This window comes from Onychomys torridus, chromosome 3, assembly GCF_903995425.1.
Source record: "Onychomys torridus chromosome 3, mOncTor1.1, whole genome shotgun sequence".
Taxonomy (NCBI): Eukaryota; Metazoa; Chordata; class Mammalia; order Rodentia; family Cricetidae; genus Onychomys; species Onychomys torridus.
Genome location: NC_050445.1, coordinates 12,962,591 through 13,106,769, shown reverse-complemented (window position 1 = coordinate 13,106,769; position 144,179 = coordinate 12,962,591). Strand labels below are relative to the sequence as shown.

At 49.0% G+C, this 144,179-nt stretch overlaps 2 protein-coding genes across 3 annotated transcripts in view; both read right to left on the bottom strand.

The window, feature by feature from the left end:
• Aqp1 (aquaporin 1 (Colton blood group)) overlaps window positions 1-8,923 on the bottom strand; it is a 12,467-nt gene extending 3,544 nt beyond the window's left edge. Inside the window, exon 1 of the mRNA XM_036181519.1 lies at window positions 8,348-8,923. Within this exon, the coding sequence (XP_036037412.1) occupies window positions 8,348-8,731 (384 nt within the window). The 5' untranslated portion in view covers window positions 8,732-8,923. The remainder of the gene's footprint in view (window positions 1-8,347) is intronic.
• A 16,325-nt stretch (window positions 8,924-25,248) lies between these two features.
• On the bottom strand, window positions 25,249-132,570 carry Mindy4 (MINDY lysine 48 deubiquitinase 4). 2 transcript variants are annotated; one of them, XM_036182645.1, is made up of 18 exons: window positions 132,330-132,570; window positions 129,197-129,316; window positions 124,015-124,247; window positions 120,699-120,945; window positions 115,088-115,494; window positions 82,379-82,434; window positions 77,325-77,431; window positions 75,197-75,313; window positions 74,157-74,245; window positions 66,099-66,200; window positions 64,616-64,679; window positions 63,629-63,694; window positions 57,483-57,550; window positions 46,319-46,382; window positions 43,010-43,171; window positions 36,130-36,310; window positions 35,556-35,628; window positions 25,249-25,635 (listed from the first exon to the last, which is right to left on the bottom strand). In XM_036182645.1, the coding sequence occupies exons 1-18, from the start codon at window positions 132,390-132,392 to the stop codon at window positions 25,587-25,589; spliced, it is 2,268 nt and encodes a 755-aa protein (XP_036038538.1). In that variant the 5' UTR covers window positions 132,393-132,570; the 3' UTR covers window positions 25,249-25,586. The 2 variants fall into 2 exon arrangements, with proteins under 2 accessions (XP_036038538.1, XP_036038539.1); XM_036182646.1 differs by having other exon boundaries at window positions 66,099-66,197.
• Between the last annotated feature and the right edge of the window lie 11,609 nt (window positions 132,571-144,179).

The following is a 144,179-nucleotide window of genomic DNA, read 5'->3' as shown; positions in this document are numbered from 1 at the left end:
GCTAGGGGGACACCAGTGGAGGAGCTACTGCTTGGTCCTTTCAAGTCGAAAGCTTTCCCTGTCTCCATCTCCTTCCCCCTCTGTATTTCCTCTCTTCCCTCTTTTCTCTCCTGGCCCCAGCCCTGTCTTCCCTCTCTTTGGCTACATGGGCCCCACCACTGTAGTCTGGCTACCCCTGTGCCTAAGCCACTTTTGGAAACATGACTCATGGAAAAAGAAGGGAACGGGAGCTGCCACGAAGTCACTGGAGCCCTACCATCCCTGCAGCTGCAGTGAGAAGACCCCTCCCAGGGGATCCATACAGCTGCTCCAGGGCAGGGGCTGGGGCCAAGCCCCACGGGGGAGCTGGGCAGTGTTGGTGAAGATGCCGGGATAGTCTCCCTTTTGGTCTGTCTCCCAGGAGGGACAGCTGAGCCTCAACAAGCTGACACTAAAGGCCCACTTCCAATTCCCCAACTGAGTGGTGCTGTCTCCAAGGCAACCAGGCATTCTGCAGGGTCCTAGGTGGGAGGCACACCTCCACTTCTTCAGGGGTTTTCCCAGCTCGGCCCTGAGGCCCTCTCACAAGAACAATTCTCTTCCCGCCTTTGTCCACAGTGCTGGCTCTCAGGGAGTGACTCACATCCCCTCCGCAGCCTTGAAGCCCCAGCTTTGGGCCTTTCCTGACCAAACCCAAAGCTGTATCCCCCATGCCCAGTAAACTTTCTGGGGCAATGCCCGATTATCGTCCCACTACTAAGTCAGGCAATAGAGACAGAATCCCGGTGTTCAGGTCCTTACTCTTCTACTTGTTGGCACCATGAACATGGCTCTCTCTGGGCCTCAGTTTCTCCATCTGCAAAATGGGTTCAAGGTCTCAGTTCTGTCTAGATTCTAGACTCTAGAGCCTCCAGAAGACTCAAAGATCACAGGGCTGCCTCAGACATTTGGCGAAGGTGGTAAAAGCAGGAACTATCAGGAGGTGGAGATGGAAGGGAGGACAGCTGCCTCGGCTGGCAGAGGCTGCCTACAGCTGGGAAGGCTTGGTGCAGGAATGAGGCCAGGATGTCTAGTCCCACTTCCACCTAGAAGGCCGTGGCCCCCCGTTTAAATTCATGGCTTCTCTCCCTCCATCTCCTCTGCTCTCATGGGATGGCCTAATTGCTAGCAGCTGGCAGGAGTCCGGAGACGAGCACTTCCTCACCAATTAATGGAGCTGTCCCCGAGTCTCCTGCTCAGATCCAATCCCCACTCTGCTCTTCTCACAGAGGTCTCCAGAGCTACTTCACCTCTTCCCCCGGTTCTTAACCTGGGTTGAGTCCCAGGCTGTACCCAAGGTCCCACTTTCTACACAAAGCAGAACAGGCCCAGAGGTCTGAATCCTCAGGAAGCCTGGAGACTGCAGAAGGTGCCCACTCCTGACCGCCGAGAGCCATGAGGCTGGAAGCCTTTCCCTTGCAATGCCCACATCCGCTCCCACCCCCAGTAGTGGCCAGCTCCCCCCGTCCACCGTCCACCTCACTTGCCTCGGCAGCTAAAGACAACTGCTCCCCCACTCCCTGATGCACTTGAACTGCTTACATCCGGGAAAACGGTAAGAGGGTGAGAAACGATAAAGGGCCGCGGAAACTCTATGTCCAGGAAAGAGCAGGTTAGAAAAGTCAAACCGTAGCCATCGTGAAGAGCCCATGACAGTTCAAACAACTGCTTGAATAGTACCAATTGCTGTCCTGTATCCCTAGAAAGGACCCATGGCTGTACGCATGTGCAGACCTTTGCCTGGCTTCTCACTGGTTAAAGTGGAAACTGCAACACGGAGTTTTGTGCAGGCAAGTGTGAGTGGTGGGACAGGCCATGCAGCCCTTGGGAAGCACCCAAGATCTCCCAGTCATTGGGCCCAGGTGAGCTCATGGCTTAAGTTCAGACACACCAGCTCGGAGCTTTCTATGGGACGTGGCTTCTTTCTCCTCCCATGTGCCGTACCCTCCGGGAATCACCTGAGCAGTTGAGCATCACAGAGAAGAGGAGACCACCTGCCACCTAGCTGGGTGTTTGTCCTTCCTAGCTTGGGAGCCTTCCCAGGTCTCTGCAAACCCCTGAGCGGAGGCTCATTGTGCAGGACAAAAGGGATTGAAAGCACACATTTCCCAGAACTCCTAGCCTCCTTAAGGCAGCTGACTCCAACAAAGCTGTGGGAGTGAAGGGAGGGCTTTTATTGTTTAGCTGGGGGATGATAGGCCAACCAATGGCCGTTGAGACTCACATGTGAGAGGCTGGAACAGGCCCCTACGTTCAAGAAGGAGACAGTAAAGCCAGGGCCCTCACCTCAGGGTTTGTGTCAAGCCCAAGTTCATAAGCTAATGTGCTGGCTACCAAGACTGTTCCCAGCTTGGAATGGGTTCCTGGCAGGTGTATGTGTGTGTGTCCCAGCCCAGGATTGACCTTTCCATGCCATGCTCCCTGAACCCACCCTGCCACCTGAAGGCATGTCATTAGGACAACCAAGTCCCAGGCGCAGGGCCCTGACTCCCCCTGTGCCCCACCCATGGGGAGCAGCAGAGTCCAGAGCTAGGCCTGGCTGAGCCTCTGCTCTCAAGGAACAGTTTCAGAGACGTGGCTGTCTGCCCACCCCACTGTCTCCAGGACTCAGAACTGGCGCACGCCAGGGAGCAGTGGGCCCCACCTTGTCACCTCACAGACAGCATCCACATGTGCCCAGAGCTCAGCATACAGCTGCAAAGGTTTGTGGACCACCGCTGGCTGTGTCTACAAGTGGCCATGTGTCTGGGGCACTTCTCGTTTCCTCTCTTTTGTTAGACCTTAGCAGGTTTATTACAGGGTAATTAAATGATCTAAGAACTGTAAAAATATTAGACCAACAGGCAGTAAAAACAAGTGATTTAGACTAAAAGTAAATTATTAAAAAGTAGACAGCTCCAAGAATCAGATCAACCTATTCCCAAAGTGAAAGGGTTTTTTTTTTTGTTGTTGTTGTTGTTGTTTTAATAATCCACCTCCTTAGAAACTCATAGAATGAGGCAGTCAAAAAGGCTAGTAACGTAAATAGGCAAGAATTACGCCACGTAACTAGCAACACTTCATTAAAGGAAAGTAGGGAGGCCTGCACCTTGGGATTAGAGGCTAATCAGTCTTTTGATGTCCCTGAGGGAAGTTTAAACGAGCTGATAGGGTCCTGGCCAAGTACTCCTGAGCAGATTCGCTGAGACTCAAGATACCACGTTGGGCACGCTCTGCAGAGCAGGGGGCTCCGCGCGGCACTAAGTCCCAGATGGTTTCTGTGTGTTTGCACTGGTGTGTCTGATGGCATTTCTGAATGCGTCACCGTGCCCTCCTCTTGCTTCACACCCACAGGGGTGGTGCCACTACTAGCTGGAGAAGGGAGGGGAGTGGCGAAGGGGGCGACCCCTCAGGGAGAGAGTAGCTGGCCTCAAAGGCCCTTTATGTGCTCCCAGAACCATTTTATCTTTCTGACAAGAAACAATACACAAAGCAATGGTTTCCAACTTCCTCTCCTCCTTTTCCTTACTGCAGGGCAGGGAGAGGAAGGGGCTCCCGTGAGGAGCCTCCCCCTCCTGGGCCCCCAGATCCAAGCAGTGTTGAGAGCATGCTCTGTGCCCGGTGTCATGGATGTGCATGGATGTGTACATGTACGAGCAGTACATGTGCATTTTGGAGGATTGGGAGGCAGAAAGCTTGAAGGAAGCATGGTCCTGCCCTGACATTACCCACTGTACAGCCTTGATTGAGTCTCAGTTTTCACAACAGCAGAATGGAGGCATTGGCCTAGACTCTAGCCCTAGGCAGTCTTCCTTCCTGCCTGAAATCAGGTAGTGCCCCTCTAGCCAGCACCCAGAAACCCAAGTACAAGTCTCCATTCTCAGCATGGCCACCTACACTGCACCTCCACACAGCCAGGTTCTCCCAGAGCAGCTTCCTCGTCAGGTGGGTCCAACCTACGTCTTTCTAGAGACAGGGGGCTCATCTGTTTAAAACAAAACAAAACAAAACAAAATCTTCCTTATACAGGGCGAAACCTCCTCTCAGGAGAGGCTTGACTGGGATTTCAGGTCCCTGTAGGGGCTGATCACGCCTGTCCACTGTCTGGTCTATGGGCTTTACAGTCTCACGGTTGCTCAGGAACATCAGCTGCTTGGGTGAGTAAGGATATCCCCATGCTCATCCCGCCTAGGTACCACCCCACTGTGGTGGAGGAGCCCCTCTAGTCTCCAGGACAAGGCCCAGACAGAGGAGTCCCTGGCCATCATATGGAGCCTCAAGGACATTTCCTAGCCCATATCTGTAAGTATAAGACTCAAGTTTCAACTGTTCAGGAGTCCTGAGACCTACAGGTGCTTCTAAATGGTAGGGACAGGAGTTCCCAGGACCTGAGTTCCCAGGGAACTGTGGCCAGGATGGGTGGGTGGGGATATTGTGAACTGCCTGGAAAGGCTTGGTGGGTTGCAGTTGAGGACACCCTGAGTGGGGCCCTAGAGAGAGTAGAGCTGTGTAGTGGCTTTCCAGATGAGCTGCTAAAGGCTTCTCAGGCTAAAGAGGGCATCACCAGGGCAGAGGGGCTGAGGCTGTGGTGGGTGGGGTGGGGTGGGAGCAGCTTTTCTCAGATGCCACCTGCATATTCCCTCTTGGAGTACTCTTTTTCAAATACTTGTCCCAGGTAGACCCTGGTTTGGGACAGGCGGTTCACAATAGCTGCTCAGCAGATGCCATGGAGAATCCGGCCTCAGAATTTTTGTGAGAAGGAATGTCTCGTCTGCCACCGAGCTCCACCTCTACATGCTCTTCCCCCTGCCCTTTCTTCCTCTCCCAGGTTCTAGAGGAAAACAATAATTACAGGTCCCAGCTATGCTCTTAAACCCAGCCCCCAGCCTTGTCCCCGGCCACGCTGGACTGGGCCAGGACATTGGAAATACTTCTTTTCATAGCCCATTCCTAAGTCTTGGTTGGAGGCAGCAGGGGTCTCAACCCTGGTAGGCCTAGATACAGGTAAGAGAGACCCTCTCTCCTCATTGCTGGGGAAGCTAACACCCAAGAAACTGGGAGAAGAGTGAGAATTTAGAACCAAGATATAGACCATCTGGTATAGCAAGTGGAAGCATTGCCAAGCATTTGGGTCCTGAATCAATAGGACTAAGAGATAACCCTGAAGAGAGCAGGGATGCCCTCTGTCTCAATCCCCAGGTAGATAGACTGGGAGGCTCTGGGGACACAGTCCCCTCCAGATGCACTCAGATACCAGCCCAAATCCAGAGGTCCTACCGCCTTCAGAGTCCAGCCTCCTATTACGACCCCAGTCTGCCCAAACTCAATGACCGCCTCTAGTCCATGGCCTCCCTCACCCTTTGCTTGAGCTCTACCCAGCAGCCCCTTCTCAGTCCACATTTGGGTTCTTACAGGACTACCTCCCTGCAGCTCTCCTGACCCTCCCATCCTTCCAGTTCAAAAGTTCTCTGGCCCGCCCTGACACCTCTTATCTCACCTGCCTCCTGCCTGGTATCACAGGCAGCTGTGCTGCTTATCTGGCCTCAAGCCCATGAGCTGCCCAGTGTGGGGAGCCTGGCTGACCCAGCCTTGCCCTCGGCACCCAACGGCCCGTCATTTCTGCAGGAGGAGGGCCAGAGAGGGGAAGAATGAAAACAGCCGGGATGCCAGGACTCTAAGGCCTCAGCATCCTCTACTTTCCGAAGCCAGCCACACCCTTTGACATCCTGTTCATGGTCCATAGGTGGGAATTAGGGCCATCTAAGCCCCATCAATTGCATGGAGCAACATAGGGTGCAGGTGGCTGACCCTGGGCGGGTAACCTCAGGGCCTCCAACTGAGAGTGAAAATTAGGCTCCAGCTCTTTAACCTGGAAGGGACGAATGGGCTTATAGGAGACCCGTGGTCTCTCAAGGGCGTTTCCTGAGCCCTGACTTAGTCAGGAGAGAGTTGTCTCCACGATGTCCCCGGGGGACACCCCCTGACTCACCCAACCACTTCCTGCCACTTTTCACTCTATTTTCTTTGGAAATCTCCATGCCAACAACTCACCCCACCCAGGTTTTGGCGGCAGGGTGGGGGTAGGAGCAGAGGAGCTGTGAGAGCCTTCCCCCGGGATGCAAAGGAAGAGACCGCCACCTGTTCCATTTACCACTTGTCCCTCTAAGGCATTGAGACCACCCCCAACCCCTCCAGGTCCAGGAGCCAGTGCCTGAGGAGAGCCATTTAGCTGGAGGACAGACTGTGTCCTGCACGCCAAAAGTCGATGGTTTGGATGGATAGCAGGAGCCCCACCCCCATGTTTGGTCCCTTCCATGTGGCACTGGCATTGGGGGTCCTTTTAGCCAAGCCCTTCTAGGGTAGCTCCAACCAACAATTTAAGTTGGTAGTATGAGTGTAGCAGAAATGTCACCAGAACCTAGGCCCCCTCTCAAATGTCAGGATGCTCGGCTCCAAGAAGACTCAGGATTAACAACAAACAGGACTTTAGGCTAGAGTGCCTGTCCCTAGGCTATCACCACAGGAACCTGAAGCTCCTTCTCCTTCAGCTGTATCCTGCCTGACACAGGTACTCTGGCAACTCTGCAAAGTGGAAGGGGGTGCAGAAGCTGAAGTGAGGTATAGCCAGATTCAGGTGCTGCCGAAGCAATCACATGCTGCCTCTGCCTTGGATGACATATTAGAGAATGCAAAGCCTTTGCCAGCGAGGGCATAGGTCCTGACTGTCACCTGACTTGGAAGGGACAAGAGCTAGGAGTCTCCATCACCTCCTTCCCACAGGGGTCCTGCATTGCTTCCACCCTACTCAGCCCCCACCTCTCAGAGGAGTTTACCGAGGCACCTAGCCCTGCTCCTATTGGAGAGAATGCCGTCTAGAGGGGACTGCCCATCTCATTCTGCTCCTTGTGCCTGCTGCAGCCAAGTTTTCTCCAGCTAGAGTCTAAACTCCAGCCACAGGGCTAATCTTCAATCTCCAGTTGAGCAGAGGTTGACTTAAAAGCATGATCCTGAGGTGTCACTAGGACACAGAAGTGTTCATCCCTGCAGCGGAGCCACATCAGCTGCCCTCTGCCCCAGACTTTCACCTCCCTCCCTGTCTGCATCTCCAGGACTTGAACTTCGGCTGGGAAATGAAAGAAGTCCACTCACCCATAGCCATCCAACTCACAGGACTCCTGGACCACTCCCTTGCTCCTGTCCCCATGCACCTGCGCTGTCGGGGTCCAGTCAGCTTTGTTTCTCTGGGGCTGACTCCTCTACTATACCTTTAGTCTTTGCCTCTACTGAGGGATTCCAGCCTATTCCCCTCTGAGACATCCTCCATCCTTGTTCAGACACTCCCGCTAAACTGGTCCCCATTAAGCCCAAGTGCACTCAGTCAGCATGGGCACTAAGCTAAGAAGTTGGAAAAGTTGTGGTCAGGCAGCCGCCACCAAGGCCAGCCACTTAGCAGTGTGGAGTAGCCCAGGGACAGTTTGAACAGATGCCACACAGTTGTCAGCATCTGCTTGTCACTCTAGCCAGGAATGATGGGCACAAGTGGTTACACACTCTCAAATGCAGGATCCACTTGAAAATCGCTTACACAAGTTCAGGACCCATGTCGACACAGTCACACCTCCACTTCCACCTCCACACACGACAGGCATGCAGGGCACACCATTCAGGGGCCAAGGACTGTGGAGCTGAGACCTTCTCCTGAACTGTTATCCAGAAAATTCTCCCAATAACTCCAGAGAGTTTTGTTCCCTCAACTTTGTCTGACTATTGCGGGCAGGGGAATGAGGGGGGGGGGCTGTCTCCTGACTTCCTGGGAAAGTTGATTTGGGGACCTGAGTGCGGATTAGGAGCTGCCTACAAGTCCAGGCAACTTCTTCACAAGGGTGTCAGATGCTTGCAAAAGTGGCTTCAAACACAATATGTCTCTGGAAAAAGTGGACTTGGGACAGTAGGCAGAGGTTGCCTAGGGCACAGGGCTGCCAAGGAGGGAAGTGGCTTCTCAGGTAGGACAGAGGCGGGCCAAGAAACTCTCCAATGGAGGGGTGAAGAATTGCTGGCACATAGCTAGCTGCCCCCTGAGCTCGTTCCTGGCAGTGGATACTCTGCAGGGGACTTTGGCACAATCATTATTATCTAAGTCTTCCATGCCCACAGCACTGAGCAGCAAACAGATCCTACAGCATAGCCAAGTTCCAGCTTCAGCCTTTGGCATGACCCCAGCAACCCTCATCACTTTCTCTGTTCCTCAGTGTCCCCCATTGCACAGTAGGTAAATGGAGCCATTACCCTCTCTGTGTCCTCCTATAGACGCCCCCCCCACCGCCGCCCAAGCCTGAGACACCCCACTCACGTCATTGCGGCCAAGTGAGTTCTCAATTAGGGAGGAGGTGATGCCCGAGAGGATGGCAGTGGCAACGATGGCCCCCACACACTGGGCGATGATGTACATGACAGCCCGGAGGATGCTGATCTGACAGCTGAGCAGTAGCCCCAGTGTGACGGCTGGGTTGAGGTGAGCACCGCTGATGTGACCCACACTTTGGGCCAGAGTGGCAATGCTCAGACCAAAGGCCAGCGACACCTTCACGTTGTCCTGGACCAGTGTCTGGTTTCTCTCCAGTGGGTAGTTGAAGCCTAGGGCAGAGCCGATGCTGATGAAGACGAAGAGGGTCATGGCCAGGAACTCAGCCACCACAGCCCTCCAGAAGATCTTCTTCTTGAATTCGCTGGCCATGCTGGCAGGGGGCTTGACTTAACTGCTGGATGCCTGGTGCTCGACTCCCTCCAAGAGCTGAGCCACAGCCTGGGCTGGGCCTATTTATAGGGCTGGGTGGGGGGAGCACAAAGGGAGGAAGGCCTCTCCTTTCTCCTGGCCCGCCCCACACCACACGGGCCTCCTCTCTGCGATGGATGCAGACAGGGCTCTGCTGTCTGCCTGCCAACTTTTTCCTTCCTCCTCTCCCCCTCCTGCCCTCCCTTACTCCCTCCACCCGCCTCAGCCCTCGGCCCTGCCCAGCCTGAGGAGGCAGGCAGGCAGGAGGCAGCGGTTGCTCTAATAGGCTTTGGGAAATTCTTCCAAGCTGGCCCTTCTCAGGGGGCCAGAGAAATCCAGGTGTCCCCGCCCAGCCTGCAAAGCTCAAGGGTGCCTGAGGGCAGAGCCAGAGACTCTAGAGGGGGCGGGGAATAGGGGTTAACTAGACTCTCAGAATGGACATTGCCCTCCCTGGAGGTGGCACCCGACCCCGCCTGCCTGTCCCATCCCACTCTGAGCGGTTACTAATCTGAAGTCCTCAGGCCCAGGGATCTGAGAACCAGTCTGGCCTCCAATGTCTCAGCCTGGGCCAAGGGGCTGCATGTCACTTTGAGGATGTCCCCCCACCACCCAGGTCTCAATTGATGGGAGTAGAGAAGCTTTCTGGGAGCCACTTGCTATTCTGCCGATAAAGATAGGCCTAAGCCAGGCAAGACTATTGGAAAGCTCCCTCACTCAAATCCTCAAACTTAAAACAATTTGAATCAATGATTTGAGGGCCGTAGAGGGAGAGAGTGATGTTAAGTTTCTTTGTTTGTTTTCCTCTAATAGGCAATGGAACTGGCAGGTCACTGGGATGATGGGAGAAAAGGCAGCTGGACCTGAAAAGGGGAGAAAGGGACCCACACACAGGCTGAGGCTAAGACCCAGACACACAGAGACACAATGACAGACTGGGCAGCGGCAAGCTTTATCTGAGTGAGAGTAGAAAGCGAAAGAGGGTCTCCCAGCCAGCCAGGGAGAAAGCAGGAAGAGCTAGGGATGTAGCCCCTGGGGAAAGAATACTTGTCTGGGCACCGGGTTCAAACCCCAGCAACACAGAAAACAAAAACAATACTCCAGAAACAGGAAGCGCACACACTGAGCAGAGGGGACATTTGGCTGAACCAGAGTCGAGATACAGATACAAAGCAAGAGAGAGGCCAGAGGCACTTTCCAAGAGCAGGAGGGGAGGAGGCCATGAGCACTCGCCCTGTTCCCTGTGCACCCCCAGAGTCCCCGAGTTTGGATTTAAGGACCAGAGAATTGGTCACTTACCTACTGTGTGAGTGTGCTGGAAAGTGAACCAGGCCCAGCAGAGGGGCTTTCTCTGTGACCACAGGGCAGGGCCTGAGATGAGCAGGTCCCCTCTCTTCCCACCTTACATCTTTGGCTTCTTACCTGTTAGAGATGGGAAACCAAGGCCCACTGAGAGAGAAGAACATCTTTGAATCTGACATCTGTCAAGGTAGAGCAGGATGAATTCATGATCCAAGCACCTTCTATCCAGGGTCCACCCTACAGAGGATAATACTGTCTCCTAAGGGCCACCTTATGTCCAGCTGCAGCCCTGGTGTTAGATGTGACCTGCAGGGATCCTGTGGTATGTTTGATGGGAGCAGGTGGCTGGTTGGGAATGCATCCAAATACTTACAAGGCCAAGAGGAAGGGGCTCTGAGCAGAATGGTGATATAGAGGCTGCTTGGCCCCCTCTGCCCAGGCAGTCTTGGCAGCTGGAGGTAACTAAAGGCTTATTAACCCTCTAGAGAGGCATCCAGCATGATGGACCACCTCCCCGAACCTCCACTACATCCTTTATCCTGACAGTGGCATGGCCCCTCTAGGAACTGGTTCTTCAGTTCCAGGGGCCTCTAACCAAAGATCAGTCTGCAAGGCTGTGAAAGGCTAAGATCTGATACTGTCTGGCTCAGGGACCCAGCCAGGAGGATTCTAGGAAAACAGTAGGGGAAGCACTTTCCAGAGCCTGGTGTGGCCAGGCAGCAGAACAGCACAATAGAACCAAGTGAGGAATATGAGCCTTTTTGGACCTAAGTATATCCCAAGAGGCTATGGCAGTATCTGCAGATGTGTGTGTGTGTGTGTGTGTGTGTGTGTGTGTGTGTGTGTGTGTGTGTGTGTATTGGAAGCAGTGTCAAGATTTCCTTGGGAACTACCAAGATATTCTCTAGCACAGGTATTTTATGAGCACTGATAGCACGCCAAATACCATTTAGGATACCGCCGGACAGCCATGGGCCACCAAGACCAGCCCCTTGTCTTCCAGAAGCTTCCCTTCTTCCAAATCACCTCACAAACTCCACATAGGCCCAATTTACAACTGAGCCGATGAGCATGACTTCATTCTTTGGGCAGAGATGATGTCAAGAGTAGGAGATGCCATCAGAACGCAGGCATTGCCAGCAATACCAGTGGGGACCTTATCTGTCACGACCTCCTACGATATCAAGGGGGCCACTGTAATTCTAAACTGGCTATTTGCATGGAAAAGTGGGAAAGTTCCTGGCTGGCTGTCAGGCAGAAAGGCTCTATACCCCAAGCTCTTTCTCACTGGTCTGTCACCATCCTGGCTGGCTGGCCAGGAGAGGCAGGCCGAAAGTGGGCAGTGTCTTGCTATGCCAAGGAAAGGGATGCTCCACCGCTTAATCCTGATCCCAGAGCCTAAGTACCACCCCGAGGCACAGGTTACTCTACACAGTTCACTGGCCCAGAACAAAGGCCAAGGGCCTTGGGCTACAAGCCTCAGGGTGGACAGGGTGCTGGTGAAAGCAGTTCCAGCTTCCATGCATAGCTGGGCTGGGGAGGGTTGCAGTGGTCTAAGGTGAGATCACAGAGGAGCAGGGAGCAGCCAGAACCCTGCAGTGCAATCAGGCCCTAGATTCAAGGTCTGGTCCCGGCTGTGCTTCTCCTTCAGGGTGTCCCAGTGCTCTGGGACTGGCTCATGTGTCTTTCCTGTGAACAGGTTCCCAGGCTCAGGCCAGACTAAATAAAGTAGGTGCCCTCCAACCTAGTGCCCAAGCTCCAGGCAGGACTTGAGGTCACTGGGGCCCTGGTGGCGGCCACGATTTTGTCCCAGTAAGTGCTTTTCCAGATGTGTCCTGCTCCCGACATGCCCAGGGAGGCTGGTGCCAGTCAGAGCCGGCTGTTCACAGGATCATCTGGCGCTGTCTCATTTCTTCAGAGATCCACAGAACTTGAGTCTCCGTCTTAGAGGATGATGACCAGAGCCCCAGATGCAGGCTAAGGACAGGATTATTAGGTATATGGAAAGGAAACATCCCTGGGTGTGGTCCACCTTTCAATGCCTAGCTTCTGTGACATGCCAGGCAGAGGAGCTGAAAGGAGTGGACTCCACCTCTTGCCAGGCAAGACAGTCTCCATAAGCCAGTAGGAACGAGGAGGAATGACTTTATTCCCTCCAGAAGGCCCACCAGGAAGAGTGTGGGATAAGAGGGACTTGGCAGCCCACAGTCACCATAAGCGCACCAACAGCTTGGATGTGTTTTCCCAGCTGGCTCCAGCTTTCCTGAGCTGGAAGTAAGAACAGTGAAGCAGGAGAAGAAGATAGGCTATTTCCTCCGAGGCCTGAGGAAAGGGGGCCCCTTTCCCTTCCTGGCCTACCAACTGAGGCTCCCAGCTTTGTCTGAAAACTCTCCCCAGTGGGGCACCTGATCATACCCCTCTCCTGGCTGTCATTCAGGACTTGTTAGCCATGGTTCTCTAGACTCCTCTCAGGAGTTCATGGCCAGAGATGCCAATCTGGAGCCACCCTCCTCATGTGAGATAGGGTCAGCCCCTCCAACACTGGGGAAGATAACATCAGCTCAAAACCAGGGTGTGGGATTTCTCGGTGCCTTGGAAGCTCAGCTCCTCTGCCCAGTGCTCAGGTTCCTCACAGTCCAGGATGGCCTCATGTTGGCCTCTCCCTTCCCAGTCTTGTGGTCTAACTCATTATACCTGCTGTGGCCATTCACATTCCTCCCCTGCCACAGTGTCCACCCCTCCTCCTTCCCAGACGCTCCTGCAGCCCCTCCACTGTGACAGCACCCTGGACCATCCCATGATGAGCCCAGGGAAGGCTAGGTCCCTAAGGTTGGGCATGGTGGGAGTTCTCGTATGCATCTGCTGCTGCGGTCAAGGGAAGGACACCTGCCTCTCCCAGCGTTGGAAGGGAGGAGCCTCCTTGTCTAAGAGGCAATGCCTGGGCATTTGGGTATCACAGGATCACTCTTAAATCAAAAACGGATTTAGCAGGTCCCCAGTGATTCAGCAGGGATGGAACAATTTAATAATTTTCTTGGCTACTGCCTCCCATTCACCCTGCTCCTCCCTACCCTCATCCGCACCCCTGCTTGCATGGAGCCATGAGCCAGGCTTCTTGTCTTGGGGGTGAGGGGCAAAACCACACCCATTTCTGGACAGTGGGGTTTTCTATTTTGATGTTTTACCAGGAGTTTTCCGGCCATCGTGGAACAGTGTCTGAGACAGGATGGAAAAAAGTTGCCATCGGCCTGGTGGCGTCTATACGGCTTCGATCCTTGTCTCATATCCAGGATTAAAAAACAGAGATTCAAGAATCAGGCTGAGGTCCAAGGTGGGCATCTGAGGAGACAGGGCTGCCCCTGCCTCTACCCCAACCCACTCGGGGCTGGCAAAGACCTCCATGAGGGAGTATAGTCACAATTTCTCCAAGCCTGTTCTGCAATGGGAATCCCTGCTGGTCCAGGAGGGCAGCTTCCTCCCACTTTGCAGAGAACACTGTTGGTGGTTTCTGAAAGGAGAAGGCAGGACAGGACAGGGGCTCTGCTGCTCGGTGGGGCCTTAGGAGGAAGTGTCATGTGTGTAAGCAGTTTGGGAGGATTTCCTCACTCTGGGATCCTTCTCTGCTCTGGGGCCAGCCCTGCTGCAGCTTCCTGCTCCCTGCTATCCTGGCCTTTTTTAGACATCTCCTGTCTTTGCCTTGTTGCATTATAAAGCTTCAAGAGAAGGGATCCAGAAACCATTTGCTCTGAAGTCCTTGGAGAACCTGGGGCTGAGAAAAGAAAGGAAACATGGTCCAGAGCTTGGGGGAGAGGCATTAGGATGGATCCGTAACAATCTGGCCTTCTGTGTTCTTCTGATCTGCTAGCCATACCCAGCTTTCCTTTCTTCTCTTCTTGACTGAAATCCACTTAATCAGACAGCTGCATGGGCTTACAAAAGAAAAGCACCACAATACCTGGGCAGCAGAAAGGTCTGGAACCAACAGAATGGCCATCAACATCCCCCCAGCCCAGCAGTCCCTCCATCCTCCTGACTGCTCAGCTTCTGAGGGTTTCATAACGCACCACCCATGCTGTCCCTGCTCTTCATAATCCCCACAGATTCTGCCCAGGTGTTCAGACCCAGGCCACAGGGCAGGGACTTGACAGTGTCTCCCTGGGGTACACCCCTTTCTGAATACCTCGGGCTGGGCCCCCTGGGCTGGCACTGGGGTCTCAGCCTTGAATGGGGTCTGACTGCCTCTGCCACTCCACTGCTTCTTGTGGGTTCTGTCAACCGATGAGAACCATCACGACACCACTCCTGCATCTCTCAGCTAAATCCAATTTTCTGTGGCCTCCCCCGGTGATGCTGCAGGAGACTCAGGGGCTTCAAGGGCCAAGACCTCTCTGGCTTCTTTGGTGGTTGCAGATTTCCAGCTTGCCAAGTCCAGCAAGTCCCAGACACCTTCTCCAAGAAAGCCTCCTATTCTGGGCTGTGCCCCCAGTGACACTGCTTACCCATAGGCACCAGAGCCTTGAGGACATTGCTCTGCTGAAGAACTCACAGCCCACAGAGGTATAGTGTGGCTTGGTCCACCACCACCAGTCAGGAGTGCTCTTAGCAGCCACACAGCTGCCCCATGTAGCTACACTCTCCTTAGCCTCTGGCAAGCTCCCGTGAATTGGTTTCCCTGAATTTCTCCACCCCATGCCCCCTTGACAAGCCATGCAAGCCCTAACAGTACCACATGTCACACGATAGGCCTATGTGTCCTTCTGCCTCTCCCTAACTGTGCATGGGATGCTTGCGCGCGCACACACACACGACACATGCTTTCACATGCATGATCAAACACACATGAATACAAACATGCATAGTTTATACTTGTTTACCCACGCATGCATATATCACACACAGGTGCCATGCATATGAACATGTAGACAAAGGGCCACTACTCACGTGCATGCATGAATATGCTCACAAAGAATAAAGATAGCCTCACATACATCTGAACTTCCACCATGGACTGGGGTCCCGCTATCAGTCACCCTGGTCCCTGTACTTCTGTTCCATGTCTCTTCCAAGTGCTCACAGCTATTATCACCTGTATGGCTCATAATATAGAAACCTGACTCTCCTCATCTACTCATGGAGCTGAATTTAATGGTTCAGGGGGAAAAAAAAGGGATACAGCAGTGGGACTTCATGGGGCCACCTGATTTATGGTCTTTCTTGGGGAGACACTCTTTGCTCTCTCTTTCTCTGTGCTAGTCTCTCTTCATCTCCTGGCAGTACTCTGTACCCTGGGTGCCCTCTGCCCTTAGTCAGGAGGGGAGCAGGCTTTGCAGACAGGACAGCTGGGGAGCATTCTCCAAGATGAACAATGCTAGACATCTCTAGCCCCTCATGCAGCCAGTACCAGTGTGTGTGCTAGACCCCCATGGAGCAAAGACAGGCAGGGCACCTATGAGACCATTCTTGTTCATGCTTTATTTCCTCAGGTATCCGGGACCTGTGAGCCGGGGTAGGGAGCTGAATACTAGGGGTGGGAGGCAGAGAGAGCGTGGCCAGCCCCTGCCCCATTGTCTTGGAGACCCCCCCACCCTGCATCCATCTGAGCATTCTATTCATGTGAAGCCAACATTCCGGGAACCCACCGGGCCAGCAAGATCATCTCACACAGACGATCACTGTCTCATCTAATGAGAAAATGATGACGTGGCCCCCTGCTGTAAGCTCCGCACCCAGTCCAGCCCCCGGAGCCACACAAATTCTCCTTGCTTTGTGGTATTGCTCTGCTACTGTGGCCCACTACGTCACTTTCCAAGGACTCCCTGCCTTCTACGCTGGGGCTCTGCAGTCACCTGTATTGAACTCCTCCCCTGACTCCCAGGATCTCAGAACACGGGAGCAGCTGGGGCTTTGGTCACTACAACCCCACTGCACATTGGTAAACTGAGGCTTACAGGCTCAAGTGATTCCCTAAACATTATCTATAGCGGGCCACCATCTCTCTTTGCCAGGCAGAGTGGTTCCAGCAATGCACTGGGCACACCAGAAAAGGCATGCTACTTCCTGGTAGCATGGTTCATTCCTTCCTTTCTGATTACCCTCATGGCTTAGGATGGATGGTCAGGAGTGGAGACCCAAGCCCTGGTCTGCAAGCTGCAGGGAGCCCACACTCATAAGAAAGACTAACGGACCCAGGGCACAGCCAGATGCCACTGGGGAGCAGCTGGTTGTTGGGGCAGAAGTTTCAGAGTCCTTCCTGGAGGAGGCAGTGTTTGAACCACAGATGCTTTGGAACTGAAGGGCTATAAACACATTATCAGATAAGAAAGCCCCTTGGTAAGTCCTGCCCCCTGCCTGACACATCTTCCCTTCCCAGGCAGCCTACCCCATCTCAGGGCAGCTCTGAGTAGCTTCTTTCATACTTTCCTAGTTACTCAGCCGCCTGTTCCGGGGCTGTGCTTCAAGGCCATAGTCCGAGTGTGTTCTTCTCCTCCACAAAGTAGCAGCTCTTTAGATCAGAATGGGGACTCGAGAGTCTACCTTCTCAAGTTGCAGCTTCCTTGAAGGGCCTCTCCAAGTCTCTGGAGCTGGTTGCCCTGTAACAGTAGCAGTATGGCACCCAAGCCTGGCATGATAACACAGTGTCCCTGCCTGTTATTGAGGGAAGCCCAGAACCACAGAGGATGCCCAGTCACTCTTGAGCTGAGGCATATGCCCACCACCTGCCTCAGAAACCACCCTGTAGAGTGCTCAGTGTGCACAAAGAACCCCACAGTCCTCAGAACCCGACCCTGCCTGAGCAAAGTAGAAGGGTCAAAGGCAGACTGATTTTTTTTTCAGGCGGGCCCGACCTGAGGGGCCACGAAGTCACAGAGGACAGAGAAGAAGTCTAACAGGCATTCCTGTATGGACCTTTCCCATCTGTTCTAGAAGCCTCCGTCTTGAGTCCCTGGCATGTCTCAGCTTTTCACAGGAACATGAGTTCTTAAAACGCAGTCTCTGATTCCTAAGTCCGACTGGTAGAACCTATGAATTCCGTGTTCTAACACACTCCCAAGGAATGCCAATTAGTCCAGAGTTGCACCATGAGCGGTAAGGGGCTGAATTGTCAGGACTCTCAAATGCAGCCAGCTGTTTACCATGTCAGTGGCTGAACACAACTGATTGTTACTTCCACCTGAGCTGGTAGTCATTGCAAGAATGCAAAGAACTGTTCGCAAGTTCTTACCATGAAATAACCAAGGCAGCTGTTTGCTATCGGTAGAAAGTATTTTCCCTGATTCTGGCTGCCAGCGAATTGACTAAACACCTTACAGTCAGAGTCTTGAAGAGCAGACTGTGACTGGGTGTGCTTTGGGAGGGACTCAGTCTCTGTGTGGTTTTATGGTAAGTCTCTTGTCCAGAGAGAGATGGTTGGGATATGATAACACAGTGCCCCTGGTTCCCATCCTGGGCCCAAACTGACATCCCTGCCCAGGGAAACATTTTCATGCTGTACAATGGCTTGGACACCAGCCAGCTGAGCACCCCTGCCTGCAGACAAGATGGAAAGTAGATCTGTGATGTACCATCACGTAGCCCTGCAGGGCATGAGTGAGGACAGCTGAGACTCAGGCCTGAGGACAGGAAGTGGCAGTGTGGGTCTGTGGGCAGCAAAGCCCCGCCTCTTCTCATCGACCTGGAAAGGTGTCCCGGAGGAGGGGATGGATTTGTTTATATCAAGGAAGGGAGGTGGTATAGAGGACGGTCCAAGCAGAAGAAGGGAAAGGGTGGCTTTTTAGTTATGCCAGGCACATACGTGATTCCCATGAGGCTTCTTTGCTTTGGCTGGGTTTGACTTTGAGAGAGGGACTGGGAGGATGAGATGGGATGTCCCCTGCCATCTCCAGGCCCTGCTGTGGCAGTCTATTTTCTTTCTCCTACCTGAACTCTGAGCAGTGGAGATCTCAGCAAACCTCTTCTTGCACTATGTACAGATATGGAGGCCTGAGGCAGTCTGGAGCATGCTGCTGGAGGCAGAGGACTTGGAAGTGGGAAACTTGGGGCTCTACAGGAGGGAGCCCTACTCGTCCCACCTAGCCAGTGGAGGAGGAGCAGAGCTGAGTGAGGACCTAGCCCAGTCAGCCTTCCGAAGGTGAGGTGAGCACAGGGTGGTGGGACAGAGAGGGGAAAGACCTAAGCAGGCCCCCTGTTAAGAGGCCGTGGGGAAGTGCTGTCTAGTCCCTGTTTTCCGTTCTTAAACAGGTACACTCAAGTGACCTGAGAGGATAACAGAGAGCAGGCTCTAAGGACCCAGCCATCCTTGGAACATACCGACCCCTTCCCAGCCTCCCTTGTGGAAGCAGCTTTCAGGCCCCTGACGATTTTCCAGAAAAGGAAACAGGAGATCGCCAGAGGTACAAACCCAAGCTGTGTGCACCTAAGTGCTTAGCATTTTCTGCAAAGGTGTGGGAATGATAGGAAGCAGGTTTACAAGTGCCTAGGCTGAGAGCTGCCCACCTTAGCTAGCTGGCTGCCTTCAGGGTCTGTGGGCTGCTGACTTGTTCCGGGTGCTGCTCACCCTTGGGGAGAGGGCTGAACTGAAGGAAAGGTCAGGCTCCCACACAATAGGGCCCGGTGTAGAATCAGGACACCCAGCTACACAAGCTCCCAGAACCTCAGGAAACCAGAAGAGATAAGGGGGGGTGGGCTGCAGGAAACTCCACCCATCCTCAGCCATGGATATGTTCTGGAGTACCCGCTGCTCCTCCTGGAGCACCCCCTGCTTCTTCACAGAGCAGCTGAGCACGAAGGAAGGATGAGCAGCCCCAGACTTAGTTTCCAAATCTGTCCCCAGGATCACCAAGGCTGCACCCAGAGCTTGTCACAGTGGCCTCCGGTCTCATTCTCAGAAGCGGTCACTGCTGAAGAGAGAGGCCCAGCTTCAGGGCTCATCGTGTGGCCCAGTCTCATTTTTCCAAACCAGAGGCCAAAGCCTGGTATAGGGAGGGCCAAACCAAAATAGAAGGCATTTCTCCATGTGGCCCAGGAGAGGTCAGAGGTGCCCGAGGGAAAGGGATACACCATTTAGGAAGGGACTCTGGGGATGTTGAGACCAGCATCATCCAGGACTCAGCCAACACACATGAGTTCCAGCCAGCCTCATTCTACCAAAACATCCCACTTGCATCTCAGGCCCTCTATGCATCTCACAGGAGCAAAGCCAACCCTCCTGAGCACTTCTAGTTGCCAGCTCCACTCTAAGCCCTCTATGGGGTATCCTCACACCAGAGGGGTAACATGTGCTACCATTATTAGCATCGCAAGAGTAGAGAAACTGAGGCACAGAGTCATTTCACTTGTTCGCTTGTTCCCTCATTTGTGTTTTGAGGCAGAGTCTCTCAGAATGTGGGCTGCCCTTGTGTTTGCTTCACAGCCAAGGACAACCTTCAACTTTTGATCCTCCTGCCTCTACCTCCCAAATGTTGGGATTCTAGGACTTGAATTTAAGGCTTTGTATGTGATAGATACACACTCTACCTACTGAGCTATCCTCCCAACCTGCTGTTTTGTAATTTAACTCAGGTGACACAGACGGGAGACAGGAGCTAAGACCTAAACCGAGCTCAAAATCATAAAGTTCAAAATCCAAGTTCAAAATCATAAACACTCTAGTATCCCAACTCCCTACTTTGTCTTGTGGCACAAAACCCATGATTGGCGTCCCCCAAACCCAGGGTGAACAACAGCAGCAAAAGGCAGACTTGGGCCTCTGACCCATATAAGAGCTCTCAAGCTGACACCAGTCACGGGTACCAGAGACCCATCCTGGGGCTGACATCTGATGGGAGCTCCTGGTCCTTGGGGGTTGAACATTTTTCACTATGGCTGCTGAAACCCCAGCTGGCCAGAGAGGTATCTCAGACCCTCAGAACACAGACAGGAACACCGAGTATCCCCACGGGAAGAGCCCCGTCCAAGGCTACCAAGGGACTGAGAACCATTCCGCCAGCCTGGCTGTATTCTACAATGCTAGCCTACAGGAGCCAAGCAATGCTTGCCATCTGGCCCAAGGTCGCCAACAGTAAGGGAAACAATGGGCAGCGCGTCCAGTCATGGCCAGCATCTGAACAAAGGCTTGGCACCTCCCCAACCTGAGGCCCCTCCTTCATGATTTGCCAAGGCTGGTGAGTAGCAGAAACCTTCATCTGAGGCTGGGAAGTTTTACAGACTATTTCTGGGAGAACCGTGGCTGCCAGAGCAGCCAACAGAGGGAGCAGCTGCTCTAGGCCAAGCTCTGCTTGGCAAGAAGTAGGGGTGACGGCAGGACTTGAATCCAGAACATGGCCGCACCCACCTGGTTCCTAGGCTGCCTCGTTCTCTCCCACCTTGTCCTTTAGCTCCAGCTCTAAAGTTAGTCTCTTGTCTAGGGTCTACTGTCCATATTGTTGACATCTCAGTCTTCTGAGCACAGCATGGAGCCATCACTGCCTTAGAGCCTGCTGTGGCTCCCTGGTACTCATGCTCAAACTCTGCAACCTATTCAAAGTCTTTTTTGATTCCTTTCTGACATCTTTAACCTTCCTATCACCCCTAGATTCCCCAGGCCCCTTCCATCTGGTCGCTACATCCCCAGAGTATCCTCTGTGCACCTGCTTCCCCCCTGGCCTCCCAGGGTATCACCTGTGCTTCACCACCACCTTCTCTTCAAGAACTCCTCCCTACGGGAAGCCTGTCTGTCTGCTCCACCCAGAGCCATCCAAGAAAGAATTGGGCTCGTGAATGTGTGGGACAGGGGGCAGGAGATCAATTGTGAACAACCCTTCCTCAGAGCAAGGTTCCCATGCACAGCAGTGGCTGTTTACACACTGTCCCCATGTAATTATTAATCATGCTCCAGGTTCTTCCTGTACTAGGGCAGGAAGGGGCAGGGCAGGGCAGGGCTTAGGGATGGTATTGAACCCAAGTGTCTCAAGCTCCCTGAAAGTGATCAGGCTACAGGGAGGTGGCTATGCACTGTGCTTATCACCAAGTTCTCCGAGGCTCCCTAGAGAAGTTGGCATTTGTCAGACTTCTTAGACTCAAAAGGGTCAAAAAAAAAAAAAAAAGTACCAGATAAACACCCAGGATCATTCTTATCGGAGGGGCCACAGGAAAGGCGCCAGGTTTAATCTCAGAACCACACCCTGAACCAACGGTTTAGATGCCCAGGCCAATGTTCAGTGACAGGCTGTTGGTGGAGACAGGCTGTGGAGAGTGACAGGGCAGGGTTTCTTAAAGCCTGTAGCTGTTACCTTCGGCTGGATCAGTACCTGGGGAAAGAAGGAGGGAAGATCCCTGGGTCCAGGGAGAAGCAAAGCAGCATGATGCCTTAGATGCAGGGCTGCACTGTATGTGTGCGTGGTGCATCTGTGTTCTGGGACAGCCCGTTGACCAGGACCCCTGCAGGATCTGCAGTGGTGGCAAAGAAGTCAAGAGCATCATGAAAGTACCTTGGGGGCTTCTCAAGGGAGGGCTTTGGAGCCAACCCATGTGACTGACAGGACATGACAGCTGGAACGGGAGCAGGAAGGCAGGAACCAGCCATATCAAGGAACACCAAGGAAGGCTTCAATAGTGACAGACTCATGGAGAATCTGCTGCTGTGATTTCAGGTGGATGGAGCTCACTCGGGGCTGAAGGGGAGGTGGGAAGAACACCAGGAGAAGCAAACTGGACCCACCCACCCCCAACAACCTAAGTACCACCTGCTGGTCTGGCCTCCAAGAGCCTGCCACAGAAGAAAAGTGCCTCAGTTTCCCCATCTGCAGAGGTAAAGAAGGTCTCTGGTGACTCTCTTGAAGAAAGGCACAGAATGGGTATTTGTGGAACTGGAGGCAGGGGAGAGAGCACAGTCTATGGCCATCACTGAGCTCTCAGCTTGTCCAGTGGGGTCCTGAGCCCTCTCTGGACTCTACCAGGGCTACCCAAAGGTTAGATTGCCGCCCCACACAGAAGTCCTGGTCATATTACACCTGGCTATGCCATTTACCTGCCAACCCCCATCCTGCAGTGTGCATGAAGCAATCTCCATTATCACACATGCCTGGCATTTTTGCCTGATAATCACACCTCCCACAGCCCCATGAGGGATTAGGGCATGATTAGGGAGGAGGGAAAACTCTGGTAAGTGGAGCCAAACATCTGCCAAAAGACTTGGCTGCCTCGTTTGATGGCCTCCTATAACTTTGAGGATCCTCTGAGGGTTTGGTGGACGTGTCAGGACCCTACCCAGGGCCTGTGGTAGCACGGGGCATCACCATCTTACCCATGCATGTGCACCTACGCTGCCTTCTCACCCTTGCTCCTGCCCTGTGCACCTGAAGGGAAAGAGACCTGACCCAGAACTCAAAGCAAATCTCCTTTGCAAGGGAAGGTGCCCCACTCAGCCCCATATGGGGTCTTTATCTGCTCTCTGCTCCTGACACTGGTCCTCTGGGAACACTATTCACACACAATGAGGTAGACAGATTTTGTGACTGCCACAGTCTGTCTGCCCACACTGTGCCTTCCATCTGGGATGATCATTCACTCAATTATTCACTTGTGCTTGAAGGCCCAGGGTAGCAGCTTCCTCCACGAGGTTCCTTCTTCGTCCATCGGAGAACCTAGCAAGCAACGCCCAGTGACCCCTCACAAAGTGCTGAGACCTGTTCTAGGTGCTTCAGTGTGGGAACCCTCTTCATCTTAGCTAGAATGCTGCTGCGGGCTCATTAAGTGGAAGTCAAGTGCTCAGGGCCACATGGGGGTCAGAAGGATGCTGGGGCAGCTTCTTCCTCCCAGACCTGCAAGGTGAGTTTCCTGTGTACCCCTCTGAACTTCACAAAAATAGCAAGCTCTACAGCAGAGCATTTCAGGCTTGAACTGGTCCACCAATTTAAAATGCAGATTTCGGCTGGGGGGCGGGGGTTTGGATGGGACCTGGATGAGAACCTCTCAGCAGCGCTTGCTGCTCTGAGGATCACTCTTTGAGTAGGAAAGCTAGCATCCAGAACAAGGAAAAGTCCTCGCTTGTCACTGCTGCTTAGCAGAGCTGAAGGCGTGTGGTAACTAGGTCTCTTCACTCTTAGCTGACTGGGGGCCCTGCTGTCCATTGGTCCGTGCTCGTCCCGTGCCTGTGATCCATACAGACACTGAGGGCAATCAGGCCAAGTCTGAATGTATCCTTACCTTAGGACATGTCTAAGCCCTGGCCTAGTTCTGACCCCCAGGAACTCCTGCTGTCCTGGAAACTGCTCTGTGTACTCTAAGGGAATAGAGCCAATGTCCTACCAAGCCAGCCATCCTCCCCCTTCTGGACATGAGTGAAGGTGAGCAGTTAGGGTCCGGCAGTTAGCAAGGGTGTCTTTGTAGAGAGGCATCAGCTTCAAGGACAGGAAGAGATGTGTCCTTGCTCCTAAGGCTAAGTAAGACAGGCCCCAGAATTTTTCTGTGAATTTCAGAGTGTGTCTCCAAGCAGAGCAAGAGACAGAGAACTATGGCTCCTTAACATACAAGTATGTGAACATTAAAGATTTTAATACAGGTTGGGAGAGGGCTATGTGCCACAGAAGCCTACCCACTTCATCCCTAGAAAACAAGGAGCCCATGTGGACCATGAAGCATAGATAGCCTCATGTGTTTCGTTCCTACAGCTCTGAGAGGGTAACTGAGAATGTGTTCTGGCTCAAAGCCTGGAATTGGTGGTACCTAGCTCTGCCCACCTTCCACTCCAAGGCATCGTTTAAGTATCTGCATCTGGGCTCCTAGAAAAGCAAGCTCCGCGCTTTGTTGGGTTAACCTTCTGCAGCAATGCTGGGAATTGTTTGTTTTCTCTAGCGCTGCCAAAGCGCCCCTGGCAAGGAGACTAAGTGGGTTTCATTGAAAAGATACTTTTCCTCCCCAGGCCGATAAACAAGGCCACTGCAGGGAAACCAACTTCCTCAGCCAGGCACTCTGCAGCTGCCCATCCCTGGCCAAGGAAAACAAATGCATAAACATTTCAAGGAGATATAGGAAGCATTTCTACTGGGAACCTGCTGTGAATGGCCACTGAAGTTTACACAGCAAGCCCCAAGGGAGCCCGGTGCAGGATACAGCCATCCCCGCCCTCCCATTCTCCTATGGCATGGCTGACTCCTCCCTGTCGCCCCAAAGATCTGCAGCTGGGACACAGTGTGTGCCCTATCCAGAGAAACACAAGACAAGCTCTGTAGTTGTCCCCACCAAATCTCCAACTCCCTAAAAAGGGGGTGTGTTCTTACAGTAGAGGAAAGAGCCCTAGAGCAGCCTGGCTCCTAAACCACATGGGGACATATGGAGGCCAAAGACAGGCTGACATGAAGCATCTACGACTCCCGTATTTCTCTCTTGACACCTGTGTGTAAGCACCCACCTCTTCATGGCCCCTGAGCTAGGGCACCTGCTGCCTTCATCAATATTTCAGTCCTAGTTTCTTACCTGGATAGCCATATGACAGGGACTTTGAGGGCTGGAACGTTGCCCCATGTCCCTCTTGTGAACTGCTGTGAGTAGCCCTGGACTCTGGCTTTGATCCAGACACTCCTGTAGTTATGCCCCAGCCTCCCACTGCTGATTTATCACATTCCTTGATGAAAGCCACAGGATATATATACACCAATGTAGTAAGTGAAATGCAGAATATACCATTTTCCCATGCAATGTGAGTACTTCTCCTTATTCTGCAATGTGAGTACTTCCAAAGCCCTGCCCACTCACATTGGCAGTCAGTTCTCCCCATAACCACAGGAAAGTCTACACTTCATCCCTCTACTTATCTCCATCTTCTTGGCTCACGTGCATGGCCAAAAAGTCACTCCCTGTGTAGCTTTCTAGCCCTGCCCATTCCAGTCTCCTTCTAGGCTCACCCCCATCCTCATGTGGCCTCATAGGAGAAGGAGGTCTCCCTGGTTTGGGCTACTCTTGGACAGCAGATCACATAGCTTGCATCGTAGGCTATACTGCTCCTGCAGAAAACAGAGAGACCGGGGGACCTGACAAGGACATCCTTGAGACAAAGGGCAGGGCTTGTCCTCAGATCTTGGCTAGGAGATACTTAGCCTACTGGGGGGCCTCCACTTCCCTGTCCCACCTTGGCCACGATGAGAGCAGATCTGCACTCCCCTCACACTAATGAACCACAAAGTCTCAGTCATAGATTTGACTTTAGCTTTATGGAAACTGTAGTAACAAGTGTCCAGAGTCCCCAAGGCCAGCTACACCAGAGGCTTTGGAGAGAGGGCTGTCCAGGAGGGATGCAGATGAAAGGCAGGGTCTTTGATGGACTTCCTGTCTTTGGCAGTCACAGCTGTGTCAGGAGGGAACCTCAGTGGTGCAGCAGGCCCTACCATGGCCTTTCACAGAAGAAACTGGAAGGCTCTGAATGACTGTGTGGCCATGCAAAGTCAGGCAGGAGGGCTCCTCTGAGAGACTTGACCCTAAGACCTGGGGTCTAGGGGTCATCCCAGTGATGAGTGCTGAAGCCAGAGCTTGATGTATCCAAGGGTCACAGGATGGGGTCTGAGCCATTCCAGTTCACAGATGCCCCCTTCCATCTATGAAGAGAGTGACAGGAGAGTGTTAGAGCTGCAGGGGCCCAGGAAGGAGGCCTTGAGGACTCCACCCTGCCCACTAGATTTCCGCTTTGCCCAACCTACACGCCCATATAGTAACAATAGGGAAGGCAGAGGTGACAGGCAACTTGTCCATTTGTGTCACGGCTGACTGTGCCTGGTGCTGGCACCACAGCTTTCTAATGATTTATGGCATCCAAGGAAATCCGGACCCAGCTCTTATCCAGCAGTGCTTGACAATGGCCCTTCAGGGGCACCTGTGTAGAATCAGGGAAATCAATATTCTGGGATGGCCAAGGTCCAGAAGAACAGCCAGAAAGGCAGGGAAAGAGATGCAGAGGACGCTGGAGAGCGGAAAACAGACAGGACATTTCTCTGTGTGCCACGGGAGCTACTGAGGTCTGTGAGTTCCACAGGAACAAGACAGGTTTTGAAAACTGATTTATAAATAAAGCTTAAGGAAAACTAGGTAGATAAATGGTAGTATCTCAGATCCAATGGGACTGTTATTGTTGGTGAGACCAGGGGATTTCCTAACACCTGATTCTAATCCATAGAGTTGATTTTCCAAGCAATTGATGGGAATCACATTTATAGCAGATGGAGAATCTATGCAAATCTATCACTAGGGGTAGTCTGCCTATATATGCATCCTAAGATAACATGAATTAGAATATGGATGTTGCCAGACAGCACTATAGGGCAGGGCAGGAGACTGGGGCTTAACAATGTTTTCACGGTGTATGAAGTTTATGAGAGAGGGAACCAACATCATGTTTTCAAATCCAGGGGTCAAGTCCAAATCATAACTGCTGCAGGCAAGGGAAAATGAGAAGCTGTACTTGTTTTAATTCAGTAACTCTCTGGGAAAGCCAAAGTTCCCAAAATGGGAACCTTAGCAAGAGAGAAAACAGGTTCTCTCAGAGTAACATTGCATGCAGCACTTCCCAACAGAATGAGCAGGAGCAGCAGGCCCTATCTAGCCACAGAGATGTGACTGGAATTTGAAATGTCCCCCACAGGCTCATGGTTTGAATTCTCGATGGTGCCATTTTGGGAGGCTGTGGAACCTTCAGGAAGTGAGGTCACTAGTAGTAAGTCTCTGGAGGTAATACCCAACCTCTGGCTCCTGTCAGACTCAGTTCCCTGGTCTACCATGATGTGACCATCCTCCACCACATGATCCTTCCACTAAAACCAAGCTGCCCTCCCCACCCAGACAGGCTGAACCCCAAAAACCACAAACCAAGCAAAATCTCTCTCCTTTAAGTTGTTTGTTAGGTACTGTGGTCAAAGCCCCATGAACACAACTCAAACACGCTGGTTTCCCACCCACAGATCAACCATCTGTAGAACAAGAAACAGCAGCAACCAAAACGCACCCTCCACAAGCCACGAAACGAGCCTGTACTGAACAGGTACAGCCTGACTTTCCTTGTCATTATTCTGTAAACAATATAGTATAATGAGCGTTTCCATATTAGATAGTCTAAGTATCCAGAGACTAAACTATACAGAAAGATGTGTGGGTCCTATGTAAATACTATGCTATTTTATAGAAGGGATTTAAGCACCCTCAGATATTTATATTCTCAGGTGGTCCTGAAACCTCCCCACTTTTATGGAGTGACAACTGAATGATTCATCTTGGACCCAATGTCCCTCACCCTTATTAGCCCATCCTCCGGCTCAACTCCCAGCTTCCTTCCCTGGAGGCTGCTCCTTGTCTTCTCCAGCTCTCTGCACTGCTGCCTCAGAATCTCTAGTTTTTAGGCTGAAAATTACGCTGTTCCAGAGGTAGCAGGATTCATATTCACTCTGTCTTCTAACTCACTTTCCTGTAGGTTATAAGCAGCTTCTTGATACATGTACAAACTGTATTTCCCCTAGTTCATATGTTCTGTTTTATATCATCCCATTTCCCATTTGAAAAAAAAAAAAAAAAGAGTTCTTGTCATTTGGGGAAAAACAACAACAACAAATCTTAGCTGTAATTCTGCACCTCTTTCTCCCATTGGATGCTCTTCAGTGTGGAAGACAGAAGTTGCACACAGCCACACAGGAGCAATTAACATCACATTCTTGCCCCACCAGGGCACAACAGGGACAAGATATACTTCCCAAAGCACCGAGGATGTGAGAAAGTCCTGTGTAAGACAGAAAGCTGCCCTAATGTACACCTTAGTCAATGTTCCAGAAAAGCTAGGTATCTGAATGTTTTGTGTAAAAAAAAAAAAAGTCTAACAACCCACAGCTCCAGACAAGCTAGCTAACAAGGAGTAAGAGGGATGCATAGATCGCCCAGCGAAGGAGAAACAGATGAGATCTACATGAGCAAACTGTGAGTGAGAGGAGGTGATGGAGGGCAAAGGATGGGGGATGAGAACATCAGGGAATGGGAGGGTCGAGCTGGAACAGAGACAGAGTGGGAGAGCAAGGAAAAAGATACCATGATAAATGAAGACATCATGGGAATAGGGAGAAACAGGATGCTAGGGAAGTTCCCAGGAATCCACAGGGATGACCCCACCTTAGACTGCTGGCAGTAGTCGAGAGAGTACCTGAACTGGCCTACTCTGATAATCAGATTGGTGAATACCCTAACTGTCATCATAGTGCCTTCATCCAGTAACCGATGGAAGCAGATGCAGAGATCCATGGCCAGAAGTCCAACTGATGAGAGAGAGGAGGGATTCTATGAGCAAGGGACATCAAGATCATGATGGGGAAACATACAGAAACGACCATCCAAATTAGTAGAAATGCATTAACTGTGGACCAATAGCTGTGGAGCCCCCATAGTACTGGACTAGGCCCTCTGGATAGGTGACACAGTTGTTTAATTTGAACTGTTTAGGGCTTCCATTGGGATCCATCCCTGGTGCATGAGCAGGCTTTTTAGAGCCCAGTGCCTATAATGGGACACCTTGAGCAGCTTTGGTGCATAGGGAGGTGCTTGGACCTACCTCAACTAAATGTAACAGGCACTGCTGACTCCCCATGGGAGACCTTACCTTGGGAGGTGGGAATGGGGGTGGGTTGGGGAGAAGGCTGGGGGGGCAGGAGGGGGGAGGAGAGGGAGGATATGTGGTTGGTATGGAACATGAATAGAAAATTTCTTAGTATTTTTTTTAAAACCCAGTTTATTTAAAAGGTTGGAATAGGTAGGTGGGGAAAACCAGCTTAGGCATAAATATGCATTTGAGGAACTGTCCCCAAAGTTCTGTGTTCTCTTTGGTGTCATTTGAAAGGCCTCACCCCCTAGGGTCATGCAGCTTTCTGGCTGTCCATCCCTAACTCCCTGAAGGACAGGCATTTGGTTCTGCTTTGGTCACAGTACTCAGAAACAACTTCAAAAGGAGGTCTTTCAAAACCCAGTGCTGGCAGAATCGCCCGTAGAAGATCCAGCCTAACCTGTGTTTGGAAGCAAATGCCAAGCAACCGTCACATTCAACACTGCCTGCATCCTTCCGAGTCATCAGCAGGAGAACCCCAGGGGTCGGTGTCATAATCTACTAGATGTGGGAGAACTGGGTGGCTCAGTGATCTCTCTTGCTCTGGACTACTCACTTCCCAAGCTTCCTGTATGTCAGGTAGAGCCAGGGGACTCTTACCAAGTTTGTTCACTTAGACAGAACACACCCACTTTGATGGAAGGTGTCCACATTGCATTCCACTGTCTGAGTGGTAGACACAGCCACTGTACTGGTGGGCAACTTGACAGAACTTGGAGAAACCGACTGTTACATGAGGAGTCTTCTGTTGGTCAGGCTTGGGGGTTGGTATCTCATGAGGTCCCAGGGGAGGCAGCACAGGTCTATGAGCAGGGGAAATGGTCCCTACTCTAACTGGCATATATATGAGCAGGTATCGGTAGAGCAGTTCTGAAAGGCAGGCTGATCTACTGCAGATACTGAGTTAGTAGTGATTCAGTGATCTGTAACAATATAATGCTATTTGAAAATTTTAATTATCTCTTCCTGATCATCTCTGCAGCTCTGAAAGTACACCATTAAACATCCTTTTATTGTTCTAGTAAGATTTGTATATAAGCAGCAATGTCTTGGGTACCAAGAACACATCTTAGGGGCCTGAAGTGATGGCTCATTGGTTGAGACCACTGGATGCTCTTAACATTCGCTGCTCTTCTGGAGATCCTGGCTCACAACTTTCTGCAACTGTAACCCCATGGGATCCAATGCCTTCTGGTGTACAGATGTACATGCAGACAAAACACCCATATACATAAAATAAATAAATGAATCTTAAACAACAACAACAACAACAAAACCCTGAAACACACATCTTAAATGCAGAAGTCCAAACAAACAGTGACAAAAAGGAGACACAATGGAGAGGGACAGATCCTCCTTCAGCCTGGTCCCCAAAGTCTAGACTGTCATCCTCTTCATACCCACTCAACCCCCAGACTCTACCTTCCCCGTGGGAGACAAACCTAAGCTCTCCCACGAGCTCCCAGACAGACAGAATAGGGTTTGGCTTCAGTGCAGAGCAAGTCACATTCACCCGTCACCGAACATCCGTGTCACACCAGTCACGGAGCCTCATTGGCACGCTGCTGGGTCTATGGTTGGTTTCGAAGCCATCACAAGGAAACGAGCCCTCCCATCCTGGCCAAGTGCAAAGGCAGATGCAGCGGAGAGAAGCACTTCACCGTGGTATGAGGAATCAGAGCCGTCAGGAGCGCGGGAGGGGCTGAGCAGGACAGTGGGTCTGAGTGAAGAGCTCTGACAAGGCTGTTGCAGCAGCAAGGAAGGGCTGCACAGAGGTGAATGGGGGAGATGGAGAGGTGCCCGAAGCTGCAGCGGGAGTCAATGGCCCAGCTGTCAGCAGCAGTAACTCAGGAGGCAGGCAGACAGTGCACTTCAAAGCACCTTGGCACTGGATAATTCTGGTGTGGGAGCTGTTTTGCTCACTATGGGACATTTTGTGCTCTTTTCCCTGACTGTAATTGCCGAAAGTGTTTCAAGACTGACAAATAATCCCAAAGATGAAAAACCACCCTACCAAGGACCACCAACTTAATAGCTGAGCTTTGAGCTCAAAGTCAATAGCAACCTCACGGGAGAGGGCCGTGGCATGCAAATACTCCTCCCCCAGCCTCAGGGCAGTCACTGCAGCACAGCTGGCTGCAGCCTGAAATGAATCAGACCACTGCCACACCTGATGGACTTCACACAGGAAAGGGGCCCATGTGAGGCGGCAGCCAAAGGCAGGCGGGCGTGGTTTCAATGCTCCGGGCTGCCGAAGATACACCCCGGTTCTTTTGCTGGCCTTGATCTTCCAGACAGCTTTGTGCAAGTTTCTGTCCCTTGGGCCATTCTCAATTACAAGTGGTTCTAGAGCTAGCCCTGCATGCTCCCTGCCACCTGTGGCCGTGGCCAGTCCTTCCCCTGGCATACCCAACCTTCTCCAGGCTCAGATCCAGGCCCCTTGCAGAAGAGATCTGGCTTCGAGGTGTCTCTCAGCACTTGTGCTAGGCTCGGAAAGGGCTGATGTCACCTGTCGCCCAGAGTTCTGAGGTCTGGGGACACTCCGCTACCCCAGCTCTCCATTATACATCTACTCAAGAGCCCACTGCCTCCCCAGAACCCCACATGGAAATCCAGGTCTTCATTCACTCTTTACACGACTCAGCACACTGTCCTGTACTCACCCCCATGCCCTCTCCCCATCGGCTCCCTTCCCTGCCTACCTTTCCCACATGTTCAGAGCCCCCTATAAAGGTCAGGCAATCTTCTGTGGATCTTTCTCACAGCAGCTCAGGAAAGAGGTAGTGATACCTGACTGATAGATGGACAGATCTGAGCTCAGGAGAACAAACTGTAGGATGTGACAAGCCAGGGCAGAGGGGGAATATGTGGATAGCAGCACATCACAAGAGTGTTTGACACAGACTGTGGGATGCCAGGGAGAGCCCCTTCAGTGGCTAAGGGGCACTGTGAATGGGGAGCCCAGGCATGGGCATCAGCAGGAGGGAAGTGGGGTGCATAGGAGGGCATCCCTAAGGGAGGGATGTGCCTCTTCCAGGCCTCAGAAACACTGACTCTGGCTGGAACCAGTTTCCATCTCTTGTCTGAACCTCCAAACAGACACATCTGGGCCCTAGCTCCAGGCCCGGTTATGAGCTCTTTCCTCTCCTCTCTGGCCTGCTGACAACTGTTTCATTTTTCTCTCACTACAGTGAGGATGGAAGCCTGGGAGAGGTCAGTGTGTGCTGTTAGAAATGACCCCCAAAGAGTCTGGTCTGGCTGACGCAGTTTCAGAACAGCAGGAGGAGGGGCAAGAGATGGACCCCACATTCCTGACACAGCAAACGTGACAAGACACTCTGTGGGGCTGAGATACGCATCATTCAAGAGCAGGGACAGCACAGAGACCTCACATTGTTTCTAATTAGGCTGCTGTTCTCTGAAGGCAAAACCCAGCGTCTGGGCTTGTGCAATGCCTCTGTGACCACAAAGCCAGGTGGCAGGAAATCACACTGTCCACTCGGTCACCTACCACTGGGCTGGGACAGTGAGAGTCTATGCAGCTGGACTCAGTGACTGTACAACCTATACCTCCCCATCTATTAAAGAAGGAACTAGACTGAGGGGTGGCTGGGCACCCCTCTGTGGACTAAGCCCATTGCCAGCTGGCCAGATATGTGATGATAGGTTCATCCTGTAGGGTAGGTTCTTGCATAGCAGCAAGGCTGGATGTAAGGATAAGAGGTCATCTTCCCCTACATTGGATCAGGGTTGATTCTGAACTTGACTTCCATTTGATTGAACTCCCTGAGAGTGGGAAGTGATTCGTATCCAGCTGTTTCTTCTAAAGAATCAAGACCAAAGCTTCCATGAGAGTTGGCATGAAGCGTGCCAACTGCCCACTAGGTGCTCCAGCTAGCCACTCTTCTCATCCACAGACAGGAGGATTCGGAACATTCAGCTGCATCTCACCATGTACTTGAAATGTGACTCTGGTTTTGGCAGTGACCTAAGCATGGGCTATGGCACCAGCTGTACTCTAAGGCAGGTCTACAGACAGCAGGATTCGCCCCTTCACCTCATCCCCATAGCCAAGACCATTCCAGCAGGTCCCCACAGTGACCTCAGAGGCCACTTTCCCAAGTTCCTCCTTTGAGCTGTTTGAGAATCTGCAGCAAGAACAAAACACAAAGCCTTTGTAATTCAATCCCCTTGGATGTGGATTCCTGGCCTGCTGTTTCCCATTACAGTGACATGTTATCTGACGAATCGAGGGGACAGGGATCCAACCATTCCACTCTTCACTCACCCACTCAGCCTTCCGGCAATAATTCTGGGAAAAATCCCTGGGAAAGAGCTCCCATGGTAACTGGCCAGGTAGACCCACCATGGCGAATGTAACGAGAAAGTAGAGCAGGCCAAAACCTGTAGTTAGGAATAACGTTCCCTGGCCTCCAGTTATCATTCAGGCTTGGTACCTTCCATGATAACTGCCTCGCAAAGGCAGGTTCACAAGGCAGATGGACACAGATGGGGCCGGGGAAGCCCCTTACCCATCATTAACGAGCACTTCTGAAAAGTAGTTCTAGGGCCTAGAGAGATGGTTCCACAGTTAATAGTGCTTTCTGAGCACCAATGAGGACCAGAGTTCAAATCCCAGCACCAGGTGATAAGCCAGGTGCCCCACATATGTCTCTAACTCCAGCTGCAATGTGAGTATTGCTAGGCCATGCTGGCCTCTAAACTATCCAAGAAAACATGAGCCCCAAGTTCAACAAGAGACCCTGCCTCAAAGAAATTTGGTGAGAAGAGAATACCTGCTGCCTTCTTCTGGCCTCCATAGTATGCATAGGTATGTATGCACACACGCACACACGCACACGAACATGCACTTTAAACACAAATGGAAGAAGGAGTATTTTCTGAAGTGGTCCTAGGGCTGTAGCACCAGTAGTAACTAGGAACTGCACCAAAGTTTCACATCCTCTGGCCTCAGCACAGAGGCCCTGGGCGCCTTGGAGGCTCCAGTTCTAACATATTCTGCAAAGGAGCTGATGTCTGGGATGACTTCCCAGTGAGTAATCCAAAATTCACATGGGCTTCCCCTAGGCTTCCTGGGGATGGACGGGGCCTGGGATCCCCGAAGTCCCCTAGGCCTGCTGTCCCTAGCCCTGTATGCTATACAAATGGTGATATTTCTCTCCATGACAAACACTGGGAAGCACTTCTGAAGAGGCCAGGGCTATGCCCAGGTCAGGGAGCAGAAGCGAGGGCATGGAAAGCCAGGCACCAACTCAACCTGCTCTCCAGCTCCCCTCACAAGGAGTCACAGGGATAGAATGGGTTAGGCATCGTCCCAACAGACAAAAGCACCAACAGAAGAGATCCAAGCCCACCCTCGATGACTCTGAACTGAGCTCCGTGCCAGCCACCTCAAGACGGGCCAAAACCCTGAGCCATTCTCAAACAACTAAGTGCTCAAGAGGCTGAGCTCAGGAAACCCAGTCAAGGCTGAGGGCTGCTTGGCCAACCAGGAACCATCTTTTGTCAAAAGAGGGCAGTGAAGAGATTCGGGGTTACCACTGGTGGGAGGGGTGCAAAGAGGAAGTCAAAAGGAGGTATCAAGGAGCATCCCAGTGGTCTGGGAGGAAAGAGGCTATGCCTAAGGAGCAGTTGGGGCCCTTCTCCTTCAGAAAAGTCATCCTGTGGCCTCCTGTACTAGCCTGCACTAAATGCCAAGGCCAATGTCACCTCCTTTCCCCTTCAAAGCCCTTCACTCATCACCTTGAATGAGTGGCCCTTTGTACTTGAAAGGCCAGCGACCCACATGTGCCCCTAATCCTCTGATGAAAACAGCCAGCCTATGACCCTACAGGAATGCTGTATCCCTGGGCGGGGGGGGGGGGGGGGGGAACTGGCACAATGGAGATGTGCCTGTAGCCCTCCCATTTCCCCTTCCTGAAGCTTCCACTGTGCCAAGACAGTCCCTGCTCTCTTCCTCAGTCCCATTCAAAGGCTTGTCTGCAAGGGATTCCAGGTACGCCATATGTATTTCAGGTAGTCAGACTCTCAGGGCCGAAGTCAGGGAAACAGATTCCTTTTGAGACAGCATGAGGCATGAGTGCCAAGGATGATGACAGTGAAAGCTATCCATGTGGGCTTCAGGCTGCCACTGTCCCCACTTTATAGATGACAAAGTCAGATAATGAAGTTCAGTGTATTCACAGCCAGCCTGCAGCCTTGCTCCAGAACTCGTGCTCAGAACCACTATGAAATGCACTACATCCCTGGAAAAGCAACCAGAACCTTGTCTCCCTCCCAAGATGCTCCTCGATGCTTCTCTACCACACACTAAGGTCTCCCAGTCATCACTACAGACTTTGAGAAGAGCTGGCCAAGTAAGCCAGAGGCTTCCCCAGTGACAGCCCACAGGCTCTGCAGAGCACAGCCCCAGCCTAGGGCACAACAAAATATTTAGGGAAGGAAGGGATAGGCTTTTCCCAGCTCTAGCCTGGGCTACAACCTTCCCTGAATGCAGAGTCTGGATGAGGTGCCTCCGAGTCAGGGACATCTCTGCTCAGTGTTCATACTGGCTATACCACACCAGGGTAGGCAGGTACTGCTGTTGTAGGCAGCCACCCCCCACCACACCATGGCCATCCATGTCCTCTTCCAGTTCTATTCCATTATCCAGCTCCTGCAAAGTCAGCAAACTCTCCCTCAGCCCTTATACTTAAGATACCTGCTTAAGTATAAGTCCCCAACCCAGTGTCTTATCAGCTGCTTGGTATTACCTGACCACACCCTATTCATCAAGCCACACAGGAAGCTGTTTGTCCTTCTATCTGCAGGTCTAATGTCCCCAGTCAATGCACCTCCCAGCCTCAGTTTTACAATGGCCCCACTCACTTGGTTCTGATACAGAGCTCAAGGGGAGGGACAAGGTCGCTGCAGCTGTCCTCTGGGCTGGTCTTGGTGGTATCTAGGGAGGAGGGAGAAAAAGGCACTCACATCATCTCAGGATATGCACTCGACCTGAATCCAGGACAGGCAACTCCAGAGAGACAACCCAACCCTCTGAGTATCATGCTCTCATCTCCATCTTAACTGGATCTACCATCCCTCTTGGTCATGGATTCTTCCCTAGACAGTGCACTGGCCTCTCACCTCCAGCCTCCACCAAACCCATGCCCTACTTTAGGTACCACAGTATTTTTTTTCCCTAAAAACACATGTGGTCTCATTATTCTCCTGCTCTAAAACCTCCCGCGACTCCCTACTTCCTTAAGAGCAAATCCAAACCTATCAGCAAAGCTTCCACCCTTAAAATATCAAGTGCTCAAGGCCCATCCATGGCCCTCTCTTGCAGGATGGCCAGGCTAGCATCACTCTCTGGCCCCCATGAGTATCCCAAGAAGGCATATTAAGGCTGGTTCTGGAGCAGCCTGGAGGCTACCTGAGGAGACGGGTTAGGGTATCTCACCAACAGTCAGCCGAATCTCCTCCTGCTGGTTGGCCAAACCATCATAGTAATAGAGGTCGAAGAGCCGCTCCGTCTTCCAGTTGGACAGGAGCTCTGGTTGGAGGCTGAAGAGGATGCTGAAATGGCTCTCACTGCAGACCACCCAGATGGGGAACCTCGGAGTCTTCAGGAAGCAGCCGACCTGAATCAGGAGGGCAAGACCTTATGCAATGTGCTGACCAGCCAAGGTGAGGCTGGATTCCCAGAGATCCTTGGTGTGATGCTAGAAACCTCTCTTGCTGCCTAGACCTTCTAGAGCAGGCCACCTCACAACAAGGACCTCAGGGAATTCACACACAGCATTGGTTCCAGGTGACAGCCATGCCACAGCCCACCATCCTCTAACCTTCTCTTCTCCTCCAGTCTCTCCCACACCTCACTTGCGTGGGGCTCAGCCATGGCCTCCTAACTAACTCTTGCTGCACTCCTCACAGCCACTTGGCTCCCCAATCCCTGGGCCTTCCCATTCTTTGTCTTCCCCTGGGAGAGCTGTACCACTCCAACAGCTTGGTCAGTGAGCAGGCATCACTGCCTCCTTCTGGTTGCCAGGGGCAACTGCCCCTCAACCACAGCACCACAGTCCGCCTTCTGCCTTGTGATGCCACCACATGCACCCCTCCCAAGAACCTGCCCAATGTGTGAACAAGTAGTTGAAATGAAAGTCGTCAGGAACCTTACTGGACTTCAACTAGAATTGTGCATTGAAGACAGGTAGGCCTGGGAGCCCTGGGGAGCCAGGAAGGAAGGGTATGAGTGAGCAGTCCCATGGTGTCAGGTGAACATCCGAGAAATTCAGGGTACCGTGGGCTGTCTGGTGAGGAAGCCTGGAGGATGAGGCCAGGGCAGCACAGGAACATGGAGCAAAAAGTGGCTCTGCAAATCCTCAGCCAGGGACTCTCATAGCTGGCTAAGGATGCGTGGGAACAAACCAGAGACCCCCTCCAGCACACTGGCACAATGCTTCCTGCAAAGACCTATTCTATTTATGACCCCTTGGGTAGGCCACCTGACACACTCTTCTATAAGTGCCCCAGGTAGCACCTCGCCTGCCAGAACTAGTTATTCAGCTATGTTGAGCTGGTCCCACCTAATCCACAGCCTCCCTCAGATGAGGTATTTGCTGCTCAGGTGTTTACAGCCTCTTTCGTGGATTAAGGAAAGAATGGGAACTATTTTTTCCAATGGGGAGAAGGGCATACTTGCTCTAGGGCCCACCACAGAATAGTGAGGCAGCTTCTACCTCAGGGGTAATGCTGGAGACACTTGGGACTGAGGGGGTGTTCTCAGAATGTCCTCCGTGAAGGACTCGCCCATTAAAGTGGAGCGCAGAAGGACCATGTTGGCCAAGTGCTAGCTACTTTCTTATCTAAAATAAAGCTTCCTTTCGGTGCTCAAAAGAGGTTTTCTTGGGAGGTACTGCCTGGGTCTGCACTCACTCACAACAGGCAAGGAAGGAACCTCAAGCCAGGCATTGGCAGGCCTGGGCGCCATCAGCTCCTGAATTTTCCAAACGAGGGACAGAGGGCAGCTTGCCATTTATAAACAACAGTCAAAAGATTAAGAGCAAAACACTGCCCAGCGGGCTTATAAATGAGTGTACTCATTCACAAGCCTTTTCCACAAGGAGACATTTTCCAGAGAAACTTCCGTAGGGGTCTTAGGGAGCTGGGCATGCCATTCCCTTAGTGCAAGTCAGGCTCTCTCCTGGGGGCCATGCAGCACCATCACAATGCTTTTGTTTGTTTGTTTTCATTGTTCTGAACTTTTAAACTTCTTTTTGGTGTTGAGAAATAAACTCAGGTGATTGTGGTAAACCTGTGCTCTGCCATGAAGCCACTCTCCTAGCTAGCTCCTGAGATTTTTATTTTATTTTAAATGCCATTCAAATACATCTATACTATGAGTTTTGACAACACTGTATAAGTCAATAACAATGACCTGATTCTGAACATGCAAATGGGAAGCTTTTGAACTGTAAATGTGCTATAGGATGTACTATTTCTCAGCAGAATAGCTTCCAGAGTCAGTGTTCTGAGGTCAAGGACTGTGTCTTTTAGTTTGCTGTAGCATGTCAAGTTTCCTTCTGTCAGCTTTTATGCCTTTTACGTCTCATTCTTGTAGATCTGATTAACAAACTGTACTTAATGTAATTTTCATGTCTTGATTGCTAGTGTGATGTGATTTTTCGTGTATTTATTTGCCAAATGACTGGTAGACTTTTAGACTTTTATCAAATAAACAACCAATTGCTACAACATTCTCTGGATTTTTGTTGGTTGGGTTTATTTTAGTTTTTGGTTTGGGGGGGTAGTTGGTTGTATGTTGTTGTGAGACAGAGTTTCCACATGTAGCCCAGGCTAGCCTTAATATCTAGATCCTCCTGAGTGTTAGAATTACAGACATCTATCACAAGCCCAGGTCTCCTGTAATATTTTACATTAAGTGAACTAACCTTTCTCCATTAATTTGAAACCTGGCCATTGTGCCATTGTGTGTACATGTGTAATTCTATTTCTGGCAATCTTTTTCACTGATCCATTTGTCTATCCCTCTGCCTTATGTTTTGATTACTATTGTTTTTAGTGTATTTGCTGGGGGCTGCAAGTTTCATTATGTATTTGAAAACTGCACCTTTCTTTCTTAGATAAACTATTTTAAAAACCCTTTGGGCCAGGTAATGGTGGTGCACACACACCTTTAGTCCTAGGACTAGGAGGCAGAAGCAGGATCTCTGTGAGTTTGAGGCCAGCCTGGTCTACAGAGTGAGTTCCAGGACAGCCAGGGCTACAAAGAAAAACCCTGTCTCAAACAAAACAAAACAACTTTGGGATTTTTTTTTTTCCCTTGAAGTGCTGGGGTCTTAATCTAGCACAGTGATTCTCAACCTTTCTAACCCTGTGACCCTTTAATATAGCTCCTCATTCTGTGGTGATCCCCAACCACAGAATTATTTTTGTTGCTACTTCATAACTGTAATTTTGCTACTGCTATGAATTTTAATGTAAGTATCTGATGCTGGATGTCTGATATGCAACCTCCAGAGGGGCCGCACCCCACAGGTTTTGAGAACACTGATCTAGGGTCTTATGTGTGCTAGGCCAGTGCTCTGCACTGAGTCTCATGTCCTGGTCCTACTTGGGACTTTTAATTTTCAGTTTGGGAAAGCAGTATCATTACCACATTAAATCTCACTAACCAGTCTTGATACTTTACTCTGTTGTTCTAATCTTTTATGTATTTCAGAAAATCATAGAGACCTGTATTACGTTTATTCCTTGGTATTTTCACATTTTGGATTTTTGAAAAGTATCTTCTTAGGTTTTGCATTCTCTTTATCAAGAGTTTTGTATTGTGTGTGTGCGCGTTATTCCCAGTCATCTTTCCAAACTTTCAAAAGATGATTAATGATTTTTAGTTAACTTACGTTTATTTCTGAATAGGTTACTGCATCCACATATGAAGTTTTAGGGATTTTTGTTGTTGTTTTTCAAGACAGGGTTTCTCTGTGTAGTTTTGGTGCATGTCCTGTATCTCACTCTGTAGACCAGGCTGGCCTCGAGCTCACAGAGATCCTCCTGGCTCTGCCTCCCAAGTGCTGGGATTAAAGGCATGTGTGCTTTAGGGATGCTTTAAATTTTCTTAAACATTAAGTTATTTTATATACGTGTGTGGGGACACATGTGCAGTAACATGTATGTGAAAGTCAGAGAACAACTTGGAGGACCCAGTACTTGGCTCCCACCCTGTGGGTTCTGGGGATTGAACTCAGGTCATGAGGCCTGGCAGCAAGCCTTTTTACCTACTGAGCCATCTGGCTGGTTCTCAGGGGTGTTAAAATCCGAATCTTAATCTCTCACAGAAGTAGTGAATGGCTCTAGCCAGTATGGATTGCCTCATTCAGGCACTTGTTCTCAAGGATCAGCACTTGACCACAAGCAGAATTACCTTCCTGTCTATAATGGTGACATTCATTTGATGTGATTACACTTTATCCTCAGCAACACAATAGCCGATGGGGACAATAGGAGAAAATGAGATCAGTGAAGATGGCAGAGTCACCAGACGAGTATAAAAGTGCTGAACCATCACCACCATCACCACCATCACCACCATCACCACCGCCACCACCACCACCACCACCACCATTCTCATATCACCAAGACAGGCAGACGCTGACCCAGTCCGATGCACTACTAACTAGAGCTATGTGTGGTCATCTCCGAAGCGCTGAAATGTGAGGAAAATTCCATCCTAAGGCAATAAAATATGATGCTTAAATCAAGGGAAGGTCTGCAAAGGAACCAGGTGCTGGGCTGGAGGGTGACAGAGGGCTCTGATCAGGGGGATGACAGCGGTGATGAAGGCCTCCCTTTCAGGAGGTTGGGGAGGCAGGGCAGGTGGAGGGGACAGCATATGCAAAGGCCCAGAGGAAGGCATGACCACACAGAGGCAGGTGGAGCTAAGGCCCAGCATCAGCAGGCGAGCCACAGGAAGAGGAAAGGCACAGCTCTGGGAAGGCCCACAGGTCACGGCAAGTTTGGGATTTTAGCCTCTGCGTTAGTCACTTATGCCAGGCCACCATAGCAAACACCACAGAATGTATGGTTTAAACAACATAAACTTATTTTCTCAAAATTCTGAAGCAGTCTGCAACCAAGGTGTTGTCTGAATTGTTTGCTGGGGCATGTCTCTCTGGCTTCGGCTAACTGGCCCCTTTATGTCTCGCAAGGTCTTCTCCCCCTTTGTCTATGTCCTAATCTCTTCTTACGATGACACTGTTGCTTGGATTAGGGCCATCCTGGTGACCTCATTCTAACTTAATCACCTTCTTAAATACCATCACCAGATACAGTGCTGCTCAGAGGTACTGAGGTCAGGACTTCACATATGAATTTAGTGAACACAGTGTAACTCACAGTCTGGAAAGTGAAGGGCTCTGGGGGGTTCTGAACACATAATGGTGATTGGAACTATGTTTTTAAAGATTGTACTGCCTTAGTGAAGGGACAGGATGGGAAGTAGGGGGGGCTCAGGGTCAAAGACATTAAAATACTGGGTCTTCCTCATGGCTGTGTTAACTCTATCCAGTAAAAGGGGCTGGCTAGGCCAAGAACTTGTCTCAGTCCAGACCTGGGCTTGAGCTTTCAGCTTCCCTGGGGCTCCTCTGTCCCATGTGACTGATGGAGGGTCCTAGTGCCACAGGGACAGAAGGCAGGAGAGGCAGAATCAAGAAGGGGAAGGCCCCAGGCCCTGCTTGGTCTTTAGGGAAAGGAGAGGCTGAGACCCAGCCTGATGACTTCTTGAGAAAAAGAGGAGGTGCCATCTATAATTCCTTCCTTAGTGGGCTTGCCATGGTACGACATAGGAAAGTATCCACTCCCCAAAGGGGACAATATTCCCCAGCTGGGCCAGCAAAGGGGCCATGTGGGTTCTGGGAATCTATGAAAAAAGAGCCATTGGCCCCAAGTTTCTCCAACTGTCACTTCATTCTGAATGCAGGGTGATCTTGACTGGTTTTCTCATCATTTGCCCTCTACTGACCAAATCAAAATGGTTTATTTCTTTTCGCAGGCAGCCCGGACCATAGGAAGACATCAGGGACCGTGGTTAGCACAGAGTCTAGGAAACTGGCCAAGCTCATCCTGTTCAATCCATGGACCGTCAGGCTGGAGACCATCAGAGCCTCCCAAGCTCTCAGTGCTTCTCCTTGGCCTCAGGGTCAAATTACTGCCTTACTCCGGATAGCAACCCAACCAGAGAGGAACTGTCCCCTTTCCTCTCCAGGCAGTTAGAATCCACACATCTGCATTCTGTGACAGGGGGTGTCACTCAGATGGGGGTCAGAAAGAGGTCCATCACATGAACAAGAGACAGCAAAGCTTAAAAAGGAGGTCATACAGGAAGGGTGGGACAAAATCCCAGCTCCCTCCCACTCTGCTAAGTCATTTACCTAGCACTCTGGGGGCCCCCGTGTAGTAAGCCCCTGCTTCCTGTTTGTGGCAGTGAGGGAGCCTCAACTAGTGTCTTAGTGTTTGAGTGGTCTCAGCCTTTATGTAAGTCTCCCGTTGACCCTCAGGACAGTGCTCTCCTCAGCCATGGAACCGTGGGCCATATGAAGCCACTAACAGTGAGTTCTGAGAAGCTCTGAAAGCAGCTGAGGCAGCAGGTCTGAGCAAGAGCACCCCTAGCCAGCCCATGGTGCCCTCACAAATGCCCCCACCAGCTTCAGTGAAGGCCTGGGCCTTTGCAAGCTTTCTTTCCCAGCAAGAAAGGAGGCAGAGGGCCCACAGCCCAGCAAACAGGCCAAAAGAAGACTGAGCTGTGCCCCTCAAAGGACATGTAACCCCAAGTGATTCTGAATCAGATGTTCTCTGGAACTGGGGTTGCTGTCTTGCCATTGGCTAAGAAGAGGTTATACTGGAGCAGTGTCCCCGTAATCCAACTGAGGTCCTCAGAAACAAAGACACAGGGAGCAATCAGCCAAGTGACACCAGAGGCAAGTCACACACACACACACACACACACACACACACACACACACATACACACACACACACACGTGTGCGAGCACACACCAGATGCAGCCACTCTGATGCACATTATGAACCCTTAAGAGTTCTTTTCAGCTATACTTCCTGAACCCCAGAATCTGCTGTTTGAGTCTAAAGTGCCTGTGGCATTGACATCAAAGTCATATTTCTTCTAGTCTGCTCTGTATTCAGGCTTGACCTAAACTCCAGCCAGATTTTGGAACTAGAGACCAGCTTCCCTTCATCCAAGTCCCTCTACCTCACAGGTCCAGGGAACTAGGCTGGTGGGGTTCCAGAGTGCATATGGGTACCTGGCACACATTGTAGTGTTCAAAGAGCGATAAGAAACCGATGTCGCTGCGTGCCTCAATGCCTCGGAGGAGCGTGATGTTCCCATCGCCTGAGTCTAGCTCCACTATATCATTGAAAACATTGGACACAGCTCTCCCGGTCAGGAGAAGATTGACAAGTTCCTGTTGATGAGAGAAGGGAAGCTGCGTCAGATCTCTGAAATCAGCCTTGGGAGGGCGGAGAGGAGGCTGGGAACAAGGGAAAAAGGGTGGAGGAGGAAAGAAACCAAGGAAGGCAAGAAACAGAATGCAGAGTTGAGATGTAGGAGCTTGATTTTTCCACAGGCTCTGATGGGGGAAATCTGCCAACAGCTTCCATCAAAGCTCCCCAAGGGACTCAGCAACCTGTCTGCAAGAATTCTTTGCACAAAGCTACACAGGATCCTGCCCTAAGTCTCAGTATTGGGGAGACCTTTGAGTAGTTACAACCCAGCACCACGCTCTGCAACAGCTAGAGAGGTCAAGGATGCATCTGTGTGGTTGAAACCTAATGTAGGAAATGAGTGGACCTATAAAAATGTGTGCACAGCACTTCTCTGCCCCACACAGACACACGATCACATAACCAAGCCAGAGCAGCTTTGTTGGAGAGTGACCTCTGGGAAAGTCTTGAAAGACAGTGTTTTTAAAAATAAGCATATTAATGATTGAAATGACTTTAGATTCAACAGAAGTTGCAAAAATAGTCCACAGAGTTCCTGTGTACCCTTTACCCAGCTTCCCTGTTGATAATATCTCATGGGACTCAGCACATCTCATAGCCAGGAAGCCAGCCAATCCTGCACACTGCAGCACCAAGGAGGTGCCCCTTGTCTTATGGGGGTCTCACAGGGATGGTAAGGAAGGAAGGATGGGGCAAGAGCAGAGGCAGAGAGGGCAGCAAGAAGTTAGTGTTGAGCTTGCCCCAGATACTAGGTATCCAGTAGCCCTGCCTGTGGCTCATGCCACACACCCAAGCAGTCACCAAATGAGTAACCTCAGACCTGGAGCTAGTGTCGAATGCGGTGTGGCATCTCCAAGAGTCTCCATCTCTGGTACTGCAGTGTATCACCGAGGCTGGACACTCCCACACCCCACCACTGGTTAAGAATAAAGTAACTGAACCTGACAGATGAGAAAGGGCTTGTCCTAGCTCAATAGTCAGAAAGTGAATGAACTGAACTTCCGCTCACATCTGCTGAGTACAACCCTGCTACCCTTGCTACCCTGACAGCAACCTGCCTAGACAAACACTCCAGTTGAAAGGTGGGAGCTTCCCAAGACTCTTTGGAGAAGAACTCTGATGAATCCACCCTTAGCATTCAGACAAGCAGTCCCTCTGTGTCACCCTCCCTCAGCAGGACTGGCATTGCCAGTGAGACAAGCAAGCATACAGCCGTCTCCTAGCCCATAGGAATGACCATGCCACCCCGACCCAATGCATGCTCTGCAGGGCAGTTGACAGAAGTGTTTTCCCTTGAATTCTGAAACTGATGTTCTGGGTAGGGTACATAAACCTTCCATTAATACTAACACCCCTGCCCCAGTGACAGTTAGGATTCTATTGATGGCCACCAAGGGCCCCCATTGGAAGGCGACAGTGAAGGGCCTCATTGTGTCCCTGCAGCGGAAATGATAAAAGAATTCAGAGGAAATAACTGCTCTGGGATACTGTACCTCATGTCCAGAGGCTACCAAGAAAGGTGGTGCAGGGTTTTTTTTGTTTTTTTTTGGTTTTTTTTTTTTTTGTTTTTTTTGGTTTTTGTTTTTAAGCGGAAAGTTTTTCCATCTGGTTTGCTATAAGAATAAAGGCCCCTGCTCTTCCATCTGGGAAGTGTTCAAAACATTCCTCCCAGCAGGAAGTGTTCTTGAGAGAGCAGGAGGACCTCCTGCCCACGTACCTCCTGCCCTTGGTGTGAAAACCCCGCAGTAGCAAAGTTTAGCCACCATCCAGTCCATTGCTACGCCAAGTGGCCAAGTGCGTGCCACAGACTGTTTCCTCCTGGAGGAGCTTTTAGAAACTCAGCACCCATGGAGATTACAACACGGCTGTAATCTCAGCCCTGAAGAGTATAAGATGGGAGGATCTGGAATTCAAGACCAGCCTGGGCTATATAGCAAGACACAGTCTTCAAAAGAACTAGAAGAAAATAATGAAGAAATTCCCTGGCCCCAGCCCAGCCTGAGCCGGAGTCTGCTTTTCAACATGACCCATAGGGATTGGTGTGCAAATCAAAGTTAAGCAGCCATGGACTGGGCCAAATGCCTCTTCCACATGGGAGGAAAGTGGAATTCTGGAAGCGGGGAAGATGCCTCAGCTCCTTTCATGAGTGTAGCAGAGAACAGGCTTGAATCCAGCCTGGGATGATGCTGGTCCAGTCTCCTCTGCTTCCCAGTTTGATTCTGCCTGCCTGCCTGGGCTGCTCCATTCTCCACCTTCCACAAGAGGAGGTTCCCTTGGAGCAAAGAAAAAAAACATCCAGGAGAGCAAGGCCACCAGGCAGTCAGAAGAGAAGACAACTTTCATGGCCTCCTTCCTAGGAGGGGCAGAAGCCAACCCCTCTATGGGTGTCTATTATACCACAGACCTCAAACGTGCCCTTGCATGGGACCAGGGTAGCTTTACAGGGTTAGGCACAGGTGAGTCAAAAATCCCAGAACAACTAGTTAGTTCCCAGCTCATCAGAAGACTGTGAGTTCTGGAACCTGCATTCAGAGAGGGTAACACATCAGTAGAATCCACATGGCCATTCTCAGAGGCCTTGTGTGCTAAGGAAGGTGTGTATGGAAGCTCCATGTATACTAGAGAGGACCTTGAACGGGTGTCTTTAGTAGCATTACCTAACAGGAGTACAAATGACAAGAGAGGTCGGGGTCTCTCCTGTTCCTAACAGGGCTTTTTTTAAAAAAAAAAGATGTAGAGGGAAGAGCAGTTGTGAAGGCAGTGCCCTCTGCAAGTGTAACCAGTGCATGTGGATACCCAGGGTTATCAGCCATGCTGGGGCATGTTCTGACAGCCTGGGCTCTGTACAGTTCAGCACCTAAGTGGATCTGTGGTCCACCTCCTCTACATCCTCATGACTCCAAGAATACCAGTCAGCAGGTAGAAAGTGCACTACATGTGAAAAACAAACTGAGCTTTCCTCCCAGGCCTCCAAGACTGCGAAGCCCAGAAGAGGCAGACTCCTGAAAGCAGCATGGAGGGTGTCTGATGATGAAGAACAGAGAAAGAAAGTCAAGAAGAGGACGGACTACCAGGATTCCCTTCTGTGGGCCCCACTGCCTCCTGACCTGTGTGCAGTATCCGTGAGCTCCAATCAGATGGCTGGCGGGGACATCGAAGTCCTGGCGGACACTAGGAAGCACAAAGGGAGAGGCATTAGCATGGCTGTGCCTTACTGGGGAGCCAGGTGCTCTCTCTAGGCCTGGGTTACAGATCCAGGTTTGCTACGAACCTAAGGAACCTAAGCATCCTGCACTGTGAGGATGTAGAGGTGCTACCACAAACGGCCTCCATTTTGGCTGCACCCAAATGTGGCGAGTGAAATGTAACATGTCCTTGGGCTGGGAATTCAATGCCCAAAATTCATACCACAATTACCACTCCTAATGGTGAGGATGGAGTGTCTGCCACAGGCCTCAGGACCACTCCTAATGGTGAGGATGGAGTGTCTGCCATGGGCCTCAGGCAGCTAGTCTGTTCAACAGGAGGAATCAGCTGGAATGAACTCTAATGACCTAGTGACTCTGCTGTGTTTCCAATAGGGTTTGAGTATGTCTCTCAAAGGATCGGATGCTAAAATATAACTCCTACTGTGAGGCAGCAAGGGAGTAAAAAGTTATGTGCACACATGTGTGCTTGTGGAGACCACAGGCTGACATCAGACAGCCTCCTCTGTAACTCTCCACCTTACTATTTTTAGATTTAGTGTGTGTGCATGCGCACGTGTGTGTGTGTGTGTGTGTGTGTGTGTGTGTGTGTGTGTGTGTGTGTAGTTTCTAACGCAGGGTCAAATGGGAAAGTAGTGCTCAGGAGATGGACCTCAGGTAGCATCACAGAGAACATAAACTGCAAAGACCCAGGGTCCTCTGGGAAGTCCACCAGAAGCCGACCATGGACCATCGTGCCTGGGAGAGAGCCAGCAAGGGGTGACTCATGGCCAGCCAGTACAGTCCTGGGCTGGCGCTAGCTGAGGCAGAAGAATTGATGGAAACGTTCTCTGTGGCATATACAACATCTTCTGATGAGGAGAAAATAACCTCAAAGCAGCCCTGGGGGGACTGATAAGCATCGCTGGCCGCAGGCCACCTGTGGCTTTCAGAAGCAGTTCGATCTTCATAAGCTCTGGGCCGCGTGTTCACCCAGCGGGCTAGAAAGCCTGCGTCAGCTGGGAGAAGAGGGACCAGCAGAACGGACAATAGGAGGAAATGGTAATTGCATCCTTAGGTGCAAACACGATGGGAAATTCAGAAGCTGCGCGGATCTTAAAAGGGAGGGACATGTGTATTTCACATTAGGGCACTTGGGAGACGCCAAGGAGCAGCTTATGGCTTACAAGATTTACAACTTTGGCAAACAGCAATGCCCAGTCCTCCCCTGGGGAGCTCTGACAGGGCACACGTGTGAGGAGTCCTGGGGCAGAGGCCATCCTCCTCTGCTTGGGCTGTACAGAAGATCAGTTTACACAGAAGCCTGACCCAGCCCTAAGTTCTAGCTCCAGCCCACTCACTGTGTAATTGCTAGTCATTCTTCCCAGGGCCTCAGCCTCCCATTCTGGAGCAAAATGGTCTTGGTCTGAATTATGTCTCTCCAAAGTCATATATTGAAGCCACCTGAAGAAGCAAGCCTGCCTAAACAATCCCAGTTACTCAGGAGGCTGGGGCAGGGGGATTGAAAGTCCAATCCAACCTGGAGTGGGGATGCATACCTTTACCCCCAGCACTTGCAGAGGCAGGTAGATTTCTGAATTTGAGGCCAGAGTGGTCTACAAAACTAGTTACAGGACAGCCAGGCATACTCTGAGAAACCCTGTCTCGAAAAACAAATGGAGGAGGAGGAAGAAGAAGAAGAAAGTCCAAGGTCAGCCTGGGTTAAAACAAAACTGTTTCAAATTTTAAAACGAGAAAAGAATTTGTTCAACAAATGTGAGGCTCTCAGTTCGATCCTCAGTACAGTGTGTGTGTGTGTGTGTGTGTGTGTGTGTGTGTGTGTGTGTGTGTGCATGCACCTACACTCTCAAACCCCAACCAACCCCAAGGCCCTCAGAATATGCATTTAGGGAAAGTGAGGGCCTTTAAATGGGTGCTTATATTAAAATGAAGCCAGCAAGGTGGGTCCTGATCCAGCTCAGCCTACAGAGTTGTAGAACAAGATTCTGTGTCCAAGTGTTCCTGGCCTTGTTAGCACCAGCCTAGGATACTAGGCCAAATGACATCCAATGTCTTTGGAGACTCAAAGCTGGTTCCATGAAATCTGTGCAGAAGCTCACTTTACAGAAGCTAAGGGCAGAGCTTCTATGGTGAAGGCAGACATGGGCTTGCTCCATAATCTCACTAGGATACTGAGCCATAAATGCTAGGAGGCCAGGGTCCTGCCACAGAAGCTGTCCTGTGTGTGCTTCAGTCCCTCCAGCAAACTGTGCTTTCCTGTACTGCAAAGCCAATACGCATAGAGAGGGAAAGCCTGTGTGAACTTGGCCATGGGAGGAGGGACTCAGTAACATGCCCTGCTAGCAACTCTTCAGCATCTGGGAGTAATGGGCCAGGACCAAGAGACCTGAGCTGTGGTATCTCGGTCACTTTATGACAAGAGGCAACAGAAAGCTCTGCTTGGGAGGGCAGCAAGGACCAAGCCAAACCTTCTTACCATCTGGAGGTCCCTGAGCCACCCTGTTGTGCCAAGGAATAGAACAAGAAAACCTCAGGGCTGGGAGAGCCCCCAGGGCTTAGAAAATGTAAGCTCTAGGAGTGGCCTGGTTCAAGCTAGTGATGTGCACCATCCAAGATTCAAGCCAGTTACTGCTTTTGCCTTGGAGCAAGCTGACAACACAAGGGGCTTCACTTCTGCAGTTTCAGGTCCTTCCAAATGCATTCTTTTCTCAAAGCTTCCAGAGGTGAGGAGGGCAAGACCCCCATCTCTCATTGATAGGGAAACTGAGGTCCCAAGAAAAGACTAGACTTTGTACTTGTGTGGTCACACCATGAGCAGGGCCAGTGTTCTATGTGGCCTGAAACACGGCCAGACATTAGCCTGATCAGGCAGCTCCAGGCAGGCCAAACCCTTGAAGCCCCACCCAGGTTCCACCAACCCTCGCTCCAGCCAACTTGTCCCTTCACCCAAAAGTCTCCCATGTGAACATGGCATTTGGCACAGAAACTTCTGAATAGAATGGAAAATATTAGGCTTGTGTAGCCTAGAAATGTGGCCCCATCTGTAGTCACAACCATTTACCTGAACAGGGCAGGTTTGTGGCTCTAATCAAGTGACCAACTCCTCCCTCCCTCCGAGCCTGAATCCACACTGACAGAATAAGAGACCAGGGAACGGTTAGTGTTCTCTGGGAATTTCTGGGACGGGAACAAGGGTGGTTGGTCCCCGACTCTGATCTCTGAAACACTAAGCCTTGTGTGGACAGCAATCAGCCATTCCTTTTCCACCTGACCATCAGTACTTGGGCTCTACAGAACCAGGTCCCCTGGGTGAGCACCTATGGCCCCTCCCAATGGCTGCATTCCTTCTGCACCCCCAACCTACTTCAAGGTGGCAAGTTTCTCAGTGGGAAGGGCAGCTGTGATATAACAGAGAACCTGGGCTCTAAGTTGGGGATGCCTCGGTTCAAGCCCAAGGGCTGCCATTTAAAACTGGCCCCTTCTTGGGAGTCTGTTTACCCAAAGGCCGTATGAGCATGGTGATGCCTCCTTCTATTATGGGTTACTGTGAGAACAGAGTGAGATAAACTATATAAAGCCTCTGGCATGTGGTAAATGTCACTTCCTTTTTCCTACAATCACAACAATTAAAAACAGGAAAACAATGACTGAGAGGTCATGATTCCTGAAACTTCGACCATTCATGTCACAGCCAAGAGCCGATGGTAAACCCAGGCCTCCAAAAGCTTGAAATACAGCTGAGGACATCTACAAAAGATTAGGAGAGATGGTTTTTTTCCAGGAAGGCCCAGAGAAAAGGGACAGTGGTCGGATACTTGGATGTCAAGCCTCTTCTTCCTCCTATGCTGTGTCCCCTGGGATAACAATAGCTACCCTACTGGGTTGTTATAAGGAGGAACTGACCATAGACAAGCTTTGCATATTGCAAGAGAGCACCATGGCAGGAGGTCTAGGCCCTTCCCATTCCCAAGCAGTGAGAAGAAACAGAGAATACTTGGTGTAAGGAAGACTCTGAAGAGTGGAGAAAGGCCTTCCTGAAGGAAGAAAAAGAAAGCACAGGAACCCATGGCCTTCACTATTGCCCAGAATACCCCTAAGAAACCCATGGCCTTCACTACTGCCCAGAGTACCCCTAAGGAACCCATGGCCTTCACTACTGCCCAGAGTACCCCTAAGGAACCCATGGCCTTCACTACTGCCCAGAGTACCCCTAAGGAACCCATGGCCTTCACTACTGCCCAGAGTACCCCTAAGGAACGCATGGCCTTCACTACTGCCCAGAGTACCCCCCAAGCTGCCTGTAGCTCACAATTCATGATCTCACCCTGGCTTTGGTATCGCTCCTCCTAGGCAGACCCCAAGCAGCTGATTTTTCTATCTGACAAGCCTGAATTGCCAATCCTCAGAGCAGTGCAAAGTGTTCCCTCCTCCACAGAGAGAGCCCTCTTTAGCCTATGGACAGAATACCCTGTCTCTCCTCTCCTTCCATCCCACCTCCAGGGCCCATACCCACTGTTCTCATATGCCCACTTTGCCCCTCTAGGAAACAAGGGCTTTTAGGACCATGTGATGTCCTGTTGGATCCTCACTGCTCAGAACTGGGCTCCAGACCCTCTGGGTGCATAGCAGGTACCTGAGGTGCCAACCCCATTGTGGGAGAAGCTGTGAACAAGGGAAGCCCTGATAACACTTAGATTCTGGGTGGCAAGCACAGGAAGGGATAACTAAGCAGCCCACCCTGGGTCCAAGCTGCCCTTCTAGAAGGTTGAGTGCATTACCCTCCTCTTCTCCTACTGAGGCCTGTCCTCTTCCTCTGGATACCTGAGCCTCAATGGAAGAGGTAGAGAGAACTAAAACACACATATGGGCCTGAGGGGCAGGAGGGCCTTCCACTCAGCTGTCAACCACACTGTATCTTGGACCATAGAGTGGGCCGCTCTCATGCATCCCCAGGCTCAGAGCCCATTGGCAGAGCTATTGCCCACAGCTAGCCCCAGTGGGCACTCCCCAGCTACAACTTGCCAACTCTGCAACCTGGGGGCCTAGCTCAGAGCCTAGCAGCTGAACTTGGAAGTACAGAAGGCCGTCAAGCTCCTGGGCTAGTGTGATCTATCTGAAACCTCACGTTCCACTCCTTCTAAGTCTTCAAGCACGCCTGAGCAGCTCCTGTCACCCTCCCACAGGGAAGAAGACCTGTGCACAGCCTACTGAACGTGAGGACACTGCCAGCCACTTATCCTTCACTTCTCAATGATCCCTGAGAAGTGGAACAGGTGGTCTCAGGCCTATGCTCTATTCCTTGGGTTGCCACAAGATCACAAAAGCCCAAGGTAGCAGCAACAGCCCTCTCCTTCTCTCCTCTACTTCTGGCTAAATTGCCTCCAGACTGCACATTCTGTGCCGGCTAGATCTAGGTCAACTTGACCCAAACTGTAGTCATCTGAGAGGAAGGAGCCTCAGCTGAGAAAACGCCTCCATAAGATTGACCTGTGAGCCAGCCCGTAGAGCAATGGTTCTCAGCCTTCCTAAAGTCGTGACCCTGTAATATAGTTCCTTGGGTTGTGGTGACTCCCCAACCATAAAATTATTTATGTTGCTTATTTATAACTGTAATTTTGCTACTTTTAAGAATCATAATGTAAATAGTTTTGGAGATAATATTTGCTAAAGGGATCTTGACCCACAGGTTGAGAACCAGTGCTGTAGAGCATTTTCTTAATTAGTGATTGATGGGGAAGGGCCCAGCCCATTGTGGGTGAAGCCATCACTGGGTTGGTGGTCCTGGGTTCTATAAAAAAGTAGGCTAAGCAAGCCCTGGGGAGCAAGCCAGTAAGCAGCACTCCTCCACGGTCTCTGCATCAGCTCCTGACACCATGTTTCTGCCCTGTTTGAATTCCTGTCCTGGCTTCCTTCAGTGATAAACTACGATGTGGAAGTGTAAGCCAAATAAACCCTTCTCTCCCCAATTTGCTTTTTGGTCATGGTGTTTCATCACAGCAATAGAAATCCTAACTAAGACACATTCCTTCAGGGCAGAGGATGGAAGACCCTGGCCACGTACTTACAGGGCAGTAGAAAGGATGACCCAGCATAAAGGAGTCTGGGTGAGGCATCTGCTAAGACATGGGGATTTCCAAGACTTGGGTCTCCAGCAGTTTAGCTGGAAATGTTTGTTAGTGTCATCTCCTCTTGTGAGAAGTACTATTGGAATTCATTGAGGGACTTCTCCCAGCTGCAGTCTAAAGATCTTAATGGGTCCAGTACAAGGGCCCTTTCCCCATCCTGGGCAGCCTTGCACATTATGGAGGAGCCCCAGGAAAGAGATGGCTGGAGATCTCTCCAATAACATGGAGCCTATAGTTGTCTGTGGAGATGAGAGCCCAGGAGTTGGGGCTCCTGGTCTTGGTGGCTTTGTTTCTCATTATCCAGGGCTGAGAAAGCTTGGGAACTCTGAGGACACTGCCTGCCAAGCATTGTACACACATGTAGGTTCCCGACAAGAGCTTCTCTGCTCTTCGCCTTACTGCAAATGTCTCTGGCCTCCCAGCTCCCCTCTGGGGGTTTGCAACTGGCCAGCTTTGTGCTTGACTTTATCTGTTTCTGAGAGGCCATCCCTAAAATGACCTCGGCTCTCCTAGTCTCCTAGGCTTTCCATGCCTCTACTTCCTGACCTAGGTCAAGCCATCCTACTTCACCATGAAAGGTTTCCCGACCAATGGGGTGACCCTCTCTGTTGTGACTGTCTTCCTGGGGGCACACCAGGTTCCACACACTCTATGTCCAGTACAGCCTGGCCTGGCCACACAATATGAGGCCTGGGAGCCCAACACCTAGCAGGGTGCAAACTGCAGGAGTCTGGTTTTTCTTGGACACACAGCTGGTATGTAAGAGAGGGGTGAAGATACAGAGGAGACACCCAAGTCCCAAAGACAGCATTTGTTCTCAGATGTCTTCCTCCTATATCCAGGCTTTTACAGGAATGAGTTAAGCTTTGGCTTCTGCTTCCTGTGGCTGGGACTGACCTTTTGCCACCTGCCTTCTAGCCAGTGTTCATGGCTGGCTTTCATTTCAGGGCTCTTTTCTCAAGGAAAGAAACGGTCCGGCTGCCACTGCTGTTTTTAATCTCAAGAGTTTCGAGAACAAGAGTCACACGGTGGGATGCCGTGTGGCCAGGCCCTGGCCCTCAATGCCTGGCTGCGCTGCCCAACATTATGTTTTTGAACTTTCAAGATTGCCCTTCAGCTGCCAAAGATGCTGCAGTAATGAGTACTGATGGTCTACTGGACAAAAAATTTCTGTTCAGGCTGCTGGCACAACGTCTTGCCACTGACTGGCACTGCCCCCACTGTCAGCCGGGCTGTGCTCCCCACAGCACCCTCCCTCTTCTCTCCCCACCCCCAGCCCCGGGTCACCCAAGCCTGACTTGGAGAGTCCCCTGACTTCAGGGCTCTGAGCATCCCGGGGAGTTTGCAAGAACTCCCTGGGGAAATCTCAGTGTGAGGAAGCCAGGCGAGCATGAAATGTAACAAGGGCTTTACTGTATGCAACTGCAGATCTTAAGGAAGAATGTGAACAGCTTGGCATCGTGAGGAGAAAAGAATAACCTACATGAGCTCAGCCTTCACTGGGGGAAGCGAGGCTCAGAGGCCTGCTTCTGCTTGCTCCTAGGAGCAGCTGGGCAGCGTATGCTGGGTTTGCATCTGCCCACAGCTCCACCCTGGCGTAGAAATGACATGTGAGTGATATGAGGGCAACCTCTGGACTGGACAGAGGACCCTGTCAGGAGGGGAGAGTGTGTGCCCCTTCCATCACACATTCACATCACACATGTCATCAGGCTATCCTCTGCACAATCTCAGATCGATATCAACCTCACTGCCCACCTGCCCCTATCCTCCCCACACACACAGTGTTTGGAAGGAACTAGAGAGGCCTTACCAGCCCAGTACTGTCATGGCTATGCAGCATTTGATATTAGAGGCTCCTAGAACCTGTTTCCAACTGCCACCCAAAGTAGTAACAGACCATCCAGAACAGCATCAAAGGATTCTGCAAGCTGACTCGGAACCCAGAACAGGAAGGCCCTTGGCTATAGTCTGTTCCCTACATTTTTAAGCAGAGCTGGGATTTCTCCAAGGAAGAGCCATGCCAGATGTTGAGGAGAGGCAGGCAGGGGACTTGCATTCCCCACCACCTCCACACTCACCAGGTACCTGGCTGCATCTGCTTTACTCCATGAGTTTTGAAATGGAGTGTGTGTGTGTGTGTGTGTGTGTGTGTGTGTGTGTGTGTGTGTGTGATGGTGTGTGTGTGTATGTGTTGTGTTTTTGAGGAATAAATTAGATTTAGTTTCATTTCAATGAAAGTTTAAACAGCACTGTCCAGGCTCCAGTCAGCTAATGATAAAGAACTGAAGACACACTGGCTAGCAAGGGCTGTGGGTAGCTGAGTCAGGGAGGATCCAAGTGCCCTTGATCTACAATGACGCTGTCAAAGGTCTGCATGTGTGGTTTCCCCGGCGGGCCACCTGGTGCCTGAGTTGGGTGACATCTGTACTTCCGTGTCCAGATGTTTCTATGTCCAGATGTCTATGAAGAAAGACCTTTAAGGACTGCTGACCCCTAAGGTAGTAGACAGGAAGTGGGTTCTCCCAGTTCTAGGGCCACTACCCAGCAGAGCCAATCATCAGCAGAGCTGTCCCTCCAAAACTGGAGGCTGAGTGCTGTGGTCACTTCAACATCACTCTTAGAATCTGGGACTGCATGGGCTGCTCTTGCCCTCACTGTGGCCCCATGTTTCCTCCGAACAAAGCTCCTGGATCACAGGTGCAGCAGGCAAGGTTAGCTCTGCTGGGATGTTCCCACCTAAAGCAGCCTTCTGGGAGTACATGCAGACGTCACCCAGGCTACACAGATTTGCCCTGGTTCTCGATGAAGCCTTCAGTCTACATGCCTCATTGTACTTGATCAGATCTGAAGTAACTGATGTTGCCTCAAGTTTACTTCACACTGGACACTCCCGACCAGTGACTGGTCTTCCCACCAGGCCCACCTCAGGCCCCATGGTGCTCAGGCTTGGCAGGAAGCACATACTGGAGGCTATCACTCAGCATGAACACAGCCCATCATTTTATGCTCCCAGAGGGTTGCCCAAGGTGGGCGCATCCAAGCAGAGGTGATCTTGCCCTACCTGGGTTCCAGGGGCTTCCTGTAGAGGAAAGATGGGGCAAATCAGGAGGGATAAGCAGCCCAGGAAGCTCCAGTTCTTAGGGGAGGAAACTCCAGCACAGAGGAGCGATCAGTCCCAACCCCAAATCTGTCTATCACCCAAAATTCGCCTCTGTATGCAGCAAACCAAAAAAGCTGGGTGGGGCGAGCCTGCTTGGTAGCTGGCTCCCAGCTTGCCTTGCTGTGTAGCCTGGGCAAACCATTCACCTCCCAAAGCCACGGCGACCACAGTGGACCCACCAAGGGGGGTGGGGTAGAGACTCCATGTGGGCCAGTGTGACTGTCTAGGCCAAGGGTGGGACACACGAAAGCTGCAGAAGAGGCTCAGGCCTCTCCTCTAAAGAAAGGTGAGGAGAGAACACTGGGGTGAGACAAAGCCCAACCCACAGCAGGTGCCTATTCAGCTCCTTGGGAAGGAAGAGGCCTGACCTAGGTTATCCTGCCTTGGGAACCCCAAGACACATGCCGACAGGGCTCAAGAAAGCTGCCCAGAGGCCCTGGAGTCAGCTGGACTACACATGTTACACATGTGCAGATCCCTGTGCCTGCCTATCTATGAGTCTATGTGTCTGTGTGTCCATCTGTGCATGTGTGTGTGTGTGTGTGTGTGTGTGTGTGTGTGTGTGTGTGTGTGTAGTAAGCACAAGCACACATATATGCACGTGCATGTGTTGCCAGAAATGTAACTGCTATCCCCACCCTAACAGATGCCCACAAGGGACAAAGCCTGGATGGGGGCTGCCCTGACCTGCCTGGCCAGGTTGGACGAGTCAGTGAGACGTGGCAATAACTCTCTGCTCTGCCAAATGGGGAGACCACTTGGATGCAGAGCCCTGAGTCCCTTCTGGAGGGAGAGGGCTACAGGCAGGAGCTTGCATGTGGTCAGGGCTGCTCCAATGAGTGCAGCAGTCAGTGTGCCCATTGGAACAATAACCTGGACCCTGGGCCAGAATCCCCTGCACAAATGGGGAAGCAGAACGGAGAATTACCAGGCTTGGTCCTCAAGAGCATAGCTCCACTCAGTGAGGCTGAAAGCTCCCCAGGCCGCCCTCCCACCATCCAGGGATTAACAAATCGAGCCTGGGAGAAGGTAGAAAGGCTTATGGTCTCCATGCACGTGAGCCCATACCAGGAATGAATCATATCATTATGGCAGGATTAGAAATAAAATGCCATTAGAAAGTGCTGTGCACACTCTGGTTTAATAAGGTCAGCAGCAGCACGCAGCAGGAGGGCCAGTGCACGAGGCTGCAAAGCCCCATGTCCCCTCCCACCCACAGCAGAGGCCCAGGGGACAGCCCTAGGCCACCAGCCCAGCTGACACCAACAAGGGAACAAATACTCTTTCTGCCAGGGCAACCCTGGCTCACCCCTTTCCCCAGACCTGCTAAGAGCTATTCCCCAAGTCCCCCTCACCAGGTACTCCTAACCAGACTCCCTCCCCCAGAGTCCCACACCCTAGATCTGCTTCTGCTTGGAAGGAATGGAGGATTGATCGATTGTACTGCACAGAAAATTCATGTGCTATTAATCCGCTGGGTTCCCTCATGGCAATGCTCAGGTCTCTGCCTCCATTATCCACCCCTGCACATGTGTCAGGGGAATCTCACTGTGTGCTCAAGCCCACGGGTACTGCAGTTGCATGGAAGCTCTTTGAGGGAGGGAGAGGCCTCCCCTGCTGTCCCTGGCACATATGGGAAGGACACAGAAGGTAACCCCAGGAAGATGTGTATATAGATTGTGACCGATCTTCTCCACCCCAGCCAGCTCTCCTTCCTGGCCGCTTCATCAACTGTGCTGTCCGGGGAGCAAGGCAGACAATAAAGGGAGATACTCACAGCTCCAGGGACCTGGACAGGATGGCAGACAAGGTGAGCAGGATGCAACCATATGGTCCCATTTCAAACTGAGGGAGGAGGAAAGAGGAGCTGTCAAACACACATTGCCACCTCAAGCCAACTGTGCAGCCATATCTAGGGGAAAGCCTGCCAGGACCATGGATGGCTTCATGGCTTCCAGCCCAGTCACAGAGGTTGGTGGGCAGCCATAGAGGATATATCCCATTCAGATCTTCCTAGCCAGGCCTTCTGAAGGACAGAGGAGCACAGAACCTGGGCAATACAAACACCATCATGGAGCCCATATATGACCTCAGAAGCACCAAAGCCCCAGAGCTAGCAGCAGTGACAGAACGTTCCATTCTGGGACCACTGTCACCTCTGACCCTGACGGAAGGGAGCTGAGCTCTGCTGTTATCGCCTCTACCAGAGAACGAGCTACCCAGCTCCTGTGCAACACAGTGGAGGTCTAAGAGGGCTCTGCTTGACACAACTCCTTATACAGAACACTGAGTTACACAGTCAGTAAGTAGACAGCTGATGTGGAACAGGGCTGGAAGCCAGGAAGTTGCCCGCTTTTGTTACAAAGTTACTCTTTAAAAGGGTTTTAAAATACACAATTTTTGATTATTTGGTTATCTTGGGTTTGATTTGTCTGATACTAAAATGTTGCTGATGCTGCATCTGGCCTATTTTGCACCTTCGTCTCCAGCCCATGGCTGCCTGGCTCTACCACCTGAGCCAGTCACGTGGCTGAGAGGTGTTTCTGAACTTCCTGCTTCCTACCCACCTTTCTCCACTGTAAACTACAGGCAAAGGAGGAGTCTCTGCTTCCAGCAAGTTGTAAAGTACTTAAAACAGGTCCTGCCTGGGGCCCACAGTGGCTATGGCACACTATGGTTTAGAGCAGGGCATGTCTGGTGCCCTCAGTGGCTATGGCACACTATGGTTTAGAGCAGGTCAAGTCTGGCACCCTCAGTGGCTATGGTACACTATGGTACACTATGGTTTAGAACAGGGCATGCCTGGCACCCTCTGTGGCTATGGCATACTATGGTACACTATGGTTTAGAGCAGGCATGCCTGGCACCCTCAGTGGCTATGGTACATGATGGCACACTATGGTTTAGAGCAGGCATGCCTGGCACTCTCAGTGGCTATGGTACACTATGGTACACTATGGTTTAGAGCAGGACATGCCTGGCACCCTCAGTGGCTATGGTACACTATGGCACACTATGGTTTAGAGCAGGCATGCCTGGCACCCTCAGTGGCTATGGCACACTATGGTTTAGAGCAGGGCATGCCTGGCACCCTCAGTGGCTATGGTACACTATGGTTTAGAGCAGGCATGCCTGGTGCCCACAGTGGCTATGGCACACTATGGCACACTATGGTTTAGAGCAGGGCATGCCTGGCACCCTCAGTGGCTATGGCACACTATGGTTTAGAGCAGGCATGCCTGGCGCCCACAGTGGCTATGGCACACTATGGCACACTATGGTTTAGAGCAGGCATGCCTGGCGCCCACAGTGGCTATGGCACACTATGGTACACTTCTAGCTCTGCACTACCCACCTGACTCATTAGCCCAGGGACTACAGCTGTGCTGGTTAGTTTTGTTTATTGTTATTATTGTTTAGTTTTAGTGTTTGGCAACTTGACACAAGCTAGAGTCATCTGGTAAGAAAATGCTCAATTGAGAAAATACCTCCACCAGATTGCCTGAATGTAGCAAGTCTGTAGGGCATTTTATTGACTGATGACTGATAATGTTACTATTATTATTTCTTAAAAGCCTGTTCTTTTCTAATAAGAGACAGAAAGGGAGTGGATGCAGATGAGGGGGAAATGGGGAGGAACTGGGAGGATTAGAAGGAGGGGAAACTGGAATCAGGATGTCATGTGAGAAAAGAAATATTTTCAATAAGAGGAATAAAAGTGAAAATTAAAAATGTTTAAAAACAAAATAAAAAAGGATGAGCAAGCCACGGGGAGCAAGTCAGTAAGAAGCATTCTTCTACGGCCTGTGCTTCAATTCCTGCTCCAGGTTCCTGCCTTCAGATCCTGCCCTGACTTCCCTCAGTGATAGAGGATGACCTAAGAGTTGTAAACTGAAATAACCCTTTTCCTCCACAAATTGTATTGGTCATGGCACTTTATCAAAGCAACAGAAACCTAAGACAATGGTCTACTGAGATGGAGAATCAATAGCTCTCAGCCCCAAACCAGTAAGTAATTTGACTCATCCCACTTGGGCATGACGAACTGTGTTTGAAGATGCAGATATAATAGTACTCTTTGTATGTCAACAATAATTTCTGGACTTAAAGCTAAAAAGAGAAATGGCTATTTCAACAAGAATGATGTAACCGAGTACATTTTCATTCCTTCCTTGGCTACCAAGAAACTCAGAATCAAATATAGTATTCCAGTTCGGAAACTATGATAGCTCAAAGTTCTAATAAAATCATCTTTCCTTCAGAGTACAGCTTTGTCTTCACCCTGTAACTCAAATCGTCAGTTAACTGAGCATAAAAACATACTAATGAGTGAAGTTCCTGTACCAAGAGTGTGTTCCCTCGAGACACAGTAGTGTACATCCGTGATCTCAGCACTGGCAGGTGGAGGGTATTGCAAGCTCAGACCCACTGTGGGCTATAAATGACTGTGAGGTCAACCCGGACTGTGCAGAGAGAACCTGTTTCAAAAGTAAACAATACAAGAGGCTGGTCTCTACTAAAGGGGCTACCTAAGAAGCAGGTGGGCCTGTGTCTGCTAGGTAGGGGTAACTCAGAAAGGAAAAGGAAAAGAAAAAAGAAAAAAAGAAAACTTGGAAAGTGTGGAGAATGCCTCATCCAGACAGGGTTCCAAGCTCCTCTGAACACACAGGAAGGCATCACACAAATCTGTGGAGAAGGAGGCCTTCAGAGAGGGCTTTCTGGAGGTATGATGTCTAACAGAAGTCCAGGAGACAGCAAGAAGAGAAATGACCCCTGCTTCGGCCAAGGATGAGTGCAAAGGCCCAGAGGCTGGCCAGAGGGGACCAGAGAGCCTAGAAAACACCACCTATTTTATAAACATTCTCAACCCTGACTTTGGTAACAAACAAAATGAATGAGTATCACTCAACCTCATCTCAATCCTGTGACCTCAAACCAGGCACTTGGTGCTGTTGCTTCTACAATGAGAAACAAAGATGACTAAGACTCTGCCTTGCAGATTTCCTGGGTTATTTATGGTGCACATTCTCAAAGACAATTCCTGTGGATGTGACGGCTGCAAAGTAATGCTGCTGTCCCCACTCAGGGGACCTAAGCTTGGCAGGACTTGGACGGTAGATCCTGTGTGCAGCTTTGACACAACCTTGCAGTATCCTTCGGGAAGTCACCAAGCTCACTTCTGTCTCCCCTTCTACTATGGTGTTACTCTTTGTTTAAGAGAAGCCCCAGATTTAGGATCTGTCTCCCCAGCCAAGCCTGTGGAGCCGATCACCCTGTAGGGCCTCAGTGTAGCTGCGAACAGGCCGGGTGAGCCACTGACGCTGAACTCACAATGCTCAGTGAGAAGCTATTACTGTGCAGTGTGGCATGGTCCCAGGCCTTAGGCCTCCACAGAGAGTGCTTGCCTTGTTCCCCCAGAGGGTAGAGAACCCAGACCAACTTGGCCTTTTTGCCCACTCAGGACATAACTGAATGGCACCAATATTCCTTCTTGCTTTTACAAATATTTATTAAAATTATCTCATCAAATTCAAGCTGCCAAGACATGGGAGGCCTCAGGGCATTATGATGGCATGAAAGGCAACCTGGGCCGGAAACCATGGCTAAAGGTGGGAACGATGTCTGCTGCCACTTGGGAAGAAGGAACCATTCTCTCGGCACAGCTCCGGCCCTGGAGAGACATGAGCAGCTGGACAGAAGCCTCCCACACTGGCTTGTGGCCACCAGCCACCTCTCAAGTGGTGAACAGCAACGAAAACAACATGGAGGCTGTTGATTTTGGGCAGTGGTGGCATGCATTTCCAAGCCTGGCACGAGGAGCCTCTCTTAAGCACAGCCCATGAAAAATGGATTTGGTGAACTCAGTGCTGAGGCAGCTCAACTGCTTCCAGAAAAAATAGAAATTAAGCTGTGGGGGAAAGCACTGTTTCCAGAGGAATGGGGCCCAAGTATGGACTAGACAGGCTGCCCTGAGGAACCATGGCTAGCCAAGAGACATGCCTAGAGCCCAAAGGTGGAACTGAGGGGGCCCTCAGCTGACAGCAGGCCCCTCTCTCTGCACTCCTTCCTGGTTTCTGTCATGCACAGGCTTCATGGAAACCCCAGGGCACAGGCTGAGGCACGAGATCCCACTTGCAGGCAAGGATACATAGGCCCTAGTGCTGAGGGCCACCAACGCAGGGGCAGTGACCTGGCCAAAGAGCCTTTCATTGACTGCATTACAGCCCCTGGTTGGTCCTCAGTCACTTTCCTTCTGGCTAGAACAGCTCCATGCTCCATCTGCCTAAGGGGACAACCTTCCATAGGCATCCCCTAGGCACACTGCTGTGCCCTCGGACACCTCCCTTCAACAGGCAGCCCTGGTTCTGCTCAGAGTGCCTGTGCTTTGTGGAGAAAGCATTTTCCCACAGGTGGTCAAGGGTCTTCATTGATCCAGAAGCTACTCAACTGTTCCAGCTTCCATCTCTAGATAAGGAAACAGGGCTTTCCCAAGGCCAAAGCCACGTATAACGGGGAGGTCTCTTAGCCCTTGTCCCAAGCTCCCTCATTGGTCTCAGCCATTGCCAGACGCCCTTTAGGGTTATTCCAAGAGGAGAGAGAGAGAACCAGGGAATGGGGCAAGTGACAGACAGCTGGTTTAGGACCTTCCCTGTATGCCAACTCCTCTGCCTAGGCCCAGCTGGCAGCTGCCCTAACCGAGACAGACCCCAAGCTCTCCTGGGCTGCCCCAGAATGGGAAGTGGCAGCTCTAGGACGGAAGGTCTCCAGTGGGGCCAGTGCCCCTTGACCACGCCTGTCTTCAGTTATTCTTAGTGGGACTCTGTTTCCTTCCCAGGGAACGCCTGGTGCTGCCAGGGTCAGGATACTGCTGGGGCTGTGCCAAGACCCTCAGGACCTTCAGGGAAACATGCTGAGAAAGGGCATCTAACAGGAGGAACTTCAGGTGGAGTCCCACCTCCAGCCAATTCTCCCTCCTAGGTTCACCACTCAACGCCCCGCCCCTACCTCACCACCACCCTGCCCCCTGCCCCCTGCCCCGAACCTGACTCTCATAAAGCAGGACCATTTCAGAAAGGACTTCCTTCTTTATATGCCTATACCATGAAGCTAGGGCTCCTGCACAATTTGTGAGGCAGGCACGGCTGTTATCCCGGCACAGCTGTTACCCAGGCCCAACAGATGAAGTAACTAAGGTACAGAGAGCTTCAGGATGGTGCCCAAGTCTCAGAGCTACTCAGAGTCAAAAGCAAGATCCAAAGCCAGGCTGACGATCTCTATAAGTCAAGTCCTTTGCCCCTCGAATGTATGATCTATCCCCCACATACTCCATAGTGCTTCATTCCACTGGGAATTACAAGACCCCTACATTTCCCGTCCAACCTAGCCACAAGCCATGAGCCAATCTGAGAACCAGCATGAAGTGCAGGTCTGCTGGAGCAGACCAGGGGCTGTAGGGTCCTGCATGGTTCTGCCCGCCTCCCCAGGACACGGGTGAGGTCCTGTGCCAAGCAGGGTACCCCGCCGCCCCGCCGAGGAAGCTGCTTTCTTGTCACCTCCCAGCTTGTCCTAGAACCCTCTCTGCTGATTCAGAGTCCACCCTTCCAGAGTGGCTGCTTACTTCTACTTCAGCAGAGGGAAAGCCCTAGGAAGCCAAGCCTCAACTTGGCTTCTACTCCCAGATGCAGACCAGTTGCTACAGCTCCCTGGGCCTTGTGACCACTACCAGCCTGCAAGGATGTCATGGAAACTGTGTCTCCTACCCACAGCTGTACTTCCCCAGCCTCCGTCAGCACTTTCTGCCCAGTCTCTCCAGCAACCCCAGGGAGGAGGTGACCAGAGCACTACTCCACCTACCACCCTCTTCCATAAAGAAATTCGGAAGCTTAGCAATGCTCACACCACCAAAGAAACCTTTGCTCATACCTGATGAATGCTCTGCTGGAGAAAAGTCACCAGGTCCTCGGAGCAGGTCAAACTATACAGGGAGAGCTGTGAAGAAACACACATAGGGTGAGCTACATGTCCCCAGGGGCTGTGCCCAATGCCGGGTAAGGCCCTGTAGCCCTGGCTTTACTACAAAAAAAAAAAAAAAAAAAAAAAAGGTGCACAGGGTCTTGTGAGTGATTCTGGACTGTTCAGCAATGCTGGGTGAGCTTGTGCAGAGTCCCCTGTACCCCCTGTCATGGTACACAGGGAACCAGCTCCCCATCTTTCGAGGGTGGGACAACGAAGAGGAGGGGCAGGTTAGAGTCACTTCTCCATGTCACCATGCTAGGCCAGGTCAAAACCCAACAGGTTGTTCTCAAACAGGTCAGCAAAAAACACACGTCCAGAAAACATCTAATCAAGCAAGGCCCTGAATGAGGGTTTGGGGGTCACATGTGCACATGGCTAAGTCATAGGAAACAAATTGGCTAAAATAAAAAGTCAGTGAAGGGGTATAATAAAGTTTTGATTATCTTCACTATGTCTGTGTTCTCAGTAATATGTCTTTCCTACTTCTTCCCTGAGCCTTGCACTTCAGTGGGCCTAAGGCCGCTCCACACTATCAATTCCCCTTCCCACTTTCTGCATTCCAATGCCTCTCCCCATCCATGAGAATCCTAGAAAAGACGCTAGAGACACAGGAGGGGCAGGAGGCCAGTGCAGCCAGGGGACACTGCACACAGGGCCCCGAGGGCACAGAGAGCACCCCACACCTGTGCACATCGGGAGACACTGGGCCTCTCAGCCAGTGAGCCAATGCCCAAAGCCACCCACCTCTTCCCCACCCCCAAAGGGCAGGATTCTGGGGGCCTGGGCTGCAGGGACGGCCAGCCAGCCCCAGCTGGGGGAGGATTTACTTATATGAAAGGAGATAGTCCCCAAACAAGGCCAAAGGTGGCACGATAGTTTTCCAGAAAGCCGTACTGTTTCTAAGACTCCGTCTGCTTTGTATTTCCCTGTTGGACTGAAGTGTGGTGTTCCCGAGGCCCTAAAAAAGGAAAAGAAGGTGCGTGAGTCCTCCACCAGATGAAAAGGCACACCCTCCCACCAGCAAGATACCACGTGTGCCATGAAATAAATGAGGACAGAAGAAACAGCTCCAGAGAGAAGAGAGCCAAGGCCTTCTCGTTTTTCCTGCTATGAACTCACCCACGAGTCCAGGGCATGGAAAAAGAGAGTGGTGGGTGAGCTCAGAACAACCACGCCTATGTCTGGCAGGAGGAGACCTGACTGTCCCTTACAGTTGGCAGATACATCTGCAGAGGAAGGACTGCCAGCCTGCCGCTGTCTTCACTCAGGGCCAGGATTCCAGCCATCCTCTTCGAAGCCTCCCCACCCACTGAGACAACCCCTAGCAACAACAACGGGTGTGTAGCCCAGTGCAGTTCTGACTAAGAGTAGGATCTGGGTCGGGACCCACTTGTCACCAGCTTCTATGTGGCCTGGAACACACCGCCTTTCCTCTCTGGGCTTCTGTTCTATAAAGTCTTGACCCTCTACCCTCAGAGTTGCCAAATAGATACGTGCCGAGGTTAATAAGCTGCCTGGCATAAGGCAGGTAGCAGTAGCTGACGATCCTAACCACAACTGATGTGATAGATACTACCCTAAGCACATCACATTTATTATCCATCATTATTATTTACATTAATAAATGATTCATACTGATAACATTATAAGATTTAATACATATCATTTATTTATGCTTGCTCACTTAGTTCTCACAACCACTAAGTCATCATCATTATCACCCCCATTTTCTAGACAAGTCAACAAACGATAGGGAGGTGAGGTCAATTGCCAAGGTTACACATCCAACAAGCAACAGCTTTGAGAGTCTGCCTTAGAGAGCCTTTAGCACTATGCTAAAGTAACCAAACTGGTCCCCAAATCACATCCTTTACCAAAGCTTAGCCACAGAGCTGGGCAAAGTGATGTTTCCACCCTGAGGGGCAAGGCTGAAGATCCAGCAGACTACCTAAGGGACAGCGGGGCAGGATGGAGGTGCCGTCGAGGTAACAGAATCCAGGGCCTAGATTGCAGACTCTGCCACTCACCTCTCTATCTCATCCTCACTTGGAATGAGGTCCAAGTGACACAGGCAGTATGCCTTGAGGTCTGGTATGGTGCTACAGATTCATGATGTCACAGCTGAGTCAGCCTGTGGCCTCGGCATCAGGGAAACACTGAAGGGAGTGTCTGGGTCACAGACTTTCTCCTGTGCTTCCTGGGTGGCAGGCAGGCAGGCAGGAGGAGCACATTCTCCTTCATGAGTCTGGAGCTTGGACATCAGCAGGGCTCAGCTACCCAGCACACAGACTCTGTCCTAGACCAGGACAGCCTTAGCCATCAGCTGGGCCAGAACAAGTTAGGGATTAAATGGGATACGATCCCCAGAACCACTTACAGAGCAACCACGGCTTGCTTTCTGCCTCCAGCTCGCCACAAGATGTCTGCAAGGGCCAGGGCAAGGCAGTGGGTCCTCTGGGAGTCTGAGGGCTGCAGCCTGCTAATGGGAAGGGGAACATGTTTAGGTTCATGAAAACACAAAGCAGAATAGGCATGCCCTATCAAACATGTTTAGGTGGTCCCTCTGCACATGGCTCCTCTTTCCTTGCAAGGTAGGGATCCCTGGCTAAGCTTCAGGGTCTGTAGGCTCTACAGATGAGGACCATAAGAGGAGCCTTGAGGTTATGGACAGGCTACTGGAGCAAAGAGGACCTCAGAGGCTTGGCGGGGCCTGGGCATGAACTATTAGAGGATTTCTCATTCTGACAGGACCAAGAATACGCTGGCACTACTGCCACACTACCCTGCCCTGGCCTTGGCCAGTCCCAACAGCTAGGGCCGGATGAGACTACAAGTGGTCAGGATCCAGTACCCTACGTAGCTGACTATGTAAATACCAGTTATGGGTGAGGAAGTCAGGCTCAGGGATGGCTGTAGGGGTGCCAGTGTGTGACTGGCAGCAGTGGCCGTGCCGTGAGGGGAGCTGCCACTCCCTCCTCAGACCCCTTGAGAAGCTGTGAGATTCAAGGAAAGCAGAGGACAAAGTGGGCTAGATGGGAAGGGCTGCTAGGACGGACCTCTGGCGTGTGGGGAAGGCACAGGAGAGGAAGGTCGGGGAGAGAGGCAGGACACAGAGCAGCAACACGGAGGCGCAGGGTAGTTTTAGGAAGCTCCGTCAGTCACCACATCTAAAGCCGTTGAGCCATCCTGCAATAAGAACGGTGACTAAGAGGTTCCTGGGACACAGTGCGAAAAGAGGAAGAAAGGCAGCGGCCAAATATAGCCGTTTCTCCCCACTTGGCATTTCCGGGCCTCCTCGTGCGGTGCTCCTGGCTTTCCTCTGTGCTCTGGGGATCGCCCTACATTCTTGCCGAAGCTGGCCTGAATCTCTTCCTAACCAGCAAGATGAAGTCCTGCTGGGGGCAGGACACAGGAATGCACACTGAAGAACTCCAGGTTTTCACTAAGCAAAAAGAACACCGGACCTCCACACGGGAGAAGCGTGAGCGAGGGAGTGCTGGACTCTACCCCCTCCTGCCAGCGGAAGAGGAGGGAAACCAGGAGACCAGTAAACAGCTACCATGGTGGGACACAGAGCCTGCATCTACAGCCAGGCTGTTATTTAAAATGCAAATCTACTTACTTTAAAACAAAATATGAGAAGACACGGTGGTGCCTCCGTTTCCCCATTTAGAAAGTGGCTTCAACACTGAACTCCCCTCAGGGTTGGGAGCATGGTTCCTGATGCATGGGGGAGTTTTCAGTCCCTGGTTCCATCGCTACTGTCACCACGTGGGCCACATCCACAGAGAGGGGGGTTCACCTGACACCTACTGACGTGGAGCTCCCGCACTGGCTAGGCTGTGGAGGCCACAAGATGAACAATGAGGCTCAGCCTGGAAGAAAAGAAGCCAGTGACCGCCTGATGCCTCCTCCAACTCAGGAAGCCTGCCATATTTCTCACAGGAAATGGGGACCATCTCATCGCCAAACCGGATGGCCTATGCTGTTAGGAGCACCGACCCAGGTCAGCACTTGCTAGGAAAATAACATTGGAAAAACAGTTCTCTGGGTTTCAGTGGAGGCCATGCCAAGGACAAGGCAGCCTGGATGGTAGAGATGGGCAAACAACAGGCAAGAGGGTTGGCTGTTAATTCTTCGGATTCAGAAACTGCAGACAGGCTTCACGACTCTCCAAAGGACGGCTATGGCTTACCCTCTGCATGCCCGCATCTCATGTCCACCTTCTTCTGACCTGTGCTCCACCACTCCCCTCCTCCCGCTGACTTTTACTCTCTCCTCGACCACATCCCGTCTCATAGTATACATGCACCAGCATGTTCAAGGTAGGACTTCTTCCCACAAGGACCCTACCTCCACCCAGATTAAAACCCTCTCCATGTAGGAGCTGTGTAAAAGCTTGTCTGAACAGAAGCACACTGCCTGGTACGCTACATGTATGGCTGGGAAACCTACAGTCTGTGGATGGGGACCCCACCTGAATACTGTGCTTGAAGTGAAGGACTGAAACAAGCAATCCCGGCTTGGAAACCTTTCAGCTCAGTGATAGCCAAGATTTTTATTCATGTACATTGCTGTTTTATCTGCATATATGTCTATGTGAGGGTGTCAGATCCCCTGGAACTGGAGTTACAGACAGTTGTGAGCTGTCACATGGGTGTTGAGAATTGAACCTGGGTCCTCTGGAAGAGCAGCCAGTGCTCTTAACCACTGAGCCATCTCTCCAGCCTGTCACTTAAGATTTTTAAAAGCTAGCACAGGAGTCCTTAGCAAGCGCCTGGCACTGAGGATGAGCACTCTAGATATGTATCATTTCATGAGCCTGTTAAAACAACCCTAGCGTTCAGAACTCTATCGTCCTCTTGAAGGATGAAGAACTACGTCTTGGGGGTGAAGTGATTTATTCAAGTCACGGGGAGGAAAGGGAAGGAGAGTACGGGAAAGTCGGGCTAACCATGGTTTTAGGAACGGCCGCCTGCCTTGCAGCCCATCTGTCAAGCATCTTGTGGTGCACTCAAGACAGCGTGCTCCTGGGCCAGTGTCTCCCTGCTCCCACTGGCCTTGCCTGCAGCCTCTCTGAGCTGGCCTGTTTCTAGAGTCTTCCCATTTGTGTCAGCTTCTAGTCAGCAGCTTCTACCACTCCCACCTTATCCTGGCCTTCTCCATCTTCCTGAGGCATGACTTCTTGAGACCTTGAGACCTCATTTTCTAGGTAAGAGTGGACCACAGAAAACGCAGTGACCAGCACTCAAGAGGTCTGGGGTCCGTATCTGGCCCCCAGGCAGCAGGAAGCCCATACCCTCCTCAGTCTTGCTGTTCCATCATTTAAGTTACCCAGAGTTGTCAGGGCTCTCTGGGTCACACACACACACATACACACACACACACACACACACACACACACACACACACACACACGCACACACACGCACACACACGCACACACGCACACACGCACGCTCGCACTCATGCACGCATTTATCCCAAAGGTGACAACAAAAAGATGTGTCACCTGTACCTGCCTACACAACCAGGACTTGACCCTCACCAGTCAGTATCTGGGCAATAGCTTCACTGGCAACCTCTTGGTGACGGAGAAGGTCCTCCATTACCTAGACATCAGATACATATTTATCAACATTCCCACCAGGAATCTGGCCCCCAGCCAGGCTCTTACAGCAGAAGTTTCTTCAAGAGTCTGATTCCTCCAGAAGTACAGGCTGAAGTGCCTAGGGAGGACGGGGTGGGCAGACTGTGTGTGCCCTAGTATCTCAGAGAAAACAGGTGCTTTTACCCTAATTAACTCAAGACAATTGCACCTGTCCCCAAAGATGTACCCATGTGGACTAAGTCTACAGAAAGTTCTGGATAAAGCTGGAGAGTGTGTCCAGGCCACGGTTCCCTCATTTCTGCCCCTCTGAGGGAGAGCAGAGAGCTGGCTGGCAGGGGGCCACAGGGACCTTGTATCTGGAGGTCCAAAGCAAATGCTCCTGCTATGGTCTTCAAGCCTCGTGATTTCAGAAAGGAGGTATGGTAAAAGGGCAACATCCCAGATCCCCTGTCTGCATTCCTGCCAGCCTCTAAAGGGCTCTCCTGGGGCTTGTGGAGGGGATGAGCCAAGCTGCATAGCTCTTGTCCAGTGGAAAAACACCGCATCCTGCTGCCTGGCTTTGCCGGGCTAAGTGAGGCTAGGCAGCTGCCAGCCTGATGGGCTGAGCCGTAATGAGGCCAGACATCCATACAGAAAACACATGGCCTCGCCAAGCACCATTTATTTCTGCCTGGCTTCCCTGAAGGGGCCACCCACCCTCAGCTCGGCCCTCCTACAGCCTTGTCCTTTCTCAGGATCCGTTAGACCTGGTGTGCAAGAATGCAGCCCAGGAGCTGCTGCACGTGTGGAAGATCCTCGGGTTGGCAGAACACCCTGAGAAGCATCACAGTCCCAAGGCCAAAGGAGGAGATTATCCTTTTTCCTGCCCCAACCCTGCTCTTATTAAACTGGGCAGTTTCTAAAAACGTAGAATTTCAGAGTGAAAAGGAACCACTCAGGCCTCAAAGCCTCCGAGCATGCACAGCCCAGGCAGGAACATGGATGGCTCTATTCACCAGTACTTGGCACAAAAGTCACTCAAACTGGAGATCTAAAACAGACATAATTGTACTCACAACCCATCCCATCTGACTACAGAGTAGTTGTCTGTACTCTTGGGCCAGAGGAGAAGGAGAAGCCCTTTACACACAGAGAGCCTAAAGAGTACCCAAGCATCCGTCGCTGTTCCCAGCCCCAACAGCCTCAGCTCTTCCTTCCGTCTCTGGTCCCCACTGCTTCTAGCGTGCAGCAACATGCCGAAGATATCACAGGCCAGTCTTGGCTCAGGAACGGTGCCAGCTTTGACCCTGAGCTAGCATCTCTCCATCTGTGGACCTCGGTTTCCCCATTTGTACTATGATGGACCTACTCACTTGCATGGTCCTGGAAGGGTTTTTAAGAGCCTGTTTGCATTTTCTCAAGGAGTGCAACTTGAGAGCGCATTTCCTAACCCAGAGATGCGAGCCCTCCAGTACCACAGTCACCAGGTCCTGGCCAGCTCCTGTGCTCTCTGCCGCCACCTCATCCCCAACACACTGACTCCTTCCTCCCTCAGGACACACCACACCCGCTGGATAAGGATGCCTACTGTACACGTCAACCTGCAGAACTAGCAAGGCAGAGGCACAAAGTGCAAATGGTACCCCCCCCCCTCCTGCTCGGTCCTTCTAACCGTGCTGGACTAAGCCCTGGGTCCCCAGTGCTCCTCCTCCTGTCCCTGTCGCCTAAGGTGTCAGCACTCCTCGCACAGGAGACTGGGGGGTGCATCAGTGCCCTTACCTGGAGCCCTCTGGCCAGCGAGAGTTTGTGCCAGTCAGCAGGGAGGAGGGCCGTAGGGATTTTACAGCTCACCCCTCCACCATTTCTCCCAAGTGTCCTTGGACTTGAAAGAGAGCTGAGCCAAGCGCTCCTGCTTCCCTCGCACTGAGCAGGAAGGGGCACCCTGTGCACTTAGCCTGAGGATCACAGGGATGTGGGAGAGGGATAATGAGCAGCATCCAGAGCTACCAGAACCAAAGAAAGGGAGCCTCATCATCTTCCACAGACAGATCCTGCATCACATACTCACACAATACGAACCACACACAACAAAACTCATTCACACAATAGAACCCTCACACAGCATAACCCACACATGCAACATTACCCACCTCACACAGAATGTAACCCAAGGACATAACACTGCCCACATACAACCTCCTACAAACATGACCCACTCAAATAACATAACCTACCCAAACACTCCAACACAACACAACTTCCACATATAACACAGCCCCTACACAACCCAACCCTCACACCACATAACCCACAAACAATACAACTTTCCAATCACCCATAACACAGTTCCAAAGCACAATTCTCACACAACATAATTCACACACTACCTACAACATATCTCTCACACAAGATAAACCTCAGATCCAACACAACCCACATATAACACACCCTCTAAATAGAACACAGTTATCCCATAAAACAAAATTCACATACATACAATACAATCCCACATATGATGCAACTGTTCTACATTACGTAACTCCCATACAAATATAATCTCCGCATAGCACAACCCTCCCAATGTAATACAACCCATACATAATACAACTCTCTCTCACACATAACACAGCTTCCCTCACAAAATACAAGCCACATGCAGCAATTCAAACATATAGCGAGCCCCACATACAACACAACCTTCCCCACCTACACAAGTCCCGTACAGCACAATCCCCCAACATTATAGCTCCCACGCAGAACACAATCCTTATACATCACATAACCCCCAAAGGTGACTTCCTTCCCCTTCCTAGGTGTGCCCCCTCAGCCCCCGCACCCAGTATGACCCAGGTCCCACATACAAATACAGCAGGCTTAGCCTCTGGGTTTTTGTCCCAGTGAACTCACTTTCTTTCTCAGGTCAACCTCATAGGAGCTCTAAGCCAAGGCCACATTTCTCCCTGCTCCTCTCCCTAGCACAACCCTGGTACAGCTGCCCAGGCAGCAGTGCACAGATTAGGCCTAGGCAGCGCTTGCCAGGTGCTAAACAATGTGAGGCCAGTGAAAGACTATGACCTCTACCACTTGATAGGGTTTTCTTTTGACTCAGAATCACCTTAGGCTCCAAACTGGGGGGCCTCCAGCCTTCACAGCTCTGGCTCCCTTCCCCTGTGGGCTGTAAGAAACTATGACAGCTTGTATCCTGGGCAGCACCCCATTTCCAGAACTTCAACAAAGCATCCTGACTATTGGGAAACCATTTATGTATGACTCCTCCAGAAGTCCAAAGCTAGAGATCTAAAGAGGTTCTGAGGGAGATTTGGGCTGACATGAGTCATGACACATCACTCACAAGGGCCAGGGCCAAGGCTTACTCAAAGCTCCCGGTAGTCCTAAGAGCCCAGAGGCCCTCCTGGTTGCTTGGCCCAACCCCATCCCTGGCCACCCCAGGCAACCTCTGTTCTTCTCTATGCCCTAGGGCCTTTGCACATCTTGTTCTCTTTAGTGGAATACCATTCTGCCTCCCCTCCCTGTTTGTCTGGACAACTCATTCATTGCTCATACACTCATTCAACAAAAATCCTAAGGGCCTCTCCTATGGACTAGGCACTGTGCAGGATTCCAGCCTGTGGACCAGGCACTGTGCGGGATTTCAGCCTGTGGACCAGGCAGCTCAGGGAAGTAAGTCCCTGTTCTCATGGGCTTGTGTTCTTTGGGAAGAGACAGATATAGACTCCTAACTGTACCAGTGAACAAGAGTACAGTGAGTGATGGCGTAATTAGAGGCAGGGCATGGGATTACCTTCCCTGGAGGTCAGGGAAGGCTGTCCTTGACAGGGTAGTGAGAGGGGCCAGCAGACAAACCGCTTGGGCACAAAGGGAAAGAAGTGGAGGGTATAAGGTGAGAGACAGGAAGATTTAGAGCAACTAAAGTATGATATGTATGTGTGATGGAGAACAAGGCGCTTCCTTCCTTCTGCAGACATCAGTAAGACTCCAATGTACCTGCAGGAAGCCTGCTCTGCCACCTTTGGTGGCGTGCATGACCCCGTCACCACCTGTATGTCTGTCTGGCTCTCCTGTTCAATTGCAGTGGCCATGAGGGGAAGGGTACCACCATCACAGCTCTATGATTTATGGTCCAGGCTTAAAAGGGAAGTAGGCAAGGACCCTGCTGAGGGTGGCAGGGACCCCAAACTCGGCAGGTACTGTTACATCAGGAGTGTCAAGTGCTTCTGGAGAGCAGAGACAGTGCTGGCCTCACCAGAATCAATAGCAAATCTCGAACCTCTTGGTTGACACCTCCAATGGGAGGAGGGAGAGAAAGCACGGGCTTCCCTTACTGCACAGAGGTGTTCTAGGAGTGTTGACTACATGCGGATGAGCAGGGGTGCCTAGGAACAAACACTCTGTGTGTAAAACGGAAAATATGAAGCCACAAAGGGAAGAGAGTCACGCACAGTGGAGCTGGCTGGAATGTGCAGTTCTGGCTGTTGACAGAGAAGAGATAAGCAGGGAGGGAAGGAGGGAGCCTTGGACCAAGTCAAGGAGGGTCAGCAGGTACTTAAGGGTGAGGAAGGGGTCTGAGGAGGAGGGTAAAGTTGCAAAGCCATCTTTAGTCACTTGCCATGTGGAGCAAAACGTGACTCACCAACCTTGCCTGCTCCTAGAAGCAAAAGTACCATGTCCATGTAACCAGGTCAGCGGGAGCCCTGCTGGCCAACTGCTTTTGCCTGTCTTGACCTCCGGGAGATGGGAACTATCAGGGAACACCCACACTTCCTTGCTTGTTTATTCTGGACACTTGAAAGAAGCCTTAAGAAGGGAAGATGAGCACCGACTTACAGATTAGAGTTGGTTTTGCTATCTCCTTCAAACAGGAGTTTCTGCAGTACACAGCCTTGAACAGCTGCCAGAACCCCACAGGGACCACCCTGCAGAGAAAGACACATGTCACTACCAGTGGAAATGGCCCCAAGATGCTGTTCATTCTACCCATCATCCTCTAGGCCCAGTCACAGGGGTTCTTCAGCAAGGTGACCTGTCTATATGTAGATTCCTAGGCCTCACCCTGCTGCAAAGGAGAGGTCAGTCTGAGATACTTCCTCATGGGATGAAAGTGACTATTGACAAAGTCAGGTATGGAGTTGGACACACCACCATGGGTTTTCACCATGGGACTCAGACAGCTCCCACTGAGTCCAAGGGCCGGCAGAGCAATAGGTCAGGATACCCTTGATAGCTGTGGTATAAGAGGAGATGAGCTTGGCCACACCACAGAGCGAGGGAGGCAGAACCTGGGAGTCTCGGGGCCCTTCTTCAGATAGCAGAGGCATGGGAGGCTCCAGGGCTGAGAAATGTGCCCAGTGGAGCTCTCCTGCAGCCCACGGCCTCAGAGTGGGAACATCTTCAGGCCTTCCTTGAGACTATCCTGCTGAATATGTCCAGGGCAGGTGCAAAGCGTCCCTCACCCACCTCTGGCTCTCTAACAACCACTGCACCCTCTTCCTACACCTGTTCTGCACACAAGATGCCTTAGCATTTCCTGAAGCATGCCCCCTACCCTTGCTCTGGCTTCCATTTTCTGAAAGGGACCCTCTCCAGCTCTAACTGTGAAACCCCCAGCCTTTCCCAAGGTTTGGCCTGTGAAGGGTCTCAAAGCCTCCAAACATGGTCAAGGCCACCTTCTGCTCTTTTGTGTTGACATCCCAGTGTCGGCGGATGTGAATTTGACTAGAATGTCCCCATCAAGGATCACAAAGGCCCTTCTCACTCTAGCAAACATATCTTAACTGCCTGCTATGATAACCCGGGGATTGCAGGGTAGGCCAGATCATCCCACTGATGCTCTCCGAGGTCACCAGGTAAGCCCAAGAGCAGCCTGCCTTGTTCTGCACAATGCCGTATTTTAACGAGGCGGAGTCGCTGAAGGAAAAGTTCTGAAGCTTCCACTCTTCACTGAAGCAGCAATAGGTAGAGCCGAACAGAAGGGTCTTCAGCTCCTGGGAAGGAAAAGCATTTTACTGGCTGTTTGTAAAATAAACAGTAACAAGGCTTGCAACACAGGCCCTGCAGGAGCTGGTCATGGGTGCACAAGGAAAGTGCATTTTCTCCCAGTGGTCTCTATTTTGCAAGCCCATTCTTCTCATATTTGAGGAAGATAAACCTGACCTTAAGGGCGTCCTTACCTCTGGAACATCTGTAAACCACACCAGCCCATGCTAACGTGGGCCAAGATTTTCCTTACGCAGACCTTGAAATGTACAACTTTGGCTTCCCCAGGGATCCTGGAGGGCCTCAGATCCTCCATCGGAAAGACTCTAAGTTTTCCAGCCTGACCTCACATTAAGATTATCTAGGGGCACTTAAAAATAATCCTGATGCACAAGCCATGGGCCAGGTCAATTCACTCCATGTTCCCGAGGATGAGAGGCTGGTATCCATAGGTTTGTTTACTTTTTCAGTGTGCTAAGAATGAAAGCGATTGCTATCTGCCTTAGCCCCATTATCAGACTCTAAACTGCCCCAAGTGATTCCACTTTGTAGCAAGGTCTCAGAGCCACAATTCTGGCACAAAGTTGGCAAACTATAGTCCATAAACTAAATCAGGCACCTATCCAGTTTTGTAAATAAAGTTTTATTAGCACACAACAATGGGCATTGTTTGCGTTTTGTCTATGGTTGCTTCTACATCACAGTAGCAGATATGAGTAGTTGCAACAGAGACCAGAGCCCTGAGCAAAATCAAAAGCATGTTCTCTAGCTTTCTGTAAAAAAAAAAAAAAAAAAAAAAAAGCATTCCCTCTAGGATGCCACCTGTAAGTGACCTCCCTTTAAATCTTATGGAAAACCCCACCAGCCAGAGGGCTTCCTACCATCTCCCAAGGCCATGTCTCCATTCTTTCAGATCTCCACCATCTAGACTTAAGATAGTCAGTATGTGGTTCATCTTTTAGTAACCTGAGCACTTCTGTCTGCTTTGCAATACCAATGCTTCGTGCTGACAGGCCCCACCCTCTGCTATCCCATAATGGTCTATGGCTTTCCGTCACAGTTTTACAACCCGGGTGGGGTACTCTGAAGCCTCAAGAGAGCTCTAGGACCAGCAGGCTGTTCTTCAGACCCTCCCTGCTCTCCTCCTGTGGACCTGGATCACTGTCCACTACAACCAATCCTTTCATCTCTTCCTTTAGTACAAGGAATCTCTGTGACATAGACATGTATCTACATGTCATCATCAAATGTGGCTGACAGCACACTGGATAAATTAATTCATCCATCAGGGCTTGGTTCTCCTTCTGTGCCAAGTGCAACCATGAGTATGCTTGGAATGTACTTCCAACAGCCTGAAAACTACAGACTTGGGTCTTCTGGGTGGACCTTGTTGCCATCCTCTTAGCCAAAGAGTGACAGTTCCAGGATACCACAGTGTGTTTAACAATCTGGAAGCCTAAGCCCTGTCCTCTCCCATCTGAAAAACTCCTCTCAGATTGGTTTCAGGCAATTCTTGCTGGGCAGGCTCTGGGAGCCTCCCAGGGCTTGGCACCAAGCGGAAGTGCCTGTGCAGAGGACCACGGCCCTGTGGCTATGCATGGTCAGAGCATGGTAACCAGCTTTGGGGCCCCTTCCATGTGTCTAGCCCTCTGTAGCTTCAAAAGCTGGAAGGGGGAACAGAGAGGAACAAAAAAGGGAAAGGAAAACAAAACCTCTAGAAAAATCTTTTACGTCGGGATCTATGTGCTTGTCACACAGTTAAGTGGGACAAGAAAGAAGTTGGCTGCATCTCTAGGAGCTTCTAGATTTTCCTCTGGATCCTGGCTGAAAGACTGGCGTGGAGCAGCAGGAACAACGCTTCATCCTGCAGGAACCTCCAGACAAAGGGGGAGTGAGACACCCTGGCAATTAAGGGCCCTGAGGAACACAGGGAACCTTTGCCAAGGAGGCCATAAGTTGTGCAGTTCACATCAGACGGTGTTTAATGTGGACTCGTCACACCTCTGCACCGGCACCTACCTTCGCCAAGGAGAGGTCCATTGGCGTTGACACAGTTTGCAGGTTGAGCATCGATAGAGGAGGGGACAGGACAATATCTTCCTTTATCAGTTCATCCTCAACATCCTCTGGAAGAAAGCATGGCCATGTTGTGGTTCAGGGGAGATGGAACAGGAAGTCACTTATACAGCCACCACACTGAGAACTCAGGAAAAACTTGAGAATGCCTCAGCCTGAACAGCAGCCTCCACACCAGGCCCCACTAGGAAGGAAAGCAAAGAGGGATCCACTCCTGGCCACCACCCCTCCCTTGCTGTGCCACGGGTAGACAGAGTGAACCAGTGCCTTAGAACCTACAGCCAGTGAGCCAGGCCCAGCCAGACCCAGCTCTGACACATTTTTTACAAAACGTGAGCAGGAGGCACTCGTTCGTCTGTTGCCCCAAGGACACACGAGAAGAGGCCTGCATTAAAGAAGGTGTTCTATTTCTGCAAAAACAAGAGTAGTATTCTTACTATCCTCAGTGCTATTTATTGGGCATTTGAGTTGTGCCACCCAAGCCCAACTTGGCCTTTTGAGAGCTTGATTCCTACTGCCCTCATTTATAACACAGATAGGAAACGTGGGCACTGATGCAGCTGTCCCAAGTTGGGCAGAGAGAAGATGGCAGAGACAGAACACAAACCAAGATGACTGGGAACCGCTTGGTACCCTGCCTCCCCCGAATCTCCAGCCAGAAGGGACTCCAGGGCATCTCTTGAGTCTATCCTCTCCCAGCTGTGATGATGGAGGGAGGAAGGGAATCCTGCCAGTCTTCAGCAGCACAAGCCTGTGACACCTCAGCTATCAAGACCCTCTGGGCCTCCCCGCTTCTGTGCAGCATATACTAGAATGCTCAGATAAAGGACCGCAGGAGGAGGTACCTCGAGGTAAGCATGCTGGCAAAGCTGAGCACATACTCTCCAGAGACACTGCCAGGGTGGGCAGTGGGGGTGCAGAGGGGAACCTCAGGCCAGCTCCCACATGTATCTCACTGGACAGCCCTTCCCCCATTGGGTAGAACCAGCCACCCCACAAGGGAAACTCACCCACCAAATAAGAAGAGAAGTCATGAAAACAGAGGGGGCCGTTAGGAGGGGTTTCAGGAGGACAGAGTGGGCATAAGTGATGGCAAGGGGGGTGAAAACAATTAAAATTCATTCTGTGCATGTATGGAACTGTCAAAGAATATTTTTAAAGGCTGAACTTTAAGTAAGCAGCTAGATTTAAATGAGACCTTTCTTCGTTTGAATCTCTGGAAACGTTACCCTGTGACCACGGCCTTATAAAAATAACCAGAAATAGAAACCAGATGTTCCCAGCAACGTGAATGGATTTGAGAAACATGGTACTATGTAGAGAAAGGAAGAAATCAAACAAGATGGCAAATAAAGACACACACATCCCGAGCAATGCCCCAGACTCTGCGGGAACAGATGCAGCTCGTGCCTAAGATAGTGAGGCTTGAAGGGAAATAAGGACAGAGAGGAAGAAGGAGAACATGGCTGACAGGCAGACTTCGTGAAGACACATGGTGAGAGCAGAGACCAAAATCCTGTGGCTTATCTCACTGTGGGCACCAGAGGCCCCCGTCTATCAGGAAGAGCAACCTAAGTGAGCTACTCTACCAGGCCTGAGGGGCTCCTCGCAATGCCTGGGGTCAGCCTAATTCCTGCGGGATGAAAGGGGCAGTGTTTGGGCCCATTTGGAGACCTCTGTTTGGTTTTGTGGGGGTGGAGGGGTCAGCAACATACTCTGCTCGGTCCAAGAAGTGAGTCTGGGATGGAGGCTAGGAGTTAGGGAGCAGGACTCATGACACACATGGGGTGGGGTGAGCAGTGGGGCAGGCCACCTCCCTTGGATTCCACGGGGAGGACCTGGCCCAGCACAGGGAATTGGTTCAGGACCACATAGCAGGCCTCAGGACCAGATGTGGCGAGACCGCCATGCAAGGGAAAAACAAAGCACTAAGGAATGACACGTTGGCCCAGACACCAAACTGTGTGCAAATGCCAGTGGTTGGAGAACGCTATTTTAAGGCTGTCAACTGAGTGCCTGATGGAACAGGAGCTAGGGGTTTGTTTTCCCATTTTATATGCCCTTTGGAGGGAAAAGACATGGAGGGAGGAGGGGTATATGGGGACAGAGAGAGAGAAAGAATCACATTTCCCTTCAAGTGGGACCCAAAGACAGCAAGAGACATGGTGCTGATGCTGAGTCCATGGGGAGATGGCCTTTGAGCTCTTTTCTGGATGAACCACTCAGATAGCATCTCTATTGGTACTTCCTACTGGCCCCAGGATTTCCACTGGGAGCCCCCCATCACCAGACACTGACGGTCCTCCAAGACTTGGGCTTGATAAGGATGCCCTCCTCCTCCCCTAGTGTCCCAAGATGGAACCTCAGTCCTCTCCACCCACTGTGGCTTCAGTCTCTGGATTTTTCCCATCTTTCAAACATCTCATGTCTATCCCTTCTCTCTCCATTGTGCAGGGAAGAGTGCTTTTCTATTTATTCAAAAACGCTTATTTGTTTATTTGTTTGCAGAACTGAGCATTGAACCCAGGGCCTCATCTGGCACTGCACCTTGTTCCCAGCTTTCCCTGCTTTCTTTTTCACTTTTCATTTTGAGACAAGGTCTGACTCAGTCACCTTGACTTTGAACTCACTTTGTAACCCAAGTTGACCTTGAACTCATGGTAATCCTCTTGCCTTCAACTTCCAAGAAGCTGGAATTACAGGTCTCTATCACCGGGCCTGGTTTTATGATATCCTCTATCAAATACCCATAGTTAATATACTAGAGACAGCATGAGAGAGAGAGAGGCCCAGAACTGACGAAGGGACCATTCTGTTCTCCAAGAGATCCCAGCCCAGAGAAAGAGACACAGTGCCCCAAACACAATGGTGAAATGTGCTGGAGAGGGAATCAGGGCAAAGGTTCAGGAGCAAAGAGTAAAACAAGGAACTCTGCAGTGAGAAGTCAGGGAAGCAGCCTCTTAAGGGGGTCTGTGAGGTCTTGAAATACTCTGAGACAGAAGAGCCTTATCGCTCTGCTGTGACTCTCTCAAGAGCTCCTCACAAGTCCCTTTCTGGGGATTTCTACATTGAAATCCATCCTATGCCAAGTCTACACAGCCCAATGCATAGCCCTGATTGTCAGCAACTCCTAGCACCCAGTGATTTGGTCCAAACCTGAGCACAGCACTCAGAATCCTCTCTGCTAGCTTGCTCCGGCCCCATCCTGACACCCACTTCCCTGGGGCCCCGCTCCTCCCCACAGCCTCTCTCTCTTTCATCATTGCCTCTACGTGAGCAGTTACTTCCATATATCCCTTGGGCAAGACCTGGCTCATCCTTCAAAGTCGAGCCTAAATGCCACCGCTGTGGACCTTCCAGGGCCCATCACAGAACATGTCTCCTGTATTTCTTGAAGCTCATGCATTTCTATGGGAGGACACTTCTCTCTCTGAGGTCATCCAGTTCTGCCCTCCAAGAACACAAGATGATCTCCACTCAGCAGCCTGCCTTCAGCAAAGCCTCACCTAGGTCTGCAGGGGGGAGGGGAGCGACTGCAAACAAAGGTTCCTAAGCCAGACCAAAGGGAAACAGAGGAGCGCATGGACCAGAATGCGCTGCCTCTCTCCTGCACTCCATATCCCTTGCCCCTCAACTCTCTCTGTTTCTCTTCCCTAACTCTGTTCTCATCCATTACTTCCTTTTCCTTGTCTGATTCATCCTCCAAGCCAGCAGCAGAGGGACCCTCATTCCAGAAAGCACTTCAAATGGCTTCTGGGAACTGCCAAAAAGCTTCCCTTCCGAGGGGGTTCTGAAGGCCGGGAACTGTGTCTAAACACGAGTTGCTTTCATCTGAAAAGCTTCAAGAGCTGCACAACCCAGAGGCTCTTGAGTGCCGGAGCGTCTTGACTCCATCCTTTACTCTGCACAGCCATGGACAGGGACCTGCCCTTCCTGGGCAGGGCCACATTATCCCACCAGCGGTTCCGGGTGATTTCTGAGGCTCTGGTACCTCTGAAGTTCGTTACGCGGCATAAACAAGCCAGCCTCCATGATCAGAGGCCCGGCCTGTACTTTCAGCTAGATCAAAGCTCACTGTTGGCTGCACGTCCAAGCCAGGAACTTCTAAGAGTACTCCTCTCCTCCTACAGCTTAAAAGGGAATGTTTAAAAGGGAGAAAGAAGCAAAGTGAGTGAATCGCTCCTATGTGCCAAGAAAGACCAGCAGGTAAAGGGCTGGCTTCCAGGAGAGCAGACTCAAGAGCACTTGGGCTCACCCTTTCATGGCCAACCCTGCCCTGCCACCGTCCACTCTAGAGTCTCTACCAGACTCTCTCTTCAAGGATTACAGACAGAAAGAAACTGCTTCAAAGCTAGAGTGGAAATAAATGCTGTGTTTTGATCTCAGAGTGCAGCGACACAGGTGCAGCCACTATGTGAAATGCATGGGGCTGAAGCGGAGCCCCCTCACCCTTCCCTACGCATCTTACACCTCAGTCACGCTTATGAACCTTGTCGATGGCCATGCCGCCCCAGGCAGAGCTACCTCAGATTTTGGCCTGGAACTGTCTTCCAGAAACGTTCTAAATGGTCCCAACGAGCTGCTATGCCTGCAGTTGTGCGGTGCAGGTCCAGAGACAAGCAACCTAGTTTCTGGTGGATGGTCTGGTTTGCTTTGGGGAAACAATCTATTCATTGGTTGGTTAGTTGGTTGGTTTGACTTGGCTCGGAGAACAGGGTCTTGCCATATGGCCCAGGGTGGCCTCCAACTTGGGATCCTCCTGCCTTAGCCTCCTGAGTGCTGGGGTTGCAAAGCATGTGTGACTACATCACCTATATAAACAATCACTCTTTTAAAGAACGAACTGTCCAGAGGAGAAAGGCAGCAACAGATGAAGAAGACACGGAAGGAACAGAGCACCATGGCCCTGGGGTGGCTGGCTGGTGAGGAGTCTCCCACCAAGCCTGGAGGGAGTCCTGCCACTGCCTAGACACAGCAGAGGGATGAGCCTCACCTACCTAGCAACAGGGCATCTGGTTCATCACTGGCCTTTTCAGACATCAACTGATTTTCCCTGAAAAAGAAAAAAGAAAGAAAGAAAGAAAACATCAGTGTGGAAGAGAATGCCAGAGGCACATACACAGTACAGGTGACTGCAAGGACTACCCTGATACCCAGACAGTGCCTTGAGCAGGCTACATGCCAACGAAGCTCACTGATGTCAAAGGGAAACACTGGGGACAGGCAAAGGGCAAGTCTTATCATCAGTGTGTCTGCCCCATCACTCATGTTCAAAGCTGGGTTGGCTTATTTATTTCTTCCCTCCCAGCTTTCCTGTAAACCCATGTGTGGCTATTTGAACAAGGCTTCTGGAATGTGCCACTGTATGTAAAGGACACTGGCCCTGTGGTTCTGATTTCTGATTTGTGTGAGTGTGTGTGTGTGTGTGTGTGTGTGTGTGTGTGTGTGTGTGTGTATGTGCGCGCATTCAGAGCCTCCACCCATGTAGTAGCTCCGCTTAGATTTGTTTTCCCCCATCATGCATCAATTTGAACCAAAGGAAATAGAACACATTGAGAGCAACACTCTTACATCATTCTCCAAAAACTCATTTACTATATCGAAAATGACAGTTCCTTTGAACATGGCATTGAAATATATTTTCCTCCACCGTCTTTGCAGGCTAAGATATGACTGCAGTAACAATCATAGTCTCGCCACGGTGCCCTCCATTGAACTGGCTTCCTCCTAAAGATGTATGAAGGGTGTGAGTGAAGACAGTGTAGGACACACAGTTCTCAGACCCTGTGGGACTCTGAGTTTCTCTGTGGCTCCAAAACCTCCCTCCCAAGCAGCCTGCTCTTCTCCCCCACACACCCCATGCCCATCCCATTCAAGCTACTTTATTTCATTCAAACCCAAAGAACCTCTGAGTCCTGAGCCACCAGGACTTGACAGGTGTTTGTGAGGAGCATGGTGGAAGAATGCTCTGGGAAGCTGGGAAGAAGGTCTACAGACGCAGGGCACCCCACCAATACCACAAGGTAGAACTAAGCTGCACTGCCATCCAAAGCCTTTTCCCACAGACTCTACCCAGCTCATCTGCTCCCCTGCAGGGGCTGAGGACCTGGGCACTGTGGTGGAGGGACAGGGAGCCCAGGAATTGGCAAGGAACATGAGGCCCAGGCACTGGCCCAAGATGGCTTCTATAGTCCTTGTGAAGCACTTCAGGTGGGGACAGCAAGGGCATCTCACAAGTACCCCAAGGTCACCAGGGCCTTCTTAAACCCACTTGGCTCTGCTCCTCCCCTCTCATGATATCTCAGCAGCCTCTTAGTGCCATCTTGACACCCAAGTGGTTTGTCCACAGTCCCCACATCTTCCTATGACATGTGCAGTCTGACATGAAAGGTCCCTGCTAACCCTCATCACCATCACCTACAGCAATTCCATATTGACCAAAGTAACCACAGCATTAACAACAAATTCATCCTGGTGCTTTGGATTATCCCAGGCACTAGAGCATGTGCTTTGAAAACCTCCAAAGCTGTCTGTCTCTCAAAGGTGCCTTTTGAAGTAGTTATTTCCCTAAGTCTCAAGAGAGGTTCGGCAGTTTTCTGTGGTTTAGATCAAGCAAGTGGCAGCACAGGAATTTAACTCAAGCCACAACTCCAAAGTTAATGGCAGGAGCCATCTCACATAACTTCCTTCTAAAACAAGAAGCAGGCCTCTTAAAAGTGCTCCACAAGGTTCTATGTGACCTGCCACCTTCTCCCCAGAGGCCCTGCTGAGCCACCACACTCCACCTGCCTTGCCCTGTGCTGAGTATCTCAGGACAAGCCACTGTGCCTTCTCATACACTAGGCCCTTTACACTGAATACCCTCTGACAGATTCCTAGTGCCCTAAAGCCCAACTGCAGTGCCCCCACCGACAGCATGCCTTCACTCATTCATGCGTTCACCCCCGCCCCCAGCACAAATGAAGGGCTTCCTATTAGGCCTGTCTCCCAAGGAGGAAAAAGAAAGTGCAAGATGGTGTGGCAGGCTAGCCCACAAAGATGTCCACATTCTAATTCCCAGGACCTGTAGCCCTTATCCTACAGTGAAAATGGGCATGTGAAGGATCTGAGATAGAGAATGATCCTGGGTGTCCAGATAGAAATAATGTAGTCACAAGCCAAAGGAGCCCTAACCCAGAAGAGCTGACAGAAGCTGAAACAGGGTTGGCACACTTTGCAGATGGGAGACTGAGCCACAAGCAAAGGATAGGTGGGCCATGGATAGTAAAAAGACAAGGACATGGGCTCTCCCTCAGAGCCTTCAGGAAGATCTAGCCATGCCAACTCTTTGGCATTAGCCCAGTGAAACTGACTTCGGACTTCAGCCTTCAGAACCAGGAGCCATTAAATTCACGTTGTTTACATGGAGTGGAAGCCTTCGTATGGCTCCAAGGAGGGAAAGAAGACTGCAGCATTCTCTTGTCTCACTGAGTCTCGGATGTTCGCACAAGCCAGTGCTCCCGAGAGGAAGCTAAATGATGCAATAACCCTCACAGAAACCAGGTGACTTACACAAGGCCGTGCAACTTAGAACTGCCAACACCAGGGCCTCAAACCCAGGCCCCTGGTTTTGAACACCTCACTCGGTTTACTCCTTTCATGGCACACCCTTTCCCCGCCAGGAACCCCTGTGACATCCTAGGAATGGTGTGGCAGAGTCTCAAATGTTCCTGGTAGCTCATGAGAGGGTGGGACGGGATGTTCACTGAGCGGGGAACAGCAGGGCCTCCCCCGGTCATGGGACTTCCACCCAGAGGGCTATCCATCAGCTGCAGGAGGAGCTTTGTGCCCACGTCTCATAGATCTCCTCACCAAAGGGGCCCTCGAGTGTGCTCACATGTGGAGAATGTGCTATTGTTCCTTTCATGTGGCCCTTTGTGGCATAAGCACTGTAGAGTTTAAAAGGGCAGTTTAAAAGTGTGTTCTTGCCTTTCAGTGAAAACGACTAGAAACAACAAAGACAAAAAGATAAATCAAGGCTTCAAAATGTTTTCTCCAAGTGCTGCTGTGCAGACAACCCTGAGGCGTGTATCAAGGGCCAATAGCAGACATGCATTTTGTCATACCTAGAACACCTCCACCCATTTCTGTTTCTTAGCAAATTCCACAGGGCCAGGGCCTGTGTTCAGAAGTATACAGGACCAGGACTTAGTCCCCAAGGAACTGAATCCTTGTTCAGGTAGAAAGAGCCACTGAAATTGGCCAAAGGGGTCCCGTGGGAATCCCCAAACAGCCCAGGCTGCTGCCAAGACTCTAGGTTGCTCTCCACAAACTGACAGCAAGACTCCATTGCTGAAGACAACATCCACACAGCTCATTCACATGGAGAAGCTGAGCTGGTGCCAACATAGAGCCTTTACCCTACATTCTAGTGTCTTTAGTATGGGAAGGTACTCTGTAGACTAACAAAGGAAAAACATACACACCAGCCCAGCCACAAAACCTTTGCTCTACAATGCTGTCCTGCCTATAAGATATGCTACAGCAATGGTGGCACAAAGCTTGGGAGAATAACCAACCAATATCTGATTTGGCTTAAGGCTCACTCCACAAGAAGAAACCCATACCCAACACTCTCGGGGTGATCAAAAACCAGAGACTAGATAGCCCAGGGACCTAGGGCAAAAATTAAATACTACTGTTCTTTGATCATAACAATAATATTAAGAAGAAGTAGCAATAAAATGGCTTCTAATGACATTTTACTAGACTCATAGATCAATGCCTTGCTCTCATCATCAGAGAAGCTTCCTCCTGCAGCACAGGGAACAAATACAGAGACCCACAGCCAGGCATTATGCAGAGAGTGAGAGACCTTGAACACTCAACCCTAAATGGGATGTCTCCATCAAATCCCTCCCCTCAGGGCTCTGGGTACCCTTCTGAGGAGGAGGCACAAAGAATGTAAGTGCCAGAGGGCATGGAGAGCACCGAGAAAACAAGGCCCTAAATCAACATGATCAACTCATGAACTCACAGAGACTGAGGCAGCTTGCAGAGGGCCTGCATGAGTCTGTTAGGATACATTATGTTAGAAAAAAGTCCGTTTTCAATAAAAAGGAAAAAAGAATTATATTAAATGTATATTTGGACAGCCAGGTATTATGCCTAACCATGTTTTCCCTCCCTCTACTCCTCCAAGTTCCTCCCTACTTCCTCTCCTATCTGGATCCACTCCCTTTCTGTCTTTCATTAGAAAATAAACAAGCTTCTAAGGCATAATTAAATAATAGAGGTTGTTTTGTTTTGTTTTGTTTTTAGTGTCACTGAGTGGCCTGGGGTTTTACACCTACTCTATCTAAATCTATACCGTAGGCAAGGTGCTTGCATGATGAGGAAAAAAATTTCCTGGGGGGGGGGGGGCGGTGCTGAGTGTCTCTATTCACTGTGTGGCAGGGAATAGACATGGGACTACGAAGAACTGATGTATACTGGTCTGAAAAAAATCTTTCCTGCCCTGGCATCCCAACACCTTCAGAAACAGTTCATCAGTTCCTAGCACAATGCAGACAGAAGGTGCCTCATTCTTGTATGTGGCCATTTGACACATGGCCAGGTTAGTTATGCTTCAAGGAGAGGTGTCTCAGGAGAGCAAGGGCATCGATCCTTGAGCATTATCATCCTTAATGAAATACCACAACCCCGAGGCAGTGGAGTTCATCTGTCCCCACTCCCATGGCACAAGAATCTAAAATCTAAGAAATTAACAAAATTTTCCCACATCAGTGATACCCCAGGACATCCAAAAGAGGTAATATAAAAGGATTTTTTAAGGCAATGGGGGCAAGGAGCAATCTCCAAACACAAACACTTCGTGAGTGCATAGTGAGAGCCTACAGACACAAGCAGCATGCTCAGAACCAAGACTCCAGGGCAACCGAAGGAGCACTCTACATTAGAGAGTAGAGGGAGGGGCTCCTTGGAGAGAGATCGTAAGAAAGACCACTGAAAAAGCAGTCAGCAGCTTTGAAGAAACCTATGCACACATGCAATACTGAAAGGAGCCATGAGCCTGCTACAAGAGAACAGAATAGAGAGAACGGAATGGAAAAGTTCTCTATAGAACACTCAACAAATACGTGCAGATGGATTGAAAAGAGAAAACCACCACTTTATACCAACTTGGTTACGTGCACAAGAATATCATCACCAGATGCTAATACCACTGGATGAAAGACTTTTAAGAACAGGGCTATTTACATGGCCTGCAAGTGGATTACTTATTAATACAAAAGCGAAAGTTATCTCCTTGGTAATAGAATAATTGATACACACTGAAGTGTGCCCCAACTTAGTGTCACCCAAAATAAGAGTGACATTACATTAATGATGTGGGGTAAAGGGCAAGGTACATCTTAGTCACATTGTCTCTAAAATGAGAATATTTAGCAGAACTACCCAGTACTGAAGCAAACCATCCAGAAAGGCTCCAAACTTGTTTGAGTTAATAGGGCTGCATGTTAGTCAATGCAATGAAAAACACTTGAGGCAGATAGACTAGAGAAAGTAAAGCCTGAAAGAACAGTTTGGGGACATATAGGAAAATCTGATCAGGGCCTATGCAGATAAAAAGAGGTGCCTCCTTGGTTCAACAATTAGTAAATGGGACCTCATGAAACTAAAAAACTTCTGTAAGGCAAAGGACACCATCATTTAGACAAAGCATCAGTCTACAGAATAGGAAAAGATTTTTACCAACTCCACATCCAATGGAGGACTAATATCCAAAATATATAAAGAACTCAAGAAACAATATATCAAAAAAAATAATCCAATTAAAAAATGGGGTACAGATCTAAACAAAGACTTCTCAATAGAGGAAATTCAAATAGCAGAAAAACATTTAGAAATGTCTAGCCATCAAGGAAATACAAATCAAAATTACTTTGAGATTTCATCTAACACTTGTCAGAATGGCTAAAATCAATAACACATGTGACAGCTCATGCTGGTGAGGATGTGGAAAAAGGGGAACACTCATGCACTGTTAGTGAGAGAGCAAACTTGTACAGCCACTATGGAAATCAGTGTGGCAATTCCTCAGAAAGATGGGAATCAATCTACCTCAAGATCCAGCTATACCACTCTTGGACATATACCCAAAGGACTCTTCATCCTACCACAAGGACACCTGGCTCAGGCATGTTCACTGCTGCTCTATTCATAATATCCAGAAATTGAAAACAACCTAGCTGTCTCTCAACAGAAGAAGGGATAAAGAAAATGTATTATACAATGGAGTATCACTAAACTCTTTAGAACAATGACATCATGCCGGGCTGTGGTGGAGCACGCCTTTAATCCCAGCACTCAGGAGGTAGAGCCAGGTGGATCTCTGTGAGTTTGAGGCCAGCCTGATCTACAGAGTGAGATCCAGGACAGGCACCAAAACAACACAGAGAAACCCTGTCTCAGAGTCTCAGAAAAAAAAAAATCATGAAATTTGCAGGCAAATGGATGGAACCAAAAAAAAAAAAAAAAAAAAAAATCATCCTGAGTGAGGTAACCCAGAAAGATAAATATGATATGAGTTTGCTTGTAGATGGATATTAGTCATTAAATAATAAATAATATCATTATTTATTATTAGCCATTATATAATAATAATAAATGATAACCAAGCTACAATCCATAGACCCAAAGAGGTTAGGCATAGAGGAAGAAACTAGGAAGGACATATGGATCTTCCTGGGAGGGGAATAGAACAGGTTTTATGGGTGGACTGGAGAAGGGGTGGGACTGAGATCAGGGCGGGGGGAGAAGACATGGGGTTGAGGGAGGATTATGAGGAAAGACAGCTGGAATTGAGGGACCTCTGATGGGTGATACGGAAATCTAGTACAGTGGAAACTTCCTAAAATATATGAAGTTGATCCTCATGGAAGTCTCCAAATAATGAGGGAGGAGTCCCAACTGGCCATCTCTTGTCACCAAACAAAGCTTCCAGGACTGAGACTGGAATACATCCAATTGAGTTGTTGGACAAAGGGTCCCATGGAAATCCCCACACAACCCAGGCTGTTGCCAGGACAATAGGTTGTTCTCCACAAACTGACAGTGGGCCCCACTGCTGAAGACAACACCCACACAACTCATTGAACTTGGAGAAGTCAAGCTGGTGCCTACATAGAGCCTTCAACCCCATGTCCTAGTGTCTATGACATGGAAAGGTACTCTGCAAGCCACCAAGAGAACACCAACCCAGCCACAAAACCTTTGATCTACAATCTGTGCTGCCTGCAAAATATGCTAGGGCAATGGTGGCACAAACTTCGTGGGAGCAACCAACTGATCTGATTTCGCAAGGCCCACTCCACAAGATGGAACCCAAACCCGACACTGCTTGTGTGACTAAACACCAGAGACTAGATAGCCCAGTTCTCTAGGGGAGAACCAAATACTACTGGTCTAAAAAAATTAAATAATAAAAAAAAAAACAATAAAATGACTCCTAATGATATTTTGCTATACTGATAGATTGGTGCCTTATCCAGTCATCATCAGAGAAGCTTCCTCCTGCAACAGATGGGAACAAATACAGAGACCCACAGCGACATTGTGCAAAGGGTGAGAGACCTTGGAACACCATCAAATCCCTCCCTTCAGAGCTCAGGGAAGCTCTGAGGAAGAGGAGGCAGAAACAGTGTAAGAGCCAGAGGGGATGGAGGACAGCAGGAGAACAAGGTCCTACAAGTCAGCTGAGCAAAGCTCATATGAACTCACAGAGACTGAAGCAGCGTGTACAGGGCCGGCATGGGCCTGCACCAGGTTCTCTTTTATATGTTTTAGCTTTCAGTTTAGTAGTTTTACGGGACTCCTGAGTGTGTGAATGAGTGGGTCTCTGATTCTTGTGTCTTCTCTTGGGCTCTTTTCCTTCTGTTGGTTTGCCTTGTCCAACTTCAATATGATAATATGTTTTTTGTTATATCTTACCATATTTTACTTTGTTCTGTTTGGTTGCTATCTCTAAGAAGCCTGTTCTTTTTTTAATGAGAGACAGAAAGGGAGTGGATCCGGATGGGATGGGAGGTGGGGAGGAACTGGGAGGAGTAGAGGGAAGGAAAACTGTAATCAGGATATATCGTATGAGAAAAGAATCTATTTTTAATAAAAGGGGAATAGAAAGAAAGAGGTGCCTCATTCTCCTACGTCCACCACTGAACACTTGGCCAGATTAGTTACAGGTTACAACAAAGGCTATAGATAATATTACTAGGTTTCTGTGACCTTCCCTGAGGGTGATAATGGCCCTGTGGCTGGGTAGGAAATGTTGCTGTCCTTAAGAAATTTGAGCTGAAATGTCATGACACTGACTTGTATTCTCAGTAAAACAGTGTGTAAACAGATACACATACGAATACATTAGTAAGAAGCACAGGGCAGGCAATCTTGGCAACTGCTGGACTTAGGGGACAGGGACACAGGGGATCATTTTCTTCAGCTTTACTGCAGGTCTGAGCTTTTTTATGGTAAGTGGGGAGAAAACATGGTGAGTTTAAACAGCAGATGGAAACGAGGAGGGGACATCAGGAACTATTGAAGGGCAGTCCCCACTGGGGCTCAGTCTAGACAAGAAGATGCATGGCGGAGCAAGGAACAGAAGAGAAAAATGCTGCAGTCTCAGGTACACTGAAGAGGAGCTACCGAAGGAAAGAGAAAACAGAATGCAAGAAAGCACTGAAAAGAAAATGGCTAAGAATTTCCAGATACGAATCTTCACAGACATACAACAGCCTCAATGAGACATGTAAACATAAATGCACTTCCAGACACTTCATACTGAGATGACCAGAATGCCACGGAGAACAAGAAAGCTCTAGAAAAAAAGGTAGGTTACCTACAGACAACTCCAACAGGCTTCTCAAAAGCAGCGACGGAGGTGGGAAGACACCTTCAGAGTGGATAGAAAAACAACCATCGCTTGGGAAATTTCCAGCTAAAATTAGCATTAAAGGGAAGCTGAAGACAGTCCTAAGCAAAGATTTCCAAGTTTATTCTCACAGACCTTGGCTGAGCAAATTACTGGAGGGCCTACTTCAGGAAAAAGAGCAGAGAAGAGAGCTATAAGAAACTGGAAAACACTGAAGTAAAACTAAATGATAATGGACAATAACTGGCAATAAAAATAGTATTAGCCACACCCACCGGGAACACTAAAAGCAAAGGGAAACACAGCTACAGACAAGAGACAGAGAAACAGTAGCAGAAAGCAATCGCCAGGGTCAATCTTCTCCTTCCTCAGGGGTAGATCAATCAGTCTTGAGCTGTCAAGCCAATCATGATAAAGATTTAAGAGTGACTGCAGAGACTAGAAGAACAGGTTGTGTAGTCTCCAAATCAAAGAAAACGTGCCGTCAGAAAGCAGCTGGGCAGTTTCTTGCAGGTTTAGGCTGACCCTCTGACTCTGCAATGGTAGTCCTAGGCACATGAGCCCAAAGAAGACAGCGATAAACATGCACAGGAGTGGCCACACAGCATACTTAAATAGCCCCAGGGTAGGACTTCCCTAAATGCCCATCAGTAGGTAAGTGAAGACACAATGAGATACTATCGTGCCGCATAAAGGAACAGGATACTGAGCTGCTACAATGCCAACGAGCCTCAAAGGAATCAGACAGACACCGAAGGTCACATACCACACAGTCCCATTTGTGTGAAATACCACACATTGCCCTGTGCTTGGAGCTATGAGATGAAGAGACGGAGAGGAACTGCCCAATGAATGAATAAGGAATCTTACTTGAAGGGAAGAAAATGTTTAGAACTGTAGAGTTGATGGTTACATGACTGTACTAAATGTTTACAGTAGTCAATTTAAAAAAAAAATGAAAATAAAGAAAATGTAGGGAAATGAACGTATACAATATAACAAGACAAAGAAAAGCTATTAAGTAGTAACTAAGGAAAGCAAGCTGATTAAACTTGCAATGAAAACACAGACATTTGGGCTGAAGTGATGGCTAGAGGATAAGACCACTGGCGGCTCTTCCAGAGGGTTCAAATCCCAGCACCCACATGGTGGTTCACAACCATCCAACATGCCAGTTCCAGGGGGATCCAGCGCCCACTGCTGGCCTGTGTGGGCACTGCATACATGTGCTACACATAATACTCATGTACCCACCCATACACATAAAATGAAAATAAATAAATCTTAAGACACTCAGAATTCATTTTTCTTGCTACTTGTGTGTTCTTTCAAGAGAAATGACATGATACAAAAGCTTACCAGCAAAACAAAGGAAATATACCACCTGTATACCAGCCATTCTAAAGTTCCAGAGACAGAAATGTTACCAGAGGAAATAGACTTTGGAATTAAAACATTATTAGTGATAAACCTATTTATTACAGAATTAAAAAGTGAAAATGTAAACACCATGAATCCCTCCTAACAGAAGTCCCAAAATATAGGAACACGGCTTTGACCGAACAGAAAAAGAAGGTGTTCAACCTGTGAATACAGTAGGAAATTTTAGCACGCTTCTTTCAGCAAGTAATACCTCAAATTGGGGGAGGAACAACTAAGAATAAGAAATACTTGAAAGTCAAAATAACATGCTTGATTTAACACATCCAATTATTAAACAATATATATTCTTGGCAAGTCCTTAAGGCTTAATTATAAAAGCTGAACACAGGCAAGCTGAAACTCTCAAAATATTCCAAGCTGTACTTCTGACTGCAAAGAATTTTTTTAATCCAATAATAAAGAATAGCTCCTCTACACTCCTCCCAAAGAATAATCCATGCACTAATAATTCTAAAGAAATAATAGTAGAAAATAGAATCATTTCAAAGTGGTTAACACTAACAACTCAAGTCTGGGGAGCAGGTAAGTGGTTAACATCGGGAAGTGTGTGGCACAGGGAACCTGCTATTGTGGACAAGTGTACGGCAAACAGCCAAGCCCTGAAGCAGCCGGGGTCACCAGAAGAGGCAGACCAGGGGAACTAAGTACAACCTAAAGGGAACAAAACACGTGGTGTGGCAGTCCCCAAAGCTAGTTCTTTGAAGAGACTAACAGAAACGCACCTTTGGAGTCCACGCTACGCCAGCCCAGTTCATCAGAACTGACCGGAGAAAGGATGGAGTAAATAACATTAAGAAGTCCAGGGGGTTAAAACTAAACCTTTTAAACAGAATGTCTTCAGTAAGAAGCAGATAAACAGGTTAAAACACGGCATTTGAAAACTAACAAACTGGATCGTCTTCTAGAAAAATCTCAAAATTGGACTGGTGAGATGGCTCGGTGGGTAAAGGACTTCGCCATGCAAGCCTGGTGACCAGAGCTCAGACCCCACATGAAGCTGGAAAGAGAGAACTCAACCCACAAGTTGACCTCTGAGCTTTGCATACATGCGCGCGCGCACACACACACACACACACACACACACACACACATACACACACACACAATGTAAAAAGAAAAATCACAAAATTGACTCAAGAATGAACAGAAAGTCTGAAACTATAATCATTTTTAAAAACTGCTACCAGGCAGGATGCCTCATTCCCCTAGCCCCAACAGGTACCCTCAGAGAGTGGAGACCAGAGGGTCACCCAAGCCAGAATTCAAGAGCAGCCTGAGTAACATGGTGATGCCTGGATCTTGAAAATTAAATACCTGTTTAAAAATTTGTTTAAGTCGTTTATATTTTCCACCTTCTCACACACACACACACACACACACACACACACACACACCCCACATATACACACACACAAAGGGGTCTTGCTGATTTTGCCACCACATCAACAGAACTCTCCCAGGTTCCACTGCAGTCTGACCCTGGGCCCCTCTTGGCCAGGAATTCAGAGCACCCCTGAAGCCCTGTGCAGGGAGGCAGATTTCTTGCCTCTTTGTGCATCACTTTTCTCATTGATAAAAATCTTCCCTCAAAGGAGGTTCTGCCAACTGAGTGACTGTGTCAAGTCCATGCAGAGCACAGCCCCCACCACACACACAGCCGCTGCTGCGAGTTAGCTGAGGCTCAGGACGATGCCAGGCCAGCCTTGACTCCGAGAGACTCACACATGCCCACGGAAGTGCAAACAAACTAGGAAACAAAACCCGGGACAACTGCACTGACCATGAGTCTGAGGAACATTATGACCCCACAGGGATGCAAGAAATGAACAGAAGAAAATTTAGTAATGTAATTCACATCAACACAGGAGAGATTTAAAATACGAAATAACTCCAACCGATGCTGAAAGGCAACTTGATAAGAACAAATAACCACAGACAGTCCTAAAGAAGACTCTGGGCAAACTCAAGGGAGGGGATGGCTTTTTGATCCCTGCATTCACACCCATGGTACCAAGTGTCCCATTCAAGGTGCACTTGAGGCACGCAACAGGGAATGGACCCTGACATCAAGAGCCAGAGAGGATCTGGCCAAACAGGCCAGGACTTTACACACCAAAGAGGACTGCATGCTAGCTGAGTCTCACGCCGCCCCCATTTTACCTGAGGTACTCTAAGGATGCTAATCTGAGGCATCTTTGAGGTACTCTAAAGATGTTAACATCTGGAGATGCTGGGCTTCAGCCCTTCAGACACATGCTACCCCAGAGTCCTCAAAGGTGCTCTCTGAGTGGCTGTGTGCTCTTTTCCTCCATTTCCAGCAGAAACCTTGCACTTAAAGATGGCCCTGTAGAGAAGCCCCAGCCTCTGTGCATCCCATCCTCAGGCCAGCTGATAGGAAAGGCTTTCTTAAACCTCCGAGTGCTCCACAGGAGTTTCTGTTTCTTTTCACCTTGCTGTGCCCCATCCCTCTGGCTTCCTGTGTAGCTAGCTGAGGTCCCTATGGGGAGGTGGAGGTGCTGTGCTGAAGTTAGACACAAGCGCAAGCCATGCTGGGAAGCCACCTGTTGGAGTTCCAGCCAAGCTCGGGCAGGGAGAGGAGAGGAGGGAGTTACTGGGTATCTCACCTCTGCTGGCCAGTGTGATGGATGGGAGGTGTCCAAGCCTATGGAGGGGCTTCCTCTGCCTCCTTCCACCACCAGATCAGCAGACGTTTTTAAAATTAAGTCACAGGGAACACGAGGTCTCGGGAAGGACTTCAGGTTATCGAGAAGTCACTGTGTGCCCTCACCATCACAATGTCTGGCCTCCACACTCTACTTGTCCAGCTCCCCAAATGTCAGCCTTCAGAATAGAGAGAAAAGGCCTTCTTTCTTCTTCTTTGATCCTTTCTCTTTTCTTTCACCATCTTTTTCCTTTCCTCTTGAGGATGTGGAAAACCTGACTATAATTGGCTGGTCTGATTATTTCCTGTAAGAAAGTGCTCTGCTTGGAACACTGTGAAAACAATCTGCCTTAACAATTCAACTCAAATAAATGATTTTCCTGCAAGTGGCGAAAATCCCTAATTGGGAATTGGGCCGCATACCCAGGTCTCTCTCATCCGGGTCCATGATGACGAAGGTTGGACAAAGATAGGCATCACCCGGTGATGACAGATTGGGGGTGGGGCACTGAAGGCCCTGTATCCTCCTGGAAAATCCATCGGGCCCCTATCTGGCTGGAGGGAACACACGTTGTACCCCGGCCTCCTGAACCATTGTTCTTGGGGGTGATAATTTCTCAGCTTAACTCTCTTTCCGTATGTGTCCCTCCTGAAATGCTTTGGCACACGCCCTTGACAAGAAGTATGCAGAGGCCAGGCAAGATCCAAGCTCACGTCCAACATTTCTCCTTCCTGTATATCTATTCCATGAGTCAAGTTGGATTCTGGAACATTCCAGGAACAAAGAGATTTACCCTAGTCTCACGTTCAGAGGGTTCCTTCAAGGGCACACAGCTTGCAAAACAAAGCTGTACTATCTGTGACCTCCACTTGGGTGCCCCCATTCTTCCACTTTGGCTCATGCCTTCAGCATACAGTTAGTATCCAGTGCTCCCGCTGGGGGTGCTGGAGCTCTCAGAGTTCACCTAAATGCATGTCTGCAAAGTTAGAAAGCCATTCCAGACCTCGTTTCACCTAGACACCGTAGAGCAGTGCTTCTCAACCTTCCTGACGCTGCGACCCTTTAATACAGTTCCTCGTGCTGTGGTGAGCCCCAACCATAAAACAATTTTCAATGCTGCTTCATAACTGTAATGTTGCTACTGTTAGGAATCGTAATGTAAATATCTGATATGTGAGCCCAATGAAAGGGCCATTCGACAGGCTGAGAACCACTGCCTTAGAGGATTGAAGTAGGGTGGGAGGGAGTGCAGTGTTTTCCCCAAGATTCCGGGAGCAGGCAAGGCCAGGTATACAATCTTGGGCTGTAGATGCTCACGTCCATTCATTTTCAAGTATCCCATGCTGGAAGCTGGAGGCCTTGCATGCAGCTTCTTACTACTTAAGCCAGACCAGGGTAGGTTGCCCTTCCCTCAGGGGACACCACTGGGCAAGGCTTTGTGGTCCTCATTCTGCTTACCCTTGCTCAGGGCTGAGGTTTCTAGGCGTGGCTGAGTTCAGTTACTAGGTAACTGATGCCAAGAGGCAGGAGTTCAATAGTGAGAAGAGGGCTGGTGTGGTGGTGCACGCCTTCAATCCCAGCACACGGGAGAGAGATAGGCGGAGCTCTATGAGGTCAAGGCAAGCCTAGTCTACATAGCAATTTCCAGGACAGTCAGAGCTACACAGAGAGAGTCTGTCTCCAAAAAGAAAGAAAAAAAAAAAGTGTACAGGAGAATCAGCATCTTCTTGAGGGAAAAGTGGTCACTATGGATTGCATCTCTGGACTATGGCCAAATCTATCAAATCAACCAATCTTCTGACTGAGACAGACAGTTCACAAAACACAATGATGCCAGTCCATGGTCCATTTTCACCATGGTCTTGCCACTGCTCCTCTGTCCACTACCGTGAACTACCAATTCAACCAAGCCCACTCAAGGTAAAAAGCTGGATGGGCCCAAGAATGCTGAAGAAGAGATGAGAAGCTTGGTCCATGCAGGAGCAGAGGTATTCCAGAGGTGATCATGGCCCAAGCTACACTGCCAGCCAACACAACCATTGAGGTTACCTGTGACTAGGACTCCCTAACTCCTGGTCCACACACCCCCCCCCCCCCCCGCAAGTGACATGAAGACCCAATAGAAATGGCTCAACAAAACTTCCCAGGCATGCCCTCCCAGGATGGTATGAGAGCCCAATAGAAAGGATTGTCTCCATAACACTGCTACAGGTAGTCTAAGGTCATCCTCTGGATCATAAAAGGTTCCAACAGGCTGCCAGGAAGGTATTGCATAAGTGGTGGGGTTTCCACAGTGGCTAGGAAGCTGTGTGGAGATGCTTGCCTAGCTGTGACTAGAAGCTACTTTGGGGCAGCAGTCCTATGCTTAATGTCGCAATAAAGGCCAACAAACATATCCAAGGAAGGGAGCCATGCCAGAAAGGCCTGCTTTCCCCTGGTCTCATCAATCATTCAATCGATTTAGTTCTGTTTGATTAAGTATGCCAAAAAACAGTGTGAAACAACTATGACGTGTTTTTATTTTGAACACACAGAACATCCTGGCTGGCCATGTCCCTGCAAGACGTGTGAGCGGCCAGTGTGAAACAGCGCTGTCTGGACCACAGCAAACTGAGCAGCCATTCAGAAAGAGACAAGTGAGAAAGCAAAGGCATTCCTGTTAAATGACACTTGTTTCTCCAGGTGCCCTTTGGATGATGTCCCCTGAACTGGGTCTCCTTTCCTGTGATAGTCTAAGTAATCTAAATGCCAGCTTGGCCTTTATGAGGCCACTGTCTGCTTTCCCGGGCACCCGCAGAGCGAACCTCGAGTTTAATTCTCACAAAGTCCTGTAAAGGGACTCTCAGCCTTGTTTTTACAAACGAGGACACTGAGGCTCAGACTTCAGCTGTCCCCCACAAATCAGTCCCCCACTCACAGGTCCGTGGTGACTCAGAGGAAAGAGGAAACCCTACAGGAAAATGTTTCACAGAGCCTTGTCACATGATAGGAGGACTCCTAACTTCAAGATGACCATTTATCTCAACAGTACGGAAGTGTATCAATTTCATCCAAAAATTTTAACAACTCAAAGGGGGTCTAGTTGATCACAAGTACACAGCTCCAGGAGCCCTCCTTTACAATGAGTTCTCAAAATGTATACATGCCATTTGTTATTTTTAGAAAATAGCAAAAATGAGATTATTTTTATTCTTTCTCTTTAAAAATCCACCCAGCTAGGCCTAACGATCCCAGCTTATAATCTCAACTACTCGGTAGGCTGAGGTAATAGGATCACAAGTCCAAGGTCTGCCAAGGCTACAGAATGAACACATCTGAGATTTCTCAGTTGGTAAAGTGCTTGCCATACAACCGTGAGGACATGAGTTCAATCCCCAGCAGCCAAGGAAAAAGCTGGGCATGGAGCACACGCCTGTAATCTCAGAGCTAAAGAAGCAGACTGAAAGATTCTGGGGGCTTGCTGGCTAGCCAGCCTCGCCAAATCGACAAGCTTTAGGTCCAGCAAGAGACCCTGTCTCAAGAAATAGGGTAGAGAGCAAATAAGATATCCAGTGTTGACCTCTGGCTTACATACATACTAGCACACATGTATACACAAACACACCTGTGAAAATTTCAAGTTGAAAAGAAGTGAAAGGGAAGCCCAGTGGTCAAGAGTCCACCCAGCAGGAATACAAGCATTTAGAAAGCTCAGTGATAGAGAACCTGCCCAGCATGTACAGAGCTGGGTTTAACAATCAGGGGAAAAAATAAGAAAGAACTCTAGGGGCCACCCAGACAAACATGGGCAAGTCTCAGACCCAAGAATTCTGAGTCTATCTCTGAGACTGACCAGGGTCCAGGATTTGTTCGTGGTAGTGAGGATTGAAACTGTAACCTCAGGCATGCTAGGCAAGAGCTTTGCCACAGGGCCACACCTTCAGGCCCTTCCCACCCTACCCTTACCCCCAACAGGGTCTCACTACATTGTTCTGACTAATCTTGGACCTTGAATGTCTCTCAAGTAGCTGGAATTACAGGCCTTCCCCACAAGGCCTGACTCTGGTATCTTTTTAATTAATTTTTCCACTAATCCTTCAATCCCTGGAGTCCATGACCCATTGTAGCAGGTAGATGAACAGAGGTCTTTCTGGGCACACAGGCGCTGGGAAGCCTCTGTCTTCCCCAGTTTGGACAGGGAAGAGGATTCCACCAGAACTGGCTCCTTCGGCTCCTCTCTCTTCCATCCCACATTGCCTGTTATGGGAAAAGAACCTCCAGGAAATTTTGACCTACTCTTATAGCACAAAGAACAAACTGTTTTCTGGATATTTCTTAGAAGAAGGAGAGAGGAGATGTTGTCTCAAGTTCACTAACCTTGTAAGACTGGGCATTATGCTACTTAACACATATAAACCAGAGAGCTGTGGAATTTTCATGAGTAAGCCGGCCCCAACTTAGAACCAGCTCACCCGGGACTAAAATTAGATGTGTCCCTGAGCCAGCTAGGCTGCCTCCTGTGCCTCTCCTGGCAGCTATGTTCACTAGAAATGAGGTGTGAATGTTCCTGAGTCCAAAGGAAGGATCCTCTCCCTCTCTGCTCCTCCTGTCTCTGAGGAGAGTCCCCAGCTGTTGACCTCAGGCGCTTATGTATGGGAAGCCTGGCAGGTGAGGTATTCACTGAGAAATAGGGACAGGGCTGAGAATACGGCTGTTCAAGGTTGGTCTGGGGGGTGGGTACCAGTGCTGAAACTTTCTCTGAGTCCCAAAGCTGGGGAGCATAAAACTGCCTCAGGAAGTCAGAGCATGGGGATGTGAGATGTTAGCACAGGGCACAATTTCCCTTCCAGACCCTAAGCAGTGTACAGTATTTCATGGGAGTTTGTAAGGGGATGGGGGTATAAGCAACACAGTCTCTTTTCACCTTAACAGTAAAATTTCTGCCAAAGCCTGGGGTGGTGGTGCACACCTTTAATCCCAGTACTTGGGAGGAAGGGGCAGGCTGATCTCTATGAGTTGAAGGCCAGCCTGGTCTACATATGGTGGTGAGTTCCAGGGCAGCCAGAGCTACACAGTGGGACTCTGTCTCAAACACAGACACACACAGACACACACAGACACACACACACACAGACACACACACACACACACACACACACACACACATACACACACACACACACAATTAAGCAAAAATAAAAACTTGTCATAGCAGAACGGAGCCCTTGCAACACGCTGGCCTTACTGGATTCTAAGGATCTGAATCTAATGAGACAGAACTGTATTTCCCAAAACCCCGTGTCCTTACTTCTCTGGCCTCACTCCCCCCCCCCCCCCCCGCCATCATCCCCTCCCACAGCAGGCCACTATCCAGAGGCATAGACTAGACTTCAGCCCCGGAATCATGTCGGCAAGAAATAGCCCCGATAACTCAGCCAGCAGGAAGAGCTTTGACCAATGGCATCTGGAGCTCTTTCCAGAATAAATATCAATCTTTTTGAAGCAGCTAGGACCACGCCAAGCAGTCTGCTGTTGGAAATGTCATGTTGGACCTCATGAGGTATGTCTAATCAAAGAGTCAGGGTTTCAAGAAAACTTCCAGGGGGTCAGAAGTGTGTTCTGGGCCTTGCAGGATGAATGGGGGGGATGCAAAGGTGGGGGAAGGGCAGATGCCAGCTTCCCAGAACAACACTGGGCAGGCTGCTGTCTGTGCCACTGGTGCAAGCTGCCAGCTCTGTGACAGCCAGTTTCTAGGAGTCATCCCTGCGTGGCAAAGGGGTTGCTATACACCCAGTCATCAATCACGTCAGCATGTGCCCTCAATTTCTTGGCTAGCCCATTTTATGCCATCACCTCAACCAGATCCCAACATTTAAGGAAACACACTATGACCTCATACATTTTTTTGGTCTTTTCTCAGTGGTAAGAGATATATCTCATCTGCCACTCACTTTTCCCTACCTGTTGCACGTACTTTGAATTTGCCTTCACTGGAAAAAAAAAGAAAAGAAAAATGAGAGAATGCAACACACATTAACGCACCCTTCACTTATGATGACAGGTCCCATTTGCTATGCTTTCTTTCAACATATGCATGTAGATACACACATTCGGTTTTTTTGCGGGGAGGGGGTTATTTTGCTGAACCATTTGAAAGTAAGTTGCGATGTCATGCCACACACAGCTAAGTGCTTCAGCCTTCCTCTCCTAAAGCAGCAACACTCACCCTGAGAATTCTATGTGGCTTCATTTATATGATGACACTTCAAAGCCAGGATCCTTGTCTAAATACTCGCTGACTCCCACATTTAGGACCTGTTCCCTTTGGAGCTCTTTTCTCTCAAAAGAAGAAGAAGAAAGCAGTTGTAATGTCTTTGCTGAATATTAAAGGAGCTGGCTGTGCTTTTGTTTTGATCTAAAATGGGGTATGTTCAACTTTTCTTCACTTAATTTGCTCCCAGAGCTTTTAAGGGTGGCTAATTGGTCACATCTAGGATGGAAAGTGACTTGTTGGGAAGCTTTGGTAAGGCACAAGGGTGGCTCTGGGCTACAGTCTATGATGTGGGTAGATTTCCTTAGCAGCTTTAGGGCTGGCTCCTGGACACCTATCACACGCCCTCCATACATAAGCTTCTACACTCCTTCATGGAGGAGAGTGGGAAACAATGAACCCTGTCTCTAGATAAGATGCAGAGTGCTTGACCTGGCTCCCATAGGTGACTCTCTTGGGGTACTCAGTAGCCTTCTGCCTTTTCACTGAAAGGAAATTTTACGTGGAGAGAGAGAATTTAAACGAAGTGTCCCTGGTGCCATAGGGAGCCATACTGTCACTTATAGGAATGCTCCTCCTCCCAGACTCTCACTCTCGCCTAAAGAAGCAACAGAGGGGGTAGAGGACCACAGTCATGTCGGCCCAGTAGGGGCAGCTCCATGTGCCAGCCCACAGTCCAGGCCTAAGGAAGAACTTCAGGAAAGTGAAGAGTCACACCCGTACTAACCTCCAGGGCTTTCAGGTGGAGGGACCCCTTCCGCCTTGACCTTCACGGCAGAGGAGGAAAAGCTTCACCACAAAGCAAGGCCACTGTCCTGAGAGACTGTCATCCAGCCAAGCAACCACCATCTTGGGGAGTTCATCTGTGCCCTCTTACAAAAGATCATCCCAGGTGGGCTTGTTGACTGCTTACACTCTCTCATGGAAAGGGGGAGGGGGAGAGTATCCAATGCTCCCTACCACCTTTTGTATGCAGGAGGCTTGGGGGAGGGGACACAGGCTTTGAAAACCAGAATGGGGGTTCTATCTTTCCATCTACAGAGAACCCCTCATCCCTGCTGGGTAAAGGATTCCCAGATGCAGCTTTTTGGAGAGAAGAGCACCCACACCCCTGTAAGAAACCCTCACCTATGCTCTATAAGGAAACCCAATAAGCTCATTGGTTCCCCAAAGTGAACTTTGGTGGGATCATGCCTCCACCTCCTAGTGGGACCTTAGGAGGAGGGACAGACACTGCCTATGTCAACCCTTGGGAAGGAATTTTAGCAACACCATTCATTCACAAATGCACTAGGGGAACTACTAACCTGACCTTTCAGGAGAGACTTGCCTAGAATAGGGAGACACAGGAATATAGGCTATCACCACCCTTGCCCACAGCCTTGCTCACCAGGACTCTGAACATTTCTCATTAGCCATCACAGTCTTGCATAACCTTACTGATGCCAACCTTACTGGTCATCCCATCTGTTTAGGAATACACCCATCTAAAAGCAATCAACAGGGGTTGAAGTGATACAGTTAAGAACACTAACAGAGGACCGTGTTCAGTTCCCAGTGCCTACAAGGGAGCTCACAACCGTCTGTAACTCCAGTTTCAAGGGATCCAGAACCCTCTTCTGGACTCCATATACATCAGGCACTCATGTAGTGCACATACATACATGCAGGCAAAACACTCACATACATAAAACAGAAAGAAAGAAATAATGTCTTCAAAAACAACAAAAAGTGTTTTGCCTAACCAAATGGAAAGGGAATATTGTTATTAAAGTAACTATTGGGGAGCATTTTTATGTGCATTACTTTATTTCTTTGTAGCAACAGAACAATCCTACAATGATAAATACTATCTCACTTTAGATGAGTAAACTCATCTACAAACAAGGGGAAATACTGCCCAAGGTCACCCTGTTAGTATGTGGCAGAGCTGTGATCTGTACCCAGATCTGATCAACTCTAAATCCCAGGCTTTTTCTGCCTTGCTATGCTGAGAGTCACTGAAGATGGAGAGCTGGGTTTCAAGGTCCTGCAACACTATCAAATGCAGCTTCCCAAGCGGCAGTCCAGTTCACCACAAGTGGACTTTCCAAAACTCTGCCAAATTGAAAGCAAATAGCTCGCAAGCTCTGCTGAGCAGAATCGGCCCTTTCACTAGGGACTTAAAAGGCACTTTGGAAACTTGCAATGCCCGCTGGGGTCATCATGACAGACATCAGTTATCATCATGGAACATGACAGAAAATGAATTGTGAGTACTGTGCCCCTGGTAGACCCAACCCTAGCACACACCCAGACTCCTCCAGGCTCTGTGGATGATGTATTTCTACTCTCTGCAGCTGGAATCCAGGCCTTGGTTTGCAAACATGCTCCCATCTTACCCAGCTTCAAAATAGACCCCTACCCCTTAACTACCCACAACCTCCAACTGCCACCCATACCCTAGGCTTCTCTTCTTGTTGAGGGTCTTTTGAGCAGGACTCTTGGCTCTCCGGGTGTCCTTACTCCCCCCCCCCCCCCGTTTATCAGCGCCGTGCAGCCCACCTTCTACCCCGGCCTTCCACCCAGAGCCCTCTCTCTGAAGCCACGAATGAGTCCCTCCACTTATCCTGCCACCAGATCAACATCATTCCACCCTCCTCAAACTACCAGCCACTGCCTCCTGGGGATGCTCTCTGCCTCCCCAAAACTGGATCACACTCCCCAGTCTCCCTTCTGTGCTGTCCACTCCTTTCTCTTGCCCCATGCCAAGCATGTGGGTCTCCCGCTGCAAAATTCTGGCCTTAATGCTTTTATCGGTCACTCTTGGCCATGTCCACCTTGCAAGCACTTCACCAGCCAGAGTCATGCCAGCTAATGACCCTCTCTCCCCATGCCTCTTTGGCAGACTTTGCATGGGATCTGTGTTCTGCTTGACTTGAGATATGGAAACAAAAGCTCCCTGGTAAGTGTCCAAAAACACCCATCTTCTTCCTGATCCACACAGTCCTGTATCCTTGCAGCCCCCATCCTTCAGGCTCACAACCTTCCTTGCAGCCCCCATCCTCCAGGCTCACACCCTTCCTTGCATCCCACATCCTCAGGCTTGTCTCCCTGGAAACTCAGCTCCTTGCCCCTCTGCCACTTTGTTCAGTACTACACTGGACTAAGCTTCCTGTATCATGGCTCCACCTGGTAAATGATCCAAGACTCCACCCACAAAGGATGAAGAGGTGGAAATGTCAATTACCCTGATTTGGTCAGTACATATACGCATCAAAACATCACACTGTAACCCACACTACGCACAATTACTATGTACTAATCAGAAGATGTTTAAAGTTTAAGGAAACAGAAATACGATCTTTAGGTGGGGGGGGAGGTAATCAAGACAGTCTCTCTGTGTAGCCCTGGCTGTCCTAGAACTCACACTGTACACCAGGCTGGTCTTGCACTCAAAGATCTGCATGCCTCTGCCTCCTGAGTGCTGGGATTAAAGGCGCACACTACCATTGCCCAGCCAGAAATGCTAACTTGATTCAGTTATTTCACAATATATACACATGTCAAATTACCACATTGTACTCCATGTATCCATATAACTAACAATCATTGATTTAAGAAACCACCAGACCACCCAGACTACTTGGGATTTATTTCTTTGTTGCCTAGAAAAGAGAGTCTGGCTTTCAACTCATCTGTCCAGTCCACCAGTCCCCTCTCCTCCTGGTCCCACACACCCAGTGTCCCAGCTAAAAACCACTGTCCCTGTCTTCTGTTGATACCATCTCCTCAGCATGGAACCACCCACTCTCTGGAAACCCTTGCAATAGCATCTCCTCAGAAAGCCTTCTTCCTTAGCTGGGCTTGGAGACAATGAGAAAGGAAGCCATGCTGGCTAGTTTTATTGGAGTCAGTGGGGAGCAGAGACCCTAACTGAGAAAATGCCTCCAAGAGATCAGGCTTTAGGCCAGCATCTGGGGCATTTTCTTAATTAGTGACTGATATGGGAGGGCCCAGCCTATTGTGGGTGGTTCCATCCCTGGGCTGATGGTCCTTAGTTCTATTAGAAGGGAGGCTGAAGCCGGGTGGTGGTGGTGGTGGTGGTGGTGCACGCCTTTAATCTCTGCACTTGGGAGGCACAGCCAGGTGGATCTCTGTGAGTTCGAGGCCAGCCTGGGCTACAAAGCGAGTTCCAGGAAAGGCACAAAGCTACAGAGAAACCCTGTCTCGAAATACAAAAAAAAAAAAAAGGGGGGGGGAGGCTGAGCAAGCCAGTAAACAGCACCCCCTCTGTGGCCTCTGTATCAGCTCCTGCCTCCAGGATCCTGTTTGAATCCCTGCCCTGACTTCCTTTAGTGATGGACTATGATGTAGAAGTGTAAGCCAAATAAACCTTTCCTCCCCAAGTTGTTTTCGGTCATGGTGTTTCCTTATAGCAATAGTAACCCTAACTAAGACAAAGGCCCATGCAGGCTGCATACATAGATCCACACTGCTCGGTCATTCTGCACTTCAGTTTCCCCACCTGTAAAATCCAATAGCCCTCCTTGTGCTGTGACCAGGATTAAATGGGGTGCTTCATCTAAAGCTCTTACAATGGGGCCTGTTAAATAATGGGTACTCAACAATGACACGGCTTCATTATCCTTGACACAGCCCAGACACAGCTGTCCTCTTCACTTGTCTTTTGGAAGCCCCTCAGTCCTGTGGAACAGCTGTGAATGGGTGCCTCAGATCTTGAAGGCAGGAACCCTCTTCAGCACACTCTCCTCAGACCACTTGAACAGCAAGAGACAGTGTGCAGATGCTTTGCCGAACTGAACAAAACTGACTACCAAGTATTTAGATTGAGATCAAAAACTGTTTACTCCGTCAGGAAAGGGCTCCGCTGCTAAGGGACCTGTGGCTCTGAATCTGTCTTCAACAGGAAATGAAAGAAGTCCCGCGGCTTTAGTAACTTCTTGTGGAATGAACAGAGAAAACAAAGTAGAATTTTCTGGAATGAGGTGCACACATGGAATCTGACTATACAGGAAGCTGTCCTGGCAGGCTATCACTCTGGTTTGATGAACTCAGCTTCAAAGGCCATCTTTTCAAGGTGGGAGTGCCATCCCTGAGAGAATGGCACAGCAGGATTCTGCTGCTGTTTGGGGAAGTCAGCCAGGGAGTCCGGAGGAAAGAACAGCATGGATTGACTCAAGCTCTCTCTACCCCAGTTCTGAGGTTCTGGTAGCTGGGGGCCTGTGGGAAGCTAGCTGGGAGACCAGCAGACTGTAGTCTCAGAATCAGAAAAGGCACTGAGGAAAAAGAGCCCGGACAACCACACACACACACACACACACACACCCCGCTTTCCCACAAGCTTCTTCAGATCCTCTCTGAGCTCAAAGCCTGGGACAGCAGCTACTTCATCTACAGGGGCCATCTTCCTGCTCTTCATACCAGGACTCAAGGCCACAACAGAGCTGGCAAGAATCTACCCTCAACCTCAGAGGAGGACTCAGGGCCCTGCTAATGTCCAGAGTTGGGCAAGAAGAGGAGATACATGGACAATTGCCTTTGGGGCACACTTTCTGGTCTTAAATCTGCATCCTGGAAAGCCTCTTTCTCCTGAAGGACGCACAAGATCAACGACACGGGAGCCCTGACCCTGTACCGGGGCTGCAGTGATGCCACCCCCTTCTTGGAGCCTGAGTGGGGCCTGTGGTGTGCGTGCATCACAGCCTCTTGGCATTTGATTACCAGTACCTCCTGTGGAGAGGCCAGCCTTGAAAGGAAAAAGAAATGGCGGTGGGCTAGGACCAGAGTACATACACAAGGTCAGACGTGGCCCAGAATGAGACCTGGGGAGGTAGTGGACCACAGATCTCCAGAGCAGAATATGGAGGGGAACTGAGCTCCAACAGGCTACCTGGTTCTGTGGGAGAGACAGAAAGCACAAGGACATCTGGGTGTGGTGCAGGTTTCAAAGGGCAGCCAAGTTTGAGTCTCCAGAGTCTTACACACAGTACAAACAACGCAGAGACACGTTAAGATGGAAATTCAACCCACTACTCGTCCCATGTGGTACACATGTTGTCAGACTCAGGATGCTCGGGTGAGGGGAACAATCAATAAACCGCAAATGCCACATCCTCCCCTAAGTGTCCGCCAAGCCTCTGCTGGCACAAGTCCCTCCATCGCGCGATGCGGACAGGATCTGTGGGTCTGCAACCCCTGTTCCTGATCTGGGGGCTCCAGGGAGGGACTGGGGGCGGGGGAGCTTGGAATTGAGAAAACAGTGGTGAGGGAGAGGCAGAGAGTACTTCATGAGTACTGCTAAATGTACACAAGCAGAAGTCCCAAAGGTGGACAAGGTTATGCTGCCACCTAGTGTCCATTCTGTAAAACCTGAAAGATCCACAGAAGTCAGAGGAGCCATGTCTTCTGACATGGACAAGGGCTGGGCAAGGGGGGCCAAGGCCTCTGAAGGAGCTGTTTCGACTCTGCGAAGTCCTCTAGTAGAAGAAGACAGGTCAGCCTGGCCTGGGTCTGGGGACCAAACTCCCAGCCACTCCTTGCCTAGAGTTGCTGCTTCCTATGGAGCTCAAGTCCTCTGCACTGAGCACCTCTCTAGACCAGGCCCTCCTGCCCTGACACACCCCACCAGCTCCTGTTCACTGTCCCTTGCTCTCCGACTCCTCGAACATGCTGGACTTGAGCATCCGCAGTGGGTTCTGGTCTACAGAAGGAGGCAGATGGTCCACCTTTCAGCACCTCTAGTGCCTGATGGACCACTCTCACTAGGGCATCTATCCACACACAGGCTCTGCAGTGAGGCTGAGAGAGACTAGGACTTGTAAGAACTGTTGTTAGTCACAGTGCTCCCCCAAAATGCCTCACTCTGGATACATCCATCCATCTTTGTCCCCGCCAGTCTCCAAGGACTCAGATTCTCTTTGGGAGAATCATTCTTTCTCAGATTCACCAAGGAGACTGCACACTGCCCAGCCCACCCTAGGATGGGCGACCTACAGCCATGACTGACACAGATTCCAAAAGCTCATCCCTGGCTTCTTGTAAGCAGGGCCAACCAAAGCAGAGTTCATGTTCCACATCTCTCTATATGATCAGGCGAAGACCCCACGTCCTTGCTGATCCGGGCCCTGCCCTGGCCACTCCCCACCTCACCCTGTCACAACAGCATCAGCACCTAAAATAAGAACCCAAGCACAGGACAACTCATGGCACATACTTCCCACTGACCCTCGGGAAGCGGTCAGGAAGAAGGATGCATGCTGACCTAGGCATTTAGATGGTGGACAATACCTATTCTCAAGCCAGAAATCAGCTTTAGAAAGCCCATCAAAACAGCCCAGACCACAGCACCCCTCAGCCCAGCCTGCAGAGACTCAGTGTGTCTTCAAGAAACAGAATTTTCAGCGGCCTCCACAGCACTACAAGCAAGTCCCAGCTTCTGCTTCCTCCCGTCTCCTGTCCACACTGGCTTCAATGCTGCCTGCCCTACGGGGCCTCATCTCCTCCCGTCTGCTCCCAGAGGTTTGCACAGACCTTCTGGTATTTGCTGAGCCGTCCCCTGGCTTCTCCCGGTTGTAACTATTCCCTAACCCTCTTCCCTGTTTCTTCTTCTCAGAAACTGAGGATCTGAAACTAAGTCCACCTCAAAGCCAGGGAGAGATCTCATAAAGAACAGGACAGAACAGGACCACACACCTGGATCACGGCAGCTGTGCTTGGGGAGGGGGTGACCACACACTCACAGCACATACGCAGCATTAACTACAATGTGGAAATGTCCTAAGAGCCAAGGGCCACCTACCTGTACCTGGGAAGGCCCTCCATTCACTGGGGTTATTTCCCATATGCACACAAAGGTCTTAAGTGTCCAAGGACCTTCTAACCCTGACAGTCCATTAAGCCAACAAGTTAAATGGGCTCTGAAGAGCATCTGTTACATCTATTACACTCTACCTCTCTAAATACCCAATCTCAAACCTTCAGGGAAAATTCAACTAAATTAAACTCCTCTTCTGTGGAGACCTTAATACTCCCAGGTTGCATTCAGAGAACATACTGACTTTTCTCCAGGTGAAATCCACTCGTGTTGGTGACATTAACATGCTCCCTGAGCTCAGGAACCTGCCGTGATCCCTGGGGATCAATGGCTGTAACTGTTTCCTGCTTCCCTGCTCACATAAGGTGCAATTTTTCTTTTTTAAGAAAAAGGTCAACACAGGAAAATGCCAACTCCTGGAAGGTACAGACAGACAGACTGAGGACAGAGGACAATCTCTAAAAACTGTAGTGAGGCCAAACAGAATTCTGTTGCAAGCAAATGCTGCAAGTAATGACCCCTTCCTCTAAGAATGTTCCCACACTAACCCTAGGCCTGCTGCACTAAACTATGCTGCAAGAGCAAATTAAGCTATAGGTGGTTGCTGGTCACATGACCTCAGGTGCCCAGAGCAGCCTGGTTGTCCAGGAGGGCTCCATATCATCACAGAATCCTTGCTTGGAGAAAACAGCAGCTGAGGAGAGAGCATAGAGGTGGCTGCCTCAAAGGGACTCAGCAAATGTGGCCAGCTTTAAAGCTGGGGGAAGGGACCAGCAGCTATGGACTGCCAGCAGCCACAGGAATCTGGAAAAGATAAGGAGACCCTTCCCCTTGGCCCCAGAAGGCAACCAGTCCTGCCCACAGCTCGGCATTCGTGAGATGCCTGACCTCTATGTGGTGAGATGGTTACCACCCAAGACTTGGGCAATTCTTAAGCTTGCAATAGGAAATGAATGCAGGCCCACACTTGCCTACACCATCAGGCCATCCACACCCCTGCTCCTAACCAATGGTCTGTGTGAGTCTAGAAAGGTCCCTGGTGTGTAGAAAACTCATTGCTCCCTCCTCATAGGCCTTCTCCTCCATGCCTCCTTAGGGGAGGAGGAAGTGGGACTTGTCTAACAGCTAGACTTTGTATAAATAAAGGGACATACTACGCTCAACCCTTTCCTTCTAGGAGTGATCGGTTCTTCCAAGACTGGCCTCCACACCAGGTGACCACACAAGGAAACTTACCCCACCTACAAAGAGCTGGAGGAGGCTATCTCCTTGGGAGCACCAACACTCAAGCCTTCCTGATCTCTGCCTTTCACTTTAACAGTCTCCAAGATGCCGCCAGTGTCTTCTGCTTTATAAATTTGTTGGGGGAGGGGATATTATCTAATGGAAACCTCTTCCATTAAAAAAAAAATCCAAAAATAATACGTGCCTCAATGGATTATTATGAAGAACAAATAAGAAAATGTGATGCATTTAATATGGTACCCAGAAAAGAAGAGGGAGAAGGAAAGAGAGGAGGAGGAAGAGGAAAGGAAGGAGGGGAACGAGGAAAGGAAGGAAGGGGAAGAGCAGGAGGGGGGGAGAGCAGGAGAGGGGAAGAATGTACACACAGAAACGTACGGTTGATGGACTGATAAAAGTCCGCACTATTAAATACCCCTGGTTACACCTTGCCTGGTACTGGAGGACAGGGGTCCATGCAAACATTTTAACCCACCTCCTCTTCCCAGAAGATGAAGATCACACCAAGATTTAATAACTGATTCTGGTGGCGGATGTTATAAAGGAAACAGCTAGTGTGCCAACTCAGGTCATCAGATTCCAGAACCATACCTCCTAAGTGCTTAAGTGTAAACAACAGATACTCAGCAAATACCTGCTGATTCACACAGGAGCAGAATAACTGGAGTAAGGCTCCCTGGCCAGCAATATGTGTAAGCAAGGTGACTTTACAGCCAGAGGCACCAAAGCCCAGGGAGAGAGTGAGCAAGCCAGGCACTGTGGGTGAGGGCGACATGAACACAAAGAGAGAACCGAAGACCTCGGGCCTCCCACTCTCCATATCAGGGCCGCTCTCACACCGCACACCACCGCAACACGACAGGGGCCCACTGGCTGGCCTGTCTGCGCCTCCCTCTCTGGTACAAAGCTCCTCTGGCACTGGAGGAGAACACGAGAGGCCACTGAATGAAAGTAGAGGTTGGCTGACTGGCTCAGGATGGAAAGGATCTGACAGTCAGCAGCGTGCCGAGGCGCTAGATGACGGTGAGCCGCCATCCAAAGGCTGTGGAAAGGACATGTACTCAGGAACAGACACGGCACACTAGTCTATGTGCTCAGCAGACTCTGCTCTGACTCTCACTAGACGCGTAAATGTGGGCAAATAAACACCCCAGAGTGTGTTTCCCCATCTGTGAAATGGGGCTTATCCCTCACAGACCTTTGAGGATTACCCAGAATACTTAGAACACTGCTTTACACAACATGGGTCCACATCAAAGAGTTACTGACTTCTGCACTGATGCTGCTGTTAGCAGCAGCGATGGTTCCACTAAGCAGCCATTCATGGGGCATCTTTGCATACCAGGGACTGCCAGAGATGCAGGGAACACAAAGGTCCCCTGCCTCTGTGAAAAACAATCTTCAGGGGGGGAAGCCAGACAATAGACAAGTTAGAAAACCCAAGAAGCTCTGGTAACGATAAATGCTGTTCAAGAGAAAAGCACAGCCTAGCAGCCAGTCAAAGGAAAACACTCAGCATGAATATATGTGACTAACAAGAGAGGGTCAGTGTGAGATGATGGGGAACGGGGCCTTTCAGAAGGGGCCAAGCTGTCCCCTCCGCAGCAACAAATAAACCCTGTGGAAAACAAAGACCTGAGATCAGCCGCAAAGGAAAAGGACTGGCCCAAACGAGGCAGAGTTAGAACAACAAGGGCACAGTAACCAGAAGTGTGGCTTCCAGACAGAAGGAAGGTGGCAGACAGGTAAGAGCACAGAAGGACAGAAGGGCAGAGGGAAGAAGGGAGGGAGGGAGAAGGGAGGAGAAGAGGAGAAGGACATTGGGAGGCAGGAAATCAGTCCGGTGGGAGAGCTAGAGAGCCCTGCCTGAACAAGACCTCAGTGAGGAGCAACGGTGACGCCATAGGTCACTGCAGAAGAACAAATTACAGAGCAGACAGCTCAGAGAACACCTTCTCTCCTTATAAAGACTAAGAGGCTTTTTTCCACCCCAACAGGAGCAGACAAGCAAATACATAAAAAGGAAAGTGAAGCCCATATGTAAACAGAAAAAAGCACCTGAAACATAAAATCAAGAAAGAATTTAGTAAGAGTTTAAAATGAAAGGTTATACCAAACAATATCATTACATACAATTAAGGATTTGTATTCAAGAGAGGCATGATAAAGTTGTTAGACAATAACAGAGTTAGAGGAGGTATTTTGAAGTCTAAAAGCAACAAGAGACTAATATCCACTGAAAGGAAGTTCAATAACTCCTCCTTTGAATAAGATGCTGTGACGGTTCATCAGAAGCAGCAGCTTGCTGTCAAGACTGACCACCTGAATTCAAGCCCCTGGACCACGTGGTGGGAGGAGATGATGGGCTCCCCAAAGTTCTTCTCTGACCTCCACACCTGCTGCCCTATGGCCTTCTCTCTCAGTCAGGGCCAATGTAGTCATTCATACACAATAACCAGAGTCTGGTCAAATTATTAAAAATGCATGGAAATAGGACACAAAATAGAACTAAAATCCAATGGAAAACTAGACAACAGTCATGGGATGGGGACTTTAAAAACATGATGAATCCTGTGCTTGAACACAAGGAAACCTATTTTTTAAGTGACTGAAAATTCTAAAATGTAAAAAATAAATAAGAAGTTACTTGATAAGTTTAATAGCACATTAGACATGACAAAAGAGAAGAAACATGAACCAAAAACAATTGTCAAAAGAAAATATCCAGATCGGGGCTGGGCTGGTGGTGTGAGCTCCTACAGTCCCAGCACCCTGGGGAGCCAGGAGTTTGAAACTAGCCTGGGCAGTGAGACTTCACTGCCCAAAGAAAACAATCTCCAGATGGAAGTACAGAGAGAGAATGACAGGAAAAAAATAAGTAAAGATATTAAAAAGCCACACCACAAAAACACGTGAAAAGACTATGTGTGTAAGTGGAGTTCCAGACCCAAAAACAAGAAAGAAAAAGAAAGAAACAAAATTGGTATTAAAAGCATTCACAGATGATGATTTTTCCAAACCGATGAAAAGCATCAATCCTCAATTTCAGAAAGGTTGATCTGCCCCAAAAAAATCCTTAATGAAAACCACACTTGGGCGCCGCATCCAAACTGCTGGAAGCCAAGGAAGAAAATGTCCTGAAAGGAGCTGGAAGTGGGGGAGCAGTAGAGGTTTTAAAAAGACACGTTTCCCTCAGAAGTGCAGTGAAACCTTCACACTGTGGACTGACTCACCCCCAGCCCGGAAGAAAGCCTACAGGGACGGAAGGAACTGTGCAGAGACCACTGGAGAAGCAAGCTGAGAATCAAACGTCAAAGATCCACGACAGTGAACTCGAAACAATCACAAACCAAACCAAATGAAAGCAGAACAGACGGAATCATTCAAAGGGCCCAATTACCAAAAGGGTTCCTGGAAAATATGATAGACAAGACTAATGGGGTGTGAGTGGACACACATACTCAAGTGCACAGGGGGTGATGACAGATATTAATATTTTAATTACTACTAATTCATAATTTCAGGAGAGAAGCAGAGACATCACTGCAGATCTTACCAACTTGAAAGTGCACAGAGTGTATTTTAACTGTGTGATCTATACCAGTGATCTAAATACAGATAAAACCTGTCAAAGTCCTTGAAAAATATAACTGGGCCAAACTGACAAAGAATAGAAACTCCTAATTGAAAGTATTTTGATTGAATATATAACATAAAACCCTGCAGAAGTCCCTCCCACTAATTCTACAGTGTACCGAAGGAGACAAAACATCAAACCTACACTCACTCTTCCAGAGCAGAGAAGGCCAGCATCCAATGAGGGAGCAGCAACAGGAAAACCCCACCAGCCAGCCTCCTCCATCAGTCTATGCACTAACGTCCTAAATAAGAGAGTAGTGAATTAAATCCAGTCATAGCACAGCCAAGAAGCTCACCCATTCCAGGTGTAGGACTAGCTGAACACTCAAAAATCGGTTATCTCAGAAACCCCCTGTGGCCTGTTATAAAAGACTGGAGGTAAAAACGGGGTCAAAGAAATAAAAGTAACACCCCCAAGAAGCTCTGGGGGCTGACTCATCGTTGAATGCAGGGATCTCCTCTTAGCCACACCATCCAGGTGTGCTTGGGGACCTCAACTAAAGCCTTCTACAGCTTGGACAATGCGAAGGGCAGAGAAGGCCTCCCCCAGAACATCAGAAAGCATGACCTCTGGCTCCATTTTCTTCCGGGTTGATCATGATCCTCTGGCCCTGCCTGCCTTGCAGGCTCGCAGTGAGAGCACAAGAAACCAAGAGAGCCCCATGAAAGCCATGAGAAGCTAAAGCATGTGGACCAGGTGGTGCTCGGTTTGGGAAAGCCCCCACCTTGGCTCTGCATGCTCACCTGAGAGATGGGGGCTGGCTGTCCTGCCACCTGAATGCTTTTTCCAGCTGCTCTTGGGTCATCCTGGAATTCCCACCAGGCAAGTATAGCTTCAAAGGTGTTGTGCTGGTTTCTGTGTGGCTGTACCCCAGTGGGCTGTCCTCTGAAACACTTCTTATTCTGGGCCTGTCCCTGCGGGACAGCCCTTGTCTGCTGGAAGTGGCATTTGGCTTCTCCAGAGGCAATTCATTCAGCTGACCCAGAGGGCTCCTAGAGACAGAGTCACTGAGGGAAGTAGGGACCTCCTGTGGACCTGGACAGGCTGGGGTGTGGACAAGAGGCTCAGACGGCTGCTGGCTTCCCTCTGGGGCTTGGAGCTTCCTGCTCAAGGCTGAGGACTGTCTCAGAGAGCGTTTGCGGAAAGAGTCCTGAGGGGTAAGGAAAGAGACAGTGAGCATCCTCAGCTGGGAGAGCTGGGAAAAATATTTTCTTTATTCCTTGTAAAGGTCCCTGCCCAGGAAGATCTGTTCCCACCCCAACTCCTTTCTTTTTTTTTTTTCTTTTATTGAAAATTACTTTTTTCGTACAATATATTCTGATTACAGTTTCTCCTCACCCTCCTCCTTCCTGTTCCTCCCAACTCCCTCTCATCTGGATCTACACCTTTTCTGTCTCTCCTTAGAAAAGGCAGGCACTAAGGAATAATAATAAAGTAAAATAAAAGGAGAAAACAAAACCAACAAATCATAATAGAACAAAACAACCAAACTAGAGCCTAGGAAGAAGCACAGCAAAGGCACATAGATGCAGAGATACACACAGGCATCCCACAAAACACATAGATGCAGAGATACACACAGGCATCCCACAAAACACATAGATGCAGGGATACACACAGGCATCCCACAAAACACATAGATGCAGAGATACACACAGGCATCCCACAAAACACATAGATGCAGGGATACACACAGGAATCCCACAAAACCCAAAATAATATATATGGAAAGGACCTGTAAGGGAAAGAGGGAGGGAAGGAGGGAGGGAGGGAAGGAGGGAAGGAGGGAAGGAGGGAGGGAAGGAGAGAGGGCAGGAGGGAGAGAAAGAGAAATAGAAAATGCTCTGACTTAACATGAAACAAAGAGTTTCCAAAGATGCCCTTCAGTTTGTTGTGTTGACCGTCTACTGCTGGGCATGGGGCCTACCTTTAAGAGTAGTTTGTTTCCCAGGGCAACTCCCTTAGAGAAAAGTAAGTTTCATCATGGCTAGGTTTAGGAGATGGGGGCATGTGTCCACTTTTCCTTTCAGCTCTAGGACCCCATCTGGCATGCCCCACACAGGCCTTGTGCATGCTGCCTCAGTCTCTGTGAGTGCATTTGTGCACCAGCCCAGTTGTGTTTGGAAGGCCTTGATTCCTTGGTGTCCTCTGCTGTGGGATGCTCTGTATGTTAAATGGGTTGCTCTGATTGGTTAATAAATAAAACACCGATTGGCCAGTAGCCAGGCAGGAAGTATAGGTGGGACAAGGTGAGAGGAGAATTCTGGGAACTGGAAGGCTGAGGAAGAGAGACACTGCCAGCAGCCGCCATGACAAGTGAGATATAAGGCCATGAGTCACGTGTAAGCCACGAGTCACATGGCAACTTATAGATTAATAAAAATGGGTTAATTTAAGATAGGAGAACTAAATAACAAGAAGCCTGCCACAGCCATACAGTTTGTAAGCAATATAAGCGTCTGAGTGATTTTATAAGTGGGCTGTGGGACTGTGGGGGCTTGGCGGGAGCTGGAGAGAAAAACTCCAGTTACAGTCCTCCAGCCCCTCTGGCTTCTACACACTAACTAAACCACTGAGGCAATGGAGGGGGACTGCTACAGAGAGGCAAAGTACACCTTGGTGGGGAAGCTTTTCCTTGGTTCAGACTTCAGAATCCCTAAGCATTTCCAGAAACAACTCAGAGGCCAGTGGTAGGCCAGGCTGGAATAAAGAGAGATAATTTTTTAGTTCCCTGACCTCCTGGAAATGACTAAATACTCTAAATCTGCTCCCAAGCTGTCTAGGGCATGGCTGCATAGAGGGATGAAGACATCAGTCACCATTCCCAAGGTTATAGCCTCTTACCTCATCCACGACTTACTAGTAAAAGTTGGTGAATACCCAGCAAGTCTTGAATCCTTTCTCTTGAACAACCAGCACACGTGGCCAAAATGCCAAACACCTACCAGAAAACCTAGGAAATTCTACAGCAACCACCATTCAGTGTGCTCCACGGGATTCATATATCACAAGGGAAAGCTCACTTGCCAGACAATTACCAAACAAGTCTACAGCAATGCCCTTAGGAGAAGGTGGATCCTATCACATCCTTCTCACCAGCCATCAAGTCTCACCTGCACACACTGAAGGACCGAACCATCGTGGTAGGAGACACGACCCTGGCTGTACCACTGGTTCTCAAAGTGCAGTCCGCACCTGTGGAGGTCCCCAGACCCTTCGGGGAGTTCAAAACAAATCTTAAAGTAACTAGACACAGCTTGAGTGTGTCCTCCATGGTCCGTATGCTGTGAGCCTGGTGGTGTTGGGATGAAGGAAGCTTCCAACGGTAGGGCCCAGCAGAAGGTAACTGGGTTACAGAGGCACCATCCTTTAAAGGGATCAGATAAACTCCTACAAGAATGGTGTGTTGTAGAAGAACCTGGCACCTCCCCATAGTCTCTTTTCACACACAGCCTGCCTCTGCCACATGCATCCAGCCATGATGGCGTCTGTCGGGATATAAAGTGGACAAGAGACCAGAGTCCAAGCAGACAGGAAGGAGTCTTAAGTCTCTAAGCCTCCAAAACAATGACCTAAATACTCTGTTTATATAATATCCATCCTCAGACACCTCGTTAGAGTACCAGGCAACTGAGTGAGACGGTACAAACAGGACCCAATTTGTCTTTTCACAGTGTGGCTTCACGTGCATAGCAACTGCAGGAAAAACACTGGCTTTGTACCAGGATCTAAACTTTAATGAACAACGATAATGCTGATTTAACTTAAGAACAAGCCCAACTGAAACTTTCATGATTAAGCATTATTAACCCTATTCAGTCCAGAGTGCACAGCACACATCTTTTCAGTATCCCGCGCAACCAAATGGGAGGTACATGTGCCCACTCGCCCAGTAAGAGGGATGGGGGCTACAGCTTGGGTAACCATCTAACTGTGAGTGAAGTGAACTTGCTATTATTTTCAAGGAATGGCAGACAGACCATGGTGATTCAGACTTGGAATTTGGCAGGCATTTCTTGAAAATAAACTGAGCTTGTCACACCAAGGGAAACAAATGCTGTACTGTTTCCAGTAATAAAATACAAAGCTGCAGGCTAAAAATCAGACATTTTGGGAATTCTCTATCAGCCATCGAGAGGTTGGGAGCTTGGAGGGACTTAAAATTCCTGCAGTCTTTGGTGGTCACATCAATAAATGTGCTGTTTTATCTTTTCCATATAATAAAATGTATCCTCATTTAGAAGATCTGTATAACTCAGTAGCCAATATATTTCAAATGACAGGTGCATCATGATTAATCATACAGGACTAGAAGATTCACCATGCATGAGAGGCCTATGGGAACTGATAAAGTACAAAGAGCACAATTATGTGGTTTAAGCTCCACATTAAGGGATGGGGATGTAGCTCGGTTTGATAGTGTGCTTGCTTAGTATACATGAAGTCGGGTTTGAGTCCAAGTGCCACATACACCAGATGTGGTGGCACACACTTATAATCCCAGCAATTGGGAGATGGAGGCAGGAAGGTCAGAAGTTCAGGATCATCCTCAGCTAGACAGCAAGTCGGAGGCCAGCCTGGGCTACATGAGGCCAGAAGAGGGAGTCAGATCTCCTGGAGCTGGAGATACAGGCAGTTATGAGCAACCCAAGATGGGTGCTGGGAACTGAACTCCAGTCTTCTAGAAGAGCCAACAAGTATACTCAAGCACTGAGCTATCTCTCCAGACCCAAGTTTTAATTTCCAATATAGCAAATATCAATGGATATAGCCCCCATAAACAAAAGCTATAGGGATCCTCAGTGTTGAATGCATAAAGAGATCCTGGGACTAAAAGGTCTGAGAGCCACCGCTGAAGTCTAAACTCTCAATTAGATAGACTCCCTTTCTGCCGTGTCCCCAGAAGGGAGAGTGACATCCCATCTCCACTGAGGCAGCTCTAAAGTACAATCCTCATACCAACTTCCAACCAGGGGTATAGCAGTGTTGCCAGAGTCCTCAGGGGACTCAACACCACTCCACCCTGCAAAGGCTCATGAACACACACCATGTGCCACACGCAAATGTGACAGCCCTCAGGAGCCTCAGACTAAACCTAAGATGGTTAGGAGAGTTCCTCTCATAATGCCAGCACATCACTCCACTGGTGGTGACCATTCAAGGTACCCAGGGAGATCCAACAGAAAAACAAGGGCACTATGACTAACTAGCAATGCCTGCCAAAGGAAGGCATTATAAGATGGCACCAATGGCTGAAAGCCACATATTTGCCACCCTGGGACTAGGCTATTCCTCCTTCCACATTTGAAGAAATCTCTTACATTCTGCCAATAAGAATTATCTTTTCAAGATTCAACACTTCCAAAGACTAAGCTTTCTCCTGACTTCTCTCCAACCTGGCTAGCCACCTTCCTCTGGACAGGGTCCCATTTAGGGATTTCCTTCTTTGACAAGACGCCTTGGGTGGGACATGGCACCAAGGTGTGGCGTGGACCACACAGAGGGAAGCAGACTCTCACTCCTTCATCATTACACCAAGATGCATGACCATAAGAATACAGAAATGCCAGAGATTCCCAGGCAGTTTCAGATAGCCATCCAACATGAACCTCAGCTAAGAGAAATGAAAACCTTGATCAAAGGTGCCACAGGACTGGATGAGGCAGGGAGAGGATTCCGCCTCTTTGTCCTAACCCACAGAGCTCAAAGATTAGTGCCAGCATCAACACACTCATCCAGACACAGACACACACCTACGTGACAGGGAGGCAGCATTTCACAGATAACCAGTGTAGGTCTGCCCAGCCCCTCACGTTACTGATACAGGGTGTGACGCTGCTATGTTCCCATTTATTGCTTTGAAAACTTCTTTCACACTGTCCTCTCATTTGGACCCTTCCACCTAATGAGACCAAATCATGATTCCTCCTTAAAGGAAACCACCAAGCAATGAGTCAAACTGTTACAACTTGAAAGAAAAAAGAAAATGGAACAAAATAAATGATAGCTTTAGGACCAGGATTTCTACTCCCCTTTAACCTCGATGGTGGTAAGCAATGATATTCTCCAGACTAAGGGAGTTATCCTACTCTAGAACTGCAAAGACAAAGCCAGGAATGTGTGTCTTCACTCGTGGGAAGAGGGATGAAATCAGAGCATCCATTGTACTAACTCGGGTAGATAAACTAAGGGCAGGGAAGCAGGGAAGCCTACTGGGGATCCACAGGGTCATTGAAAGAGGAAACAGGCAGGCATGCTTCCTGTCCCCACATGCATGCCTTTCTCAGCCAGACTTGCCTGAAGCCTATCTCTCACTCCCTAGTCTACAGAAAACACAAAGAGTGGCAGTCCCACCTGCGGGGAGCTGGCGACGGGCCCGGCCATCATGCCTCGGAAAATCAGGCCAGACTTTGGCCTGGTCCTCTCCACTGGCCTCTTCACATCTGTGCAAGGCTCTGGTGAATGAAGATGCTCCACCTTCTCCCACGCAGGAACCAAAGGGAGGCTGTCCCCCAGAACCATGTGTGCAGGCTTACTTTTCTGTGGGCTTTTTTTGGATGTCATGAAATTACCAAGTATATCCCCATCAAGATTGTCATGCCTGCAAAAACATAGTATTTCCATTAAAACAGAGCCTCCAAATGAATGATAATGATAAACCCCAAAGTCAGCCATGATTTATAAATATACAATTAGAAATGAGCCAAGGCTCTGTCAGCAGAGGTAAGAAATAAAAAGCACTTCTTCAGTATCAGGGCAAGTGCAGCAGTGTACAAGCAAAGTCAGGGACAATGATCCACAAGGGATTCTAAGTCCTAATGGCCGAAGGCTGAAGAGCATCTTGGTTCTTGCAGACTCAAATGATAAAGGATGGAACCTGTATATGGAGAACACACCTAGGGCAACTTTGACATTTCCAAGTGTTCAGTAAAGCTGAAAGGGTGTGTATACATGTAGTTGTGTGTGTGCAAGGCAGGAGGAGAGGGAACAGAAGCAAAAGAAAAAAGTGAGAAACAAAAAAAGGATCGAGAAGTACTCTCTTTTGGTGGCACCGCTTAGATGGTTGGTCATGTCTAGATGAAATTGAGTATCCCTTTCCCAACCACTGGCTGTCAGAAACTCATTGAAGTAAATGAAGACAAACGTCATTGCTTTCTATGAGAAGCACATGGCCACACACACTGCTGCTAATGCCATGGGTAAAGAGTAGGAATGTTACGTCATCTGAACTAGTGGGAATGACAAACAAGGTTTTCCCATGAAACAAGGTGTCTTGACCCAAGGCAGACTGCACCAGCTGTTGAGAAAGGACATTCCTGTTATAGACCAAGAACTGGAGAGAGGGAGCTCAAGTCTGTTCAGGGATGCATGTTGATGCCAATCTGAGTGTTCTCAACTTGGCTATTGAAAAAGAAGAGAAGGAGGAAGATGGTGATGATGATTCCTGAACTGACTGACATATTCTACTGTGTCTCAGTAGTTGGGGCCCCAAAGAGCTAGCAGAATCCTAAAGCTTTTCAATCTCTTTAAAGAAGATGTCCTACAATATGGTGGGCATCATGTACAATAATAATGTTAAACAAAGTAAGAAGCCCAGGACCAAAGCACCCAAGATTCAGCACTCCACATGTCCTGCGACACAGCTGCAGTTACTCCACATGTCCTGCAACACTGACGCCAGTGCATTGCTCTGAAGAAACAGCACACTAAGAAAAATAAGGAGGCTACAGAATATGCTAAACTTGTGGCCAAGAGAATGAAGGAAGCCAGAGAAAAGACTGGGAACAGATCGCCAAGAGATGTAGGCTAGCTTCACTGAGCACTTCTACTTTGAAGTCCGAGTCCAGTCAAAAGTAAGTCTTTAAGAGTAACCAGACCTTGAATCTCAAAAGAAAAAAAAAAAAAGCAAAAAGTGAGAAAGAACAGGACTGAGGTAAAGGAGAGCTTTGTCTGGGCTGCTCAGAGGCCCTTTACTCCACTGATCCCAGATTTCTTCCTCAGGTCCCTAGTATAATGGTACTGATACCTACACTGTGCCACACCTCCCAGCAAGCCTTGGGTCACACATGAAAGCAGCAGTCACTTGTGCCATTATCGGGGAATGCCAGGCAGAGGACAAGGCCAAGGAAGGTTGGGGTGACCTGGAGAGAGCACCTAGAGAATTCTTGAAGCCCAAGCACACAGGCCTGGGAGGGAACTAGCTCCGGTGAACAGTGGGCGCTGGGCTGGTAGAGACTTGCAAAGTTATCCTAAGGTACTTGGGGTTTCTCCTAAAAGCTACAGGGAGTGCCTCATGACCTTCAAGGAAGGAGTGGCCTGTCCCAGTATGGACTGTGGAAAGCTCACCCTGTCCAGGTCAGAGTGGAATCTGTGGATGTGCTGACCTCTGCATGGAGCCCAGGACAGTACTCAGAAGAGTTACACAGGGAAAAGAGATGGACATATGAACAGAGGCCTTTGTTGTCATGTCAAGAAGAGCAGCAGCTTTTAGCATCACTGGGAACCAAGAGCTGACGGGATACAAAAGAGAGAGGGAGGGAGGGAGGGAGGGAGGGAGAGAGGGAGGGAGGGAGAGGCAAGGAAGCATAAAGGTACCAAGGTGCATCAGGCTTGGGGAAATGGTAGGGTCAGGACCTGGAGGCTTCAACTACCTCATTGTTTGGTTTGATCCCAGAAATACTGACTTTCCCAAGCAGGCAGCAAATGCCTTTGCAAAAGGGGCCACCTTATACCACCTCCTGACTTTTCACGTTTAATGCCTCAGGTTACTTCCCTATAGTGGCCTCACACTTTCTTAACTTGACATTCATGCACTGAGTTTTTCCAACCCTCAGAAAGAAATGCTTTTCTGCCAAGTGGAAGAGGAGACCCATTCCCCAGAAGCTATCCCCACTATTGGTGACTTCATACAGTATGTGACCGTGTAAGTTACATACACCATTGGAGAGCACGTGTGTCATAGGATAGCTGCAAACTGGTGGGACTATTCTCCAAATAATGGAGGCTCAATTATGAATATCATGTACCTGTTTCAAAGAAAATCAAAGCAAGTCCCTGAACCTTAGGAATCATGGGATATAAAGTCAACCTTCTGAAATGTAAGTAAATAACATCATAAAATGGTCCACTCTTCCTGGCCTTTTGAAGAAAATAACATGGCTCTGTGACAGAGAATTTGAAACATACAGTGTGGTAAACTTAACAGTGACACCCAAAGATGTGCATGTCCAGATCCCTGAAACCCTAACTGTGAGATCTCTGATGGTTAATCCTCATTGTCAACATGACTGGCCTTAGAATCACCTAGGAGACTGGTGAGACACGCCTCTGGGTGCACCTGTGAGAGCATTTCCAGCAAGGTTTAACTGAATAGGAGAAGACCCACCCTGATGTGGACAGGACCATGCCATGGGCTGAGGAGAACAAAGGGGGTCAAAGTGAATACACAGGCGTTGAACCTAAGAACAGGCTGGGTGTTTCTGTGAAGGTAGTTTGTAAAAGTGACTGGTGCTTAGACCCAGCTGACTTTAAAGAAGGCGGATTATGGTCTGTTTCCTGGCGTCAACGAGTCACCGTGATTTGTTACAGCAGCAAAACAAGCTGCTAGGCGGAGTGAGGAGGAGGAGGAGGAGGAGGAGGAGGAGGAGGAGGAGGAGGAGGCGGCAGATACCTGGCTTTGCCAGCTTCTAGCCATGATACTCGTCTTCCTGTGTCTTCATCTGAAAGATCGTATATATTCACCAGTGTGTTCTCTGAGCATCTCGACGGCAGTTTGTTATTTTTCTTTGCAACTGGGAGTTCAGGGATCGGGGCTCCTGGACTTAAGTTGTCTGTGTTCCCAGAATGGTGCAGAAAGTATCTGGTTATGAGCTCAAGGTTTGTTTTTAGAGGCTTTTCCTTTGCCTATCATTGGGGAGGGAAAAAGAAAACAGCATTAACTGAATGTACAGAGTTAGGAGAAGAGTGAGAGACTGACCATCCCGATCCTTTGACGTAAGTCCCAAGCTTCCCCATCACACTACACACTTCCTTATTCTGAGGGCCAGGCACTGTACTGGGTGGGGGTTCAGAGACAGAGACAACATCTCCACTCCAGAAAAACTAACATCTTGTGCACTGTGATGTGAATAGAGGGCTGTCCAAAGCTAATCTCCTTTTGCATTCTTTCCCTATGGAAACAACTAGAAGAGACAGATCTTTTCATTTAAGACTACAGTTTTAATTTCGTACTAGGCTTCATTTATAGGGTGGGGGGTGGCACTGCAAGTGTGTGCGATCAGAAGCCCACTTAGAGTAGTTGGCTCTCTCCCTCCACCGTCTCTCTGGCCTCTGTAGAGCCAAGGAGTTGAGGCCTGTGCAGTAGACTGTGCTATTACCTTTGTTTATGTTGCATTTGTTTAACTCTGTGAAGCTGTGTTACTCTGCCTGAGTAAAACACCTGATGGCCTAATAAAGAACTGGCCAATAGCAAGGCAGGAGAAAGGATAGGCGGGGCTGGCAGACAACGAGAATATGTAGGAGAAATCTGGGAGCAGAGGGAGATCGAGAGCATCCAGAGAAGGAGGAGGACTCCGGGGCCAGCCACCCAGCTACACATCAAGCCACGGAGTGAGAATAAGATTCACAGGTAAGAGAACGGGGAAAGCCCAGAGGCAAAAGGGAGACAAGACAATTTAAGTTAAGAAAGCTGGCAAGAAAATAAGCCAAGCTAAGGCCAGGCTTTTATAATTAAGAATAATCCTCCATGAACGATTTATTTAGGAGCTGGTTGGTGGGCCCCACAAAAGAGTAAAATACCCAGAACAACATTTTGGTGCCCAACATGAGGCTAGAATAAAAAAATAAAATAATAAAATTAAAAAAAAAAAAAAAAAAAAAACAGCAGGCTTGAACATTTATTAGTGGGTGTTCTGGGATGTCCCCCACCCACAGGCTCATGTTCTGGGTACTTGGTCACCAGCTTGTGGCACTATTTGGAAGTCTGTGGAGCCTTTAGGAGATGGGGACAGGCTGGCAGAAATAGATAATAAGGGGTAAGATTTTGAAGGTCATACCTGCCTCTGATTCCAGCCTCATGTTCTTTGTTTCTGGTCTACATCACATTATAAGCCAACTCACATTCTAGCCACCCATCAGGATGGACCAAAATATCTAAAATCATGATCCCAGATAAACTTACATCCTCTAAGTTGTTTCTGTTAGGTATTTTGTCATAGCAAAGACAGAGGTAAACAACATTGACCACTAGTGACTGTAGAACCTGAAGCAAGAGGTTCAAATGAAAAGAAAAAAGTCATCTGGGACCGACTCAGGTTATACCCCCAACGATTTAAAACAGAAAAGTATGTAAAGAAATGCTTCAAGCAATAGTTTTTATAATAAATGATACCAGTGTTTTTCCAGCCTTGCCTGCACGCATATTTTCTTTAGAAGTTTTTGGATTTCTTTTTGTTGTTGTTGTTTAATACACAACCAACTGAGACTTACTATACTCAAATAGCAAGAACTAGAGCTTTGATTTCTCGTGAACCCCTCCCCCCAAATGATCTGAACAGACACCTAGTTGTCCAAGCAGTGATCCACAGTCTGACTTAGGAATCTGGCCATGTATCAGTTCCACCCCAAGAGTGGGGAGCTGGGAGCACTCGGTCCTGCTGAGCTGTGGCCAGACATGGGCTTTCATGAGGTGATGCCAAGTCAAGCAGCCAAGTGTCCGAGGAAGGGCCTAGTAGTGTGCAGCCCTCAGCACTGGCCAAGTCCTTCCCCTCCTCCTCTCTGGCCAGGATCCATGACCAGTGGACAACACTGAGTTCAACAGCCTTATCAGATAATTAAAGTCAGAAATAAAGTTTATTTACTTGGTTTTTATAAGGCCAAAAAAATTATTTTGTCTTGGTCTAAATTAAGATTCCAATGAAGCAAGTTGAAGAAAACATGCAATTTATTTCAAAGGTCTTGCCTTTTCTCTCAGTGAGGTGCTCTGGGGTCCTGGGCTGCCCACAGTACACTTTTGTGAGTTTTTATAGCACTAAGTTCACAGCGAACACACAGCCTTGAAGTGAAGCTAATACCATTTCCCCAAACCCCTCCCCCCCTCTTACGTAGGTTTTCAAATCTACCACCTAACTGTCAGGAAAAGCAAGGTAATGGGAGTATTCACACCAAGCTGTAGGGCTGCCCTGGGGTCTGGTGAGCTCTGGGCTCAGCAAATCTCAAAACTACTTGCAACAGATGACTAGTAAGTATATTTTCCTTTAAAACATAGGCTCCCATTCATTCTATCATGGCTGAAAAGTACTGTTTATGTCAAATAACCAGGGATTCACCCAGGTCTGATGATACCTTAAGTTTTGAAGATAATAGCTACTTTAGAGAGATGATGGTGTAGTGGAAAAATAAAAATAACTTAAATAACAAGATTCTCCTAAGAAATTAAGTGAATATGTTAGGGGACCAGTAGGGGTTTTTGGATTTCTGGGTAAAGGTCCTAGTCTCTGTGAAATATCTCCCTAACATGAACATCCCATGACTTTGCCTCCAAATCCAACAACTGAAGGGTACAGGCTGTCCAAGTCAATGCATCCCTGACCCAGGACTGCACACATGTGTGTGTGGGGAACAAGAGGAGCTCAGCCTGGGGCTGACCTCACTTGGCTGCCGGGGCCTAACCTTCTCAAGGGGATCACAAGGGCTCCTGCAGGCAGAGTCGCTATAAACTGAGGGCCAGTGGTTGGGGCCTGCACACCTGCCTGGAATACCACCTTGCACTTACACAGGGCAGCCTGACCCAAGGTCCTCTTTGTCATGCCCTAAACAGTGGGTTAGTTGTCAAGGGACCAGGAGACTTTTCTGCATATTCCAAATAATCTTGTTTTCATTCCTACATACCCATTCAATCAGTTAGGATTTCATTTCATTTTATTTATTTTTATGTGTGGGAGTGATGTGTGTATATGTGTATGTGTGTATATGTGTATGTGTGTAGTACATGCACATAAGTGTGCAGGTGTGCACGGGAGTTCACAGGCATGTGGAGGTCAGAGGGGGATGTCAGGTGCCATCCTTTAACTAACGTTGTCTGCCTTATTGCCTTGAGACAAGGTGTCTCACTGCACAGGAAGCTGGCTGGCCAGCAAATTCCTAGGATCTGCCTGTCTCTGCCCCTAGTGCTGGTGTGAGAGGAATGCAAGGCTTCTGAGGTGGTTCCTGGAGACTCAAACTCTTACCACCAAACCATCTCCCCACACCCAAGTCTCCCTTTGAAAATCAACCTCTAACCCAGTGCTGGGCCCAGTAGCACTTGTAATTCCAATACTCAGAAGGCTGAAGCAGAATTGCCATGGTTTAAGGCTAGCCTGAACTACGTAGAGAGTTTTGGCCCAGTTTTGGCTACAGAATAAGATTGTGTCTCAAGAAACAAAAAAAAGGAGGGGGAGGGTGGCTGGAGAGATGGCTCAGGGCCTAGGAGCACTGGCTGCTCTTCCAGAGGACCTGGGTTCAGTTCTCAGCATCCACATGGCAGCTCACAACTGTCTGTAACTCCAGTTCCAGGGGATCTAATACCTTTACACCAATGCTCATAAAATAAAGTTAAATAAATTATAAAATTTTTTTTTTTTTTAAAAAAGAGGGTTGGGGATTTAGCACTCGGTGGTAGAGTGCTTGCCTAGCAAGCGCAAGGCCCTGGGTTCAATCCTCAGCTCCACAAAAAACAAACAAACAAACAAACAAACAAACAAAAAAAGAACCAGGATCTCTACACTAATCCATAAATAACTGTCAGATGTCAAATCGCCACCTTGGGTCACAGCCCTCCCCAGAGGGCAAACTCCCAACATATCAGTGGGTTCAGAGCTTCTGTACTGTGCCCAGAGAAGCTGGCCCAGAAGGCCAAGGCAGGATGTCCTCAGTTTACTCACCAAAGAATGGCTTCCCTCACGTCTCTCATATCAGACTTCTGCATGAGATGTCACTTAGAGCCTTGCATTTTAAAGTATAGCAGACGCAGAACTATTTGACTCTTCATGACTATTCACTAGCTTCTCTCTAACTCTTACAGCATGCCCAAGCATGAGGCAACATCTGCTGGGAAGGACTCTTTCTTCTAACAGAAAGAGAAATTCAGTCCGGACTATAGCTTTTTACATTCATTTTACATTTGTATTCACCCTTCTAGGCTGTCGCTCATTTATTACACAGACACATATGGATTCTTCAGTAAGTCCTAAGACAATTCATCAAACATGTGGACACAGTATGAAAAAGACACACAGTCTCTGCCCACCGTCTAACTCCATGGGCATGAGGGAGGCGGACACTACTGAAACAAAATGTCCTACTTCAAATACAGGGCACGGAAGAAGCCTCCAGGGTACCATGACAGCAGCAGGCGGGATAGGGGTCTGGGACTAGTGGGCCCTCTATACCTCAAGAAAACATATTCCCTTGGCTTCCTCAACTCCCATACACCTGGGTGTGCTAAACCTAGCTTCCACCTCTGCTGACCTACATGTCACAAGAGACTTACAACCACAGAAGGGAAATCTTATTTAAAATATATACATACATACATATATATATACATACATACATACATAATATATCCTTAAGCAGTCTTGCTAAAAATACCATTGTGTGTGGGTTAAGGGGAGCACAGAGAACAATTATCAAAGAATAGGCATGACAGGCCCTGACTCAGTAAGACAAAGTGACCTCAGACCCACCAGGGGACACTCAGGTCTGGTGGGGTGAACCTAGTTCACTCTGAGAGTTGTCATCTTGGCCAGTCCCCAAACTTCCTGCCACAGCTGCCAGACCCTGGGTGCAAGGACGCCATCTCACAAGGCGCTCACCTTGTTTTCCCTGTAGAGAAACTCCAGATGGAGAACTTTGCGGAGATCGTTTCTGCTGTTGATGCTGAGCTCGCAGCGGGGGCGCTCCTGGTCCATGGTCACAAATGTCTTCTTCAAACCCTGAGGGAAGAAGTCTGAGTCACCGATGGCCACTTGAAATGAAAACCTGCCTTTCTCTGACGCACGGTAAACAGAAAACTGCTGGGACTCATTAGGATTGGGCTCATCCTTGCAGGACCACAGCCAGAGGCCCCAGGCTGACTTCAGAATTCATTCTCGTGAAACCACTGGCCTTGATGGCTTGGTCAGTTTGGTTTGGGGTCAGCTATGGCTGGGGTTGTGGACTCACTTTATAAATAACAATGAAATCCAGGTAACTAGCGTGCTGAAAGTCAGCTCGGGAGCTATGTGTCTGACCTAGACGTAGGGCCATGAAAGACGAACCTTTAAAAATAAACGGAAGTTTGGGGGGGAAAAAAAACACAGTCGAAAGGCCAACAATTGTTCTCTTAACTTTTCAGCGGAGGAAGCCAGGAGACACGCTTGAAGTCACATGATCCACATCAGTCTAGCCAGGAAGCCTGATGGGCACCCAGTCTCCTGCAGAGCACCTCATGAATGTCTGCCAAGTGACCAGCAAACCACTACCCATCACCCACCCTAAACACACAGAGACCCAGGTCCAGGGACAGTAAACTGGGGGGATCCAGCCCCTGCCCCCAGGAGCTTGGCGTCCTCCCATCACAGGACACTATGATCACCCAATGCCTGCGGAAGATGTCTCAACCCTTCCTTGCTCCTGATGGACCCTAGAGCCCAAGTGCTAGCTAGGTAGGCCTCAACTGCCCCTTCAGCCTTTGTGCTCAGAACATTATAACAGCTCCAAATGCTGGAAAACAAAACCACACTCAGTGTCTGCCATGAGTTTTGATGAGAAAGTGAATCCGGGAAAGAAAAAGATAAGCAGAGTAAATGGGGTTTTAAGGAAAAGCACAGAGAGAAACAAATGTGTCTGTATGTGTTAGAGAAAAGAAGGCTGAGTGAAGGAGGAGGCAGGCTCAGAAGCACCCCCAAAACCGAAGCAATAGGAAAAGTAATTACAACTGGACGAGGGGATGCGCAACTCGGAATTCCAAATACAGGAGTCAGAAGCAGGAGACTCAAGAGTATGAATACAGCCTGGGCTACAGAGAGAGTTTAAAGACAGCCTGGGCTACAGAGAGAGCTTGAAGAGAACCTGGGCAATGTAAACATGACCCTGTCTCAAAACCACCCCAACCACCAACACCAAAAACACAAGCAATTGCCCTAGCCCATAGTTCTGGCTCTCTATGATTTTGTGAATATCTTAGTTTGGGTTTCTATTGCAGTGATGAAATACCAACACCAAAGCAATTTCAGGGGAGGGGTTACTTGGCTTACACTTCCGTTCACTGTTCATCACTGATAGAAGATGGGACAGGAACTCCAACAGGGCAAGAACATGGAGGCAGGAGTTTCCATGCAGAGGCCATGGAAGGATGCTACTGACCGGTTTGTTCTGCATGGCTTGCTCAACTTTGTTTGTTCTGCATGGCTTTCTTATAGAACCCAGGACCACCAGCCCAGGGATGGCCCTACCCATAATGAGCTGGACCCTCCCTCATCAGTCACTAATTAAGAAAATGCCCTACAGGCTTGCATACAGCCTGATCTTATGGAGGCATTTTCTTAACTGAGGCTCCCTCCTCTCAGATGACTTTAGCTCATGTCAAGTTGACATAAAACTATATCCATCACAGTCAGTAAATAAAGATACCTCTCTTTTAGATAAAGCAAGGGGAGGAAGAGGAGGTCAGGTAGGTAGATGGTTTCTGAGGTGGTACCCAGTTGGGTGGTCAGCTTGTTGGCCCTGTCAAGGTGAGAGACAAGCAGGTGTGACAGCTGTAATGGGAGCAAGTACCAATGAGCAAATAGTCAAGGTGAGCCCAGGTCCAATCCTGATCAAATGCTCATCATGGGACCCAGGATGTCCGTGTGGGCTCTGGATTGCACTCAAGAAATGAAGGCTTCTCTGACACCTCTACATCCAGTGCCAGACTTAGCTTCGGCCATCAGCCTCTGAGCACGTGTCACTGATAATCCAACTTTAACCCAAGACTCAGTAAGAGGTCAAAGGAGACACAATGAAGGCAGATGCATTATAATTTTTCAAAATAAACATAAATCATAAAAAAAAGCACACAAGCATTTGAAAACAGGCTCATTCAGAGCCAGGGAAGCAACTGCAAAGTTGAACTGCTATGTGCACATTGTGCACATTGTATGTAAGTATCAGATATAATCACTAATCCTCACTATACATTACACATGAGTGGAATTTCAAAGTTTCTGTTTATAGAAATGGCGTAGTAATGTCACACGTACATCATAAACTAGTAACATATATCTAAACTTCCACTATCTGACCTCAAATCCTTCCCCTTTGATCCATGTGTGTGTGTGTTTCCATCTCAAATAAGTGACCCCTAGACCAGCTGAATATGACATCACATGGAAGCATAGCCCTCAGCCACTTCATGTAAAATACAAACCAATGCCCAACTCCTGGTCCCCATGAAGCATCCTCCTCTCCTAGACTCCATGGGGTACCCAAGATGCTCCTAACTTACAAACATTTTGAAAACTCTTCTGGGATGAGACAATAAGAGAATTCACATAATTCTTCTACAAAAGTTCATGCAGCAGCTGGAATTTCCACTTTTGATTAAAAGGACGCAAAGAACTGACTGTCCAGAACTTTCTTTTGGGGAAGTTCTTTCCTAGAGACATGCCCTGTGCCCCAGGCTGGGAGAACGTGCTCTGCCCTGGACACCTTTGCCAACCTGGCACTGCCGTGACCACTGGTGCCAGGGGAGGGCAGCAGAACAAGGGCCGGCCTGGCTTTGTGGAAGTACCCTCGGACTAGGAAGGACTGGCTTCTGGGAAATGTAGTTTCCCTGTCTCAAGAAAGGGGCGCTCTTGGGGTAATCTGCGGCTAACACAGGGGGTGGATGCTCTCCCACCCCCGAAGGTGCAAAGATACTGACCGAAACCCCAAGTTGCCCCCCAACTTTGGAGCGGCCTCCTGGGCTTTGGAGTGCCCAGCCATTACCTTTCTGCTAAGAAACTCCCTGACCAGGGAGGCGGCCACCTCCTCCACGTACAGGCTGTCCATGCTGCTGGCGCTGACCCCAGGCCACGCGGCCGCCTGCTGCCCCAGGCCGCCTAATCCGTTGGGCCCAGTAAAGCGGCGTTGCCGTGGCGACGGTGGCCTCCGCGCCAGGAAGAACTCCTCCCCTTCCTGGGGAACCAGCGTTCTAGGAGTGCGGGAGGGAAGAAGGGAGGAGCATCCTCCAAGCTGCCCGTCTTCGCAGGAGGCAGGGCAGCAATTGAGGGCGGAGCATAGCCTGTGCGCTCTAAGAGCAGGACTGACTCTAGCCTCCTGTGGTGGATGTAAGTGCTCGAATCGGAAGGTTCCATTTCTCCACGTATTAAATGGGAAGCACGCCTACCCTGATTCTTAAAGGTCTGAGCCGGCGGGAAAATGTCCGCAACAATCCACCCTCAGGACTACGGTTGCCTCTCAGGTGCACTGACACAGACCTTAGTGGCCAGTCTTCTGAATAGCAAGCAGGCCAAGACTCCAATTCCTAGCATCTAGAAACTGGAAGGGATGAAAGACAGGAGAAGCCCAGGTCTTTGCCGGTCACTTGGGTATCACCTCAACCTTCTTCACATCCGTACTTCCCTGATGTGTTGGTTTGGTGGGACCGCCGTAATAAAATGCCACCATCTGTGGCTTCAGCGGCAAAATTACTGTCCTGCAGACTTATAGCCTGCAAATTCGTGATCAAGGTGTCCCCGGGGGTTCTTCTTGCTTGAGGCCCCTCCATTGCCTCCATCTTCTTTCCATGTCTCTACAGAGCCTCCCTCTAAATGTGTCTGTGTGCTAGTCAACTCTTCTTAGAAGACACTAGTCACAAAGAGTTAAATGTTCACCATAATGACCTCATTTTTATCCAACCTTACCTTCAGATAGGTCACATTCTGGATACAAGGCATTAAGAATTAAAACTGTGAACTTTAGAGTCTCAACTCAGCACATAGCACCTATACTACTACTTACGTGTTATTTACTTTAAACCAACATGCTTCTTATGTTTTCTTAAGAGTTCCCAGGCAGTAAGACCCACAAAAATCTTAAGCTTATATGAGTATTAAATTCTAATAAACATTAAAACACTTACAAAAGCAGAAAGGTATGTTTTTATCTAAGCTTGACACATGCACCGTGGTTGGGAAGCATCATGCTTCATCTCATGTCCTGATGACATCACTGTATCAGGACAGTTTGAATTACAGTTTCCAGGCATCCTCACCTTCTAAGCCACCAAAGTTCTCTGCAAGGGCACTCTCAAGGCCTTGGGGCTGTGAGGCCTTGCATGTGGAGGGAACCTGCTATTTCAGATGCAATAACACACTAATAAGTGTGTTATAATTTAAAAACACAAGGCAGACTTATTTACATATACAAGTAAGAGCTTGCATATCAAAAATGGTAATTGCTGTAGAATAATCCTCTTGTACACTGTAAAGATTTGTCATTCAAATTGGTTTAATAAAATACCAATAGCCAAGCAGGAAGTATAGGTGGGGTAACCAAACTAAGGATGATGGGAAGGAAAAGGGTAGGGTCAGGAGTCACCAGCCAGCCACAGAGGAAGCAAGATGAGAAATGCCATACTGAGAAAAGGTACCAAGCCATGTGGCTAAACATAGATAAGAATTATGGGTTAATTTAAGTGTAAGAACTACTTAGTAACAAGCCTGAGCTACTGGCCAATCATTTATAAGTCATATTAAGCCTCTGAGTAGTTATTCAGGAACTGGCAGGAGGGAGAGAACCATCTGTTTACAGATAATTGCTTGTCTTGGTTTTGTTTCCTGGTGCTGTGACAAAATACTGTGATCCACAGTTCCAGGTTATACCTCACCAAAGTCACAACAGCAGGAACTTGAGGGAGTTGGTCATATCACATGCATAAACAAGAATAGAGTGTAATGAATATATTCATGCTCAGCTCATCTCTGTCAGAACACAGTCAAAAGAATGACCCATGGCAAACAATGCCTTGGGGAACTGTGAGAGAGGCTCCAGGAGAAAAAAGGCAGAGGGTCTTTACCTCAGGTGCACTTGGTTCCCTGGATTGTTCTTGGACATGATTCCATGCCTCCAGTAACAAACATTTACAATTAATTTATGATATGTTTGTTCTTGTTGGATGTCAGAAGACAGCTATAGAGCCCAATCTGATCAGTGTGCCCTGAATCTGGATATGGCCTTCTGCCTGGCTTTCATCCTTTTCCAGATATAATCGATAGTGCATGCCAGGCAATTGTGTTTCAACTGCTCTGCCCTGAGAAAATTCTAGGAAAGGGCTTCTCTGTTAATATTTAGTGTGTGCTTACTGACGTTTATTTACATGTTTTTTGGGACTCAAACAACCTTCTTTAGATCATTGGTTTCTTTGTTTCATTTGTGTATATAAAAGTACCCTGAAACTGAAGGAAGGTTTTCTACAGCATTAGACTGTGGTCCACCCTCTTCTTTCAGGTCCTCAGATCCCAGGTCCAGCAGACAAGATCTGCACAGGTCAGCTAAAAGGTTGACAAATCTCACTCCTTTTAAGATTTATTTACTTTTATTCTGTGTATGTGTAATGTTACTTGCTTTCACGTATATGTACCATGTACATTCATGGTGCCCAGGGACACAGAAGAGGATGTTGGGTCCCCTGGAACTGGAGTTACAGATGACTGGGGGTCACCATGTAGGTGCTGGGCATTGAACCTAGATCCTCTGCAAGAGCAATAAGTATTCTACCCTCGAGCAATCTCTCCAGCCCCACTTCTCTACTCTTACACAGTTCAAGATCTCCTGCCTACAGAATGGTACCACACACAGTCTTCCCACCTCAATTACCATACTCAAATTATCCCCCACAGCCAACCTAATCTAAATAATCTCAGAGATGACTTTCTTCCTAGGAAACTCTAGACTATCAAGTTGACAACTAAAACCAACAACTGTCAAAGTGTTGTGTAAAAAAAAAAAAAAAGAATCAAAAGATACTGGGTATGGTGGCACATGCCTTTGAATCCAGCACTCAGGAGGCAGAGACAGGTGGGTTTCTGTGAGTTCCAGGCCAGCCCCGGCTACCTAGTGATACTGTTTCAAAAACCAAAGAACCAAAGAAATAAAAATATCCCTCTGTGGAGGTCAAGATCAAGATCAAATTCCAGGTGTAATGGCTAATCCTGCTTGTCAGCTTGACTGGATCTGTCTGGAATAAGCTAAAAAGGCAAGCTACCGGGCACTCCTGTGAGAGATTTTCTTGGTATTATTTGAAGTGGAAAAACTTACCCTTAATGTGAGAAGCACCTTAAGTGGCAGCCCAGATACAAAAAGAAGAAAGAAAGAATCTTTGCTTTTCACTAGCTTGCTTCTTTTCTGGCTGGCAAGCTCCTCTATTCTGTGGCTGTTGCTACTGATTCCATTGATGACATTAGAATCAGTTTCTTTCTTTCTTTGTCTTTTTTTTTTTTTTTTTTTTGATTTTTCAAGACAGAGTTTCTCTATGTAGTTTTGGTGCCTGTCCTGGATCTCACTCTGCAGTCCAGGCTAGCTTTGAACTCACAGAGATCCGCCTGGCTCTGCCTCCCGGGTGCTGGGATTAAAGGCGTGTGCCACCACCACCCACCTAGAATCGGTTTCTTTTGGCTTCCAACGTAGACTGAAGGCCAGCAGCTCTTCAGGATTCCTCCAGGCTATCAGCACTATTTTGGACTGCCTAGACTACAGTGTATTAGCCCATCTAGTAAGTCACTTTTAAATATATATTCGTTCTGTTGGCTCTGTCCTAGAGAACCTTAACTACCTAATAAAGGGGCAAAGAAAAACACCACGCATTTGTTCTTTTTTATTCATTAATTATCATTAATAAATACATATTGAGCCATGTCATATGCAGAGTATACAAATGGTAATAATTTAACACTATAAAATATGTCTTCATAGAGAAAAGAGAAAATGTGGAAAATGGCAGAGATAGACAAAAGGAAAAGAAATATTTTAAGTCATAGATTTAAAGGAAAGAAAACACAGAAATATAAGACGTCTTTGGGTAGTCAGAGATTACACTTTTTTTAAAGTTCATCACAGGGTTGGAGAGATAGTTCAGTATGTAAAGTGTTTAACATGCAGGAATGAGAACCTGGGTTTGATCCAGAGCACCACGTAGAAAGGAGAACAGCATGGTAGTGCACACTGGTAATCCTGGAGTGGGGAGATGGAGACAGGCAGATCTCTGGGGCTTGCTTACCAGGCAGCCCAGGCTAATCAGCAAACCCCAGATCCCTGTCACGTAAAACAAAGTGAACAGCTCCTGAGGAACAACATCCAAGACTGACCTCCAGCCTCCATGCATGTATGCATGCATGTGTGCATGCATGCTCACCAAGTAGGATCATGTAATATTTCAGCCAAATCCAAAAGAAGAGAACATATAAGTTCTGCAGAGACTTGGAGGAAGAGCACTCCAAGCAAAGAAATGCCAATGCAAAAGGCCCTGAAATAGTCTGAATGCTTGGGAAACAGCAAAGGACAGAGGGCAGAAAGAAAAGGAGGAAACATGGTAGAACATTCTGGGACAAAACAATGATATAAAGAGTGACAGTGTGCCCCTCCCTTTGACTACCAGACTATTGAGACAATAGACTACAAGGAGTTGGAATTTCCCCAGGAGTCTCATACTGGGGATGGAAAAGGCTGAGGCCTTGGTGCCAGACAGACCAAGAGCTTGTCTCCCAGGAAGAAATGGCACACAGTTCTGACAACTTGTTTGTCCGCCTTTCAGGAAAAACATCAATGAATGAATGCTGGGCAGAGCCAACCCTTGACTAGAACTGCTGAGCTATGTACATTTCTGACTCTCTATTTAAACCTGAATCTTTTTGTTGGGATGCTGAAGTTGATGGGCTCTTTCCTCACACACACACACACACACACACACACACACACACACACACACACACACACCCCGCCCCGGGGAGTGTCACTGGACCTCATTATTTGCTCCTCTTCCAAATGTGAGCACATTGAATAAACAAATCTTTTGCTGCTTATTGAGGACGGATAATTGAGGCCTAGTCTAGCCTCTAACAACCCTAAAACCCAAGAGCACAGCTGCATCAGCTTGTGCCCATCAGCAGAACTTACGTTCTTAGTCAGAAGTGGGCACCCTTTGGAGAGTTAGGAGCAAAGGTGGGATGCGATCTAACTGGTTATGACCGGGTTCTTCTGGCTCTGTTGTTCACAATGGACTATAGAGGAACAAGTCTGGAAGCAGGAAGACTAGGAAAGAGTTATAACAGCCACCTGGGAAGTGTTTAGGATGAGTATAAGAGAAGGGAGAGAAGGAGAGAGGGAGGGGGGGAATTTTTCTATAAAGCATTTGTACCTATACTTTGCAGTGCTTCTGTCCAGGTATGAGTGGACTCCTATGTTTGTATGTCTCTAGTCCGGGGATGCATGGAGCCCTGCCTGGTTCTGGCAGCAGGAAGCATCAAGTGTGCTGGGGATTGGAACAAGGATGTGAGGCCTGCCACACAGGGACAGGAGTTTTGTGAAAGCATTGTCTCCTTCACAATGCTTTAGGAGGGATACTAACTAAAAGGACCCTTCCAGTTCAAGACTCTTAAGGACAGTGCAGAGCTGGTTGTTTACCCCAGTTATGGAGCTTTCAGAAGACAAGCGAACACATTGTCCCGATCACCATGCCATGCCCAGAGCCAGGAGATAGGAGCATGGATCTAACAAGGTCAACAAGCTGTCCCAGTTTAGTTAGCAGGACATTGTGAAAGTCTTCCTGAGGACTTGACTTTCAGAATTCCCCAGTCATTTAGTCCCTCCCTCCAGAGGTCAGTGGGTCCTTCCAGGCAACCATCCAGGCAACATAAGAAATAGCTCATCCACACACTCCCTCATGGCTCTACCCTGGCAACCACAAGCCAATCTCCGTCCCTGGGCTGTATCCCCATGGCCACCAACATGAGCCTTTGAGATAATCACAAACCCTGAAAGCCCTAAAGGATGAGATCTAGTCTTGCACTCTACCCAGAGAAGCCCACTTCCACATCCATAGAAGTCCTGGGGACTAGTTGTCTGAGGTTCTGTGTGGGCCAGGACATAAAGACATGGAAGTTTATGGAGACACAAAGAGAAGGAGCCCTCCTCCCACGAGTCTGGTTGGAGCCTTTAGGCAGCTGAGAATCAAGGATCCCAACACAATTAATGTTTGATTAGGCCTTTCTTTTTTCCAAGCTATAAAAATCTACAATTTTCTAGTACTCTCACCAGAAACCCCATTGACAGTTTATGATGCCACCTAGGCTTGCTACTACCTGTCCAGGTTCCTTGACACAGAACTAACATTCTTCTTGAAACACTATGCAGACCCTGCCTGTGTTGGCTGTTAGTAAATTTGGGGCCAGTCTATTCTGAAACACCATCACTGGTCAGAGAATGTAGCTGTCTTTATATGACTTATACCAAAGGAAGGAGTGCTCTCAACTGCTGGCTTCCATGGTGGGGACGTTCTCCTTTTCGGACTGAGATGACCTCCAGGGCCAAATCCCAAGCGACCGAGAAGGGACAGTGAAACCAGCTCAATTCACTTGGTTCTTGTTTGGGGTTAAATGGTAGTTTTTCTTCAAATTTTTGAGAAAGGGAGAGAGGGACAGGGATACTTTGAAAAGGTAAATCAGGTAGTGGATAAACTATTGTGCAGAATCCTTACCCAGTAGCGGGGAGATACAAAAGTGTCTCAGCTCCCCAGAAAACATAGATGATAGAGTGTCGTTCAAAACAAGGAGAGGAGCCAGCATGATGGCTGAGAAGAAAGCCAGCTGGTCAAAACAGAATCTCTCTCTCTCTCTCTCTCTCTCTCTCTCTCTCTCTCTCTCTCTCTCTCCCTCTCCCTCTCATTTATTGTTATCTATTGTGTGTGTGCATATGCACGAGTGTGACTGTGCTTGTCATGATCCATGATGGAGGGTTTCGGCAGCTGGTTCTCTCCTTTGTATCCCAAGGATTTCACTTGGGCCATTAGGCTTGGCAGTGCCCTTCTCCTCAGCCATAGTACTGGGTCCTCTCTGTGTTTTCATCCTCCCCTCTCACAAAAGGGGGTTGTGCTGGCACTAAGAGTCTAGATGCGCCATACAAACCTCTGGTGAGAATCTATTTCCTAGGATTACCCTATTTTCTACAGTATTTCTTTTTAATAATTAAATCCACTTCTTGAGAATTTCATACATATATAATTCATTCTGATTATACTCAACATCACTGTCTCTTATCTCTCCCCACCCCTCATTCTTGTCAAACTCCCTGGCTTCCTTGCAGGGCCTTGCTTCTGCTTTCTGGGACCCTTTCATGTCTTCAAGACCGTATCATGTGGGAGACTCTGACATATTACCAAGTTCAGCTTGAGTTCTTTGTTTTGCAACCCAAATGGGTGGTGTCTGCAGCCATCTAGAGTCTTACCATCCAGTTCTGGTGAGCAACCAAGCACAATGGCGGTAGCCTGTGTTATTTGGGGGTGGAGGGACTTCCTAACCTGTAGCTATAGGGGAGCACCACAGGCATGCTTGGATTTTTCACTTGATTACCTGTGACTTCTGGATTGATTCAGCATTGTTCATTCATGTGGAGTACTTCTGCTCAATTTTTTTCCAAAAACATTTTCTTAGTTTAACTTAAAGAATATTAGACTTCCCTACGACTTCTTCATAAATCCTTAATTTTGGTTACACAACCCCCTCTTATCCTTCCTCTCTCCCATACGTGACCCCTTTCTCCATTTAGACCTTACCACTCCCAGTATTCTCCCCTTCTTCTATCATTTCACATCTGTTATCACCCTCCCCCCCAAAATCAGGCCTCTCCCTCCACACTACATGGCTCCTTTCTAATTTCCTGGTCTCCACGGACACTCCAAGATAAACACACAGATGTAAAAATTCAAAGCTGTGATGTACAAATTAGAGAGAACATGCAGTGTCTGTCTCCTTGACCTGGGTTTACTCATTTACCGTAATGTTTGCCATTTCCACCCATTTTCCTGTAAATTCCATGATTTCCTTTTGCTTTACAGATGAATAAAATTCCATTTTATATATGTGCCACATTTTCACTGGCCATTCACTGGTTGATGGACATCTAGGTTGGTCCCATTTCCTTTCTATTGTGCAGTGAACATGGATGTAAGAGTATCTCTGTGGCATGATACAGAGTCCTTTGGGCAAATCCAGAGTGGAATATCCAGATCCCATAATAGATCTAACTTGTAGGTGTTGAGAACACTCCACAGTGACTCCCGAAGAGGCTACACCTTTGTACCAGTCGTGCATGAGTGCTCCCTTCCCTCACATCTTCCCCAGCGTTTGTTGTTATTTGTCTTCTTCATGATGAAGACTGGACGATGGTGAGGTTGAGTCAAAGCAGCTTTCATCTGCATTCCTCAGATGGTTAAAGGTGTTGAACAGTTTTTAAAAATGTATTATGTATGCAGTGGTCGGCCTGCATATATACATACATATATATATTCTCTCTGCCAGCCCCGCCTATCCTTTCTCCTTCCTTGCTATTGGCCATTCAGCTCTTTATTAGACCATCAGATGTTTTAGACAGCCACAGTAACATATCTTCACAGAGTTAAACAAATGCAACATAAACAAAAGTAATACACCTTAAAATAATAGTCTATAACACTTCCATATGAACTTTAAAGATTATTTTTTCTGTCTATGGAGAATGGTCCTGATATTTTTATTAAGGTTGCATTGGATTTATAAATTGCTTTTGTTAAAGTGAGTACTTCCATAGTCTTTATTCTCTCAAGCCATGAGCATGACAGAGTATTCCCATCTTCTCGGGTCTTCTTCAATTTCTTTCTTTAAAGTTCTAAAGTTTTCTTTGTTTTTGTTTCTGGGTTTTGGTAGGATTTTTGTTTGTTTGTTTGTTTGGTTGGTTGGTTGGTTGGTTGATAGTTTTCGTAGAGGCATTTTGTTTCCTTGGTTAAGTTTGTTCCAAGCTATTTTTGTGGCTATTATAAAATAGGACTGATTCCCTGGTGTCTTTCTCAGTCTATTGACAGCAGACTATGGGTTTTCATTGCTGGTATTGTATCTTGTCATTTAACCAGAAGTGTTCATCAGCCTTAAGAGTTTTCTGGTGGAGTCCTTAAAATCTCTTATATATTAAAGATGCTTAAGACTTCTTTTCCTATAATATCCCTTTTATTTCCTTCTCTTGTTTTATTGCTATAGCAGTTTGAATGTAACTGGCCCCCATAATCTCATAGAGAGTGGCACTATTAGGAAGTGTGGCTTTGTTGGAGTGGGTATGGCCTTTTGGAGGAAGTGTGTCACTGTGGGGATGGGCTTTGAGGTATCCTATGCTCAGGATACCGCCCAGTGTCTTAGTCAACTTCCTGTTGCCCACAAGATGTAGGGCTATCAGCTATGTCTGTCTGCACACCACCATGCTCCCCACCATGATGATAATGGACTAAGTTTCTGAAACTGTAATTGACCCACCACAATTAAATGTTTTTGTTTTTTTTTTATAAGAATTGCCATGGTCATGGTGTCTCTTCACAGCAATAGAAATCTACCTAAGACAGTGGTGTTGGTTTGAAAGGTTATTACACCTTTAGGAGGTGGAAACTTGTAGAAAAAATGGATCATTGTGAGCCTTGGGACTTTATAACCTGGTCCCCTCTCTGCCTCTTGACCGCAAACACAATGTTAACAGCTGTCTCATGCCCCTGCACTGTGCCTTCCCTACCATGATGAACTACATTCCTTCTTAAACAGTGAGCCAGAATAGACCCTTCCTCACTTCAGTTGCTTCCTGTCATGTGTTTGGTCCCAAGCAATGAGAAAAGTAATACAACAGGATTGAGTGAAGCTAGTCACCAGTTCCTAGAAGCTGACTTCAGGGAAGTTACAGAGGCAGTGCCAAGGAATGGTCGGCAAGATGGCTGTATTTTCCGCTTTGGTTCACTATCTGATTCAGCAGATAGATGTCACAGGTTGACAACACAATACTTTTCCTCTCAGCTAAGACTCAAAGGAAAACAATGTGAAGGCAAGAGAGAAGGCATATTTTGTTAATATACCCATATCAAGTTTTATCCTCTACCTATCAGTTGTCTCTTATTTATCCCAAGCTGCTGTATAGATTATTGCATTGCCTAAGTGGCCCCTGGCATAGGAAGTGTCCTAAAGAGACCTCCACTCTTTCCAACTTTACATTTTGTGCCTCTTGCTCTTCCCAGGACCCAGCTCTCTGACCTCTGGACAAATCTATGTGCCTTGTCCAGTGGTTCTACTGGGGCCACTTTTCCCTCAGGGTGGACAGAATTCTCAAAATCCACACATCAAGCTGATGTTCATGGAGGTCTCTCTTCCTTCCATCTCCTAAAATCTCCTAAAGGTTGTAATCTGTTCAAGCTTCAAGGAAGTGCCTGAGGATTATCATAGGATTTGTTTCCTTCCAGCATTCCTGGCTGGAGCCATTTGTAAAGACAATAGCATTTGGAACAGGCACAGATCCATACTGTGGTTGAAGGGTCATCGCTTCACAAACTACCAATGCCTCAAGAAGAAAAAAGGCTAGATCTCTGGGACCAGAGTTGAAGAAGACAACCTAAGAGCCCTGGTCTTTTCTCCGGGCCTGGTTATATGATTGAACATTAAGTTTAAAAGCGACAGCGAAAGGACCAAGCAGATGCCATACCTGGCTGCTCAGTCTTCTCTCAGGCCTCAATTTCAGTTTCCTGAGACTTGAGCAAGCAGTTTCTAGGATGGCCGTGATCAAAAGACACAGTCCTTGCTGTAGCTCTTTTTCTGCATGTACTCTGACCACTCAAAATTCAGCCAGTTGTTTGCTATCTGGAACCCCTCACCAACTTAGAGCTACATGCATGAGTCAAGGACAGAGCCTGGGGCACTGAATCAGCCCCCATAATCAGTACGTGCTAGGCCAGCCAGCCTCCATGGCAGCTCAAGGATAACTGTAACCCCCAACCAGTAAATTCAAAGGTTATACACCCCCCACCCAATCATATCATGCAAAGGCTTGTACCACCCTGCTTATGGTTTTTCCCTTTAAAAAACCCTCACCCTGAGAGCTCAGGGTCATCCTCCTCCATCCACTGTGTCAAGTGTTGGACATGGACCAAGCCCAGGCTTGCTTGTTATCAATAAACCCCTGTGTATTTTGCATCGGATATTGGCTCTGTGATGGTCTTGCTCCGGGGTCTCGAGACATGGGCACAACAGTAGACATGCTGGATAAGAGAAACTTATTGAGGAAATATTCAAAAGCACTACTTGGGTTAAAATGGCTCTTATTGGCCATATCTGCTCATCAAAGTCCATCACGAGAGTGGTGAATCATTAGCCCACTGAAGAAACAGGAGTCTCTGAATTCATATTTATACAAGATAATAAATGAAAGGGAAGGAACATTTGAAGGTCAGCCAATAAATGTAGAAAGGATGATATAACTGGCAAATCAACATTTGGCAATCGTAATAATAATAATCATTCACTTGAGTAGGAATAATCAATAAGTGCTAAAACTAGTAGATACGTAATGTCTACAGACCAAAGATATTTCTGTGTAAGATACCTCCGAACTACAAAGTGGAAAATATTTAACTCATGTTGTAGAAAGTTGACAGCATAAAATTAATCAGCACAACATTAAGAAGATGATTGACTCAACCACTGCCAGGGTTTTAGCTTCCCTTGCACTTGCTGCGGGCTTCAAGTATATACAGTAGAGATTCGGCCGTACATGATAAAGCTATACCTAGAAGGCTCAAGGAATTCT

Bases quoted from the DNA above. Each gene is read 5' to 3' on its own strand.
- Mindy4 (XM_036182645.1), bottom strand. From the start codon at position 132,392: ATGGACAGCCTGTACGTGGAGGAGGTGGCCGCCTCCCTGGTCAGGGAG. The intron at 36,311-43,009 runs GTACCCATATGC...CTCCTGATTCAG, and splicing joins AACACTACAATGTGTGCCAG to GTCGGCTGCTTCCTGAAGAC. The intron at 25,636-35,555 runs GTGAGTGGGGCC...CTCTCTTCATAG, and splicing joins GAGCTCTGTATCAGAACCAA to ATGGAAGGGGGCATCTGTGA.